At 45.1% G+C, this 144,179-nt stretch overlaps 4 protein-coding genes across 7 annotated transcripts; 2 read left to right on the top strand and 2 right to left on the bottom strand.

The window, feature by feature from the left end:
• Positions 1-29,209: 29,209 nt before the first annotated feature.
• Positions 29,210-51,236, bottom strand: LOC142582630 (aldo-keto reductase family 1 member B1-like). 2 transcript variants are annotated; one of them, XM_075692539.1, is made up of 10 exons: positions 50,925-51,235; positions 48,766-48,933; positions 39,467-39,583; positions 39,284-39,361; positions 35,674-35,790; positions 34,349-34,455; positions 30,833-30,914; positions 30,619-30,702; positions 29,390-29,472; positions 29,210-29,296 (listed from the first exon to the last, which is right to left on the bottom strand). In XM_075692539.1, the coding sequence occupies exons 1-10, from the start codon at positions 50,994-50,996 to the stop codon at positions 29,254-29,256; spliced, it is 951 nt and encodes a 316-aa protein (XP_075548654.1). In that variant the 5' UTR covers positions 50,997-51,235; the 3' UTR covers positions 29,210-29,253. The 2 variants fall into 2 exon arrangements, with proteins under 2 accessions (XP_075548654.1, XP_075548655.1); XM_075692540.1 differs by lacking the exon at positions 35,674-35,790 and having other exon boundaries at positions 50,925-51,236.
• A 12,400-nt stretch (positions 51,237-63,636) lies between these two features.
• LOC142582629 (1,5-anhydro-D-fructose reductase-like) lies at positions 63,637-101,110 on the bottom strand. 3 transcript variants are annotated; one of them, XM_075692536.1, is made up of 11 exons: positions 100,997-101,110; positions 99,967-100,082; positions 97,951-98,118; positions 86,850-86,966; positions 86,667-86,744; positions 82,332-82,448; positions 80,974-81,080; positions 65,992-66,073; positions 65,772-65,855; positions 63,816-63,898; positions 63,637-63,726 (listed from the first exon to the last, which is right to left on the bottom strand). In XM_075692536.1, the coding sequence occupies exons 2-11, from the start codon at positions 100,036-100,038 to the stop codon at positions 63,684-63,686; spliced, it is 951 nt and encodes a 316-aa protein (XP_075548651.1). In that variant the 5' UTR covers positions 100,039-100,082; positions 100,997-101,110; the 3' UTR covers positions 63,637-63,683. The 3 variants fall into 3 exon arrangements, with proteins under 3 accessions (XP_075548651.1, XP_075548652.1, XP_075548653.1); XM_075692537.1 differs by having other exon boundaries at positions 101,011-101,110; XM_075692538.1 differs by lacking the exon at positions 82,332-82,448.
• Positions 72,276-75,667, top strand: LOC142582628 (uncharacterized). Its single transcript, XM_075692535.1, has one exon. It carries the CDS (start codon positions 72,359-72,361, stop codon positions 73,532-73,534), a length of 1,176 nt encoding a protein of 391 aa, XP_075548650.1. The 5' UTR covers positions 72,276-72,358; the 3' UTR covers positions 73,535-75,667.
• Positions 75,667-77,274, top strand: LOC142582627 (uncharacterized). The gene has a single exon (XM_075692534.1). It carries the CDS (start codon positions 75,932-75,934, stop codon positions 77,156-77,158), a length of 1,227 nt encoding a protein of 408 aa, XP_075548649.1. The 5' UTR covers positions 75,667-75,931; the 3' UTR covers positions 77,159-77,274.
• Positions 101,111-144,179: the final 43,069 nt, after the last annotated feature.

The following is a 144,179-nucleotide window of genomic DNA, read 5'->3' as shown; positions in this document are numbered from 1 at the left end:
TGTGTGTGTGTGTGTGTGTGTGTGTGTGTGTGTGTGTGTGTGCGTGCGTGCGTGCGTGCGTGCGTGTGTGTGTGTGTGTGTGTGTGTGTGTGTGCGCGCGTGTGTGTGTGCGTGCGTGCGTGCGTGCGTGCGTGTGTGCGTGTGCGTGTGTGTGTGTGTGTGTTTGTGTGTGTGTGTGTGTGACGAAAACCGTGGAAAGTGTCTGAATCGGTGGTGAACACCTCAACCCAAGAGAGAGAGAGAGAGAGGGTGTTACCCAGTGTGTTAGCCAACCGGCTGCTCTGTAATTGCCTAAAGATGCGAATAAAATAACAAAAAAAATTTGCCTGCTTGTGTTCAAGAAGCAGAGCGACGCGTTTAGAGCATTCTATTGTGCCGGATCATCAGGGCCAGGTGCGAGAAATTTCCCGTTGGAGAAGAGGTGACTGTCGAGTCTATCTAGCGTGGGTGACAGTTTTTTTCTAGACACAGTGATACGGCAGCTATCAAAGACAATATGTTTGATCGTTTCCTCACGGCCTCATTTGGCCCACGCATTGCGCGTGAAAGCCACACAGAGCAGAGTTGTAGAAAGTAAGGAGGAGAGATAAGAAGAAAAGGATGAGAGCCTTTGCACTCTAGAGGCCAACTACAAACCGGAGACTCATATCTGGTTAACCTCCCTGCCTTTCCTCTTCATTCTCTCTCTCTCTCTTTGACTGCGTAAAAGACATATTGGTTTTGGAAAATGTTTATATAAAGCAGCCTGCGTGCGAAATTTCATTTTTTATATGCGAGTGATTGCGTCACAAAATTTTCGCGAAACTAGACATTTTGATACCAACACTTTACCAAAAGAAATTAAAGAAGGAAACGCTGTTGTTACCATTTGCCGGAAGTGATGCATGAGTCGGAACGTTGACAACCGGTGCGGCTGCTCGGCATGAACTCCAAGGTTAGACAAGGACTGCGAGTGCCCACGGCACGCTAAAAAATCTCGGAGGGGACCTGTTGAAATTTACGTCATATCCGCTAACCACCACGTGCACGCGTCGCCTGCTTCACTGCAATTGAAAGGGTACTAATCAGAAAACTAGACAAGCACCAGCCCTGCAGCTCTACCAAGATATATTAATATTACATGCTACTCACGCACGAGATAATCAAGTTTACCAAAGTGAATTTTTGTCGCATTTGAGCCTTAACACTGTGCCAACTAAAGCACTTTAAGAACTTTTTTCCTCCTAAAGTACATTTTATGCACCAACGCATCTTTTTTCTACAATAAACTCACTCAGTGAATTAACTAATACAGCCGTAATCGTAATTGTGATCTCTTCGTGTACTTAAAGTACCATTTTGAAATAAAATGTCAAACAACGTCTTGGCAAACCTTCACTAGAAATTTACATGCAAATCTAAATGTGTAGACAGTGCAAGTACACATTTTCCACATCTATAAGCGTACATTGTGGCAACCAGCCAAATTTCATGATGTAGTCACATTTTTTTATATAGTTAAAACAAAAAATGTTGCTGAAATATTTTTTTATTGAAGAAGACAGTGGTTTTAATTAAGGTAATATTACGACAATGACACAGATTTTCTTTTTTAATTTCCCTAAGGGAACTACAATAAAGAAGAATGGCTGGCAGATATTCATTTAAGAAATGAGCTCCTTTGGTGCGATACATTCGCCTTCTTGCTTTTGGTGCAGCTATTTCTGTCCCACAGGGCCCAAATGACTGTGACAAGGACTTAAGATTTTTGGCACGTAAAACCCCATAATTTAAGGACTTAAGATTAGATGAAGACGCTTTGATGAGTCTCGTACTCCCGAATCAACTGCAGCGTTTGACCTAAAAACGGCTTTTCTTTTCTACGATTATCTCCCAACGTTTCTGATTAGAAGCCACAGATGAGTTGTCCGGGCAATGTTTATCGGACCACGGAAAGAAAACGAACCGGTCAGCCGGATATGGAACGCAAGAAAAGGCTCTCCTTCACAAACATTATCCACCCCATCTGACCCTCAAGATGAGCTGTTTTCATCTTTTGGCTTTAATTTTGGCTTTGGCATTGCTTGTCGTCGATTCTGTCATCTTGCCTGCTGGGGAAAATGGTGCCTTCGCTGATAGGTCTGGTTAAAGGTCGCATTGATATATAGATAGGATCGTCCTGTAGCCGCATTTTATCTGGAGAGGGAGCAGGAAATCAAGAGAGAACGCAGGGATGTTAACCAGAAATGCGTCTGGTTGGCTGTCCTACTTTGGGGGACGGGAAATAGGGAATATAAAATGAGATAGAGAGAGGTAGGTGAAGGAGCGGAAAGGCCGCGGTGAGCTCGCACATTTTCCCTAACTCATTCGGGCATTACATTGTCTAAACATGCTTTGAGGTTTTGCGTAAACGTATAGTCGGTGGAGACCTTAGATGCAGTGGCATGTGTAGGTATCACTGTATAACTCAAAGAGAAATTGTGTAGCTGCACCAGCCAATTACGATCACTAATTTCCGGCATGTCAAGCACTTTCTAGCTGTTCTTCTGGGTGTTTAGGACGGCTGATTTTACCGTACAGATATATCTTTAGGTCACTGCTTTCAGGATGAAACCTGAACGTGTTGCAAAATTTACTAAAAGATCATTAAATCAGTACTCAGCCAAAGCTAAGATTAAAGCAAATGCTTTTGTTATCTTTTTCATTCTTTTTATTTATTAGTCTCGTCCCGACATATTCAGGGTGCTGGCTGCTGGCTGTTGTCTTGCCACATTGCCGTGCCGGTCATAGTTCAGACCAGTACCGGATATAGTACAATATGAGAAGGCCCTGTGTACCAAATGACCTGATCTACGCAAGCATAGACTTGAACTCCAACAGAAACACTTTCGATAACACGTCGTCGCCGTCTTTCATTTGTCGTCATTTTGTCGCCTTCATTTCCACCGTCGTCACTACGTAGTCGGCTACATTTCTTCGTTCCAATGTCGCCGCATTGTTCCGTCGTCGTCACTCTGCCATCGTCATTCCATCGTCGTCATTCGTTCGTCACTTGGCCGTCGTTATGCTGTCATGGTCGTTCTTTCGTCTTCGCGCCATCAGGAATCATCATACTGTCCCTAATCGACTCGCTGTCGTCATTTCGTCATCGTCATGCCATGGTCCTCAGGCCGTCATGGTTCCGCAACCATCATTCTGCCGTGGTTACTCTGCCCTCGTCACCCAGGCGACCTTAAACAATCGTCGGCATCCCATCGTCAGCGATTACGAACAGTCACCTATCTGACGATGTGTAATGTAAAAAAATATTTGCATTTATAGTGCATTTCTGTCGCCCTTAAAACAGAGGTCGTGCCTGTGCCGAAACATTTGCGTCACTATGGGACGGCTGATAAACAGTGGTAGAACAAAGAATGTTCAGCTGCTGCTCATCGGTGGTTTAAAATTAAACGCAACTCAAACGCATGCTGCAGCTCCCTGCGGACTGAGGTGCTCGGAGCTCACCACCATTTACAGCTTGCCTCGTCAATGAAGTAAGTCGTTACATGTAATTCGTTACTAAAGAAGAAATTTAATTACAGACGCCGTAACCAAGTAAAAAATGTAATGGATCGATTGTAAGGCTACCGAAAAAACTTTCACTCACTATAAGTAATTAGGTACTTGTAATTCATCACGCACAACTCTGAATCTAAGCTTTATGTATTGAGAACAAATGTTTGACTGTAGAGTATAAGGTTTAATTTCATCAAAATCACGACCTGACAGGTTTAGGTGTACTACTACTGCTTTGTGATGTCGCTTGATCGTGTCCGCGTGACGACAGTTTATTCTAACTTTCAATGGCTGTCCTAGTTCGCTATGTATTTTTTTCTAGCACAGTGAACATTCCATCATGTATATAACATTTTAACTAGGAATCACGCAGACACGGCCAAGAAACTTCCTCCAAAGCAGTGGAACAACACACAAACCTCTCAGGCCACGATTTCGAGAAAATGAAAGTGTATATTCTACAGTGAAACTATCGTTCTCCTGGAGACAGAAAATAGCGATAGTCCTATATTATCCACAAGTTTAGCGCACTGCAGCAAGTAGTCATTAATGTCTGAAAGGGAACTTTTGAATCCAATCGCGATTCTAATGACACTAACATAACCGGTAGCCCTTACGTTTGTATTTATTCATTTTTCAGCCACGATTGCATTTTCCTGTTTTAGACTGTTGTTAAATGAATAAAAGGCTTATGGTCCGAATTATTATTCCGGAATTCTTATATCTACAGGCTCTTCAAGGAGCATCTTTCAAATGAAATGACAAATGGCGTCTTAAGACACGCGAAGCAGAAAGACAGTACAAGTACAAATTTTTGACATGAGAGCTTTAATTTTGCATTCAGATAAGAGGCCAAACTTTACATCATAATTGCTTTATTTATATAACTTACTGTAAGAGCAAATGTTGTGAAAGTAGTGCTTTAATAAAGAACCGATTTTGATTAACGGAATATAAAAATAACGCAGTTTTCTTTTTTCTGTTTTTCCTAAAGAAACTACAGTAAAAGAAAACGTCTGTTAGATATACAGTAAAGAAATAAGTTCCTTTCGTGCGATGCATCCGAATTTCTGCTCATGGGTATGGCTGTTTTTGTCACGTATGGCCCAAGTGACTGTGTCAAGGACTCACAATTAGACGGGGAAGCTTTGACTAATGTCTTTCTTCTCTAGGCATTTAAGATTTTGACCTGAAAATATATTTTACTCTCCACGATTATATCCCAATGTTTGCGATTACAAATCACCGATGGCTTGTCCAAACGATCTTTATCGGTTCATGGAGAGAAAACGAATGAGGAGGCTGGAAAACTTAGTAGGATATGAGTGCGAGCAAGTTGGTACGGATCGTTCATTTTAAACAGCGCCAAAAAACCCGCGGACAAGGAATTGTGCGGGATCAGCGCTGGTCCTGCGATCTTCCTTGTCCGTGCGTTCTTTAGGCGCTCTTTAATTTGACTAGGCTGGAAAAGGAACATAACAAGAGCCCCTGCGTCACAAACATACACGATTCAATTCGTCTGGATAAGAAAATAAACTCGTTAATGACCATTAGCTCTCGTGTTATTTTCCCTTAGGTTATGTCAATCCGCCCTTTCGCAACGTGATGCTTCCGCTGATAGGGTTGGTTAAAGAAGACACTGAGATATCTATAGGACAAGCCTATAGCCGCATTTAATGCGGAATTTTATTTTTCCTACGCCGCCTGGAAATGAAATCGTCTCAACAATCTTCCAGATTTCATCTGTAGGCATAATTATTGAAGTATATCTCCAAAAAAGAAGGTGTTCAAAACAACTTTTAATACGGTGCATAGTGTGACACGTGCTGCGCGGCGTAGACAACCGTTCAAGAACAACCGAGACTGCGAGAGCGGCTGAAGTAATCATCGTCAAAAGCAAATGAGAAGCAACTACCTCTGGCAACAACAATAAATGAACAGCGATTTCAAATACGCGTGGTCGTTTGTGCTTGGTAGCATTAAGTAAGCAATCGGATAATCATTCAAAAGGCCGCGCTTTTCTGTACTGCAAGCCTACATACAAGTCTTTTTCAATCTGGTGCTCTATCCACAGAAGAAACATATCAGGGCGGCCAGGATGTGCTATAGCGTTCCGGACATGTGCCATCATCCATTAGAGATAGCGATATCCATCCGTTAACAACAAGAGATAACATTAAAAAAGCTGTATTCTTCTGCTACTTCTCTCTCAATGACTAAACATGATTAAAAACGAGGAAAGGAGGAGTAGTTGCGGAGTGTGTAGATAAATAAAGCGGGCGCAGTCTAGACCTCCCAATATTCAGCGACGAGGCAAGCAAGCGACGACAGAAAAATGGCTAGCCACAGAACCTGCGTGTTGCTCCCTGCGCTGTTCCTCGTTTGCTGGATGGAGAGTGCATTAGGAAGTGAGTATATTTTGCGCGACATCTAGTATACTCATCGCATGAATGCGGCGGCTTTTTACGAAATTTCACGTCTACTGTGGCAGTTTTCGGGTAGTGGCGATGCCGTATGATCCTTCCGAGACGTATGACCATCTTCAGTGCCTATCTCTTTTCTCGGTTTTACTACGCGCTCGTCTATTCTCTGCGCTTGTGTGCCATTTGCTCTTTTAAAGCCTACATTGCTGGTGATGGCCAATGCTGTGCACTTACTGCGGGAGTTGCGGTGCACCTAACTCTAGATACAAACTACACTTGTAACGTTCGAACCATGGCCTTGCCGGGCGCGAAGAACATTACGTAATATACTGAAAAGAAAAAAAGATCGTCGTGTGGCCCGCATGTAGGCGTACGTCGGCACCGCACACTTCACGTGTTAAAGTAGCATTAGACACGTTGTGGTAAATAATATGGCGCCAACATTCAGATCAAGCAGCTATACAAAGTCAAGGAGGCAGCCGTCTTTTATACCTGTGTATTTATGTATACCGCCGATGCGTACCGCTTGCACTGACTTCGCGAATGTTGAGGCTCAGTGAAAGGATACGAATGACAGAAACGCTTGAAAAGGCAAGAACCGATATTGCAGGGTCCGCTTACTTGACCTGTTCAACGCGTGCATGTGTTCTTCGTGATCACGAGAACCTTTCACGCTAAAGGTCACGCTGCACGTGTTAGCAGTCAGTTCTAAGGAGTAGCGTGTCGTCAACACTGCAACCTATACTACAAATATTATGAAAGACGAGTTCTGTAGAAAATGAACCTCGGGTCAATCATCACCGTACAACCATCACGTTCGCGTTCGAATTGTTCTATATATATATATATATATATATATATATATATATATATATATATATGTGTGTGTGTGTGTGTGTGTGTGTGTGTGTGTGTGTGTGTGTGTGTGTGTGTGTGTGTGTGTGTGTGTGTGCAGGCTTTGTTAATACACTATGTTACGCGTCCGTCGGACACTGCAAAACAACAGAGACCACTTACCGCCAAATTAGTGACTGAAAAAGAGTAAACAGACAAAGAATCGAGGGCCAACATCAATGCGCTTGCAAGAAAAACAGCCTTACGAAACTGATCCTGCTGTGTGTTGCATATGCAGAGCTCGCTTCCGAATTTTAACCGGCAAATGTGCTTTCTGGCAGACATATCACGTGACTCACAGAATTATTCATGTTATTTCACATGCGCGACTTAAACCTACTCTGTGGCATTAAGGTGCAGCCCGGATTTCTTTAAGAGTTTGTGTCAATGTTGATCTCAATAGATTCACTGTGCGACGTCAAAATTCAACACATATGCATATAGTGTGTTGTTTATGGAACGAGAAACAGATTTTTGAAAGGTAGAAGTCCGCATATAAATAGTCATCATACATACGAACTTGAAACTTTTGTTCTTTACGCATGCTTGTCATTGGCTGGTGGTTTTTGTTTTACGTTTGCTGTCATCACTGGCAGGAGCTTGTCCTTACGAAGCGTTCCAGAGTAAGAGCTGCTTTGTGAATAAGGGCATGTCATAGCCAGCATGTTATTGGCAAATGTAGCCAGCCAATAATAAGCAGTTCTTACAGATAAAGATATTGGTGAGTTAGGCCTACATTCACAGTTCCCATTGAGCACATGATGGCGGTACCAAGCACAGCAAGTTATCGCTCACGTGGTTATGCTTGATGTTACGCTTGTAAAACCTCAGTCACACTGAGTATTTTCTAATCGTTCCATGTTTACTACTTTTGCAGGTAATCTCAACAGCAGCCTTTGCAACGGGCTCTGTCTCAAGACTATCCACGCAACATTGTTCTGTGAAGTCACTTTCGAAGCCCCACCATGCAATGCAGGAACCGAGTTGTGCTGTGGTGAAGTCAGACACCCTGAACCACTGCGGACAACGGACGACGAGTCAGCTTCATTGGGAAAACCAGTCTGGTCGGCTAGGGTCAACAATTATCAAGGGAGCGCGCGCGAGACCAACAATGCGTACTTGGACATTCTAAAGCTGATCTTGACTGCATATCTCAGAGCGGCCGTGGCTTCGGAGTACAAAGCTATCGCGGACAAGCCAACGCCTGCCAACTCAACAGAACGATACGATCCTACTTGGCCGGAAGAAAACGACATCTTCAAAACAGGGTCACCTATATACGCTTCCAATAAAGCTTCCACTACGCCTTCCACCACAAGCTCCAGCGGGGTTCAACTGGCACCCTCACATTCATTCGACGGGAATGTCTACTCTCAAGGACATGCGGCTTCTCAAGGCACTCTGCCTTCACACAATGGCTCTTTCTCTAGAAACTCTACACTGGCTCCTTTGGCTCAGAGTGCACCCCCGACATCATCGATACCAAATACAGAAGACGTCGAAACATCATCGGAGAAGCTGACATACCCATGTCCAGGAAGCTGCATGTCGACCTACTTCACGTGGTTTTGCGAGAGAACGAGCACGGAATACGGGTGCTCGGATGGAAGGGTTTGCTGCCTGCCCACCACGACAACGGTCCCGCCCGAGATTGTCGTGCCTGCGTGTACTGGCACCTGCATCATCCCGCAGCTCACTGGCCTCTGCAAGAAGCCTGCTCGTCTGCTGCTCAAGACCACCACGTGCAGCGGAAGCTACATCTGCTGCAGTGAGACGCCGAGACTTTGGTAGGGCGTTAGTAGCGTTAAAGAAACAGGAACAAGAAAAAAGAACATCGGAAATTGCAACTTCAGTTGCTCATTTTGAGAACTCTTTGTCACCGAGAATTTCGGAAAAGCCTGCACTCCTGTGGCGTGTTCGGTATCAACATCCATTTGCACAGTAGCGCAGTGTCACCATCACAATTTAATTTGCATTTTTTTAAATTCCGGAGCTTCGATTTGCAAAATTGAAAGAAGTTAACCAGTGCTGATCTGCTTCCAATAAAAGAATCGTGATATACGCAGGATCCTGCTGACCTTGTGGTTCATCAGACAATATGTTATCGAAGTTTATTTGTTCACTGCGACGAAAAAGCAACGGTGATAAATTGTCTTTACTTACCGCCTGCCATTTATAGGGTGAGTGAGATACGCTCTATTAAATGAGTATTCCTTCTTGTGGCCGTACATAAGCAATTTTGTATTGGCGAAAATTGTAATAAGTGCTCTAAGAAATAAATTGAATTAATTTGAGCATGCATATGTTCTCTTGGTTCGCCCAGCGCGAAAAGCAATTACGTAATAGCAAGGCACCCGATCGCGCTGAAAGGACGTCGAGATAACGTCAGACAAGATGCTCAACACGAACGAGTAACTACCCTTTGCTGTAATTGTAAATCACTTCTTTTATTTTATTTATACAAGTACCTGCAGCACCACAAGGGCATTATTGCAGGGGGAGACAAATTGAAGTAAAATGAACATGTGACAAAAACTTGACACAGCTAAGCACAGGTGGTACAAGTAAAAAAAAAATACGTAACATCAATGAGTCATTTCGACGGCAAAACGCTCTTCAGTGAACTGCGGTGCAAAATTGCAACACAGAAATGGAAAGGGTACACTATCGCATGAAGTGCAATGCCAGCCAAAGGATATAAAGAAAACGGGATGATATTATACTACGACAATTATACTACTAATATTATACTACTTCTCGTGCGCAATAATTAATTCATTTACAGAAAGTAATTTACCACACACCAGCGAAAAGCGAAGCCATAATTTGACTTGAGAGGAAGCTTTAGCTCGGGTGCTCCTATCTAAATACATGCAAAATGAGCATTCGTTTTTCTAGGCAACCACTGCACCAAATTTCACGAGGTTTGTTGCATTTAAAATAAGACTTAAAGTCTAGTGACTGATCGTTTCAAATTTTCGTTTTAGATTGTCAATTTTTATTAAACATTGGCAAAAATAGAATTGTGTCTAACGATACATCTAAATCGGAGAAAATTGATATGTTAAACATGAATCTGGAAAAAAAATTGTAACCTAGAAATACAACTTTAGCAGAACCCTTGTACACAACGTAACAAATTCAACTAAGATATAAATTGACATATTGTACTTGTCCGCTTTGAATGACCTAATGGATGCCATTTACAGAACTGCGGTACCTGTTCTTGATGCAGAGCCATTGATTTGTAAACTACGTGCTTCTTTTTTTTTTTCTAACTTCCAAATTTTTGAATATTCTTTTTACAAAATTCAGGCCCTAAATCGAAATTCCGCTTCCAACAGTCACTAGAATTGAACTTTTTCTCTCGAATGAAACAAATTTCATTAATCGGTTCAGTGGTTATCTCAGAAAATTGTTTCTGCATTTGACATGTATTTGAATAGGCTGCGTCGGAGTTGGGCCAGAGCTAAAGCTTCCTCTTAATAGTACGCAGTACACCACGGTTACATACAAGAAAAAAACGAAGCCTGACATTGTGATGAGCAAGCAAACATGCTCATTACAATATCCTTAACGGTCATTCCACTATCGATCATTCCACTATCGATCATTCTACGATCGATCATTGCGACAAGGCTTCCTATTCACCTGTCATTTAGAATTCATAAGCTGTGGCTTAGGTTTAGGGGCCACTGTCTTTAGAGTTTCAGAGCAAGATGGAGGCTGCTGGCTTATTACGAAAGGTTGTCTTTCCCAAAGCAATTCGGAAATTTCGAATGCAGGGTCTTGAAATAGGAAGAATGACGTGGTAAGCGTGGTTAGCGGCAGCATATTTCGAATACCAAAAGTTCTTTGCGTGAACTCCTACCTCAGCGTCTAGGAATTCATTTAAGTTCCTGCCAACGCCTACAGAAGAACGTAATGCACTTCAGTGTGTAGCAGAAGCACAAGTTTATTCCCGCTCTCTATTCCAAACACTCCTCTCATCACATTCTTCGTAAAATTGTCAAGGTATCGCCGTCTTTAAATTCATATGATAGCTCATTCAACATGAAAAGCAGAAACTTCTAAGTAATGGCGCTTTATTAAAGCTCTAGCGCCTTAATGTTTTATTGACGTGATTGAAGGAGATGAAGGTGACCAAATATGGTGCCGGCTACATCTTCAACAGATGGTGCACTGACACATATAGTTTTCTAATCATGTCTTTCTATATATATTTAATGATGTGGCCGTTATAATGAAGCGCAGTTTACTTCCTGCTAGTTGCAGGGAAATCATATATTGTCTGCAATCTGCTTGGCATACGGCCGCATACCATGTCTGGCAGTTAAAGAAAACCAAATAAAGGAAATAAAGGTAAGCAGAGTGAAAGACGGAGACAGTAACAGTATCTCTTATTTTGTCTGCACGTTGTGTGCCTTTTATTTTAAAGATAGCTCCGTGCACAAATAAAAAGCGAGAAGTGGTAGACTCAAAAGGTCTGCGACTAGAGAATGTAGCACTGTTTAAAGAGCAAAAAAGAAGAAAACGAGGGACAATTATTGATCTATTCTGCGAGAGGAGATGCGTGTGGGTTGATATGCGGCCGCGAAGCAACAATTCCTTTCTGGGCCCGCGGGCCTCCTGAATGTTGCTCCTTTTTTGTTTATGTCGCTTTCCTCGGAGTTTTGACACCGAAGTCGTCAGTACAGTGACAAACAAAAGAGTAAAAGAAATGGCTGGACAAACAGAGCAAGGGTGGAGGTAGGTGAACGAGCCTGTGGACAGCTGGCCGAGTTCCCCAGTATCTGGTTGGACCCTTGCTTTCGGCACATTATGTGCAAGAATGCTCGCAAGGTCTGACGCGAGTGACAATGAGGTGTCGCTGTCACCAGCTGTAGAGACAGTCACATAATTTATCTGCCAGCAGACAAGTATAAGTGCGTGCACATTTGTTGCTGTGCGTGCGTGCGTGTGTGTGTGTGTGTGTGTGTGTGTGTGTGTGTGTGTGTGTGTGTGTGTGTGTGTGTGTGTGTGTGTGTGTGTGTGTGTGTGTGTGTGTGTGTGTGTGTGTGTGTGTGTGTGTGTGTGTGCATGCGTGCGCGCGAACACTTTTCCTTTGGCTCTAGCGTATAGACGCCGACCTGCAAATGCATTTTCCTTCTAGCCTTCCATAATCACTTTTGCAAGCATGGGCATGCATGCTGTGCGTTATGTAGATGCGCTTGCTCGCGTGAACGTTAGAAGAAACCGAATTAAGTCGAAAATCCCGTGAGAAATTTTTACAGTTCAATCGCTTCTCTATCATAAAGGGCAAGTTTAGCTGCGGAGTATTAACAAAACACATAAATGTGAGAACTCTGGGTGTTATGCCAGATGTTATCTGCAAGATACCCGATGTGTCAACGAGTGCATACTCGAACACCAGCGATATATGAAAAGAGTAATATGCCAATATATATATATATATATATATATATATATATATATATATATATATATATATATATATATATATATATATATATATATATATATATGACAGCGGCAAAGCGACTTCGTACGAGCCATGCAATGACGAACAACAAAGGCAGAAAAAAGAAAGACCTTTTCTCAAACTACCACGCCAAGTTTATTTCATGGCACGCGGAGTAAAGACATATGTGCGGGACTTTAATTGCGACCTTTATCATGTTGTAGAGCGTACACGGCAGGTTGGTTAACACAACGATAATATTGCAGAGCCACCATCAAATAATGCCTCGTATGTCTAGGCCAAACACGGATACATGACGGGGCTGGGATATCGTAACAATCCTATTCCCATGACATTCATTTCAGTAATCGGTAATGGCCCGTCCATCAGTAAGATCGGCATGCCGTGAACGACGGATGATAACAAGCGAATGCAATTAAGAGGAAGCTTTAGCTAGGGTGCTTCTATCTAAATACACGTAAAAGGATAACTTGTTTTGCTCGGCAACCACTACAGCAAATTTGACGAGGTTGGTTGTATTTAAAAAGAAAAGCTTAAAATATAGTGACTCTTGGTTTCGCATTTTTAATTTAGGTTGTCAACTTTTTATTAAAAATTGGCTAAAATTGAAAATTTTCAGAAAACAATACTATCAAGTTTACAACTCTATAACTCAGCAAAGAGAAATGATATCACAATTCCCTGAACTGCACCTCATAGCACATCTAAAGCGGACAAAATTTATATGTTACACATGAACCTAAAAAAAAATCAGTAATACGGTAATACAGCTTTTGCAGAACCCTTGTACACAATGTAACAAATTCACATAAGATATAAATTGACATATCGAATTTGTTCGCTTTGAGTGATCTAATTTACAGAACCAAGGTATCTATTCTTGATGCAGAGCTAATTATTTATAAACTTCGTGCGTCTACTTTCTGCAAGCTTGCGAAATATTTAAATTTCTTTTAACAAAATTCAAGCCCTACATCGTAACTCCGCTTCCATCAGTCACTAGAATTTAACTTTATCTCTGAAATGCAACAAATTTCATTAAAATCGGTCCAGGGGTTATCTCAGAAGAGCGTTTTTTTTTTTGCGTTTTACATGTATTTGAATAGGCCGCATCGGAGTTCGGCCCGAGCTAAAGCTTCCTCTTAAGAAGCAAAGAGAATCCGTACATTATACTGGTTCTGATTTTATTGGAGCATATGTCTGCCTCTGTATATCTTTTCTTATTTTTGCAACATTTCTCCGTTTTTGTGATCCTGTTTTCTCTATTCGTCCCTTCTACACCGAGAGCGCGCAAATGCCTCGACAGAATAGAAATAAAGTCCCTTCACACAGTTACGTTCTTACACAAATGCATGATAGTCTCCAAGTAGAAAGGGGGGCAGGGGAGGGACAGCAGTGCACCACATTGTTCATCGTAATGTAGAGACGACAGTTGTTCTTATCTATAGCAGAATCTCTATTACAGATTTGTTATCTTGCTGCGTAGCTACATTACTGAAAGCGCGCGACGCGGTCATTTCAGGTCTATGCCGTAAGACATGCTATCAGCCATTTGGTTGTTTTCCGGCAAAAGATAACTTCGAAGGCAAGAAGTCACCATCTCACTTGATCGCTCCTTACGTGAAAGCTTACTGCTTCCCGCGTCGATGCGCTCCATGAATTTTTCTCGTTCAGTCTGAGGTAGCCGAACTTCAATTACTTCCCGAAATTTTCCCATCTTTGAACGGGCGCTTCATCCGGATCCCAGCGCAGCAAACGTAAATGTTTAAAAAATATAACAATAATAAATGGCAATGGTCTCGCCACTTTAATCTGTACGCCGCCACCACCGATCACGGTTACAAGCGACCCAGCCTTCCCTTAAACATCATGAACACAAAGCTCCAGCAATGAGTGTTCCCATGGGTCAGCTACGGCAGGACGCTGTGACTTTTTGTGTGCACAAGCGAAATTGCTCGTATAGAGACACTGGTCGATATATATATATATCACGAACTATTGCAGCGGCGGAATCACCCTTATTGCACGCGCTGTTAAATCTGAACCGCTACTTCTGGGCTTCGCTCCTTCTTTCAAGCTCTAAGGTTTGATTCAGTGTTATGGTCACTTGCAACGTTGGTTCACTGCGCAAACACTGAAACAAAAGGCGGGAGCCCTAAGCCCTGTTGGTCCTTCTCGCACGAATACCAATTCCAGGGAGAACGTTTCAAAGAGGTCGCATATATTGTCGGAGCTAGAGAGCGGCCACTGTTTGTCTTGTGCAGCAATTTGCTAAGTGGCTTCGCGAGTAAAGCGCTCATTTGTATTCATGAAATCGTTGAACCAACAGGCTCGCAATATTTCATCTTTCCTGCGGACAAGTTGGAAGGATCTCTTTCCTCAAACGTCAACAATGTATATGGACGCGGACGCAGTAGCGCGCTTCAAATAAAATTCGGGTACTCGAGCGTATAGTATATCACATCCGCTATAGTTGTCATCCGAGAAATAACATCACCTAACTGAGAAGAAAGCATAAGCAATATATCAAAACGTCGAGTTTCCGTTAGTCCTGCGGGGCGTTTACAGTGAATCACTGCAAACGCTCCTTGAATAATTGGAGGGCCACAGATAACGAACTGAAACTTATTACGACGAAGGCGGACAATTTAGGGAGGTTTCGAATTAGAACTAGCCACTGCAACAACCACCACGGATTATGTAATGCCGCTCGAGCATGCAAATTATTCTCTGCATTGTATATTATACATGACAGTGTACGCTCATTATTTCTTTAGGAGGGAACTATCACGCTGCTTATTTCAGTGCTTCTGAATGAGTGTGCTAGTTTTTGCTATTGCGCGGAAAAGAGGCAAGGTTCTCCCGAAATCAAAGAAGCTCAATCGTTGTTTTTTTTTTTATGCAAACTTTTGTGCAGCAGCAACCTCCACTGAAACCATTGTTAACAATGTCCTTATTTGAGCACTGGTTCTTTTGTGCGAGGAAGTGTGCTGCTTTCAGTGTATACTGCGGCCTCTTCCAGCGATTACTCCGAGCCCGTAAACGGAAAGCCTTCCGTTGAAGGGTTCACTTCACGCGTACGTAAAAAACGCGCACGACACATCGTGCACGATTGCAGCCATACAGCTGTCACGTCGCAAACATAAACTTTCGCAACTTTTTATGCGATCCCAGAGCCCTTTCATTAAGCAGTCTGCTATAAACGAGGAAAAACTGCCCCACGAGAGAAACGAAGAAAAAAATAATAATAAAAAGGAAAGTACGCGATGGTCGAAGCATGGTTTTGGTAGTCACATATTTTGTTCCGTTGCCTAAGAGAAAATAGTAAAGGAGATCGACTGACATACACAGCCGCATACTGCTGGGTGCTGGGTGCTGATGAGTGCTGGGTGCGCTGCCTCGTGGTGTGATCGCAGAATTGACTTCTCGGAAGGATTAGCTTCGGTCGCTCCCTGCTTGTTCGTCACCTTCTTTCTATACGAGTCTTTGGCTGTACACGTGGCTTAGACCGTCCTGCACTTTGGCCGAGGGCTCGTGCGGAAATAGCGCTGCGCAGTCTTTAGGGAAGCAGGAGAAACCCGCAGATAGGTCGCAGGCGACTGGTATGTAGCTGGTTTTACGGCGTCTCAGTTTATGTGATGGCCTCGATGCGGACAGTCTACTGCGACTTTTACGCGGCGCCGCGTTCCCATAGCAACTACGTCGTTGTGCCCCGACAGAATTCTTTTATTACTTCTTCTTGATTGTTTTTCTACGTATCCCAGTGGGCATGCGTCAGTGTTCTGTGCTAGGTGATGATGACTCGAATGCCGAAGTCTGTACCATCCGTCGGAAAGTTTAGCGGCTTTCTTTATTTCGACTGCGCATACGGCAACCGTCAATCTGATCATCACAATAACATGGATGAAAGACACAAGACACCTCTGTAAGGGCACCTATGACTTGGATCTGGAAAGTAGGCTCCATTTCATTGTTTTCTTTTAATTTTATTTTTCTACAGTGCCCTTTATTTTATTTCTCTTATGTTCTTTTCTTTTGTCACTCTTAGCGCTTCGCTAACTCTAGCTAGTGCAAAGCTAGATAGGTTGCGCCAGCATTCTCAGGAGCACCTGAGTTCCCGTATTTTTACCTTCCCCGCTTACATATATATAGGAGTTAGGTGTATCATAACGTCTTTGGGAAAAGTCTTGGTTGCAGGATGCGCCCTAATGAGAGTAAGTCTGAGAAATTACAGTGAGATAAAATTTCAGTGAGCTTCAGTGAATTGCCAAATGTTATTGCTGAAGTGATAGTGTACAAGAACATAAGGTACAGCTGATATGTGCCATGAAGACATCACAAGGCAGAACCTCGTGCATTACCTTATTAGGGATACATATTATGAAACGTGTATACACGAAACAAGTATAGCAGTCAGCCTAGGGAAACAAGTATAACTTACGTGAGTACCCTCTCGTGAAGCGAGAACAGCTATTCAGATGAGCGCAATTTGTGTCGTTTGGGCACTTCTCCGGTGTCACAAGTGTTAGCGTAGATGCCAACAAATATATGTACGTACATATAGAACCGGGTGATTAATGATTCTGTATATGTAACGATTGCACGTGTTAAGGTCATGCGACTATGAAATAACACCATCTGAACATGTGCGGTCGGTGATATTCTGTCACACTACACTTGGAGAATGAAGAAGTGGGAAGATAGAGGAGAAAAAGAGAATATCCGAGAAATAATAGAGGCACGAAGTCAGTGTTACATACTCAACTGGTAACTTTCGCTAAAAGTCGCACCCATTATAAATACACATATGTACTCATCAGTCTCTATCCCTCATTCTGAAGGGAAAAAAATGAACAATGTGCGCGCACGAAGACAGAGAAGTTCGTAGGCTTGTCACGACCAAACGATGTGCCGTACGGAGGTCTCTAATTACACCAAAATTGCGTTCACGCGGTGTATCCCAGCGACAAAATCCATGCTTGTGCTGTCACGCAGCTGTTGCTGCTTTCACTACGTCGTCTCTCGTCTCGGACTCTGTGATCCATCCAAGGGCTTCCAGAGGGGAACAGAAAGGGTCGAACTGGTGAAAGTAGAGGCATGGCACCAGCTGCAGCGTCGTCACGTGGACGCCTCCTGGCTTCACTCCTTCACTGACCCCGTTAATACTTTCTTTCATTCACGCTGGTGGTAGCCAGTCATCTCTGCCTTACTTTTTATTTCTCTCTGTCTCTTTCACGCTTATGGCTGCTGTGACGGGGCGACAACACTCACGATGAAAGTTGCCGAAGTGCACATTAACAGAAAAGAACAGAAAAAAAAGATGACATGGAGGTGCAAGATCAGGCAAAAATTGTGTTTTTCTAACCGCGTATTGATCCCCGCGCACTCCCTTGTCGGTAGTGATCGATGGTTGTCGGCGTTCGTTAATCCGTCTCATGATATTTCGTGCGCGGCAAGTATTGGAAAACTCAGAAAGAAATGTCTGCAAGAACAGGGCGCTGTATAGGAGCCGACACTACAATAAGCGTAGTTTTATTGGCGAGTGTTAGGCCTCGCAGCATGAAAAAAGGGTAACGGTGTTCGCAGTCACTATTAAGAAAGCTAAGCAGGAAAACGAGAGAGAAATGTAGTGTCTGCTGTCGCCTGAAGTGAATTGAATCGAATAGAAAGGTAGTCAAAGGAAATGCGATTTTCACTCATACTTTGCACCCCCAGCTCTCGAAGATACTCTTTAGGAACTCACCCAGAGAAAACCAGGTGTGCCAATGCAAAATGTCAGCGTTGCGGCAGACAAAGCCATGTGGAGCACTCATTCACAGACATACTACAGGATAAGCTGGCGCATGGATTCAGCGTCATGCTAGGCAAATAAACGTAGAGAGCGCTGGGCTATAAGCTAAAAATGCAACTTCGAAGCACTGCGATATTGAAGAGACAATTGTCTTTGCCTGTGAAGCGATGGAGGCAAAATAGGAACACCTGCATAGCTTGAGATAGCTATGCAGGTGTTTGTATTGAGATAGCTACAGTCCTTTGTTTAACACATTTTCTGTACATTACTACTAGGGTCAGCGACTAATGCGTATATCAGTGCGAATAACTATTCGTTAACTAGTGTATTTAACGCACTGTTTCATAATGCGCACTCTCATATAGCGAGGTTTCTTGTTTGATTTCCGGCGGATTGAATACCTTACTAGAAAGACATTGTTGAGGATTTAGAAATAAATATTTATTTAGAGCGTTCACCAGATCAACAATAATAAGGATTGTACTGGTATGCGATTGTGTTTTTGAGGTAGCATTTCTGGACATGAAAGGACAAAAAAATGTGTTCTATCCCCCATTACTTATTTATTCTTGCCTACACGTACTCATTAAGTTCATTACCGTTGATTCACCTTTGACAGCTAGGTCATACCAGGGCACATTTGTCACCGCATCAATATGCGTACTTCGGTTTGGATTTGCATGTCACAGGAGACAATGTTGAATGTATGTGATTGAGTTTCACTCTGGTTTTTCAGGCCGCAATCGTGATACCAGCTTCGAGATGCGTCACTAAAACATATAATGTCGCGATCGTCAGTGCAACTCATAAGATCCAGAGCTACGCTTTGCTTCAGAGGTCCATTATCTGTGGGCAGAGAATGCCATCACGGCACTTCGGCACAGTAAACTAGAGTTGTCGTCTTGCACACAGCAAGTCATGCGTCCTAAACACGCTTTACAGGAAGCAACAAGCCATAGATGTTACATTAGCAACGAGAAGTGGGAGCTTAATGCATATCGTCGCATGAAACAAATTCAAAACATGTCCCGCCGTAGGTAATGTGCTGCGTATAGTGAATGGCTCATATTGCAAGAAATAACGAAATAGACAGACACATGTGAGCGGGCCAGAACGTTACTACAACACGTCTGTCAGAAAGAATTATTTGACACCACCCGGCCTATTCATAAGCGTGCCCGAAGAGGAAAAAGTTTCCGCGGAGTCCGTCGTACTTACGCGAAGCACATATAAGATGTCCGCAAAATGCATTCGCTGCCTGATACACTCTCTGTCTACGAAATAGATATCCGAGACAGAGACAACTTCGCCGGCGTGGAATATTCACGAGCTGTCCATTTCTCGCTTGATTCGCTCCTGAATGTTGATAAACTGGAAAGCCACTGCTGCTTACTTCCGAAGCTTTTTTTTTCTTGTAACCAACCAGGATAAGCGTGTCGTCCCCGCTTTTACCATTTCTTGGTCAATGGAAAGATATTGCTATCTCTAATGGAAAAAAGACTCATGTCCGAGAGAAAATGTGAGACCGCGTCCTGCATGTTTTGCTCCGGAGTGAGGGAACAGAGTCAGGAAATGGGCCGCATACACTACAGGGGAGCGGCCTCGCCGATAGCATATCCGATTGCTCGCCCTCTGCGGTCAGGCAGAAACGGAGATGTTGGCGTCCATTCTTCGCGCCTGCTCGCTTATTTTTCTTGGCAGGAAGTTGTTCCTCACGTCATCGATAATTTGGTCGACCACAGTGACCTCATTCCCGCGTGTTTCCTATGGTATACTGTTCTTTGACACCGTACGAAAGCCCCAGAACATACGTTCCTATATAACGGGCTAAGCGAAGATGACGTTGATTTTTTTTTCGCCTCCAATGATTACACTAACACCCTACCAATAATATTGTTCAAAGAGATTCGTCTTCTTGTGGTTCGGAAAAGAAACGCGATAAACGTAAACGATATTGTTCCAGCCTTTGCGTTGACGTGACTGCTGCTTACGTATGCATTGCAGGTAAATTCCAACGCCTTTTTAACGAAACGCTTGGGACCTCCAAAGTCCCTTCTTTACACAGGAGACCTTGCTGCTAAAATAGCGCACTGTACCTCTGACAATTATTCGCGCCATTGAAGCACGGCCAGAAGACGAAAATCCTTATTTGACATGAATTGGCGTTTATTTCCATGGGCAGCTCCTACAACTCGGCATACTTGGCGCCGCCATCCAGTGGGCGCACTAATATTTTAGTGACTACAGCGTTGCTTTCTTCTTTTGCCGGCTAACACAATTACTATTATACTATTATTGTCACACTATTACACACACTAGTAACCCTCAAAGGCGGACTGTAGTGGTGCCGCCAGTCCCTACGAGCATTCGTCCAAAAGCAGTGAATCAGCCGTGGGGGACGTCAAAAGTCCTTAGTTGTACATGGAAACTTGTTGTAGTTGTCTTCATTGTAAAGTCGTTAACAATACACATGAAAGGTAAGAATGCCGTCGGGACATGTGAAAGCCTTAATTATGCCGGTCATTTTGTTTTAGTGCCATTCGTTGCAGAGGCGTTCGACTGCGTATAAGAAAGAGATAGCGCATTGCAAAGACCAAGGAAAAAAAAAGGAATCAACGATAAAGGCAAAGATGACAAAGCTCGATAGCCCGCGGAAGTCTTGCCAATCGACAAAGCTCGCGAACACGAATATCTTAACGGGCATTTTGTATTCAGTGCGTCAGAAAGTTCTTGTTTTGTGTTCTTTGACCCAGCAGCTGTCACTTGGACACGATGCGGGCGGGTTCTAATCAAACGCGCAGTGCTACATCTTGCTGCTCGCAAGTTGGGATTTTTATTTGAAAGATATCAGATGGACACGGCTCTCATCAACTCTTTCAAAGCACCTAATCTTCGGCCGTTGTCACCCTCGTTCAATTTGGCTGAGACAAGTGGTCATCAACGGAACTTCACCGCAGCACCTTTGAAGAAAGAACTACTCACTCAACACAATCTCGGGTTATCATGCACAATAAAAGAAGACGTGCAGATTGCCTTGGTCAAGAGGAAGAACATCTTTCGACGCAGGTGAAGACAGAGAAAGGAATAAAACAGCGTTATCGTTGCTGCTAACTGTGTCCCACTTCATTTCCAACGAAACGGTTAGTCAGAGAGAAAGTACCCTTTTCATCCGAGTACCCGTTCATTCTCATCAGGCCAGAATACAGAAGACAGTTTTTGCATAATAAGACGATAAGAAACAAGCTTCTATAGAACCTGTCATATGTGGGCAATACGTGTACATAGAAAGCTTTGAACCGAAGTTACCGTTGTTATACCGCCATGACTGCCACTTTGCAAACAGTCCCTGTCGACGCAATCCAAGTGGAACGCGAGGACAAAGCAAGACGACATTACTTGCTTTCTGTGTCTTCAAATATCCAAATGCGTTTTCAAATTTGTATTTGAAGATTGCCTTGCTGAATGAAAGAAATGTGACGAAGGTAAATTGCGTGCAACTATGCTAAGTATATCACATTATTTCTACTTAAGTCCCTCCGTCGTAATATGCGGGATAAAATTGAGTGGAACATCCAGATCTATCGTAACAAATACGAAGGCCGTACACTGTAAATTGAAGTCCGCAGCGTGCTTAGAGGTGGCTTTTATACCCAGCAATGTTTCAATGCAAAAATGTTAGCGGGCGCGTACGAGTCTAGTTATGAAAATGTGCGCAAACTTTGGACACTTATGAACGAGCTCAGTATCGGTGCTGCGAGTGTCACATGGTGTAGAGCTCGTTCGTTGACATTGGAAACGTTCGCATGTCCTTTGACCTTTAACGGTCATGTTAACTAAACTTGATTTCTTGTGAATTACCAAGCGTTTTCATGGGCCGGTTTTAAAGATCCGCGCATACCCAACCACGCAGGCCCTCCATGTAGTGCAACGAAGTTAGTGAACAAATTAAATTTCTCAAGGTAAAATATGTCAGAAAGATCGTAAAGTACGACTTGCACACAACCTAAAGACATTATAGCGTCGGATTATACTTTGAATACACGCGAAAACATAATTCTATTACGCCGAAACTCAAAACACAAACCCCTTTTCCAGCGTTTCTAACACTCATAGAGTGGCAATGGCCTCCGAGATTTGCGCGCGGCGGCGCGGGCAAAGCTCAAAGGCCACAAAACGGTGCGCCCTGTACCTTGCAACACTTCCCGTTAGCGTTTTCGTCAGTCGCATCGCGGCCCACGCAAGAGACCGTGTTTCTGCCAGAGGGTTCGTTTTCGTGCATAGCGTTCGCCGCCAGCGTTTCCCGGTAAACATTACGGTTTCATAAGCTGCAGTTGCCGGCAAGCGTGAGAAGCAGTCTGGGATTTTTGAATGCTATTTTGAACCTAACCTTTAATATGTACTAATGTTATCAGTGCATCTTTGATAATGTGTGATGGTTGTGCCAAATGCACAACCAGCTTCTGATGGAGTTCTGTGTGGCGCGTAGACTGCCGCGGCTGCCGGTTGTCGCCGCACAAGCCCTCTTGTGGCTTCGGCGCTTCCGTTTTGTATACTGTTTTAACTATACGGAATAAAGATTATTATTATTATTATTATCACCTTCCACTCTTAAAGGCGAAGCTAAAGTGTCGTGTCGCTGTCGTTCAGACGCTACGCCTCTGGTCGAAGAGGCACCGGGTTACGAACTGGTCATGGAGGAAGCGGCGCTAGATGTACCGGTTGGCTCCTGCGTACAGGTAAGCCGCGGTTGTAAGGGTAGCGTCACCCATTACACGTTGTGCAACCTTAGTGTCCCAAATAAGCACCTCCCTAAACATGCTAAACACATCCTTCGAGATGCTGGTTCTTCATAATTCTTTTCGTCAGCTAGTTTCATTGCCGTCACGGCCCTTTTAGTGCGTGAAGATGGTCGAACAGCGAAGCTGTGTTAGTTACACCGAGTGTCACACCATGCAAAGTCAAACTTCGCAAGCAGTCAATATTGTAAATTTTTTGTTTCACCATTCTTTCACCTCATTTTCACTTCGGCGTGCTTCGCGTGGTGAGCACGCTTTGGGAGCGATTTTCTTTTGTGCGGTTCTCCCACTGTTTCTTTTTTACTTTCTTCTCTCTATTTTTGCGCGTGAGGTTTCTTTCTGGGCGGTGATTTACAAGGCGCAGCTCGGGGTCGGCACCCTACCGGCGCTGCCGATTAAATTCGGCATCTGTGGCGCGCAGCTCGGGTTCGGCCCTACGACGATGAGCCCGTTCAAAAGCCAACTCTCGCTGACGCTCGCGGTAGGCAGTTTCTTCCTCAGGAGTATGCACTACTCGTGGTCTTCCCCTAGTTGTAGCTGGGAGGGAACATGCGGAAACACAAATCGAAAGCTCCGCATATCGGGCGCAAGGCCCATCAGTGGAGACGTGGGCGCTTCAGTCGTTTTGAGGATTGATCGGATTGGTTTGACGATTGAAGTGGCTGCCGGCACTTCTTGCTGGAGCAATAAGTGCCGGGAGTCACGCGCTCCTAGACTCGTGTTTCAATTGCTGGGCAATGTTCGTTGGCCGCAAACTGCCAGCATAACAATGGTTTCTTACGTGGCAGGGTGGAATCAACCGTCGATAATTTCGACGCCGATATGGCTCAATCGCCGAGAATGAACAGTGTGACTACCGTATAAGATTCGCGTATAAGATAGCAACCTCACAGGGGAAAAGGGGTCACTCCAACCCCTTTTCCCCTGTTGGACTCTTTTATCCTCTCCCGCTAGGTCACCTGGCCCATTTTTAGCAAAGTCCGACAACGACGGCGCAGGGCTCGCATAAACAGCTTCTATGTAAAAGCATGGTAAAACGTCACTAATTAAATTTCTAACTTCGCTCGCGCTGTTGGTATAAGGGCGTACAACAACCATGCGCGTAGGCTTCTCGAATGCCGGTCCCAGGCACGGCAAATGCTCACAAAGCTTCGTTGCTCTGCGCTTAATTAATGGCCTGATATGCATCGCGGGCGGCGAGCATAGGCGCATGCCACCGTTACACTCCCGCGTCGCTCCTGTACCTCAGTTGCCGAGGTCAAGGCATGCTGCTTTGATTACACTCACACCCTGAATAGACGCAGTCTGTGCATGCTCGAGATAGCGTGGACTAATCACAGGGCACAATGCGGGAACTTTCATGTGCGATAGAAGTCGTGACTCACGGCAGCCGAGATTACTACAAGCTAAAGTAGCGCCTCATGATCGACAGTTTTAATGCGTAGCATTAGGTGTGTCAAATGGGGAAAAAGCGTGTGTCAAGTGTGTGAAGCCGGTCATGTGGTAGAGCTAGAGGGGGGATCTTAGAAGAGCGTGTATGTATGTAGGGGCAGTAAGCACACACACACACACACACACACACACACACACACACACACACACACACACACACACACACACACACACACACACACATATATATATATATATATATATGTGTGTATATATATATATATATATATATATATATATATATATATATATAAATATATCCGCAAAGTTCTACGGTTTTCAAGATACTTTCTCTACGCACAAAACCAGCACAGCTTTGGTTCCTCGGCAGTCGAGCTAATGATAAAAACTCAGGCGTCGCACTAAGCTGAACATAACTCCGCGTGCATCACGCACCGGAAGACACGTGTTGCGTACGGCTAGTGCAGGATCTCTTTCTTCTTCACTGCTTCCTCGATTCAACGAAGGGGCCGCCGCTGTAGCTTAGTGGCTGTTGAGGTCCGCTGCTAAGCTCAGAGTCTGTGTTCTACCATGGCCATCGCGACCGTATCTCGATGTGGCAAAATGCAAAAACGCACGTCTACTTATATTTAGGTACACGTAAAGAACTCCAATTGGTCAAGAGTAATCCGGCGACCCCCCGGTAATGCGACCCCCAGGCCTGGTTACGCACGGAAGTGCACGTGTCCAGCTGAATGTGGCGCTGAAGAGCCTTTAATGGCAATCTCCATCCGCTGTTGCTCGCAGCCCCGCCGCCTTCTTAGCGCCCCTTTTCGACTACTTCTGATACGAAAACTTGTTAAATTTCGGTGGCGCCCCGCTGCGCGAAATATTTACCGCTGGCTAGGAAATAAAGGTTCCGCTTTTACGAACACTCGGGCGCGATTCCTGTTTATATATTTTTTTTCGTGTGGTAACTGCACAATATTCATGGACGTACTTGCTTCCTCGTTGCCCTGTAGGAAGAGGTAAGGTCTGGTCATCGATTTATGTGTAATGCTGGTGGTCTGGAATATTACGTCGTAATCTTGCCTGTGTATCGTCTCTCCCCGTCGTAATTTTGGCCACCGGAACGCCGAAGTGCACCTTCTTCCACACTTCGGGCGTTGAACTTTTGAAAATGCTTTACGTCGCCTTTTCACGCTTCTTTGCACGCATTTTTCCGTCAGCTCTTCCCTAAAGCATATAACGGATGTTATACGCTTTATATATACATCCCGAATTGCAGCCATGTTCCGGACACGAGACGAAAAACACCAGAATTCAATTGGTTTAGAAACGCCATTCTTCTAATAACAAACTGCAGTCGGGACATCGTGGAAATTTGTGCTGGTTAATACTCTCAAAGGCAACGTCATAAATTTTGTGCTAATTATTGGCAAGCTCTCCGACTGAACTCTATACTCACGTGAGCGATGCATAGAGCTTTTTCTTGTCTCATGTATTATATTCTTTTATTTCAATACCCAGGAGCGTACGTTCCTAGTTTTATTATTTTGATCACCAGTCGAATCGAAGCTTGCGAGCACACCTTCTCACAAGTTGTGGTATTTGTCCTATTGCGGTATACTGCTTTTGTAAACGCTGCTCCATTTAAATGTTACCAGAGTGAGCTCACTTCATCGTGTCTTCTGATGTACTTAGCACGGAATCTGCTTGTTGATAACAGAGAGCTTAACAGAAATGCTGCTAAAACAACGCTGCGCAGAAGAGGACACGCTACCGCTGAATAGTACTGAATGCTTTCACGGAACTGTCAGCGTAACGACCAACTTCTATGGTCCAACTCCAATTCCTGTATGCAGTACTAAATGGTTCGAATGCTAAACTCGTGAGCATTCTGTTGGCTTTTAACTATTCAATCGAATCTTTGTTAGCTACCTTCCGCGAATCTGGAGGTATCTCTTCCGTCTAACCATTAATGACTGCGCAGGCCCACACTGACATCAATACGCCGTGTGTCCACAACTAATGGAAACACAGAAAAAAATAACTTCTGGAGTTTTTGCGCGCCAAAGACACGACATGGTTATGAGACACGCCATAGTTGGGGTCTCCGGATTAATTCTGACCACCAGGTGTTCTTTAACGTGCACCCAATGCACGGTAAACGAGAGTTTGTGCATTTGCCCAAACATTTGCCCACAAAGGCATTTGCCCACATATTGCCCAAACGCGGCCGTCACGGCCGGGATTAAACAAATCCGTGGGCACTTTACTGAGAAAAACTGCGATAGTCGAAAGCCTATCTATGACTACCTCTGTTGCTGTTTTCTGAGCTGCTCTGCGAACGGACACCGCCGTGGCCGCGAGCATGGGATGCAAGCGCAGTGACACCCGCTGTGATTGACCACCGCTTTCCTGCGTCCACCACGGACTGTGCACGGACACTAATGAGCCACTAAAGGCTTACACCTTAAAACCCACAACGTCGTGCTTAGCAGCACATGCCATAGCCGCGAAGACAGCGCGGCAGGTGCAACTCAGGGAAAGCACGCCCCATGATATAGCATATATAGTCTTGTATCGAAGTATAAAGCGCTTAATTCGAACCAGCATCCGGGCATCCTTTTCGCACCGTTAACTTTCATGAAGAGCCAATCAGCCGTAGTCGACTGTCGCTGGACGGTTGCGAGCTACATGCTTTCTTAGATCACTCTTTATATTCATGACGCTTGAGGAAAGTAGCAAGCGATTTAACAATTTTACCGCGCAGATATCGCCAGCACGGTGTCTTTTGGCAGCATACCAAAAGAAGTTGCCTTTCGCAAGGAAATGGAAAAAGGTACTCTGAACTACTAGAGATTCAGAAAGAGGCCACTGACGTCATGAGACCTATGTAAAGAAGACTACAGAAGGCTATTTATCTCAGTTGTGAACGGCGCTCCCTCAAAAGATCCACAGAGCTGCGTAACATTAAAAAAAGAAACAACCCGAAACCACGCACAGGTCATAATCTGTAAATAAAGAGACCTGCATATTGTACTTAGCATGTGTTGTGTTTGAGTGCCCCATTGTTCGCCCAAATTGAGAAGGTTTCGATTACATAGACATCAGGGATGAGTTCTCCTTAATATTTTAGAACTAATATCGCAGTTAGCTGTGCAAGAGTGAATTGTCGGCAGGAGCGAAATTAAAATCCTAATCACGCGAATAATACAGCAATTCGCCGAGCATTCAAGATGTATAGACTTTTCAGGCGAGGAGACATGGTTCTAGAGAGACCTTTAAAATATGATAGGCAATTCATGCTCTTACGTAAATGTTCACTAGGCCTAGGAATAAAAGATCATAATTATCTATTCAGTTCATCCCATTTAGAGGAACGGCTCTGTTGGGCAAAATGCGCCCGTGTTGCGCAATATAAGATCGCGAGCAGCGCATTAAGGGAGCGATATCGCGACGAACAAAAGCCACGTTGAAGCGCGGGCTGCCGGTCTCGTAACGCAGGACGGCCTCGTGATGAACGTAACGCCACCTTTATGGATTCATTTTTAGCTCAGTCGCTGTTGCCGCATGGAACGCAACCCCCTTTAGTGAGGTCAACGTGCGCGATTCGCGATAAATGAATAACGCGGAGCTTTCCTGAGCGAATGGCATTTAGAACGCCCAGCCACGTTCGTATATAAACCATTTACGGCCTAAAAGAATGTCGTGGCCGTAGAATGGATGAAGCCAGGAAGTGCGCTACTGTGGAATGGGGTGTATAAAGCGCATTTCACCCGTAGACTGCAAAAAGCCGCGCGCGAGAAAGTGTGCATATGCTCGGGTGAAACATGCAGTTAACTTGCCATCGCTATATTGCAGTCGACTGCAGGCTTGTTTCGTAATGAACGCCCGCTTAAAACGCTGCGCGTCATCGCATCCTCTTACAGCGAAGCAATAAGCAACTAAATAAAGAAGCTTATGCATCAGTACATATCCAGATCACTCGATATTGCCGAGTTACGAAAGAGTACGACGTCAACACAGCCTTATATTATACGCATAAAATCCTGATTTCCGTGCTTTGTGCCAGCTGGCTCGACTGTACCATAGCGCCTTGCTACGTTGAGTGTCTCGGAAAATTATCTGTATACGCGGCGTTAAAGCTTCCATAGATGCCTGCATTTGAAGGATGGAAGTTCACTGGAGCTGGTGTTATCTAAGTGACGGGAGTCGGTGAAAAAAAATGCTAGCGTGACGACACATGAACTAAATAAAGTGCTATGCTTGGCGTGCTCCTTGTTGCTAGTGACATCATTATATATATATATATATATATATATATATATATATATATATATATATATATATATATATATATATATATATATATATATATAGTTTATGTGCATTCCCTTGTATGAATATTAATATTCATACATGGAGACTCTAACATTTGGAAGTATTTCTTGTGGCATAACGATTTTTCGAAGCCTCCGATTTGGTATTGTCCTGCGGTAGGTAACTACAGTCAGGTCACGTGCCTTGGATGAGCTGGCTAACGTTTCAACACGTGGACCTCTAGTAGCGTGGCACTTATTCGTATTTCGCGAGACAGTTCCACCAGTCGAATCATTAGCGAGCCGATCTGGTACACTTAACCTGATTGTATTATTTTCAACTTCCACTGCGCGTCTCAATCGTAGGTCACTTTCTGCCGTTTCGTAGTAATGAACGGCGCTGAACGCCAATTCATAACAAAACCAATAATCGTACAACAAGCATATGACCTTGCCTATAACAGCTAGACTTCAAAACGTCTCAAGCGTTGCACCCGAGACTCTAGACCCGACATCAACACAAATGAAAGTGGCACGAGTGCCAACAGAACAGACTCCCGAAATGCTGAAAGTGAAAATGTAATGTAACTTTAATGTAGCCCGGCGCTGCCTCACTCTAGTAGGGGATGTTGAAGGGGTAGTACTTGCTGCGTACATCCCTGTAATATATAATAAAGAAATACAGTTCGAGAACAACAGGTAAAAATAAAGCAAAAATTGACGGGCAATGGCAACCTTGCCTCAACACTTACGCGTCCAGTACGCACACCCTCAAGTTCCTATCAAGACCGTTCAAAGCTTCTACGTCAGCAGGGTCAAGCGAAAAGTTTAAAACCTGAAAAAGAGGAACCAGTAAGATGAATGTAGAGATGCTCGCTCCTTCGACAATACTGAAAAGAAATGCTCCACTGATGTGATACCATACCATACCTACACAATAAAGAGACGCTAGAGCCAGGGCTGATTATATAAGACAGCATTCCTTGATACTTATGCTATAGTGACCGATTTTTTCTAGCCTCAACGACCGCATTACAACACATCTGGGGGGAAATCAGCCATCTATTTTTCAGTGAAAAAAAAATTACTCCTGAGCCATTCACTCTGGCATCATTTACATCCTCTGTGTAGCGTTGGTATGTTTAAAAGTGCATAACTTAACACTTAATGAAATTTGTCGTACCAAACTCTGATCGTTTGAGTGCGAGAAATTGGGACGCACGTAAAAAACAGATTTAGTAGAGCACCAGAAGTTCACATTACTAATTCGTTAACAATCTGAAACTACGGCTTGTATGAATGCCTCCACATGAACTCCTGGGGTCTATCGTGCCTGTACAGCTCTGAGTTCCGTTAATGACAGTCCCGTATATATGATATGGGCCACCGAATGTAATAACGTCACTAATGCTGTTATCATGCACGCAAAGAAATGTGAATAAACTCAAATAAATGTCTCAGTATGACCGTGAATTACCTTATATTCCATAATCAAAAATGTCATTCTATCGACCAGTAATTACTACGTTGTGTGACGTTACGGCGAGCTGCTCAGCTAGTGGCCTCACAGACTTGTCTTTTGTTCGAACGTAGTTTTCTAGAATACAAAACCTTTAGCCCTGGTAAACATGTTAGTTAATCTATTTCAAAATTTGCCAATTCGATGCGTTCTAAAGTACTCATTAAGCCCATTATAGAGATCATATACCTTTATCACATAGGAGAAACGTACCTCCCATCTCACGTACATCGGGTACCATATATATAAAGAAAAGTGTTTTTTTTTTTGGACTCTTTGGGAAGAGTCTTTGATCCGCAGCTACTGATTAAATATCTTTCCTCTCGCACAGACAAAGTGACTGTGTTCCTGCTATTTAAACTAGTGTCAGTATTAATCTAATATACGCTAACCAGTGAAATATCTAATATCGGAGAGTTTCAAAGCCAGGCTGCAATGTATGCGACATATTAACATACTAACCTTGAAGTTCTCCGCGATCCTTCCCTTGTTTGTACTCTTCGGAATGCTGATGAGACCGCGTTCGATGGGATAGCGGATAAGCACCTACAAAAGCATGAAGAGTTCTTGCACGTAGTTGCGCAATTAAGTGGCACAGCGGCATCAAAAGCCAAGGGAAAGGGTGCGGTTTATGATTTCTGAGAGACCCAATCAATGTCATGCTGTCTCCACAAACCTGAGCCGCCGTAACACCATGCTTTTTGGCGATCGCCATCACCGTCTCGTCTTCCATCAAAGTCTTCTCATCCTTGGGTGCCCTGTAAGAACGCATCTTGTTAATTCATCGCCAATGAAAGAAGAAAACGTAAATCAATAAGCCGGGAACTAAAGTGAAGGTCAATAGGGTAGCGAATGAGCAAGGAGTCGTACTATGCAATAAATGGGGTAATGAAAAACAAGCAAACACATGGGTTATGCTATTCCTTAAACTGCACTGAAAGCTATAGTGCAGAGCATGTTCTGCTCAATGATTCAGTGGGCTTTAATGAATAAAAGTTCACGGTTGGCGACTACGCTACAGAGAAGCGCTGAAGTATGTGTCTGAAAGTAAAATATGAAAATACAATTGTAAGTTCTCAGACGCATGAGCGCTGCAACGTAAAGATATTCCTGACTTTTCTATTTCTGCAGTCAGCTCTCCATCATAACTTATTCAAACTTTTTCAGGCCACGCCCACTGTGCTTGTCCGTCACGCGACGTCAGAAAAACCGCGAAAACTTTTCATCTAATATGACGTGCACACACTGATTATTCGTGATTAGACAAAAAAAAAAAACATGTTTCCGATTCTACGCCTTTCTTCCGCCGTCAGCCCACCGCTATTGGTCAGAAGTTCGCGGGTTGCGCCCATTTCGCCTTTCTGTAAGGCGACGTTACAAAGCTGCGAAAACGCACACGTCAAAGTGACGTCTACACATTAAAGATGCATTAATATGCCGAACAAAACTGAAGAAAAAAAAACTGGACAAGGTGCCTGCCCGCCGATCGCTATGACACTGGCTACTCGGAGCTGCCTGGAAGAGTGGGCTTATTTGCGCATAATAAAAAATTGCGTGTCAGAATGACGTCATCGTTCTGCCAATTTTTATTTGCTGAGAATCCGTTTTAAAGTCATTCTTTTCCTTCCGTTAGTACGCCGCCATGACTTTCTACCAGCCAGTGAAAGCTAAACAATGACAAACGGGCGCATTTCCGACGCCGGCACTAGCCTCCTCATCCAGTTATCTACTTTCACTGCGCTATAGTCCGGTCCCCTCAACATCTTCTCCACTTCTGTATACTCCTCGCCTCTTGTCAATCAGTTCAGTCAGGACATCTGAACACTTATGAGTTGTAAATGCAAAAGTATTAATGCCCAATTAAATGCCACTGAGCGGTCCTTCGAGTTATAAACTCGTCGCGGGCGAGCGAGAGCGTTTCAATTTGACCTTACCGAAGGCGCAGTTAGAACACACAGCGAGAGCTTGCGCGGTAAAGGAAAGCGCGGATAACACAGGCTTCTGAGAGCGAGAGCGAGGATGACACGCGTGGGTCGAGGTGATACCCTCTCCCCTCACGTAACCCCTGGCCTAGAGGGTGTTGCCCTGGCGCACCAGCGCGGCAGCAGCTGTTCTTTTTCGCCGCTCTGCTCCGTCGAGGCGCGCTTGCGACGTGGCGTCCCAGCCAACGGGAAATTAGGTGCTGTTTCGCTCCGACAGATGACACACGCCAGCTTTTTGGTCCACTTGACGCTTTCGCATCATAACTGTGAATGAAGGCAATGCTACTCGCTTTGAAAGGTGACCTATAATGGAGGAGAACGTTTCATTGGCCTGTGCAAACAACACTACGGGTCACCGCCCTAAGCTTGCGTAGGTGGTTACGCAAATTTGACGGTAGGAGGTTGGAATAAAAACAAATTTGAATAGCTTTAACTTTATCGTGCCCTGTGAAACGTAATGATTACATTAAACGCGTCGGCCCCTCTTTGCAAAGACATGATCAACTGCAATTCCCCATCGAGACGGCGGTAAATTTCCTTTAGTGGTACACTGACCTATGCCCGCACGATTCATTACACATAAATCAGCGGAACTGTGCAAGTGCTTCCACTAGAAACAGCTCTAAGCTAATGTGACAGCTGCTCTTCGTGACTTTTCTCTCCACACCTCAGCTATGTGAGAGACCCCACGCTACACCCACGCGGCGGGATACGGACACAATACACTGATAATGACGCGAGGAAACTAGGCCCCCAGTGGCTGTAAGCAGTAGCAATATGAGGAACGGCCCACCCATGTCTAGCTTTGATTGCACTGCCTTCAGGATTGCGAAGGCATATATCGTGTGCTGAGGATCGGCTTCCCAAGTGATCACATTTGATTACAGTCTCCTAGATCAGCTCATTTTAATATTATCCTTCCAGATCCCACCAACTCTATTCTGCGAGACAGCACCCAGCCATGTCAAACCACAGGAAAGGAGGCAAGGACAGTTTAAAAGTCAGAGTGAACACATGTGGATGATATTCTAATTAATATTAACAGAAGGAAGGAGGGTCGTATAAATCGTACATTGCATGCAACGGATAACCTGTAGCCCAATAAGGCAACAGAATGTGTACCAATGCATGGAAGACGCAGCTGCACCTGATAATGTATTAGGTGTGCGACCATATTGGCAAATTTTCGGATGTGGGGCTGAGCTTGGCCAGCACCAGACGGCAGAAGGCACCATCTGGCAGTAAGACGACAAGCACAATAACGATGATGATGTATGAACAAATTCTATTATGTAAAAAAGTGAACTCCAAATAAATAGGCGGTGCTGAACATGATCATAAATAATAGTGCCGGATGCGTTATTGCAAAATGTAGTCACAACATTTTATAAAAATATTTTTGAAAAGATCTGATTCCCAAATTTTACGTGCAAAACCACAGCCCGACTACGAGGCACACCATAGTGAACATAGTGACTTCCAATTTTTTCACGTGCACTTAAGACTAAGCAGACAAGCGTTTTGGCATTCCAGTCCCATCTGAATGCCACCGTCACCATTGGCATTGAACCAGCTCAGGAGCATCATGCCGTAGCCACTGGGCTACCCAGGCGGATTAAAAAAATTCTTTGTGAAGTTCTGCACTGCCTGGTATGTGCAGCCATTTCAAATAATGGACGATATAAAGAGAAATGTTCTTGACTGCGCGAAGCATTTTGGCAAAGGGCGTCGTTGGTAAAGTGGAAAACAGAAATAAATGGTAAACACTACGCCGCATTATTGCAGGACTAGTTTGAATCACGAAACGTCGCTCACGCTTCCGTTGTCTACGTGCAACCCAATCCAATACGAACTAGAGTCCATGACCAGAACGCACGTAAAGTTCGCTCATTTGCCGATTTTCTGTTAGGCGACAAAACGGGAAGCTTTTGGAACTCTGTATACTGTAGAATCAAATAAGCACAGTAGACTATGTCCAAGAGTGGAACTGATGCTGTATATGAAAAAGAGTACCCACCAGATGAATCTATGCGACTATAAATACGCGGCGCTATTTCGGTGACACTGGAAAACCCTGTGACGTTTCATAACGGATGCACACTTCATTGGTGGTCAAAAGACGGTCACGGATACAACTGTGGTGCCCACAGCTGAGGAAATATGAATAACACAATCAAATAAAGAGAAAGAAGCATTACAATAACACATACCAAGGGCGGTCAGGTGAACCCAGTGGGCTGTACGCAGTAGTTTTGATTTGAAAGTCTGCACACAGGGCAATGAGCTTCTTCTGCGGCAGATAAGGATGACACTCGACCTGCGCCGTGAGAAAACACGTGAAAGCTGATCAGTAGCATTGCGATGACGGCCACTTAGCTGGCGTTTGTTCTATGGCGCATTAAGCTCAATGTGACAGTAACAGCGTCTCCGATTCGCCACACATTTGTGTTCTTGTACCCTGCACCCGTCGAGATGCGGGTGCCGCGGCCAGAAATCGAACCCCCGACCTCATGCCCAGCGCCAGAACGTTATAGCCATTGAGACATCACGGCGCGGTTCCCCTCGCCTTTTATACAGCTGTACCGATCAATGCACAGTTACGTTAAGCCAGAACGTCATATGCCCGTCACGTCATGCACTACTGCAGCGGCACTTACGAAATGGCGGACAAGTAACTTGAAGTAATTTCAATTCATTGACCCTAAGATCTTGAACACCGGACTGTCACGGAATGCAGCAATCTCACCGAACGGATTTTGGACGTGTCGCTACCGGCAACGCTTTACATGATGAAGAAAATTCGCAGAAAATATGCTGCTGAAGGTGGCTGGATTTGACCTGACAGACTAGCTAACGCAATAACATAACGTGAAACATAGAGGGACGGCTACTACTTTGTTCGTGAACTAGCCCTGGACAATGCACGGTATTAGTATGGCCCCACTAAGCTATGCCTGTACATTAGCACACAAACATGGCGGCCTGGCTGCTTTTTTAAAGCTAAGCTGCTAAGGGGATTTGCGCAGCCGTTTTCATGCGCCAATGCAGGCCGATATCAGTCAGCAACGTAACGTGCGTCGAAGTCCTTAGTTTGTTTTTTGTAAGCGTAATTATAATTTCTTATAAAATAGGTGCAACCTTCCGTACATATTATACGAATTGATACCTTTGGGTGTGTTTTATTTTTATATTTTGGTCAGTACTCCAAAATTTCTGTCTCTAACGTCGTGTTTTAATGACTCCACTTATAGAGGTCAGCCTGGACTTGTGTACATCTGCGCTGGTAAGAGAGCAGTCACCCCCGCAGTCTGCCTGGCAGGTGCGACCGTGTGACAGGGCCATCGGTGAGATCGTGATGGTGATGAATCATCACAAAAAGCATTAAAACGAAACCTATATTGTTTCTGAAGGGTGTGAAATCTTCAGTATACAGTTTCGACGTATTTTCTGTATCAGTGCCTCAGACTGGCATACGCCAACAAAAGTATTTTTCTTTCTTCGCTCTTGTGCTATCACATTTTAACCATAAACTTGCCTGGTTAATCACTGGCTTTATCTTGCACGACTTGACAAGGCGAGTTATTTGTTCCGAGTTGAAGTTGGACACGCCGATGGAGCGCACCAAGCCGTTCTTCTTGCATTCTTCCATGCCCTGGAGACAAAACGACGGGTTTTGGTTTATGTATGATCTGACTCTGCAAGCTTAAGACTTTTTTAAACATTCACAGACAAAACGTGCTCTGTTCGCAGCCTATTATGAAAAAATATCGAAGCCGTCTATGTGTGTGCCTACATGCACACACATACACTGCTTCGATTTCGCTATTAGCGGCCTCATACAGGGCTGGCAATATGCCGCAGTTTATTGGTGCAGCAAATTGAAGGCTCTTATTGCAGTGCGGGAAACCATATGAAAGAGGCTAATAGATTGATCAATTTCATTCTGTGCTTTAGCAAACCGGCGCCGCACAGGGAATGTTGTTGAAAAATGGCCTTCAGCGCCGTAAGTGAGAAAGCGCCGCGACCTTAAGTCGCCCATGCGAACGCGGAGCCGCAGGGAGTACGTTGTTTCTACGTTTTACGAAGCTGTAACCTAAGCGAGGTTGGCCTAGTTTTTTTTTTATTTTTTCGTTTGTCTCAGTGTGAATATTGTAAACAGGGAAGCGGCTACGATCATTCACGAGGAACTTGTGAAAAACTCCCTAGCAATTTTTTTTTTCGCAGTAAACTGCATGAGAGCTATGCACGAGCAGCTGCAAGCGTATACAACGGTTATCGCATTCTGGTACAGTGTCAAAACAATCGACTCACTGCAATAGCTGCTTGATACAAGGTAACTCGAAAGGGGCGTGGATTAATTACAGTAAATATTTTCTAGGTTGAGGAAACAACACCTGACAACGGCGGTTCAGGGTTTCAGAGCAACATAATTTACGAGTGAAAATAAGCAAAAACGTCCTCGCAATTCAAATAAGCGATAACCTGTTCCATTCCTACATATTCCAGACGTAAATAGTAAGGCAGGGAGGTTAACCAGACTGAGTCCAGTTTGCTACCCTACACGTGGGGAGGGGAATGAGTGAAAGAGAGAGAGAGAGAGAAAACAGAGGTGTGGATTTATATAGTTGGGAACTGAATTCTGTTGCCTTCAGGTAGTGAAAAAGCGCTCGAACTGCTGTCTAGGCTAATGAACTGTGAGGCCAGGCTCCCAAGATCTTCGCTTCCGTAAATGGCCTGTCATCCAGTCTATTTAAGGCACACTGGAGAGTCTGATATTGATTATCGAAGCGAGAACAGTGGCACAGAAGATGACAGATCGTCTCTTTACACTTACACTTAGCGCACATTGGTGAGTCCGCCATTCCAATACGGTAGCTGTAGGAGATGGTGAATGCTACTCCTACCTATAGCCGACAGAGCAGTGTTGCGTCACGTCGTGAAAGGTTCGCTGGTAATTTAAGTTTCAGCAAAAATAATGGAGTGATATGGCTACGTTGTGGTTTTCTCGTGGCAAATAACCACGCAGGAATAACGACGGCCTCCAAGTTTGTTTGTTTTTTCACTGTTTTTGCACGTCCTCCGCGGTGCCATTGCTGCAATTTTTCTTCTGTTTGTATGACTAAGCAATGCGCGCGATGTCCGCAAGGGGACGCTGTGCGTCCGCCTGAAACTTCAGGCTGGTTCTTCATTACACCTTATTTGTTCTCACACTAAAATGTGCAAATAATGATTCGATATCGACGACAACAAAAATGGTTCAAAGTGGTGGTGGTGATGATGATTATGCTGCTGCTGCTGCTGCTGCTGCTGATGATGATGATGATGATGACGACGACGACGACTACGACGACATTTGTTGGCGTCCTATTAGCTACAGCGCGAAGACAAATAGTCCCATAGCCTGCTTGATTTAATCAGGTTTTACTGCATCTATCGCTATCTAGTGTTTTGTCTATCTCATTCCAATTTTAACTTTAGTATTTAAAACCTCTATCACTATACCGTCCCATTACCTACATTTGCAATGACACCAGTACTATCAATAATTTTCCTGCTTTTGTTCCACCAATAATATCACAGTCTCTTATCTCAAATTCTGACCAGTTCATCCTTCCATGTTCTTCGAATGACAACGCTTCTTGGCATTCCGTTACGATGTGCGGAGTCCTTCCAGGGCTTTCTTTGCAGCACCTACATTCCTCATCCTGCGGTACATATTTGCTGCCATATGTGTTTGTCCTCAGGAAGCAAACTCTGGCCTCACATAGCACGGCACTAACTTTTCGGTTATCGTACATATTTTCCCTGCTGATTTCTTTCTTGCCGTTTTTCTAAACAGCAAGGGCATTTCGTGTTTCCATCCTTTTCCTCCAATTTACCGCCTCTGTTTCTCTCACTTTATTCATGACTCCTGGCTGCATTAAATATACAACCAGGAGTCATAATTACCAGGACTCATAATTATCCATAATTACTTTCAATTACCCTGTACGCTTTTGAGGTGCAGATATTTGCGTACTTTAGACAGCCATTTCATTTCCTCCATTTTCTATAGCCTTTCTTTAAATCTAATCTTGCTCAGCGCTTCTCTGGATTCAAAAGAAGCCCAGCCCATGTCATATTGGACTGCCACATATGTGGTTTTACCGTGGGCCCCCCGAAAGCATTCGGCCTACCACCCTCTGGTTAATCTCCAACTCTGGCAACATTTCTGATTTACAGCACAGAATCGCATTTGCGAACATCAGCGCTGGCACTTTTACAGTTTTTCAATTTCCTCTCGCCACCTCGTGTTTTTTGTAGTCCCAAACTAGTACTCTACGTTTCGCTATTGCTATATTCCGCCCTCCCTTTCATTTTTAGGTTATCTTGGTGTGGACGCTTGAGAAGTATTTGCTTCATTTATGCATACGCCCGGGTTAAGTAGACTTGGTCAACCAAACAGGCTCTGGGCTCTTATTTCTGGCTCGTGCACCTAGAGGCGCAGTCGGGAACCCTCTCATCCTATACTTATATCTTTCTGCAGCACAATGGTGTGCCCTTCCGGTGTTTATAGCGCCCGCGGCATAGATGCTTTATTGTGTGTCCAAATAAATTACTTAAATTTTTTTCGATGCTAGTAATTTTGAGGATTTCATTAAACCTTCTAACTGTACCATCTCCGGAAAATGAGCGATAAGTGTTGCTGCATGCATTTGGCTTCCACAAAAGTACTGCTAGCATTACGGTTTCCCCAATGCGAGCACACTGATGGAGAGCAAACAGCGGATAAGTACACAAAAGTGATTTGTCTCCGAGTTCAGCGTAAGAATGAACAACAAATGTCGGTTCTACCATCCAAGGGGACATAGTGATATTTCTTCTAAAGCTCATTTGACTGGTTTAGGTATGCTAGCGCCAAGGTTCGTATGGCATGGCTAAGCACGCTTCACTGCCCACTGACTTCCCATCATTTCTAACTGCATAGTATCTTCAGAATCAGATGCACATTGTATTATATTAGTTCGGAAACCAGTTATTTTTCTGGTTAACCAGTTTCAGAACCTCTTTTCGTAAGGCGGAAGAGGAAGTTTGTGATTGAAACCGGTAGGTCGAACCACTGCATGTATTATGTCAAAGCTCAGGTCAAAAGAAAACAAGCGTACCTCCCAGGTCTCCAGGTAATCAATGTCGGCCAGTTGGATGTCGCCGTTTTGGTCTTTTGGGAACAGGTCGCCACCCTCCTGAACATTGCGAGGCGATAACCACAGAACGTGACAGGAGCAAAATTAACATACGGCAAAACTTCCCTGTGAAACGATTATTGCCGTGTATTTCCCCTCGCTTACCTTGTACGCTTGAGGCCAGTGAATCAAGTAGAGGTCGATATAATCAACTCCAAGCGCCCGCAGACTCCTGTTGCAGCACTCCACAACTTTTTGTTTGCTATGAAACGAGTTCCAGCACTGAAAAATAAAAATAATAATATAAACGCTTCACATTACACCTTGTCGATGTTATAATGACTGACAAGAAGTAAGGCCTAATTAAAAGAGGTGTTGGCTGTTGTACTGCTGAAAGAAACACCTGATGACTAACGCCAGGCGTGACCCGTTGCCTACAGCATTCTACGTCTGGGCACGAGATCTTGGGTTCGACTTCCGGCCGCGGTGGCCGCATTTCGACGACGGTAAAAATGAAAAAAAAAAGAAGAAGAAACGCTTGTGTGCCGTGCTTTGGACGAAGGTTAAAGAAGCCAGGTGGTCGCCGCACTTCACAACCCAGTGTGCAGTTTAGCGACGTTACACCATACAATTTCATTTAATACCAGACACAGCCAAAGCGATTCGCATCCCACGACCGCATGGCCAAACGCACGTTGACGTATAGACGCTCCTTCTCGACTCCCCCATGTGAACATCCTTCCGTGTTATGTAGTCATTGCGTTACATTAACGCCCGTTAGAGATTCAATAGCTGTATCAGCACAAATGACGCCGTCTGCTATCCATTGCGCCGACGATGACAAACTAGGCGACCCGCTAGAGGACGACCAGGAATGTGGCCATGGCATACGGCCATCAGACGAACGTCTGGTCATATTGTACGTTGCCATATCATGCTGTCTTTGGAACACATGCAGCCAATGTACCCACATTTCGTCAAGCATCCCTTGATAACCTCATATAAGGCGCACCATACTTAAAACACATCAATTATTTATCTGGTAGTGCGGCATCATAATACAAAATAAGATTATAGTGAACCTTTAATACCACGCAGACACCTACAACCTCACAGCAGGGTGAAACTTTCATGTACATCACTTTGCAATTGTTGCTGCTATGGTGTTGGCGATTAGGTCGTAAAGGCTGGGAGGTAGGGCAAGTCTTCAGAGGCATTATTGTGACCACTATATCAGTTGTTCAGATCACTATCGAGATCAACATTTGAGCAACATCAATTTCGAAACAAAAACTGAAGATGACTTTAAGAGCGGTCAGAGGAGCTCACTGTTCGGAGAAGAGTTGCGTTTTTCTGCTACGGTTAGTTAACCCTTCTGTTCATTTATGGATCACCGTTTCGATTTCAATATCTTCCTCATTGCGAAATGCTGCACCACGGACGCACTTCCATCAATCACTAAAGTTGACCGGTTGTGGAGCGTAATTGTATCATTGGTCTGTTTGCGAGAAGCACACGTCGTCATAGTGTGGACTTCGAGGGGCAACTAATGCAATGCGTTTTCTTTTCTTTGAAAGCGCGCATCAACGCCATGGAAGCAGATGTGGCAGCTGTTGGAGCACTGATGAGCACCCTGATCTGCGTGGGTTGCACCGGCGCAGACTGGCTGCACTCAGCACACTGTTAAGAACGGCCCAGCTGAAGTGCAAGTGTTGCCAGCCAGTTGCGACAGCGGGCGTCAACGTTTCCTAGAGTGCCGCCGCAAACCTCTAGCCGCGGCGTCACTAAATCGCCTTGTGACTGAATGAGTTCGGCGGGCCAACTATTGTTACCGAACCCCCCAACGCGGACGTGATCTGCTATGAGTGGCAGGACGACGGCATGGGCCAGCTACCTTCGAATTCATACTGGACTGCAATCTTGACAACGGGTTGCGAACGATGGGATTGAGCTCCCAATCCTGACAACACCCATAATGAGCGTTGACGGGAGTGAATCGCGCATTTAGCTTATGCCCGACGTCTCTCAACGCGAAACATGCCAAACCCAACGATATACGTCCGACGTACTTCCATATAAAAAGAACTGCCAGATCTGTCTAACGTACTTGCAAAATTAAAAGAAAAGAAAAACAAGCTAGAGGGACACGTCGGACGTATCTTTAGTCAGCCTTTCGCATATGTTGTCTTTTTTCCCCTGGCGCTGTTATGTACAGTCTTGGTCAAAAAACTTGAACCCGCTGTGAACGGCAGGAGAGCGGCTGCGCTCCACCATCTGCCGCCGCCGGCGCGCGCCGAGGAAAAAGAGGGCGAGGGAAGCAACCTTCTTACTCTCAAGTATCCTTTGATAACAGCGCTCGTGAAGAACTAGTGCAACGTTGGTTCTGCTAGCTGCGAGGTCGTCTTGCGGCCGCCGTGGTACGGCGCTTCGTGGGAGTAAATGCGCTCGCCTGGGCAAAACTTCCCGGCTTCCGTGCAGCGCCTTATACTATAAAAATTGTCCTAATCATCGAAATTACTTATTACAATTTTATTCTACCCATTCAAAGGCGAGGGCCTTCGCATTATGCTTTTAGATAAACGTTTTGAATGCGTTCCTGAGTGCGATGAAAACAAAAGATAAAATATAAACTGACATCTCTCAGTGCTGTCTAGCGTTGTTTCAGGTTTTATTGTAATATGCGAGCAAGTCACTCATCGTTCGTTTAGAAAAGACCAGAAGCAGTAATATTTCAAATACGTTGACCGCACTTCTCCACTAAGGAACGACCACACGATTGCGTTTGGCGTTGAAGTTCCTTAACTAAACCCGCCGTGAGATTGTGAAAACTCTTCGGGGCTAGGAGACGTTTGCCCTGCCTGAGTAGCAGATTGAGTTAGACCAATTCTCTCGGCATTTTGGAAAGTGTCTACTACCTCGCCTTTTTTATATCTTCGTGCATACTGCCTCATTTTCGTTAGGGCCCACTTTCAAGCACATATGAGGCCAGTGTAAGTTCATCCCGTTTACTTTGGGCATCATACGTTTGAATCGCGTAAAGTAGACCACGGCCACGAGACGATAGGAATCTCGCACAGTGAAGGCGTCACGCCGGCGGTGCTGTCGCTGTCACGGGTTCACTGGAAGAAGCATTTTGGATATAGATTTCTGAGGTATCGTTCGTATCTACGAGAAAGGGCTTCAGATGTAGTTTTATAAAATTTGGTTATATGTAGCGTCCTTTCAACCAGAGATCTTGGCTAGTTTACAGTCAAACACATGAGCAAACTGCAATTGTTCGGGGCAACCACAGTCCAAACTACAATCATTGCCTTGAAGGCGTGCTCCCCCCTCCCCCTCCTCTGATTTCGTTGAGAGGGGCAGGTGCAACCCTGACGCTTATGCTTTCTTAATTAACTTGCTTTTTGTGACATTCATGGTGACAAATACGAGATGGCATTGTGGCACATTACTGAACAATAAAATTCATCCGCTAAGTCAAATCCTAGCTACGATCCTCGCAAAGTGCCCGTGTTCGAACATGCGCAGGACTATTCATAGCGTTGTTCCTTTAATTTGCTCCCGAAAAACATTAACTGATGATTGCGATACCCGGAATTGCGAAATTTGAGCGTATCGCGTTTGACAGCGGTCGCCAGAGATCCCCGCCTGCTCATCGAGCATACGCTGCAAACGGCATGCTATCCGGTCGGGTGGCTTCCGCTTCGCCACCGTCGCACTAGTTTTTCACGAGCGCTCTGTTGTCAAACGACGCTTGAGAGTTGAGAGACACGCTTCCCTCGCCCTCTTCATCCTCGGCGCAAGCGATCAGCGGCGAGCGCCGACGGTGGCAGCGCCGCGATAGCGGAGCGCAGCGTCTCCCCGGCCGTTCACGGCGGGTTCAAGTTTTTTGACCAAGACTGTACCTTAGTCTCTAATAATTTTAATATATGCTTTATGTACATGTCCACCAGCTCATCTAAATGTCATGGCTCATAGCGTTACCAGTACGTCAGTAAGGAATCCAGAATCTCTAATTTCGATCGCACTTTATCGGGCCAGGACGAATTGTAAATTGTAGAATAAAGCTTATTTCAGTGGTCAGGTCAATTCACTTGCCAAAACCAGCACTCAGCGAATCAAACATCTGAAATACGTCTAAAATATAATGTATCAGTGTACGACCTGAACCAATTCTTTATGAGAATGTTAACCTCGCCATTAGACGAAAAAAGAATTTTACGGACAAGCTAAAGTGATAAAGATAATCGAATTCTATGTTTGTTTGTTTTTTCAATCAACTCCATGATGGTTGAAAAACGTTGATTGTTTCGACATGAAATTACGTTTTAGCCAGTGCCGTATTATTCTGCTACGCACGAAGTCGGCGGTCTTAATCCAGATCGTAGCGGCAGCAATTTTTCGGTAACAACGCGTAAAAATGCCCTCAGAACGAAAACCGCTTCAGTACTTTTAAAGGACGATCACGACGCTAGATTTCCCAAGCTCGATTCCTCATGTAGCCTGTGCGTTTCAGGTGCAGCTGACTAGCCGCGATTCTATCGCAGTCAAAGCGGTTGTAGAGACTCCACTCACTCCGTGTGCAAGACCAGTACATGTAACATTTTTAAGGCGTCACACATATCGATTCCGAATGAACAGCTGCTACCGTCATCAAGATCGAGCGATCGCGGGCGCAAGTCTGCTCGTTGCAGCTGGGAAAAAGAATGAAAGAACCTATAAAACTTACGGAGAGAAAGATCGGAAAAATGAATGACAACCACCTGTGCGCGACATGGAGCAGCTTTTGTGACTCATATAGAGTGGCGTTCGCAAGGGAGAAAGCCCGGAGCTAACAGCCATTAGCTCGGTGCTGATTGCTCATGTACGCTGAAGCATGTGACGATTTTACTGGGGCCCACTAAGCGCTGTCTAGAACGCTTGCAACAAACTGTACCTCTTATTGCAATGAAATTTTACAAAGAGGGCTTCGCTAATATATAAGTTAAACTTGCGATTTCGAAGCGGTACAACATTTAAATCTAGAGTATTAGCGGGAAGAAATTGGATTGGCGCCCTCTCGTGAGTGACGTCACGGCCAGGACGCTGCTTTCTCAGACTCGCTGTCTTCGTGCATGCTCGGGGTATTGGGCGCGGTAGCCGTACTTTCTCAAAGATAGTTTGGCTGCTTTCTGCTGTCACGCTTAAACTGCAGTTTATTTTCCGAAACTGCGCAAATCGAGAAAATTTGCCGCTAGGATACTGTAAGCTATGTGGAGTTGTACAGGCTTACTGCTTTTGCAATGCAGAGGTGCGCCCTGTCTGTCAATAAAAATTTTGCGTAAGAAAATCCGCAGAAACAACCTCCCGATGACTGTCGGTGGTAAGACGTTTCAATGCAGAGGTGCGCCTTATCTGTCCAGTAACTTTGCGTAAGAAGAACGTCTTCAAATTCTGGATGGAAAGTTTTGAATGGTGCTTTACTCCAAACATAACATTAATATCCACTTCAGTACTTTCACTTCAGTAAAGTAGTTATGGCAGACATTTCGTTTTAAACAAAACAGCTATCTTGGTTTTGGTGTTAACGTTATAATACATCAGTATGCTAGAATAGGATACTTCCTGTGAAGCTTTCCTATAACTTCTTATTGATCTGGTGACTTGTTCTACTCAAATATATGCACTGTAATAACGCGTAAAAGAATGAGCTAGGCGCGCATTTCGTACGAAAAAAAAAAAATTGGAACTACTTTCAGCGTTCTCTCATACAGCCACCCAGAAAAAGCATCGATCATGGCAGTTAACACGACTGCGCAACATGTAGGGTATAGCAATTACCTGAAAGAAAAGAGCAAAACTATTACAAGCGATGGAACGCTAAATGCAAGCCTGCAGCGGCCTTTATCGACAATATGGCAGACACCTCACGCAATGGAAGCAACCAACTGGCGCTTTGGCGAGGAAGGCATTGTTGTCGAAACTCATTAGTTCACTACAACTTCAGAATTGAAAGATCAGCAGTTCCTTACAGCGCCAATTGGAATGCATATGGTACACTCGAGGCACGACAGTACCGCTTATGCTGTGTGGAAGAGGAAAACTTCATCACTGTCTGCATTACGATGTATCTAACTACACTGGGGTTTAATTGTACGAACAGAGAACTACTCGCTTCGCCAATCCACAAAAGACCGGCTCATATACCTGCCTCATAAAGAAGGCACTATACGCACGCCTCATTTAAATTCTTTATTTTTTGAGCTCCTCCGGTGAATACGGGTGAAAGCAAAGGGCACCGGCAGAATCTAGACTGTGGTATTGTTTAGTCCTCGTGCTAATGCCGAACGTTTCTATGAATGAATGCGAAAATTCGATATTGTACCATGTTCTACCGGACGTGAAAAAAACAAGTTTTAGCGGCTTACAATCAAGGCAAATTTAGAAGTCATATACTGGGTGTTTCAGGTAACTTGTTCCAAGGATTTGATAAAAACGGTTAGCCACTGCTGAATAATACCAATGGCATATGGTTCGCAGTCATTTGGCGCTCCTTACAGTATTTTTTACATTACGCTAAATTAGTTAATTAATTAAGATGAATTCTGCTAACTTTTTAATATTCACTATAGGGCTAAGTGCGTTTCGTTGTGTTGTAGAGGAGATTCAGAAACGACCGTTCCAATTTCTTGCGGCAACGTACATGCAGTGTGACGATTTCTTTTTCGGCGTTTAAAGACCGCCGTGGTTGTTTAGTGGCTATGATGTTGGGCTGCGAAGCACCAGGTCGCGGGATCGAATCCCAGCCACGGCGGCCGCACTTCGATGGGGACAAAATGCGAAAACACCCGTGCACTTAGATTTACGAGCACGTTAAAGAATCCCAGGTGGTCCAAATTTCCGGAGTACTCCACTACGGCGTGCCTCATAATCAGAAAGGGGTTCTGGCACGTAAAACTCCATAATTTTCTTTTAAAAAAAGTCCAAAAAATATGAAACAAAACCACGTGACTGCGCTTGCGCGCTGTCGTACTGCAGCTCTCTCAACCGTGCGTCGAGCCTATCGCTTTATCAGGGACGACGGCGCTTCCTTTCCGCGTGCCACCGCCAAGGATGCTGACGCACTGCGAAGCCGATGCCTAGAGACGCGGCCGCTCCCTGCGCCACGGTCCGCGCGCACGGGCATTTCGCACGAACCGCGATTGAGAGCGCTGGAATACAATTAATAGCGCACGAGCGCAGTTACGTGGTTTTCTTTAAGCGGGCTTTCTTTATCGCGCGCTTTTAAACGCCGGAAAAAATCCCCACGCAGCATGTACGACGCCACCACAAAAAAAAAAAAAAGAAAATGGATCAGTCGTTTCGGAATCAATTCTTCAACACAACGAAACGCACTTAATTGGCCCTAAAGTTAATACTAAACATTTTGCATAATTCATCTGAGTTAACTAATTAGGCGGAATATAAAAAATATGCTCTAAGGAGCGCCACATGACGGCAAACCATATGCTGTTAGTTTCATTCAGCTGCGGCTAAACGCTTCTTTAAAATCCTTGGCACAAGTTACGTGAACCACCATGTATAGCCAGCGTTTGTCACAAGTTTGTTGTACGACGCAAGTAGGATTGCTTAAATGGATTGTTCTTTCCTATGTTTTCGCGGTTATGTGTTTTTCTTATCTACGTGAGCTGCGGCTGCAGACCGTAGAACTGCCCACGAAAAAACCACACCGCCCTCAACTCAGCTCCGTCTGCCGGCACTGCAACGTTGCCTTTGAGAAATATATTATTTTCTAGGAAATAAGATCTTTCAACACATTTTGACTAAGAACGACATAGTGAAATAAATTTTCCACGACCTTCATAAGCTTACCAGGAGAAGTAATGAAGGCAAACAAACGGAAACACTCCAGAAGGCGCCCAGACGCCGCCCGAATTGTAGCAGACGAGAGCCGCGAGTCCTTGCCCTGACGTCATGCAAGCGGCACTAGCAGCGCCCCTGTAGGTCGTACTCGAAGCTAATTCCCTCCTTAGTTCAGCGCTTTCAGTACTGATATTTATGCTTTTATATAAATCAATCGTCTTCGATTTGCATTTGACGATTGCTTAGAAGCCCGTGCATTCCAGTGCATATACGCCTTTCGTAGCTTTCGTAGCTGGTTTTGTATTGAGCGTTGACGTCATTTGTCTAAGATGGAGCTGGCTCTATTATACAGTAGGGCAGCGGATTGGGCGAGTTGGTTTTGCATGGTAACAATAAAATTCAAACAGCGCTAAACGAACGGGACCAGAATGAGGAGGAGACAAACACGGCGCTGATTTGTCTCCTCCTGATTCTGGTCCCGTTCGTTTAGCGCTGTTTGAATTTTACTATTATACAGTGTTGGTTATATGACATGTTTGAACTTTTGTTACTATAGCGAGGACTATGCTCAGCAATGATATAAGTTGGCGTGACTTCGTCCTGCATGAAGCTAGCCGCCGATTGATCTGACCCATGCCACCCTGCACACCATTGATAATAAATTATAGACGTTACCATCTTAAACTACTGAGTGGCTTTCGAGGGACACCATAGTGGATGGCTCCAGATTTTATTTGACCACCCGGGCTTCGGCGCCTATAGGAATGTGCCCGCCACAGCCTAGAAACGAACCAAAATACGACAAGTGAACCTAATTTGATACAATACATGAAAATGCTTTCATATACTACGAAGGATAATCCACTGATGGACTGTGCATAACGCTATTGACGTTCCTTATGAGACGCCACTCTCAGAATCGGAATAGAACTGTATGTAGGAGCAGCAGGGTCAAGCATACGAGTTTCCTAGAATCGGAACCGTTTACAAGTAGCCCTGAAGAAAAGTCCGGGAATATTTTTATGAAGTGCACAGATGATTAAAGGGTCAGTAATGAGACAAATAATTGAACTGTTTCAGAAAATTACGAAAGAGGCCACTGTTTCTTAGACAGGAGCCTTGGTCAGCCAGTAAAACGCAGTAACTAAGGCGGCAGCCAATGACAAGCTGAACCTCCTGCACCAACTCATCTTGACGTCATGGATTTCCACGGCATCTCCTCGGGCCCATTTATTTATTTTTGTTATCGTTAAAGTTGGACTGTACTGTATTCCGAAAGAGCTTAGTACTGAAGTTAGCAGGATATAAAGATTTCCACTGAAGTATAACGGCCCAAATACGGGGTATCGGCCATGGGGGGGGGGGGGGGTAGGGGGGTGTATATTACTTTGAAATCCGAGACGTCCCAATTCCCAAGACGTTTTAGTTTCAACGAAAAATTCTATAAGTGGATTTTGACGTTCACTTTCTCGAACCAGCTGGAGCCACCTAATTACCACGAACTTATAGGCAAATGAAAGGATTTGTGGAAGAATACTTGATCAGAAAAAACTCATTTTAGTGTTTCTCTATGGTGCCCCTTCAGCAAATTATGGGGCAAAAAATGTGCCAAATGCAGCCACCTTGCTTGTGATGAAGAGCTCTTCCCTGGTGATAAGGCCTTCCTTGATGGCGTGCGCAATGGCCCGTCCCACTTCTGGCTCATTGAGGTAGATGAGCGCGCAGTCAATGTGGCGGTAGCCGATGCGGATAGCCTCCTTCACGGCCTCATAGACTTGGGAGGGAGTCGACTGCAAAAGGCGAGAGAGTCCCGACAGAGTAAATAGCTGAGCTTGGTGATGCAATAATAACTTGCACGTTAACGCTGAAGTAAAATTAAAGCACTAACTGGAAGGTACAGAACTAAACATGCAGATACTACGAGCCCACTTTAATAGCAATAAAAAAAAAAAGACACACTAAGCGGTTTTGTCCCGTGCTATTTATGGTTTGTTCAAAACTGATGCACTAAACTGGAGCCAGGTCAATTTCCCCTCACTTATTCTATTGGTTTGGTTGGATTTAATAAACAACCGCACTGAACTTATTGGAGAAAGCGGTCACCATGCCGATGGCGGCGACACAAGACGTTTTCTGCAGTCGTTACATTACTCGTTAATTTCTGTACGCTTAAATTCGTTCAGCACCGATAGCGCAACAATTATTTTGGATCGGTTATTCAGTTATTTTGTCAGATGGGAGTATTACGGGGACTCTGCGTGAAAGGTTTTCTTCCATCTCTTTATTCTTTCCGACAATTTTGCAGAGAGCTTTCCTTCGTGGAAACCTTTATTTTTGTAGCGAGTGCCTGGCTCATAATGAAGGCTGCAATTTTGTACACATCACGTATGCCATAGAATGTGTATGGGAAAACACCCTTTGCCATAGCATAATAGGCATACAGCATAGCAAGCATAACGTGAAAAATTTTGCTTCATATCTTATTGGTGGCATGCTCTCTTTTCATCCACTTTGATTTCTTCTGGACTACATCTCAACATTTCCATTAAAAATGCAGGTAATTATCAAAGGGGACCGAAGAGAGAATAGAGTGCTCTGTTTTCTCCTCTGTCCCCTCTGGGGTCGTTGTGCTGTTAACGAAAACATTAAAGCATATTTTACCAACAAGCCCTATCTTACATCCTTCTTCAGGTTTTTACCCGTATGCTTTCCTTGGCATCATTGTCTGTTATATAGTTGTAGTTGTGTCGAAAGAAAAGTCAAGCGCCTAAGTTTCTTTTATTCGTCTTGCTTTATTTGATTTGTGGCTGTGTGAAATTATTGCGAATGTTGCCATCCGAGCTTACAGACTGTAGTAGCCGATATCTTGAAGTTCAGACGAACTGCATCAAATTACGTAAGCGCTGATTAGATATGTTCGCGGTAAGGCTTCCTTAGAGCAGGTAAGCATTTTAATTTGACAGTGCCCCATTCCACATCTAACTTTACAGTGTCATATAAATAATGATTTGTTTTGATGAATAGTAATATTGGACAAGTCCCCCTTTAGGTAGTAGTATGCGGAGTTTATGCACATTAGAACTATGTAGCGAGCCAAGACAAGGTCTTGGATTTGTGACTTCCCGTATTATTATAGCAATACAAATGCAACGCCACACACGTTACTTTTATATAGAAGCGGGCATAGTGTGACATGAACTTGTACAGAAGCAACAGACGTAACACCACGCAATCTCGCTCGACAGCCAGCTGCAACAATGTCAACTGTGGTGCCACGCGAGCGCAAAACACACCTGAATATTTCGCACTGTAACGAACTCATTATTAACGTCAGTCACGCCGACGTCGACTCCGTGCTTCTGCCATTTGGATGACGTTTGTGGGAATACGTTTGGTTACTACGTTGCGCAATGTGGCCCCACTAGCGTACAAAGGCAGTACGATGCTCTGCTGCCAAGCGTGACCTCTGTTATAAGTGTTTAACCGCCGCTTTTGTTTTTCGGTTGCGTGTTCTTTAAGGATCAACTGTCATAAAATTAAGTAAATAACGAACGAGAGCTCTCCACCAACATAAAGTACTGGCATATTCTGGTCGCAATTACTACAGCGAACGCGTTGAGGCACACCGCGCAAATTGAGAAAAAAGAATATCACGGAATGGCAGCGCTGCAGGTTTCCAAAGAGAATTGTCCAGCGCTCGCAGACGCGGTCTGGCACTCTTTCCTCCACGCTTTCAAGACTTCCGGGAAAGAGAAGAGTGCAGAAATGAGGGAGCGCTTACCTTCCAGGTTCCAAGGCCGAGCGCCGGAATCTTATTGCCGTCAGCCAGCGTTACAATGGGGCAATTCGCCATGGTCGGGCTTCTTTCACCTCTGCTTCTATACCTTCTATCAAACGAAAGGCACGTCCGAAAAACGACGGAGTGGCAACACTGCTCTACGTCTGGTCGAAGCACGTTTCGAGTCCGAAAAGGAACACGTTATAAAAAGACGCCGACACAATGGCGCGTTTTATATTTCTCGCTCGCACAGACGCTGGGTAGGGTGATCCCCGGCTCCGAGGGAGGGAGAAACGGCGCCAGACGCGTGGCTCCAGCTCGCGCATGCGCGCCGGCCTTCACCGACTGCGGCGCTTCAGATGACGATGCTTAGCATGACGTCATCATCGAAAAAAAAAAAAAGGCAGAGCGCCGAGCGGCCAGGCTCCTGGTTTCGTCTGCAGCTCTCGTCTTTTAGGGGGCGGCATGTTTGAAGTCAGTTGCAGCTACAAAAGTTGCCGGTCGGCATCTCTGGGGTGTACGCTGTGGATAACTGCGGAGACTGATGCATTGTATGAGCTGTTTGGCGTGGGGTCATTTAGAAGAAACTGCAAAATCTTGTTTCATGGTTACGCCCAGCGCTTGCTGAAACCCTGCTCACACGTAAAGTTTGATGGAACCCATGTTTTTGGATGTCTAAATACATTTGATGTTTTGTAAATGGTAAATACCTATGCACACTGCACCTATTTTTGTATGCAAATTATTGTAAAAGATGTATTAGTTCTGGAGACAAAATGTATAAATGACTGAGACGTCCATTTTGACTACGTTGGAGAGCCAGGAACTGCACGAAGTTCACGAAGCTATCATTCTGTAAGTATGTACTGTGTGACAAGCATCCAAATGAGCACGGGCCCGAGTGAAAAAGAAATCTACAAAGTTGTTGCCCTCTATGGGGCCATATATTGAGAGCATAACTGAAAAAAAAATTATTACTGGCTCATTGTGCTTACTAAACCAGCTGCAAACCATTGTACATGAAGGAATTCGTTTATTTCAGAAATAAATGAGAAATTGGTATGTTTCCCTTTGGTAACATCGCACCATAATATAGTGCAAATACATATATGCTCGTCATTGTCACTAGAAATGCGCTGGACACGTACCGATGGCCATTTGTATCGAACTTTTTATCCTCACGCAAACTGACGGCGGTCTGTTCTGGACCACCGTCAGTTGCACTTCGGTCCTCGGAGCGGCAGGGCATGTGTCGAGTGAACTCCTGTTCAACAATTCGCAATGCGGTCAACCCGTCATAAATCATGGATCTGGGCCCTCAAAACGTGCGACGCAATTCTAACACATTGCTCTTGCATTCACTGCCTAATCGCCGCCATTTTTTTCGGTATATATATTTGCGACAAGCTGTTCAGTTTCAACCCCTGTTCACCTAACTTAGCAGTACCATCCGCAAAGTTCTACAGTTTTCAAGATACTTTCTCTACGCACAGGACCCGCACAGCTTTGGTTCCTCGGCATTCGAGCTTAGGATAACGCCTCAGGCGTCGCACTAAGCTGAAATAACTCCGTGTGCAGGACGCACCGGGAGAGACGTGTTGCGTACGGCTGGTGCAGGATCTCTTACTTCTTCACTGTTACGTCGATTCACCGAAGCGTCCGCCGCTGTAGCTTAGTGCCTGTTGAGGTGCGCTGCTAAGCTCGAAGTCGTGTGTTCTACCACGGACACGGCGATCGTATCTCGATGTGGCAAAATGCAAAAACGCACGTCTACTTATATTTAGGTGCACGTAAAGAACTCCAATTGGTCAAAAGTAATCCGGCGACCCCCCAGTGATGCGAGCCCCCAGCCCGGTGGCGCAGGGAAGTGCACGTGCAGGCGTTCAGATGAAGGTGGTGCTGAAGTGCCTTTAATGGCTACCTCCAACTGCTGTTGCTTGCACTCCCGCCGCCTCCTTGGTGCCCATTTGCGGCTACTTTTAATACGAAAACATGTTAAATTTTGGTGGTTCGCCCTGTGCAAAATATTTACAGCCGGCGAGGCAATAAAGGCTCCGCTTTTGTGAACGCTCGGGCGCGATTACTCTTTCTTTTATTTGTTCGGGTGGTAACGGCACAGTATTCATAAACGCACTTGCTTCCTCGTTGCCCTGTAGGAAGAGGAACGGTCTGGTCTTCGATTTATGTGTAATGCTGGTGGTCTGGAACTATACGTCGTAATCTTGCTTGCCTGCATATCGTCTCTCCCCGTCGTAATTTCGGCCACCGGAACGCCGAAGTGCACCTTCTTGCGCACTTCGGGAGTTGAACTTTTGAAAATGCTTTACGCCGCCTTTTCACGCCTCTTTTCACGCCTTTTTCCGTCAGCTCTTCCCTAAAGCATATAACGGATGTTATACGCGTTATATATACATTCCGAATTGCAGCCATGTTCCGGGCATGAGACCAAAAACATCAGAATTCAATTGGTTAAGAAATTCCATTCTTCCAATAACAAACTGCATTCGGGACATCGTGGAAACTTCTGCTGGTTAAAACTCACAAAAAAGGCAATGTCGGAAATCTTGTGGTAATTATTGGCAACCTCTCCGACATCTGAACTCTATATTCTCGTGAGCGATGCATAGAGCTTTTTCTTGTCCGTATTTATTATATTCTTTTATTTCAATACGCAGCAGTGTACGTTCCTAGTTTTATTGTTTTGACCACCAGTCTCATTCAAGCTCACGAACACACCTTCTCACAACTTGTGGTATTCCTCCTATTGCGGGATACTGCTTTGTTAACGCCGCTGCAGTTAAAACTTACCAAAGTGAACCCACCTTATCGCATCTTCTGATGTACTTAGCACGGAATCTGCTTGCTGATAACAGGTTAACAGAAATGCTGCTAAAACAACGCTGAGCAGAAGAGGACACGATATACCGCTGAACAGTACTGAAGGCTTTCACGGAACTGTCAGCGTCAGGAACAATTATACGATATGCACAACTCATATTCCTGTATGCAATCCTAAATGGTTCGAATGCTAAACTCGTGTGTGTTCTGTTGGCTTTTAACTATTCAATCGAATCCTTGTTAGCTACTTTCGGCGAATTTGGAGGCATCTCTTTCATTTAACCATTATTTACTGCGCAGGTCCACAGACTCCACACCGCCATCAATACGCCGTGCGTCCACAACTAATGTAAATACAGAAAAAAAATATTTTGTTTGTTTTTTTATGCGCCGAAAGCACGACATGATTATGAGACAAGCCGTAGTTGGGTACTCCAGATTAATTTCTTTGGGTGTTCTTTGACGTGTACCCAATGCACGGTAACCGATTGTTTGTGAATTTCGCCCTCCTGGAAATGCGGCCGCCGCGGCCGGGATTAAAACCCGTAACGTCGTCCTTAGCCGCACATGCCATAGCCGCCAAGCCAGCGCGGCGGGTGCAACTCAGGGAAAGCACGCCACATGAGATATCATAGTCTTGTATCGACTGTTGCGTTTCGCCTGCGACACGTGGTTTTGCCGGCGCGACTGCGGCGGGGCGGCGGACATTTTGGCCCGATCGTCGTCGCCGCAACACTCATCGCCAGGTGTTTCCAGGCGCGACTGCGGCGATGCGACCGCCTAGGGATCATCCTCGCATTCCAGTCATTGTGCCCGAAACAGGCGATGCCAAAGCAGGGATCTCATTCCAGTTATTGGGCCCGAAACAGGCGATGCCAAAGCAGGGATCTCGTTCCAGTCATTGTGCCCGAAACAGGCGATGCCAAAGCAGGGATCTCATTCCAGTTATTGGGCCCGAAACAGGCGATGCCAAAGCAGGGATCTCGTTCCAGTCATTATGCCCGAAACAGGCGATGCCAAAGCAGGGACCATCTTCTCATTACAGTCATTGTGTCCGACCGGCAGCGCCACGACAGGGTGCTACGAGATCGTGCTCGACATGGTGCTACGGCATCGCTACGACAGTGTGCGTCACCATTAGCCCATTGTACATTCACGTGCTCGTCTTTTGAGGGGTTCCTTCTTGCCCTCAACTGCGAGAGTATAAAAACAGCTGCCCCCGGACGCCAAAAGGGAGGGCTCCGATTTCTTCTGTTGAGTGAAGTGCTCTCCCGTCTCTCTACTTCGGTCAAACCTGACCGCCAACTCTTTGCGATGTTAAAATAAACAAGTTGTTTCGTTGTTACCAGTCGACTCATGCTTTGCCGGGACCTTCGGATGCTTCCTGTTGTACCCCAGGCCGCCAGGCCAACGCTACCCTTGGGGCTTGCGACCCAGGTACAACCACGGGCGTCAGCGCCGAGTTCCCAACAGATCGTACCAGCGGTCGGATCCAAACATCTGGTTGCCAGCGGTGAGATCGCCTCCGACTTCAAACAACTGTCTGCCTGCGGTGAGATCGCGACAACGGAGGCCAGCAGCGAAGAGATGCAGTTGACTGTATGCTGAGCAGCTCAACGACGATCCGGGAGCAGTGCAACGAGCCCTGTGTGACGACTGGTTGCCTGCAGCGGAACGACTGCGCGGAATTCCTGCCTGCGAGGTTTGGTGAGTGCGGGACTTTCTTCTTCTGAGCTTTGCCAGGCTTTTGTTAGTGTTAGAAACAGAGCTGGTAATTGTGGTTGTCGTTGCTGCCGGGTTAGTTTGCGGCAAGACAATAGTAAGCAGTAGAGAAAGCAGCATTCAGAGCAGCCATGGATTTGAAGTCGTTGCGCAAACCGAAATTGTTGGAGCTTGCAAGAGAGTTGGGTCTGGATGTCTCAGACAAACTAAGAAAACCGGAACTGATAAAGGCTATTCTTGAGTTAGAGGCTGAGGATGACGAGCTGTCGGAATGCCTTGAGACTATTGAAGAGAGGGAGACTGCAAAAAGACAGGAGCGCGAACTTAAAGAACAAAAAGAGAAAGAAAAAGAAGAGCGTGACCATCAACACGCTTTGGAAATGAAGCGTCTCGAGATAGAGATGGAACGCGCTCGTAATGGAAGTCAGGCACACGGTGCAGGAGAACGCGTATTGTTCAAAATGACTGACCTAATGCGGCCGTTTAAGCTTGGAGAGGACATTGGTTTGTTCCTGGTTAACTTTGAGCGAACGTGCGAGAAGCAGGGGTTCTCTCGGGAAACGTGGCCACAGCGCTTGCTCACTTTGTTACCCGGCGAGGCGGCCGACGTAGTCGCTCGCTTGGATAGAGAGGAAGCAGAGGATTTCGACAAAGTAAAATCGAGTCTGCTAAAAAAGTACCGGCTGTCTGCGGAGGCGTTCCGTCGGAAGTTTCGGGAAAATGAGAAAGGCAGAAGTGAGTCATATACAGAGTTTGCGTATAGGCTTATGTCGAACATGCAGGAGTGGCTCAAAGAAGAGAAAGCGTTTGGTGACCACGATAAAGTTCTGCAGTGTTTCGGGCTAGAACAGTTTTATAGTCGGTTACCGGAGAATGTGCGATACTGGGTCTTGGATAGGCCAGACGTTTGTACGGTGGCTAAAGCCGCTGAGCTAGCCGAGGAGTTTGTGACGCGTCGAGCTCGCGGAGCTAAGGACGGTCAAAAGGGTGAATTTGGCTCGAAGTTTGAGAGGCCGAAGTTCACGCCCATGAGATTAAAGGGGGACACGCGTAGTGCGGATGCGAGTGAAAGCAGTCCGACCAGACGTAAAGAGACGGCGGCAGCCAAACGCAGAAAGCGGTTCGAGATGAGGCGAGCGCGCTTGTGTTATACGTGCCAGAAGCCGGGTCACTTTTCGGCGCAGTGTCCGGAAACAACACCAAAAGTTGTGTTTTTTTCAATAGGCAGCACTGACGAGAACATGAAGCTTCTCGAGCCTTACATGCGAGACCTCCTCGTGAACGGGAAAGAGTGCCGAGTGCTTCGCGATTCCGCAGCTACGATGGATGTAGTTCACCCATCTTACGTAGAACCCCATATGTTCACGGGCGAGTGCGCGTGGATCAAGCAAGCCGTGGAAGCTCATAGCGTGTGTCTGCCAGTAGCAAAGGTGCTTATTGAAGGACCTTTCGGAGCGCTTGAGACAGAGGCGGCAGTGTCATCTATGCTGCCACCCCAGTACCCGTACCTATTTTCAAACAGGTCCGATCACCTCCTGCGCGAGAAGGGGCTTTTGTTTGGTGAAGCTAGTGTTCAGGCCTTAACCAGATCGAAGGTTCGGGAGCTCGCTGCAAAGGCGATAGTTGCGGGGCCGACGTTATCAAACAACGGAAAAGGGTCAGAGGCGCAGCAAGCTGATATTCAGAGCACGCCCGAACTGAATAAAATTGAGTCTGTAGCGTTGAAGGCGCCAGATACTGGAGAGGAAACGCCCGACGCGGGAAAGTTAGAAGAGCTATCTACTGATTTGCTCATCGCGCCTACGTCAGACGGACTTGATAGGTTGCTAAAAGTCAGCCGGTCGGCTTTGATAGCCGAGCAAAAAAAGGATGGCAGCCTGGAAAACATACGCTGCAATGTCAAAGAAGGTATCGCCAGGAAAACTGCGCGTTTTGTGGAAAGAGGTGGAGTCCTGTACCGGAAGTATCTAGACCGAAGAGGAGTGGAGTTCGATCAGCTGGTCGTGCCTCAATGCTATCGTCAGGATCTGTTGCGCTTGTCACACGGGGGTTCGTGGTCCGGACACCTAGGAGTTAAGAAAACTAAGGACCGTCTCTTGCAAGAGTACTATTGGCCAGGGTGTTTTCGGGACGCAGACCATTTCGTGAGGACATGTGACACTTGTCAGCGGGTGGGCAAACCAGGGGACAAATCGAGGGCGCCGTTGAAATTGGTACCTATCATTACGGAGCCTTTTAGACGGCTCGTTATTGATACAGTGGGACCTCTGCCGGTAACAGCCACGGGGTACAGACACATTTTGACTGTGATCTGCCCAGCGACAAAGTTCCCTGAAGCAGTGCCGCTTAAAGAACTCAGCTCAGTTGAGATAGTTAATGCACTACTGTCCATATTTGCGCGAGTTGGTTTTCCTGCGGAAATTCAATCAGATCAGGGCACAGTGTTTACTAGCGCTTTGACGACAACTTTTCTCGAAAGGTGTGGGGTAAAGCTGCTACACAGCTCAGTGTACCACCCACAGTCGAATTCCGTTGAGAAGCTCCACTCCGTCATGAAGCGCGTGTTGAGAGCGTTGTGTTTTGAACATCGAACTGACTGGGAGCTGTGTCTGCCTGGGGTGATGTTTGCTTTAAGGACCGCGCCGCATGCGGCTACGGGGTTTTCGCCAGCTGAACTGGTGTACGGTCGCTCGCTTCGATCTCCGCTTCGCATGCTTCGAGAATCATGGGAAGGTAGGGGCGACGACCCAGTCGTGGTGGAGTACGTACTTAAGCTCCTCGAACGCTTAAGAAGGGCACAGGAGTTGTCAGGTGAAGCAATGGCAAAGGCCCAGCAGAGGGCCAAGGTTTATTATGATCGGACAGCCAGGGCCCGTCGTTTTGAGGTTGGCGATGAGGTCATGATATTGCGCACATCGCTAAACAACAAACTAGACGTGCAGTGGGAGGGCCCAGCACGAATTGTTCAGAAACTGTCGGACGTTAACTACGTGGTAAGTCTGCCAGGAAAGCGGAAAGCACAGCAAGTTTACCACTGTAATCTGCTCAAACCTTATAGACAAAGGGAAGCAGTGGTGTGCATGATGGTAAACGTTCCTGAAGAGCTTCCGGTCGAGCTTCCGGGACTAGGCTCAGTGACGAACAGGGAAGACACCGGTCAAGTCATTAGTGACCTTATCAGTAAAGCACCGCTGTCGCCTGAGCAGAAAACCGAACTACACCAGCTATTACGAGAGTTTCAAGGTCTGTTCTCTGAGAGGCCTGGTAGGACTTCTGTACTTACTCATGATATAGAACTTACCTCCACAGAGCCAGTACGATCCAAGGCGTATCGGGTGTCACCCCGCCAGAGCGATATTATGGAGGCTGAGGTAAAGAAAATGCTACAGCTCGGTGTTATTGAGGCAGGTGAGAGTGATTATACCTCCCCTTTGATTTTAGTTGAGGTACCGGGCAAGGAACCTCGTCCTTGCGTCGACTACCGCAGGCTTAATTCCATCACTAAGGATCAAATTTATCCGATCCCTAACATCGAGGAGCGCCTTGAGAAAGTTAGTAGCGCTCAGTTTATTTCCACCCTAGATCTTGTCAGGGGTTATTGGCAGGTTCCACTTACAGAAGAGGCTAGTAGGTATGCGGCGTTCATTTCACCAATGGGAACATTCCGTCCTAAAGTGTTGAGTTTTGGTTTGAAGAACGCGCCATACTGTTTTTCAAGTCTCATGGATAAAGTGTTGCGGGGACAGCAAGAATTCGCTTTACCGTATCTAGACGACGTAGCGATATTCTCCGCATCCTGGTCTGAGCATATGACACACTTGCGGGCAGTGCTAACCCGCCTGCGCGAAGCAGGCTTGACAGTCAAGGCTCCTAAGTGCCAGTTAGCACAGGCCGAGGTTGTCTACCTCGGTCACGTGATTGGTCAGGGTCGTCGCCGCCCCTCTGAAATAAAAGTGGCCGCTGTGCGAGACTTTCCGCAACCGCGCACAAAGACCGATATTCGGTCGTTCTTAGGTGTCGCCGGCTACTATCAGAGGTACATCCCTAGGTACTCTGATATCGCGGCTCCCCTGACGGATGCTCTAAGAAAAACAGAGCCTCAAACAGTCGTCTGGGACGAGACCAAGGAAAGAGCTTTTAGCGCCCTAAAGAGTGCCCTAACAAGCCAGCCTGTGCTACGATCGCCAGACTATACAAAAGAGTTCATTGTTCAGTGCGATGCTAGTGAGCGAGGCATGGGCGTTGTACTGTGCCAACGGGAAAATGGAGAAGTAGAACACCCCGTCCTGTATGCTAGTCGTAAGCTGACCAGTCGTGAGCAGGCGTATAGCGCCACCGAGAAAGAGTGTGCATGTCTCGTGTGGGCCGTTCAGAAATTGTCATGCTATCTAGCCGGCTCGAGGTTTATCATTGAGACGGATCACTGCCCTCTCCAATGGCTGCAGACCATCTCTCCCAAAAATGGCCGCCTCCTGCGCTGGAGCCTCGCTTTACAACAATATTCCTTTGAGGTGCGTTACAAAAAGGGGAGTCTCAACGGTAACGCCGATGGCTTAAGTCGAAGCCCCTAACGTAGGAATCAGCCTCAAAATTGTTTGTTACTGATGTTTTTCTTCCTGAGGCAGGATTTTTTTTTAACATATTGCTTTTGTTTAGTGTTTCAAAGTGATGATATGCTTTCTAGTGCAATTTTTCAATTTGTGGACGCGTTCTGAGTGATGCTAGACTACTGTAAGGAACTAGGCAGTGGTATAAAAAGGGGAAAGAGCCTGGCAGGGCTTAGTGAGGGTTGTGCCGTGCTTGCTGACTGAGCGGTTGAGTTTCAGCGTAGTTCTAACGCTTGCCGGGAACGAGAACAAAAATGTGAACTCTCCCGAAGTCACTTTGCAGTGTCCCGTGCGAACCTGAACAAGAGAACGAGGCCTTCTCTGTGCGCTGCGCTCAAGAAACGTCGAGGGACGCCCGACTTCGATTATGAGCATCATCGAGCGACATCCCTCCGGACAGCGGATGCAGTCCCCTGTCCATCGGGATCTCCTTCCCCCGGCGGGGCGGTCTGTTGCGTTTCGCCTGCGACACGTGGTTTTGCCGGCGAAACTGCGGCGGGGCGGCGGACATTTTGGCCCGATCGTCGTCGCCGCAACACTCATCGCCAGGTGTTTCCAGGCGCGACTGCGGCGATGCGACCGCCTAGGGATCATCCTCGCATTCCAGTCATTGTGCCCGAAACAGGCGATGCCAAAGCAGGGATCTCATTCCAGTTATTGGGCCCGAAACAGGCGATGCCAAAGCAGGGATCTCGTTCCAGTCATTGTGCCCGAAACAGGCGATGCCAAAGCAGGGATCTCATTCCAGTTATTGGGCCCGAAACAGGCGATGCCAAAGCAGGGATCTCGTTCCAGTCATTATGCCCGAAACAGGCGATGCCAAAGCAGGGACCATCTTCTCATTACAGTCATTGTGTCCGACCGGCAGCGCCACGACAGGGTGCTACGAGATCGTGCTCGACATGGTGCTACGGCATCGCTACGACAGTGTGCGTCACCATTAGCCCATTGTACATTCACGTGCTCGTCTTTTGAGGGGTTCCTTCTTGCCCTCAACTGCGAGAGTATAAAAACAGCTGCCCCCGGACGCCAAAAGGGAGGGCTCCGATTTCTTCTGTTGAGTGAAGTGCTCTCCCGTCTCTCTACTTCGGTCAAACCTGACCGCCAACTCTTTGCGATGTTAAAATAAACAAGTTGTTTCGTTGTTACCAGTCGACTCATGCTTTGCCGGGACCTTCGGATGCTTCCTGTTGTACCCCAGGCCGCCAGGCCAACGCTACCCTTGGGGCTTGCGACCCAGGTACAACCACGGGCGTCAGCGCCGAGTTCCCAACAGATCGTACCAGCGGTCGGATCCAAACACGACGTATAAAGTGCCTAATATGAACTACGCATCCGGGCATCCTTTTCGCACCCTTAACTCTCATGTATAGCTAATCAGCCTTAGTCGACTGTCACTTGACGGTTGCGTGCTACATGCTTTCTTAGATCACTCATGATATTTATGACGCTTGAGGAAAGTAGCAAGCGATTTAATCATTCTACCGCTCAGAGATCACCAGCACGGTGTCTTTTGGCAGCATACCAAGAGCAGTTGCCTTTCGCAAGAAAATGGAAAAAAGGTACTTTGAAACATTAGAGATTCAGAAAGAGGCCACTGACGTCATGAGACCTATGTAAAGAAGACTACAGAAGGCTATTTATCTCAGTTGTGAACGGCGCTCCCTCAAAAGGTCCACACAGCTGCGTAATATGAAAAAAAGAAACGACCCGAAACCACGGGCAGGTCGTAATCTGTAAATAAAGAGTACTTAGCATGTGTTGTGTTTGAGTGCCCTATTGTTCGCTAAGATTACAAACGTTTCGATTATATAGACATCAGTGATGAGTTCTCCTTAATATTTTAGAACTAATATCGCAGTTAGCTGTGCAAGAGTGAATTGTCGGCAGGAGCTAAATTAAAATCCTAATCACGCGAATAATACAGCAATTCGCCGAGCATTCAATATGAATAGACTTTTCAGGCGAGTTGACATGACTCTAGAGAACCCTTCAAAAATATGATAGGCAATTCATGCTCTTACGTGAATGTTCACTAGGCCTATAGGAATAAAAAATCATATTTATCTATTCAGTTCATCCCATTTAGAAGAACGGCTCTGTCGGGCAAAATGCGCGCGTGTATAGTGCAAGCAAAGTTGTTACGCAATATAATATCGTGAGCAGCGCATTAAGGGAGCGATATCGCGAACAATAAAAGCCACGTTGAAGCGTGGACTGCCGGTCTCGTAACGCAGGACGGCCTCGTGATGAACGTAACGCCACCTTTATTCATTCCTTTTTAGCTCAGTCGCTGTTGCCGCATGGAACGCAACCCCCTTTAGTGAGGGCAACGTGCGCGATTCGCGATAAATGAATAACGCGGAGCTTTCCTGAGCGAATGGCAATTAGAACGCCCAGCCGCGTTCGTATATAAACCATTTACGGCCTAAAAGAATGTAGTGGCCGTAGAATGGATGAAGCCAGAAAGTGCACTACTGTGGAATGGGATGTATAAAGCGCATTTCACCCGTAGACTGCAAGAAGCCGCGCGCGAGAAAGTGTGCATGTGCTCGGGTGAAACATGCAGGTAGCTTGTCATCGCTATATTGCAGTCGACTGCAGGCTTGTTTCGTAATGAACGCCCGCTAAAAGCGCTGCACGTCATCGCATCCTCTTACAGCGAAGCAATAAGCAACTAAATAAAGAAGCTTATGCATCAGTACATATCCAGAACACTCGATATTGCCGAGTTACGAAAGAGTACGACGTCAACACAGCCTTATATTATACGCATAAAATCCTGATTTCCGTGCTTTGTGCCAGCTGGCTCGACTGTACCATAGCGCCATGCGACGTTGAGTGTCTCGGAAAATTATCAATGTACGCGGCGTTGAAGCTTCCATAGATGCCTGCATTTGAAGGATGGAAGTTCACTGGAGCTGGTGTTATCTAAGTGACAGGAGCATGCAGTCGGTGAAAGAAATCCTAGCGCGACGACACATGAAGGAAATTAAGTCCTACGCTTGGCGTATATATATATATATATATATATATATAGTTTATGTGCATTCCCTTGTATGGATATTAATATTCATACATGGAGACTCTAACATTTGGAAGTATTTCCTGTGGCATAGGGATTTTTCGAAGCCTCCGATTTGGTATTGTCCTGCGGTAGGTAACTACAGTCAGGTCACGTGCCTTGGATGAGCTGGCTAACGTTTCAACACGTGGACCTGTAGTCGCGTGGCACTTATTCGTATTTCGCGAGACAGTTCCACCAGTCGAAACATTAGCGAGCCGATCTGATACACTTAACCTGATTGTATTATTTTCAACTTCCACTGCGCGTCTCAATCGTAGGTCACTTTCTGCCTTTTCGTAGTAATGAACGGCGCTGAACGCCAATTAATAACAAAACCAATAATCGTACATGAAGCTTATGACGTTGTCTATAACAGCACGACTTCAAAACGTGTCACGCGTTGCGCCTGAGACTCTAGACCCGACATCAACACAAATGAAAGTGACACGAGTGCCAACAGAACAGACTCCCGAAATGCTGAACGTGTAAATTTAATGTAACTTTAATGAATCCCGGCGCTGTCTGGCTCTAGTAGGGGATGTTGAAGGGGTAGTACTTGCTGCGTACATCCCTGTAAAATGTAATAAAGAAATACAGTTTGAGAACAAAGTACATGAGGCAAAAATTGATGGGCAATGGCAACCGTGCGTCAACACTTACGCGATCATTACGCCCCCCCTCAAGTTCTTGTCAAGACCATTCAAAGCTTCCACGTCAGCAGGGTCAAGCGAAAAGTTTAAAGCCTGAAAAAGAGGCACCAGTAACATAATTGTAGAGAAGCTCGCTCCTTCGACTATACTGAAAAGAAATGCTCCACTGATGTTTTTTCGCTGATTCTAGCCCATACCATAACGAGACGCTAGAGCCAGGGCTAATTATATGAGACAGCATTCGTTGCTAATTATGCTATAGTGACCAATTTCTCGGCTCAGCGACCGCATTACGACAAATCTCGGCGAAAAAAATCAGCCGTTTATTTTTTTTATCTACTGCTTCAGTTAAAAATAATTTCTCCAGAGCCGTCCACTCTGGCATCATTTACATCCTCTGTGTAGCGTTGGTATGTGCAAGAGTCCATCACTTAACATTCAATGGAATTTGTCGTACCAAACACTGATCGCTTGACAAAAATTGTTAAAGCGCAAACACATGCAACCACAAAGTATCAAGGACGAGACAAAATCGTTTGGGTGCTAGAAATTGGGAAGGACGTAAAAAACAGATTTCGAAGAAAACCAGAAGTCTACAATACTAATTTATTAACAATTTGAAACTACGGCTTGTATCAATGGCTCCGGATGAAATTCTGGGGTGTATTGTACATATACCGCTCTTAGTTCCGTTAATGACACTTCCGTATATGTGACCTGGTGCCTCTGGTGGTCCCCCTGGCAGTATCATAAATATGGGGCCACCGAATGTAATAACGTCGCTAATGCTGTTATCATGCACGCAAAGAAATGTGAATAAACTTCACCTTTACCTCCACCTACGACAATACTGAAAAGAAATGCTCCACTGATGTGATACCTTACCATACCTACACAATAATGAGACGCTAAAGCCAGGGCTGATTATATAAGACAGCATTCGTTACTACTTATGCCATAGTGACCGATTTCTAGCCTCAACGACCGCATTACGACAAATCTGGGCGGAAATCAGCCATCTATTTCTTTATCTACTGCTTCAGTGAAAAAGAATTACTCCAGAGCCGTTCACTCTGGCATCATTTACATCCTCTGTGTAGCGTTGGTATGTTTAGAAGTCCATAACTTAACACTTAATGAAATTTGTCGTACCAAACTCTGATCGTTCGAGTGCGAGAAATTGGGACGGACATAAAAAAACAGATTTAGTAGAGCACCAGAAGTTCACATTACTAATTCGTTAACAATCTGAAACTACGGCTTGTATGAATGCCTCCACATGAACTCCTGGGGTGTATCGTACCTGTACAGCTCTGAGTTCCGTTTATGACAGTGCCGTGTATATGATATGCGCCACCGAATGTAATAACGTCACTAATGCTGTTATCATGCACGCAAAAAAATGTGAATAAACTCAAATAAATGTCTCAGTATGAGGTTGAATTACCTGATATTCCGTGATCGAAAATGTCATTCTATCGACCAGTAATTACTACGTTGTGTGACGTTACGGCGATTTGCTCAGCTGGTGGCGTCGCAGACTTCTTTTTTTTTCGAAGGTAATTTTCTAGAACACAAAATCTTTAGCCCTGGTAAACATGTTAGTTAATCTATTTCAAAATTTGCCAATTCGGTGCGTTCTAAATTATTCATTAAGCCCATTATAGAGATCATATACCTTTATCACGTAAGAGAAACGTACCTCCCATCTCAGGTACATCGGGTACCATATATATATATATATAAAGAAAAACGATTTTTTTTTGGGGGGGAGGGAATCTTTGGAGAAAGTTTTTGATCGGGAGCTTCTGATTAAATGTTTTCCTCTCGCACAGACAAAGTGACTGTGATCCCTTTATTTAAACTAGTGTCAGCATTCCTCTAATACACGCTAATCAGCGAAATACGAAATATCGGAACGTTTCAATGGCAGGCTGCAATGTGTGCGACATGATGGCATACTAACCTTGAAGTTCTCCGCGATTCTTCCCTTGTTTGAACTTTTTGGGATGGTGATGAGACCGCGTTCGATTGGATAGCGGATAAGCACCTGGGAAAGCATGAAGAGAGCCCGTTCTTGCACGTAGTTGCACATTTAAGCGTCACAGCGGCGTCAAAATCCAAGGGAAAGGGTGCGGTTTATGATTTTTGAGAGGCCCAATCAATGCCATGCTGTCTCCACAAACCTGAGCCGCCGTGACGCCATGCTTTTTAGCGATCGCCTTCACCGTCTCGTCTTCCATCAAAGTCTTCTCCCCCTTGGGTGCCCTGTAAGAACGCATCTTGTTAATTCATCGCCAATGAATGCAGAAAACGTAAATGAATAATCCCGGAACTAAAGTGAAGGTCAATAGCGTAGCGAATGAGCAAGGACTCATACTATGGAATAATTATGGGAATGAAAAAAAAAAAGACACATGGGTTATGCTGCTTCTTAATCTGCTTTGAATCCTAGAGCAGAGCATGTTCTACTCAATGGTTCAGCGCGCTTTAAAGAATAAGAAGAGTTCACGGCAGGCAACTGCGTTATTGAGCAGCGCTGAAGTATGTTTATGCCAGACAGTTACCGATGACCCGGTTTCTGGAAGTAATAATATGGAACCAGGATTGTAAGTTCTAAGAAGCATGATCACTATAACGTAAAGATATTTCAAACTTTTCTATTTCATTTCTGCAATCAGGCCTCCATAATTGGTTCCAAATTTTTCGGGCCACACCCAATGCGTTTGTGCGTCACGCGAATTCGGGAAAACCGCGAAAACGTTTCATCTAATGTGGCGTGCACACACTTATTATGCGTTATTTGAGAAAAAAAAAAAAACATGTTTCCGATTCTACGCCTTTTCTCCGCCGTCAGCCCACCGCTATTGGTCAGAAGTTCACGGGTTGCGCCCATTTCGCCTTTCTGTAAGGCGACGGTACAAAACTGCTAAAAGGCACACGTCAAATTGACGTCTACGCTTTAAAGAAGCATTAATATGCCGAACAAAACTGAAAAAAGAAAAAGCTGGACAAGGTGCCTGCCCGCCGATCGCTATGACACTGGCTACTCGGAGATGCCGGGAATAGAGGGTTTACTTGCGTATAATAAAAAAAAAATTGCGTGTCAGAATGACGTCATCGTTCTGCCAATTTTTATTTGCTGAGAATCCGTTTTAAAGCCATTCTTATCCTTCCGTTGCACGCCGCCACGACTTTCTACCAGCCAGCGAAAGCTAAGCAATGAGAAACGGGCGAATTGCCGACGCCGGCACTAGCCTCCTCATACAGCTATCTACTTCAAATCAGGACGCGTCCAAAGCATCGAGGAGTGTGGACGCACTCGCATCACGCTCCGCAATTTCCATGTTTTTCGTGTGGTCCAGTTCTTCGAACCTACGAAAAGTGCACCTCATTGTTTCCGGGAAGTCAAGCGGCAGCCAGGGAGGCCAGAATTTTGGCCCTTGGACCATTTTTCACGGAAATACGACCAAGGGATTGCTACCTCCACAAGTGAGCCAGTGTAGGCCTACCGACGAGTAGCGAGCGGCGGCAGCCGCGACGCCGGCTGCGACTCCGCCACCGCCGCGACGCCGACGCAGATGGCGTCTCAAACTCCTGCGCGTGGTGCGAAAAGAGGTTCAGCGGGAAGAGCCTCGACCAGCCATGATTCCAACACCGAAGAGCACATGGATTGCACGGACATCCGACCGCACCAGGCGATGACCACCGACGCAGGGATAAGCCCATCACCGTCCACCATCAACAGCGGTGAGAATACAACCGACAAACGCATTCAAGACGCCCAAGAAGGATGGACCACAGTTGTGTCCGCCAGGGAAAGAAAAATGCAACGGAGAGAACGTGCGCAGGAGCACCGGAAGAACGAATCTCCAAAGAACGCAAACAAGCCAAGATTTCGCCCGAGACGCAACGGGAAGAAACTACCACCCTTACCAAAGGACGATTTCAAGGTCATTGTGAGACCGCATCAAGGACTCCCGCTTCGAGCAATTACAACTCCCGTGATGGCCCGTGCTATTATAGAGGCTTGCAATGAAAAGATTCAAGGTGAGCAGTTTCTGCTACGTATTAAGCCTGGATCGAACATTGTAATTGTTTCAACCCCAGAAAAGGAAGTCGCGAACACATTGCGCTAGATTACATCACTCAAGATAAATGGAAAACCCCATGCGGTGAAAGCGTATGTAGCTCTGGGGGACGGAGCAGTTCGGCGGGTAATCCACGGACTCACCCCACATACGCCCTCAGACGTCCTTAAATCGAAAATCAGAGTGCGCACGCTAAATGTGTTTGTCGCTGACGCACGAGTGCTGGGGGACACTAAGAGTGCCGTCATTGTATTCTTCGGAAACCTAGTATCAAGATATGTGTACTACGAGGGAGGCGAAATGGCCTGCTATCCGTATCGAAATACCGTGCAAGTCTGCAAAACATGTCAAAGGGTGGGTCACAGAACTGATGTGTGCCTACAACCGGAACTGTGTGTGTGTATAGGATTTGCGGAACAGAAGATCCTGCAGACGGACACGAATGTAACCCGGAGTGCCCCTCGTGCGGTGAAGCCCACCTAACGGGGGACCGAAGCTGCAGAAAGCGTCTAAAACAGGTTCGCCGACCAGAACCGTCGTCAGGACGCCAAGAACGGAAGCCATCAAAGGAACGCAGCCTCGAGCGTAAAAAAAGTTGGTTCGAGTCGGAGGAAGAACAGCACGGATACACCACGGAAGGATTTATTCCCTTCGACCAGGAAAATTTCCCGGATGTACACAGTCAAGCAACCGGGCGGGGACCAGAGAAGTCCAAGATGAAGAACGCAACACCTCAACACCCTCAGTCCAGGGAAACCATTGGCCAACCACAAATGGCGGCACCAAAGGTAAGCTGGGCGCAAGTTGCAGCTCCCACTGCACAACATCATACGAATCACAAATCGGTAGCGGATCAGAAACTTATAGAAGAAAATAGATCACTAAAAGCCAGTCTGGCAGAATTGAAGAAAGCGGTGACTGCCTTTAAGCAAATAATACACGACCTCGCAAACAAAACAAAAGAAGCGTCTACAACACATGTTAGTAAACCCACACCAACACCAGAAGAGCCTATAGGCAAGCAGCTGGAAACAATCACACATCAAGTACAGATAATGTTCGCAGAATTGCGTGCTCTTAGACGACGGATAGCGATAGTACCATTCATGGCTGACATGACACACAGAAACACTGAAAACCTTGAGGTATGGCAGTGGAATTGCCGTACGTTACGTAACAAACATGCGGCCCTTGCACAATATATACAGTCAGCGCCAGACCTACCCGACATTATATGCCTACAAGAAATTGGGCAAATTACACAAAAACTAAAAGGATACGAGACGTATTCCAATCCTGATTATCCTAGGGTCGCCAGCTTTGCGAGAAAAGACCTGGCCCTCAGCGTCACGTATATGCCACAGCACGACACACAGCATCAAATACTAACGGTGTGCCCACGCAAAAGAAATAAAGCCAAGACTGTAATCGTAAGTATATACAGTCCTCCTCGAGAGCGAGCACCATGCTTCGATACCCTACTAATTTATGCAATATCAGACATGGAGCGAAAAGACAAGCTGCTAGTGGTTGGTGACTTCAATGCACGACACTCCGCCTGGGGTTACAACAAAGACTCAGTGAAGGGAAAATCACTAGTTGAGACGACAGATCGATACGGGTTAGAACTCATTACAATACCTGGGTGTTACACACGTTTAGGCAATAGTGTAGCGGCGGATACAACCCCAGATCTAGCTTTCTCGAGCCATCCAAGGGAGACGCGGTGGACAAATTTGGAGGAAAATTTGGGCAGTGACCATAACATTGTCTCGATAGGTATCAATTCCCCCAAAATCCGTCGCTCCATAGGGAGGGCTTGCATTACAGACTGGACTGTATATCGAGATAAACAAGAGCAGCTCATTTTCACAGAAGATATTGAAACCTGGGTGGAGCAAATACGCGAAACACACGAAAGAGCAACGAGGGAGATTGCTACAACATCGGATATAACAGCGGTAGACAGCCGCCTCATACATTTATGGGAAGCACGCAGAAGCCTGACGAGACGATGGAAAAGACAAAGATTAAATAGAAAGCTCAAAATACGTATAGCTGAACTAACACAGGAGGCTAATGCTCATGCACGAACACTAGAAAACAATAATTGGCACCAATTCTGTGAATCTCTACAAGGAACCTTACACACAAAAAATACATGGGCCATTTTGAGAAGCATGATAGATCCTGCAAGTACAAAAACAGCGACGAACCGAGATCTGCGATTACTTGAATGCGAATTTCGAGACGCTGACACCCATCTCCTAGACACACTAGAAGACATGTATATAGGAGCAAATTCCACGCAAAACCATGCTACTCCCACATATTTAAGAGGGAACAATGAAGAGCTAGATGCCTATATATCGGTGGCAGAGGTTTTCGCGGCAGCGCAAACTTTCAAGAAAAATACGGCGCCTGGACCGGGCAAAATAACAAACGCCATGATTCGCAATCTTAGCCTCAATGCTTTAACAGGGCTAACAGATCTTTTTAACAAACATGTATGGACTGAAGGAGGTCAAATCCCACAGGCATGGAAGCATGCAGAGATAATTCTAATACCGAAGCCAGGGAAACCGAGGGACATAAGAAACCTCCGACCCAAATCCCTTACCTCATGTCTGGGTAAGCTTTTTGAAAAGGTTATACAGATGAGACTCACTAGGTACATAGAAAACAGCAACCTTTTCCCGGAAACTATGTTCGGCTTTAGACAGCATAAGTAGGTACAGGACGTGTTTCTACTACTGAAAGAACTATTAAACACAGAGAGAGGAAATGCAGACAGATTCCCCCCCCCCCCCCCCCATAGTGGCATTAGATATCAAAAAAGCTTTCGATACCATCTCGCACGAAAGCATTTTAACGGAACTATCGAACATGCACTGCGGACAGCGCACTTATGAATACATAAAATCCTTTCTAGACAACCGCACAGCCACGATAGGGCTAGGATCCACGCGCTCAGATGTTCTACAGACCCCCAAAAGAGGAACGCCGCAAGGTTCAATTCTTTCACCGCTACTCTTCAATATAGGGATGAAAGGACTAGCGGTGAAACTACAACGGATCCCAAACTTAGGACATGCGATTTACGCGGACGACGTAACTCTCTGGACCGCAAAGGGATCTCTAGGGGAACTTCAGGAAACCCTCCAGTAGGCAATCAGCATTGAGGATCATGTAACAAAAGCTGGCATGAATTGCGCCCCGGAGAAGTCCGAACTAATCCGAGTAAGAGCGCCTTATACACGAAAGGACGATAGACTTCCGATAAAGCTTGCTCTGGGAGGTCAAACAATACAGGAGGTATCTAAAGCTCGGATACTCGGACTACGGATACAGAAAATGGAGCAGTAGGGCACACGATCGCAAATCTCCGGAAAACGGTTAGCAGCGTGTCTAGGATGATAAACAGAGTAGCAAGAAACAGAAAAGGCTTCAAGGAGGAAGAGACGATAAGGCTCGTACAGGCATTTATCATAAGCCGTGTAACCTTGGGCCTTCCTTTCCAAAAAGTATCAAACTCAGAGGAAACTAAAATAAACGCCCTTATACGCATAGCTTATAAGGCGGCGCTTGGTCTACCGATTTGCACTAGCACGACCCTTTTTAATGCAATGAGTATTAGCAACACATTTGAAGAACTCGTGGCTGAAACACTGATTGCACAACGAGAAAGGCTCAATTCCACGGAGCAAGGTCGAACACTTCTCCGTCGATTAGGGTATCCACTCAGAGCGGCACATTGTAACGACCAAACAGAACTCCTCCCACCGAACATACGAGCTCAGATCTCTGTCCCCAATCCCTAAAAACATGAGCGAGAAATACCACAGACAACGGCGTCTTGCACGGGCCAGGACACTCGAACGCAGGTTCGGTAGAAATCCGGAGGTTTATTACACGGACGCGTGCAAACAGGATAGTAAAACTTTCACTGTGGTGTCCACAAACGCACAAACTACTATTTCCGCAACAGTCACAACAGGGTCGGTGGCCACAGCAGAGGCTCTGCGGTGGCTCTAGCTATGCGTGACGCTGAAAATAGAGCACGTTCTGCGTTAATACTAACCGACTCGCAGTCGGCATGTCGCCTTTTAATGGCAGGCACCCTGCCCATACTCACCATCAAAAATTGGAGGACGCTTAAGCTTCGCCTTCAAGAGTGGAACGCGACAGCGTTCCCGTCGACCCGCCAAGGGGTGTAAGACAATGGGCTACGGCGCAGCCACTACGCGCCCCGCATCGGACGCGGTGAGCGTCGAGCAATGCAGCGTTCGGCGCGACACCGAAATGTGCGCCTGAGCAAGCGACGCACGCCTGAGCCTTAGAAACAGCTAGTTTCTAAGACAACACCGCGTTCACTAGAGGCGCTTTTGTACCGCTTTGAAGCATCGAACTCGTGGCTCAGAGAGACGCGTCTTGGCTACCGAAGTGGAAGGACGTGCGTTTCATGGGCTCCCAAGGAGCGGTGGTTGCGGCTAACAGCGGCCGCGGTGACAGGATCGACGGAATGGATACCGAGGGATACGAAGTGGTTTTGCCTACTCTGCCATCAGGTCGTAGTGTTTTGAATACTTTATTTTTGCACGCGGATGTCCGGTCGAGGCCTTACCGAGTCGAACATTTCCGGGACACGTTGGCGCGTCTTGGTTTGCTCCCTGAAGTGGTAGCGTTGGGGGCATACCAGATGAGCCACGTATGGGCTGTGACTTTCAAGAGCATGGAAGGGATGAAGAAAGCTTTGGAATGCGGCGAAATGAAGGTGAAGGGCCAACGTTGTTTGGTTATTGATCCGGCAAACCAGGACGTGCGTTTGAAGCTTCACTGGCTTCTTTTCAATGTGGCCGACGAAGATGTGCGTGTAGCGCTTGCTCCGTTCGGAAAGGTGACCGAGGTCTCGAAGGAAAAGTGGAGAGTGCAAGGGATCCAAGACAAGGGGTCGACGACACGCCTGGTGCGCCTCAAGCTCCATAACGGCATTAAGGTTGATGACCTTCCACACCAGCTTCGCGTAGCCGGTGACATGGCCCTCCTAGTCGCGCCTGGAAGAGCGCCATTGTGCCTGCGGTGTCACAGTAAGGGCCATATCAGACGAGAATGCCGAGTTCCTCGCTGCACGCACTGCCGTCGTTTTGGACACGAAGAATCTCAGTGCGTGAAGACGTACGCAAGTGTTGCGGGGCCGGTTGGAGGAGAAGACACTGCGGAACTCTTCATGGACGAGGCTGACGCTGAAGAAGCCGCAAGCGAAGCAACGCCGAAGCTCGAGGAACTTGATGCGGCAACGTTAATCCCGCCCGACATGCCCCACGACGCAAGTGTTAACAAGGAAAGCCGAAAGCTGAGCGACGCAGCTTGCGACGCCACCGGCGTCGTGAAAGTGCAGGATGCCTCAAAGCCGTCGAAGTCACCTGAGGAGCCAGCAGTCATGGAAGTAAGCGAGGGAACAAGCGGAGCCTCAGTCTCCAAGCGCGGCCACGACGCTACGCTGGACGAGCATGAGGCCCTGGCTGCAAGGATCTCGGAAGGACCGCCGCCAAAGGCTGCGATCATTCGGCGGTCAACGCTGAGGCCGCGTCCGAACATGCCTCCGGACCGGAGGGCGGCGGAGACGCCGCCGACGTAGCCGCGAGAGCGTATGCTTCGCGGCGTCTCATCTAGGCCACCTAGTGATCAAGCCAAACTCAAGGGACGATGGAACGCTATGACAGGGACATCAACTGTGCCTTCCTAAGGCTGCCATGGCAGCTGCGGAAGGCTTGTGCAAAAGGCGAAGGCAGCTTTGGCCCAAGACGCATGAGGTGGGTACCATGCGGTTCGTTTGTTCTTCAAAAAACATAACAATGGCTCAAAACACTGCACTTCGTTTTGCTACTCCAAATGTCCGCGGTCTTTGCGCCAAAAAGCGGCAATACCAGCTTAGCCGGCTTTTCTTAGAAACAGATGTTGATATAGCAGCGGTGCAGGAGACAAAGATAGAAAGTGGGGAACAAACGGATCGCATGGTGCTGCAGTTTCGCAATAGATACAATGTTTGTGTATCACATGCTGTTGGGACTTCCGCGGGGTGCGCTATCTTCATTAGAAACAACCTGGGAATTAGAGAAGAAGGGGTCTTTTCTTGTGAAAGTGGAAGACTGGTTTTTGTGGATTTTTCCTTTTTGGGTGTAGGTTGGCGCGTGATATGTGTCTACGCCCCAAACACTGAAAGTGAGCGTGTGCCTTTCTTTGAGACAGTAAATCAGCATTTACAGTGTGACAGGAAAGTCGTATTGCTAGGAGATTTTAATTGTGTATGTTACGCGGCCGATCGAGTGAAAAACCTTCCAGTGCATGACAAAAGTGCTTTACTTTTAAACACACTAGTGCAAGAATCTAATCTTGATGACGTCGGTAATTTCCTGTGTTCTACCGGCACGCCTGCATTCACACATTTTCAAGGGCAAAGTCACGCAAGGCTAGATAGAGGGTATGTCGCACTGGAGCTTGTTCCGATGTGTGGCAGCTATAGTGTGAAACACGTCTCATTCAGCGATCACAGCCTTGTAACTTTTAGTGTAGGTACCAAAGAAAGAAAATCGAAGTTTAACTGGAAGTTGTGGAAGTTCAACGATGGGCTGTTAATGAACGAATCCTTTTGTGAAAGCGTGAAGCAAAAGTTAGATAATTTGATCGAAGCCGAAGATGGCAACGTGCTAGAATTATGGGAGAACTTTAAACAAGGAGTCAAGATGAGTGCTATAGAAGAAGCCACTAAAGAGAAATTTATTAAAAGGAAAAAAGAAAATGAAATGCAACGTGAGCTTGATTTTTTGTACACCGTGGAAAGCGAGAGACCTGGGAGCCGAACAAAAGAAATAAGACAACTGAAAAGCCAGCTTGAGCTTATCGAAGAAGAGAAGTTCAAAGGAGCAGTTATAAGGGCACGAGCTGAAAGGGTTTGGCTAGGTGGTGGTGGTAGACACCTTCTAAACGAGCCTTATCTGACGAAAAGGCATACGCGAGGCGAAATGAAATCAGAATGATTCAATACGAGAACGAGATCACGAGCCAACCTCAAAAAATTGAAGAGGCATTTCTTGATCATTATAGCAAATTATTCGGGACTGTTAAAGACGTCACAGAAGAATTCAAGACGGACTTTTTGTCAAACATGCCGCAATTAGAGGAAGACATTCAAAAGCGTCTGGAGTGGCCTCTGAGCATCACCGAAGTGGAAGGAGCCATAGATGATTTAGTTGTAGGCAAGTCTCCGGGACCCGATGGACTCGGAGCGGCCTTTTATAAAGCCTTCAAAAGAGATGTCAGTGAGATCCTGTTACGGTTGTTTAAGGAGGCCTATGAGCAAAAACAGGTTCCTCCTTCTTTTCGGACATCGCACGTAGTTCTGATACCGAAATCCGAGGACCCAGAAAAATTGTTAGCTGTCGATGCTTACCGGCCGATATCACTAATGAATGTAGACTATAAGATATTTACAAGAGTGCTCGGAAAGCGATTACAGGGAGTGGTGACCAGAATAGTAGGGTCGCATCAAACATGCGGCATTAAAGGAAGGTCTATCAACACAAACATTCATATTGCCAGAAGTATTTTAGAATACTGTAACGACCTAGGTGAACACTGTGCCATGTTACAGTTAGATATGCAAAAGGCTTTCGACCGTGTGGCCCATAAAATTCTTTTCAGTATTCTAGAACACATAAAGGTAGGGGATTTGATCTTAGATGGGGTAAAGATGTGCTATCAAGACTGTACCGCCAGCATCATTATAAACAAGGAGGTTACCAAAACCTTTAGCGTCCGGTCATCTGTGCGCCAGGGGTGTGGTTTGTCGCCTCTTTTATTCGCGATTTACCTAGAGCCGCTTTGTAGGAAAATCAAGAATGACAATAGAATATCGGGTTTCAGAGTGCAGTCCGCGGAAGTGAAAGTGCTGGCATACGCGGATGACATCGCGTTGTTTTGTCGGGATAAAGAAAGCATCGAAATCGCGGTCGCAGAGGCTTTATCATACTGCAGAATGACAGGCAGCGCTATAAACTTTGATAAATCCCTAGGGGTATGGATCGGCAACTGGGAAGACCATCCGAGTACGTTTGCAAATATCCGCTGGTCAGTCACGCCGGCAAAGTACCTAGGGGTGCCGCTTGAGCACTACCGTGACGCCGTTGATTACTGGAATGCCGAAACTGAAAGGGTTCGTGAAGGTACACTTAAATGGGGAGGCCGCAATTTCTCTATGTTTGCTCGTGCGACAGTGTGCAACCTGTTTGCCGTCGCTAAAATTTCTTACGTGCTCCAAGTGTTGTGCATGTCAAGGGCTAACATACAACGTTTACACAGAGTACTCGCAGTGTTTGTATGGGGTTCAAGCTGGGAGCGCACGAGTCGCACTAATCTCTTTCGTTCGGTTAAAAATGGAGGATTAGGTCTGGCACATTTGTTCATTAAGCAGATTGTGTCGAGGTTTGTTTTCTTACGGGACCAAAATGACCCATTTTTATTAACTATGTTTCAAACAAGGCTGAGCGAAGCTATACCTGAGTTTATTGTATCGTCACATCGGTGCAGTCAAGGCAGAGCGCGTGGTTTCTTAAAAGAGGTAGTCTTGGCTTTTCAGCTGTTAAAGGTTCGGTTTTCCATGGAATACTTAAGTAGGGTACCACGAAAGCGCTTATATAAGGACCTGGTAGACACAATGTTGCCGGTGCCATTGTATCGCTCGATGTTCTGCGTTGGACCTGAAAAGGACGTACTAAAAAGAGTAAAACGAATGCCAGTACGCCCGTCGGTAAAGTCCTTCTTTTTCCAGCTTCACACCAATACTTTACCTGTGAAACCATGGCTAGATGAAAAAGGCCTTTCCGTGCCTTGGAGCGTCAACTGTTTACTATGCCAAAAACCCGAAACAGTAGAACACATTTTTCTTGACTGCTGGGATGCTGTGTTCCATTGGGACATCTTACAGAGAACACTAAAGAAGGACTTGCCGATTACTCCATATGGGATTCGTTTCTTGCCTACTCTAAATGAAGACAATGTACCCTATGACATGTTCATGCTGGTGTCCTTACATAGTTTATGGAAAACTAGAATGGCTGTGAGACATGCTGAAGTAAATGCCCGGCCTGTTAGAGAATACTTCATTGAAAGCATTTGTCATATTAAGGAAATGTATAATTTGCAAAAAGAAAAACCAACATGGCTCAGTGTGATGACTGAGCTAGCGAATTTCAAGCGTTTTTAGCCCTGTGACTGCCAACCAGTGGCAGAGTTTTTGTCGTGACCGTTGTGTATTGATAAAATGTCTTGTTTTGTAGCCTTGTTGCCACGTCAGTAAAAAAGAAAAAAAAAGAACTCGTGGCTCAGTGGTAACGTCTCCGTCTCACACTCCGGAGACCCTGGTTCGATTCCCACCCAGCCCATCTTGGAAGTTGCTTTTTATTTATGAAGTGCCTGCCGTGATTTATCGCTCACGGCCAACGCCGCGGACGCCGACGCCGACGACACCGGCTTTTCTGCGACACGAGCTCCTTAACGCTATCGCGTTAAAATCCTAGGAAGAAATCTCACGGAACACCACGCTATTACGTGGTGTCCGGCGCACGCCGCAGTGAGGGGTAACGAGAGGGCGGACCGCCTCGCTCGAGAATATAGCATCCGAGCGACGGAACGCACTCTCGTCTTGGAGGCACAGAGACGAGGAAGGCAACGGTATAGCTTTCCAGACACATCCTTGGACTCAGCGCAAATACGGGACTGGCGCCGACTACAAACCCGTACATACCCACACCTACTCCTACTACACCACATACACCCCACCCGGTATCCCAACACTTGCCCTTGGTGCGAAGGGCGACCATCTCTTGACCATATCACATGGTCGTGCCAGAGTCGGCCACAAGAAATCCAATCACCCCATATGGGGCAAAACTCCAACAGTATAGGCAGTGGGAGGTGTGGCTAGCCAGCACGGTGCGGGAGGATCAATTGGCCCTTCTCGACGAAGCCCGGCGTGCCGCGATCGCCAGTGGGGCCCTGGACTGAGGGACCCACCCACTGGACCTGAATGTGATTTTTTTATTATTTTATTATTTTTTAAAATAAAAGTTTTATACTACTACTACTACTACTTCCACTCAGCTATAGCCCGGTCCCATCAAAATCTTCTGCACTTCTGTATACTCCTCGCTTCTTGTCAATCAGTTAGACAAAAAATTCCTAGGACAACTGCACACTTATGAGTTGTGAATGCAAAAGAAAAAATTGGAGGACGCTTAAGCTTCGCCTTCAAGAGTGGAACGCGACAGCGTTCCCGTCGACGCGCCAAGGGGTGTAAGACAATGGGCTACGGCGCAGCGACTACGCGCCCCGCATCGGACGCGGTGAGCGTCGAGCAACGTAGCGTTCGGCGCGACAACGAAATGTGCGCCTGAGCAAGCGGCGCACGCCTGAGCCTTAGAAACAGCTCGTTTCTAAGGCAACACCGCGTTCACTAGAGGCGCTTTTGTACCGCTTTGAAGCATCGAGCTCGTGGCTCAGTGGTAACGTCTCCGTCTCACACTCCGGAGACCCTGGTTTGATTCCCAGCCAATCCATCTTGCAAGTTGTTTTTTATTCATGAAGTGCCTGCTGGGATTTATCGCTCACGGCCAACGCCGACGACGCCGACACCGACGACACCGGCTTTTCTGCGACACGAACTCCTTAACGCTGTCGCGTTAATAATGTCCAATGAAATGGCGCTGAGCGGTCCATCGAGTTATAAACTCGTCGCGTTCAAGCGAGCGCGTTGAAACGCTCGGCGCGTTTCGGTTTGACCTTACAGAGGCGTAGCTGAAACACAAACGAGAGCTTGCGTGGTCAAGGAAGCCTGTGCTATCACAGGCTTCCGAGAGCAAGAGTGAGGGTGACAAGGCGTCGCGACAATACCCTCTCCCTTCACGTAACCCCTGGCGTGCAAGCGCGGCAGCAGGTGTACCCTTTCGGCCGCTCTGCTCTATCAAGACGCGCTTGCGACATGGCGTCCCAGCCAATAGGAAATTAAGTGCCATTTCCCTCCGACAGATGACAGACACCAGCTTTTTCGCTCAATGGGCCATTTGACGCTTTCGCATCATAACTGTGAATGAAGTCAATGCTATTCGCTTTGAAAGCTGGCCTATAAACGAGGAAAACGCTTCATTGGCCTGTGAAAACAACGGTATACACGTCACCGCCCGAGGCATGCGTAGGTGGTTACGTAAATGTGACGGCAGGAGTTTGGAATAAAAACATATTTGAATAGCTGTAACGTTATCGGGCCCCGGGTGAAAAGTAATTCTTACATTAAACGCGTCAGCACCTCTTGCGAAGACATGATTAACTGCAATTCCCCATCGAGACGTTGGTAAATTTCCTTTAGTGATACACTGACCTATGCCCGCACCATTCATTACGCATAAATCAGCGGAACTGTTTAAGTGCGTGCCACTATAGAAACAACTCTAAGCTAATGTGATAGCTGCTTTTCGTGACTTTCCTCTTCACACCTCAGCTGAGTGGGATATACCGCGCTACTCCCACTCCGCGGGATACCGACACAAAACAGTGATAATGAAACAAAGAAGCTAGGCTCCCCCTGCCCTTAAGCAATAACATTATCAGGAACGGCTCACCCGCGTCTAGCTGTCATTGCACTGCCTCCAGGATGTGTTGGGATGAGGATCGGCTTGCCAAGTGACCACATTTGATTACAGTCCCCGAGATCAGCTCGCGTTAATATTATCCTTCCAGATCCGGCCAAGTTTACTCGGCGAGACAGCACCCAGCATTATTAAAAACAACGGAAAAATAGGCAAGGACAGCTTCCCTTTAAATGTCAGAGTGAACACATGTGGATAATATTATAATTATTATTACCAGAAGGAAGGCGGGTTGTTTAAATTGTGCAATGGATGCAACAGATAACCTGCAGCCCACTAAGGCAACTGAATGTGTGACAAGGCAAGGGAGACGCAGCTGCGGCTGATGAAATATTAGCGGTGCGACGTTATTGGAACATTTTCGGACATGGGGCTGGGCTTGGCCAGCACCAGACGGGAGCATCCTGCAGTAAGACGACAAGGACATTAATGATGATAATGTATAAACGAATTATATTAAAAAGTAACGTCCAAATAGGCAGTGCTGAACGTGATGATTAATAATTGTGCTGGATGCGTTATTGCAAAATGTAATCACGACATGTTATAAAAATATTTTCGAAAATATTTGATTCTCAAGTTTTAAGTGCCAAAAGCACATCCCGACTATGAGGCACGCCGTAGTGAACACCGCGGATTATTTCTGACCTGTCATTCTTTAACTTGCGCTTAAGTCTAAGCACACGAGAGTTTTGGCATTCCGGCACCATCCGAATGCCGCCGACACGATAGGTACTGAACCCTCTCAGGAGCACCATGCCATAGCCGCTGGGCTATCCAGGCAGATCAAAATACATTACCTTTTTGTAGTTCTGCCGTTTGAACTAATGGAGGATAGAGAGAGAGAGAGAGATCTTCTTGACTTCGCGAGAGATTGTTGGCAAAAGGCGTCCTTGGTAAAGCGGCAAATAGAAATAAATCGTAAATCTCACGCGATAATATTCCAGGACTCATTTGAATCTGGAAACGTCGCTCACGCTTCCGTTTTTCCAAGTGAAACCCAATTTCATACGAACTAGAATGCACGACGGGAACGCGCGTAAAGTTCGCTTATTTGCAGATTTTCTGTTAAGCGAAAAAAATGGGGCACTTTTCAAACTCTGTATACTCTAGAATCAAATAAGCACTGTAGACTATGTCCAAGAGTGGAACTGATGCTGCATATGAAAAAAGAGGACCTATAAATTGAATATATGCGACTATGAATAGGCGGCGCGATTTCAGTGACGCTGGAAAACCCCGTGACGTTTCATGATGGTTGTACACGTCATGGATGCTCAAAAGGCAGTCACGGATACGACAACTGTGGTGCCTACAACTGGAGAAAGATGAACAACACACTCAAACAAAGAGAAAGAAACATTACATAAGCACATACCAAGGCCGGCCAGGTGAACCCAGCGGGCTGTACGCAGTAGTTTTCATTTGAAAGTCTGCACACAGGGCAATGAGCTTCTTCTGCGGCAGGTAAGGATGACACTCGACCTGCGCCGTGAGAAAACACGTGAAAGCTGGTCAGTAGCATTGCGATGACGGCGACTTAGCTGGTGTTTGTTCTATGGCGCATTAAGCTCGATGTGACAGTGACAGCGTCTCCAATTCGCCAAACATTTGTGTTCCTGCACTCTGCCCCAATCGAGATGCGGGTGCCGCGGCCAGAAATCGAACCCCCGACCTCATGCCCAGCGCCAGAACGTTATAGCCATTGAGACATCACGGTGCGGTTTCCCTCGCCTTTTATACAGCTGTACCGATCAATGCACAGTTACGTTAAGCCAGAACGTCATATGCCCGTCACGTCATGCACTACTGCAGCGGGGCTTACGAAATGGCGGACAGGTCACTTGAAGTAATTTCAATTCACTGACCCTAAGATCTTGAACACCGGACTGTCACGGAAGGCAGCAACCTCACCGAACGGATTTTGGACGTGTCGCTACCGGCAACGCTTTACATGATGACAAAAATTCGCAGAAAATATGCTACTGAAGGTGGCCGGATTTGACCTGACAGACTAGCTAACGCAATAACATAACGTGAAACATAGAGGGACGGCCACTATTTTGTTCGTGAACAAGCCCTGGACAATGCACGTTATTAGTACGGCTCCACTAAATTATGCCTGTAGATTAGCACACAAACGTGGTGGCCTGGCTGCTTTTTTACAACGAAGCTGCTAAGGGGATTTGCGCAGCCATTTTCATGTTTTCATGCGGCGACGAAGGCCGGCGTGCGACGGCCTGGTCGATATCAATCAGCAACGTAACGTCCGTCAAAGTCCCAATTTTTTTTATAAGCGTTATTATAATTTCTTATGAAAGAGATGCAACCTTCCGTAGGTCTTACGCAAATGAATACCTTTGTATGCGTTTTCTTCTTTTCTCTTTTTTTCTTTTTTCGTCAGTACTCAAATTTTGGTCTCTAACGGCGTGTCTTACCGACTCCAGTTATAGAGGTCTTCCTGGAATTATGTACATCTGCGCTGGTATGAGAGCAGTCGTTATCGCAGTCTGTCTGGCAAGAGCGACCGTATGACAGGGCCGTCGGTGAGATCGTGCCCGCGGCGGCGGTGATGAAAAAGCACTAGCCCAAAACCTATAGAGTGTTTCTGAAGGGCGTGAAATCTTCAGTATACAGTTTCGACGTCTTTGCCGTATCAGTACCTCAGATTGGCATACGCCAATGAATTCTTTTTTTGTTCGCTCTTGTGCTATCACATTTTAACCATAAACTTGCCTGGCTAATCACTGGCTTTATCTTGCACGACTTGACGAGCCGAGTTATTTGTTCCGAGTTGAAGTTGGACACGCCGATGGAGCGCACCAAGCCGTTCTTCTTGCATTCTTCCATGCCCTGGAGACAAAACGACGGGTTTTGGTTTATGTATGATCTGACTCTGCAAGCTTAAGACTTTTTTTAAACATTCACAAACAAAACGTGCTCTGTTCGCAGCCTATTATGCAAAATATCGAAGCCGTCTATGTGTGTACCTACATGCACACACATACACTGCTTCGATTTCGGTATTGGCGGCCTTATACAGGGCTGTCAATATGCCGCAGTTTATTGGTGCAGCAAATTGAAGGCTTTTATTGCAGTGGGAGAAACCATATGAAAGAGGCTAATAGATTGATCAATTTCATACTGTGCTTTAGCAAACCAGCGATGCCCAGGGAACTTTGGTGAAAAACGGCCTTCAGCGCCGTAAGTGACAAAGCGCCGCAACCTTTAGTCGCCCATGCGAACGCGGAGCCGCAGGGAGCACGTTGTTTCTACGTTTTACGAAACTGTAACCTAGGGGAGGTTGGCCTATCTTTTTCTTTTTTCGTTTGTCTGAGTGCGAATATTGTAAACAGGGAAGAGGCTACGATCATTCAGGACGAACTTGTGAAAAACGCCTTAGCAGGTTGGTTTTTTTTTTTTCATTTTTTTTCCAGAGAACTGCATAAGTGCCATGCACCAGCAGCTGCAAGCGTATATAGCGGTTATCTTCTTCTGGTACAGTGCCAGAAAAATCGACTCACTGTAAAAGCTCCTTGATGCAAAATAACTCGAAAGGGGCGTGGATTGAATACAGTAAATATTTTTCTAGGTTTAGGAAACGACAGCTGACAAGGGCGGTTCAGGGTTTCAGTGTCACACATTTAACGAGTGAAACTAAGCTATAAACGCCCTCTGACTTCGAATAAGCGATCACTTGTTCCATTCCTACATATTGCAGAGGCAAATAGTGACAGTTGCTTCGTAAGCAGAGTGACGTTGATTTCATTGCAGCCACTCATGGTGTCCAGGGCGAAGGAATTGAAAGCTCGTTCCCGTTCGCGACACGGAGACTTGCCGCACGCTATTGGCAATTCGCGGACCGCCGGCAGACGGCGATCTTGCTGGCGAACGGCGAGATCTGCCTACCACACAGAGGATGTTCCCTCTATGATCTCCCTGCGATATCTCCCTGTGGCAAAGCGACATGGCCATTCAGCGATAGAGGAGTGGTCGCGCGTATACGCTCTGACGTCACTGGCAGCCTCACGGCCTCACCCGCACCGCCACTGATTGCTCGCCACCGATATCGCCGCTACATATGCCTTTTTTTCCGGTTGACTTCAAATCTGTAGCTGTCGGCCGCTTCGGAATGAACCGCCGATGCTCCCAAGCAGCAATGTTATGTTACCCTTGTTGGCGCTTCATCCTCTGCTCGCTATAATTTCGCACGAAGAAGAAAACATCCTGATATTTACGACGCCGGCAGCTGCGGTGCGAGCATGGCCGAGCCCATTCACAGTGCGCCGTAGGCAGCCATGCACTGCAGCTGACTATGACTTTTAGCGATGCTCTCGTTGGTGCTAAACGTTTCACTGTGGACGTCGCTTTTAACAACAAGAACATTACCCGTCACTTTACTCTAGCGCACATCATTTTGCCTGGAATAGAAGCTGCATAACCGACGTTGGTGTCGCCAGTCGTGGCGACGCATGGGTGCAGTGCAGATGCACCATTTCTGCAGTAAACGCAAAGTGTTCACCGTTTATGCTTGCTGTGAGATTGCATGATCAGCATTGTCATTTACTTCCTTTTCGTGTTGCCACCAGGCACCGTGAGAGACATCACGCACCGCTGAAAACCCAGTGGGCATTTATACGCCGCTGCTGGCACTAATATTACTCATCCCACGCTCCCACGAAAAAATGCCGGCTGTAAATATGCGTGTGCTAAGGAGACGAATAAACATTTGGATCTATAGAAACATTCGCATTCTCACTGTCAATAAAATAATATGCACACGGAGATTTTCCCAGAGAAGCTTTAGAAATAGTTGAAACAGCGAGCGATCGCGCCTGCCTGAGTCTAACGTTGCTGTCGTTCATGCTCGTAGTTATCAGGAAAAATAGTGAAGTGATAGGGCTATGTTATGGTTTTCAAGTGGCAATTAACCACGCAGGAATAACGACGACCTCCAAGTTTTTTTTTTCACTGCTCTTGCACGTCCCCCGCGGTGCCACCGCTGGACTTTTTCTTCTGTTTGTATGACTTAGCAATGCACGTGATGTCCGCAAGGGGACGTTGTGTGTCAGCTCGAAACTACAGCACTGGTTCTCCATTACACCTTATTTCTTCCTACACTAAAATGTGCAAATAATGATTGGATATCGGTGACAACAAAAATGGTTCAGAGTGATGATGATGATGACGACGACGACGACGACGACGACGATGATGATGAAGATGATGATGATGATGATGATGATGATGATGACGATGACGACTACGACGACGTTTGTTGGCGTCCTGTTTACTACGGGGCGGAGACAAATTGTCCCATAGCCTGCTTGATTTAATCAGGTTTTACTATCGCTATCTAGCCTTTTGTCTATCTGATAACAATTTTAGCTGTTGTATTTAAACCCTCTATCAATATACCGGCCCATTACCTACATTTGAATAACTCCAGTACTATTAATAATTTCCCTGCTTTTGTTCCACCAATAATATCATCGTCCCTTACTTATCTCAACTGCTGACCAGTTCATCCTTCCATGTTCTTTGAATGACAACGCTCACGCAAGGGGGACACTCTCTACAGGCCTCACTGTGTCGATATCTTGGCATTCCATTACGATGTGCGGAGTCCTTCCAGGGCTTTCTTTGCAGCCCATACGTTCCTCCTCCTGTGGTACATATTTGCTGCGACATGTGTTTCTCCTCAGGCAGCAAACTCGGGCCTCAAATAGCACGGCACTAACTTATCGGTTATCGTACAAATTTTCCCTGCTGATTTCTTTCTTGCCGTTTTTCTAAAGAGCCATGGTATTTAGTGTTTCCGTCCTTTTTTCCAACTTACCGTCCCTGCTTTTCTCAATTTCTTTCTCTTTTTTATGGCTCCTGCTTGTATATTTACACTTTCAATTACCTTGTACGCTTTTGAGGTGTAGATATTTGCGTACTTTAGCCAGCCATTTCTTTTCCTCCATGTTCTTTAGTCTTTCTTCAAATCTAATCTTGCTCAGCGCTTCTCTTGATTCAAAAGAAGCCCAGCCCATGTCACCTTGGACTGCCACATTTGTGGTTTTACCGTGGGCCCCCCAAAAGCATTCGGCCTACCACCCTCTGGTTAATTTCCAACTCTGGCAAAATTTCTGATTTACAGCACAGAATTGCATTTGCGAACATCAGCGCTGGCACCTTTACAGTTTTTCAATTTCCTCGCGCCACCTCGTATTTTTTGTAGTCCCAAACTAGTACTCTACGTTTCGCTATTGCTATATTCCACCTCCCTTTCATATTTAGGTTATCTTGGTGTGGACGCTTGAGAAGTATTTGCTTCATTTATGCATACGCCCGGGTTAAGTAGACTTGGTCGACCAAACAGGCTCTGCGCTCTTATTCCTGGCTCGTGCGCCCAGGGGCGCAGTCGGGAACCCTCTCGTCCTATACTTATATCTTTCTGCAGCACTATGGTTACTCTTTCCGGGGTTCATAGCGCGTGCGGCATACATGCTTTATTGTGCGTTCAATTACATTACCTAATTTTTTTCCGATGCTAGTCATCTTGAGGATTTCAATAAACCTTCTAACTGTACCAGCTCCGGAAAATGTGCGATAAGTGTTGCTGCATGCATTTGGCTTCCACAAAATTACTGATAGGATTACGGTTTCCCCAATGCGAGCACACTGATGGAGAGCAAACAGCGGATGAGGACACAAAAGTGATTTGTCTCCCAGTTCAGCGTAAGATCAAATGAACAAGAAATGTCGGTTCTACGATACAAGGAGACATAGTTATATTTCTTTCAAAGCTGATTTGAGTGGTTTAGGTATGCTAGCGCCAAGGTTCGTATGGCATGGCTACGCACTCATCACTGCCCACTGACTTGCCATCACTTCTAACTGCATAGTAACTTCAGAATCAGATGCGCATTGTATTATATTAGTTAGGAAACCAGTTATTTTTCGGTTTAACCACTTTCAGAACCTCTTTTCGTAAGGCGGAAGAGGAAGTTTGTGATTGAAACCGGTTGGTCGAACCACTGCATGTATTATGTCAAAGCTCAGGTGAAAAGAAAACAAGCGTACCTCCCAGGTCTCCAGGTAATCAATGTCGGCCAGCTGGATGTCGCCGTTTTCGTCTTTTGGGAACAGGTCGCCACCCTCCTGAACATTGTGAGGCGATAACAACAGAACGTGACAGGTGCAAAATTAAAATACGGCAAAATATTTTTGTAAAACCTTTCTTGCCTTGTATTTGCCTTCGCTTACCTTGTACGCGTAAGGCCAGTGAATCAAGTAGAGGTCGATATAATCAACTCCTAGCGCCCGCAAACTCATGTTGCAGCACTCCAGAACTTTATGTTTACTATGAAACGAGTTCCAGCACTGAAAAAAAATTAATAATATAAACACTTCACATTACACCTTCTCGATGTTATCATGACTGACAAGTAAGGCCTAATTAATAGAGGTAACAATAAAATTCAAACAGCGCTAGACGACAGGACCAGAAAGAGGAGGAGACAAACACGGCGCTGAACTTACGACTGATTTATTTGAAGTAAAAAGTCAACTTATACGTACAAAACTGGGCACGCATGCGCCCCGCCATATATCGATGATCAGATACAAACTCCGGAAAGCCAACATATGCACGCGATGTATCTGCCTTGCAATCTACCCTTTATGCAGCTGTGCCATTTCTTTCGCTGACAAGATTAAAGATGTTTTGCTAACGCAACTACTGGATTTTCTGATGATATGGAATGGCTTCAGTGACTTCTCTGGTAGTCTTATCACTATGTTGGCTGTCGGTGTTGGCTGTCATGCTGCTGAAAGAAACACCTGATGACTAACGCCAGGCGTGACCCGTTGCCTACAGCATTCTACGTCTGAGCACGAGATCGCGGGTTTGACTTCCGGCCGCGGCGGCCGCATTTCGACGACGGCAAAAATGAAAAAACAAAAACAAAAAGAAAACAAGAAACGCTTGCGTGCCGTGCTTTGGACGAAGATTAAAGAAGCCAGGTGGTCGCCGCCCTTCACAACCCAGTGTGCAGTTCAGTGACGTTATACCATACAATATAATTTAATACCAGACACAGCCAAAGCGATCCGCAACCTACGACCGCATGGACAAACGCACGTTGATATATAGACGTTCCTTCTCGACTCCCCGATGTGAACATCCTTCCAGTTGTGTAGTGATTGCGTTACATTAAAACCCGTTAGAGATACCATTGCTGTATCAGCACAAATGAGGCAGTCTGCTATACATTGCGCCGACGATGACAAACTTGGCGACCCCCTAGAGGACGACAAAGAATGCGGTCAAGGCACACGGCCATCAGACGAACGTCAGGACATATTGTACGTTGTCATATCATGCTGTCTTCGGCACACCACCGCCAATGTATCCGCATTTCGTCAAGCATTCCTTGGTGACCTCATATAAGGGTACCATACTTAATACACATAAATTATTTATCCGGTAGTGCGGCACCGTAATACAAAATAAGATTGTAGTGAACCTTTAACACCACGCAGACACCTACAACCTCATAGCAGGGTGAAAATTTCCATGCGTCACTCGGCAATTGTTCCTGCTATTGTGTTGGCGATTACGTCGTAAAGGCTGGGAGGTAGGGCAAGTCTTCAGAGGCTTTATTATGACCACTATATCAGTTGTTCAGGTCACTAGCGAGATCAACATTTGAGTAAAATCAATTTCGAAACAAAAACTGAAGATGACATTAAGAGTGGTCAGAGGAGCTCACGGTTCGGAGAAGAGTTGCGTTTTTCTGCTACGGTTAGCTAACGCTTTTGCTCATTTATGGATCACCGTTTCGATTTCAACATCTTCCTCATCGGGAAATGCTACACCACGTACGCACTTCCATCAATCACTACTGTTGACCGGTTGCGGAGCGTAATCGTATCATTGGTCTATTTGCGAGAAGCAGCCGTCGTCATAGTGTGGCGTCGAGGGGCGACTAATGCAATGCGTTTTCTTTTCTCTGAAAGCATCCATCAACGCCATGGAAGCAGATGCGGCAGCTGTTGGAGCACTGATGAGCACCCCGATCTGCGTGGGTTGCGCCGACACAGACTGGCTGCACTCAGCATACACATAATGAGCGTTGAAGGGAGGGAATCCCGTATTTAGTTGTGCAGTTTGCTTATGCCCGACGTCTCTCAACACGAAACATGCCAAACCCAACGTATACGTCCGACGTACTTCCATATGAACTTTTTTTTATTTTATTTGTATCTATACAACGTACAGATGACAGGGGCACAGACAAAAAGCCATAAAATCGGCTTGACTAGGTCTGTGTCCCGTATTGGTTTCTTTGGCACCACGTAGCAATGCGTGCTTAAATACAATATGAACAGATGTATTGGACAAACAATATAAATATAAACAATATGTGGATAAATGGGACTATTTATGCAAAGTAATTTCGCACTGTGGCGCAAAATTGACATGAATGCAGAAATTGCAATTTTCATACAAGTCATATAGTCTTACAGAAATGTGTCATAATTTGTCATAATTGTCATACAGGAACAGAAAAACAACAAAATGCAGACAAAATGAATCACTTTTCATTTACGGGTAACAATCACAGAAATACAAAACTAAGTAAGTCACTGTGCAATTACAGCTTAGAATGCGCATACATCAGAACGAAACACAAATAAAAGCACTAAGCATTCACGTGAATGGCAATATAAGTCGAAAGTTCGGGTACCTAATTGAAATGATAATAAGTATGGTGATTAATGAAGAGAGTTAAGTAGAGATGGTAGTTCATGGCGCAGTATCTCATTCCCGTAGTTAGTTCTTGAGTGCGGAATATGCCAAGTTTCTCTGTGACGTGTACTGAAACTGCTTGTATTTAACGTTAGCCTTGACAAGTGCTCGAGAAAATTATAGCTACCTTTTCTTTCTATTAAAAAGCGTTTTAGCAAAATTGTTTTGTAGACTGATTTTATCGGCGCTACATCTAATTGACAAAAAAGAGGATCCGTACGTGCATCGAATGAAGAGTTTGAAATTGCACGGATGGCTTTCTTTTGCAATGAATATAGAATGTTGATGTTATTGCTAGTCATGTTGCCCCATACGAGGTGACAATAGTTAACATGAGATAAAAAGATAATTATAAAGTAGGAGCTTCACGCTTAATGGTAAAAGAAAGCGTAATCTTATTAGTATTCCAACAACTCGTGCAAGTTTGTTAGCAATAACGTTAACATGGTCCTTCCACAGCATATTCTCTTGGAATATGACACCTAAGCTTTTAACCGATGGTACTATGTCTATAAAAGAAGTACCTATTCTTAGAGGTCCGTCAATACTATGCCTTTTGTTTTTTGGTTGAAAAAGCATGCCTTTTGTTTTGGTAGTATTAATAGTTCATGAGTTGAATAAGCTCCTCTTGTTTATTTGGGCTAGTGTGCCATTAGCAACACACAGCAATTCTTTCACGTCCTTAGAATTTATGAATAAACTAGTGTCGTCGGCATAGATAACAAATTGTGCGCCGGTATTGATATTAGTTACGTCATTTATGTACAGGTTAAACAACAGTGGTCCTAGTATGCTTCCTTGGGGAACTCCAGCGAATATAGGCAAATTTTTTGAACAGTTGTTAACTACGACAACGGTCTGATACCTGTACTGCAAATAACTTCTAATTAAGTTCAGGAAAGTTTTCCTAAAGCCATAAATGTCAAGCCTTGTTAGTAGAGTATTGTGATTAAGGGTGCCAATAGCCTTTGAAAAATCGATAAAGACACCGAGAGTAAATAAATTGTCTTCAAAGCCTCGCAAAATCCTCTTTTTGCATCAGTAAAGCTATTTCTGTTGAACGACCCTTTCTAAACCATACTGGTAATCTGTAATTACATTGCGCTTCTTACAAAAAGTGGTTACTCTTGTATTAATCAATTTCTCGAAACATTTAGAAAAGATAGGCAGGATCGATACTGGCCTATAATTTGAGAGCGCGTTTCTGTTGCCAGATTTGAAAAGTGCTGTTACCTTCGCTATTTGCATGCGCCGAGGAAATATGCCATTGTACACGTGCTATGCCATTGCCATTGCCATTGCCATGAAATATGCCATTGTACACGTAAACATAGAAGATTGTACACGTGCTCTAAGACAGGACAGATTAGATCTAGAACATGCTTAGCTGGGCGAATGTGCAAATCATCGATATCGCAGCTTTTGCTATTTCGAAGGCTGAGAAACGTGCTGTAGATTTCATGTGTTAGTAGGGCTTAGGAATGCACTTTTGAGGACTTTTGATTTGATGTATTCTGTGCAACGAGGATCGTAGAAACTATTCACCAGCGATACAAAGTGATTGTTAAAAGCGTCAGCCAATGCCGTGCCTGATGTCGGCTGATTATTTATTTCTAACTCTGCTGCATTCTCTGGCTGATTGTTTACACGAAGTAAACTGTTTAGTTTTTGCCAGGTTATATTGGTTCGCATTATCGTTTCTTCATTACATTTCTCGAAATATTGCGCTTTTGCTGCCTTTAGAGTACCATTAACTTTATTCCGGAATTTTTTTAACTCTGCTAAATCTGTTGCATCCCTTGCGCCTAGGAATTGCTTGAAAAGAGCATCTTTTTGTTTGATCAATTTCAACGTACTGTCAGTAATCCAAGGTTTCCTTGGTTTTTTTTTGTTTTGCGTTTAAATGACTTTCTGTAAGTGCTCTGAAAAAAATGATAAAAACAACTGGTACGCTTTGTCACAATCTTTCTCGTTATACACGTATTGCCAGTTTATGCGCAATATCTCGTTGCGAAATTTCTCAAAAGTGAATGGGTTAATATCCTGAAATGTCAAGTGTTGATCTTAAGAAAGGCGCGAGGACAACACAGGTGAATTCACAAGTAGAAAGATAGGCAAGTGGTCACTGACGTGAGCAGTGATGACGCCTGATTCAATGTATTGTGTGTCAAAATTCGTAATGAAAACATCAAGTAAACTTTGGCAGTCACCTTGAATACGAGTAGGAGCAGTAATTGTATTAATGCAAGCATTTGATTCAAGTACCCGCAATGTGTCTCTGCGAAATGGGCTATCTATAAGATGTTAATATTAATATCGCCACCCAAAACTAAACTGTAATCGTTATCGTTAACCCAGGACAACAGGTTGTCGATGCATTTAAGAAAATTAACCACATTCCCTCCCGGTGGGCGATATACCACAGAAAAAATGCTGCGACCATGAAGAAAAGTCAAGATTTCAAAGTCAGCAGTAATTTGAGTAAAGTCTTTCAACAATTCGCAATGCAAGTTAGTCCTGGTAAGCAACAGAACACCACCACCTTCTTCATTGCACCGATTCAGATAATGAGAGACATAGTCTGATATTTGCAGTACTTCGTTGCGATATCATGTTTCGCACAGCATGACAATGTCAAATAAAAAACCAAAAGAAGACAGCAATGCGTTGAGATCATCGTCCTTATTACGTGCAGATTGCGTGTTTAAATGTAAAAAGGACGTGTACTTATTTCTCTTAGAAAATATTTTACCAACGTCGGTTAGTGTGAACAGTCTTTCAGCCATGTTTAACTGCTGCAGCAAGGACGACGTCCGATGCACACTTGCAAGCGCCTACTCCATTTTATCAAGGTCTTGAACTGCAGATATGTGTAGTGCCAGTGACGTGTCAGTTTTCCGCGCGAAAATTTTGCCATCATGAGTCCACGCGTACTTGCACTGTTTGTCTTTCTTTCGCGCAACAACTTGCCCAAGAAGCTTCTTTAGTGTTGGGCACAGGTGCTCATTCACGAAAATAGAAGCATGACCAGATTGACCGAGATCAGTGGCAGATATACGCCTTTTCAATGAACCCATCACGCTTTGAACGCGAACGAAACTGAACGACAATATTCGGACAGCCACCGTCTTTCCGCGGCACACGGTGACAAACATCGACGTCTGCGTCACAGACAGGCTCATTGACCAGGCTGCCGAGCTTCACTACTAGTGCAAAAAGATTTTCATTTTCAGTGAATGGCACACCTTTAATTTCAACGTTTTTCTTCCTTGAGTGCTGTTCCTGGGTTGTCACCCTCTCCTCAAGGCCAGACACTTGCCCTCAAACTTCCTTACATTTGGCTGTCAAAGCAGTGTTTTCCTTTTTTAAGGAAGCGTTCTCTTTTTCAATTGCAGCACACCGTGTCGTCATTGCATCAAACTGGTTGCTGAAGAAATTAATGGAGTGCTTCATATCTTTGAATTCCTTTCGGAGTTCTTTTTCAATAGCGCTTCGCATGTCACGCATTTCTTGTCGAATGTCTTTTAGTAACTTGGTTAGTTCAGGCATCACTTTAGTACCGGACATTTACACTTCACGTTTGGCAGCAGCGACGGAGTAATTAAGAAATGGAAACATACAAGATTCCGCACAAACCTGTGCGTAGGACGATCAAAGTAAGTAAATATGTCGGCTGCGCCGCCACTGCTGCCAAAGTGCCGGTCAGGTAGAAGATGTAGGTCCTTTATAGCCAGGGGCAGTGCCAGTCGAAGGTCAGGGGGCGCTGATTTCACTCGGAAAGTTACGTCAGCCGTAAGTGCGTATGCCACCCAACCTAAGACTGTATGATCTGGCAAAACGGGAACAATCCCGCGCAGACGCAGCCGTGAAGTCCGCAAGTGGCAGTCGACGTCGTTGCACCTCTAGGCAGGCAAAACCTGTGTGTAGGACGATCAAAGTAAGTAAATATGTCGGCTTCGCCGCCGCTGCTGCCAAAGTGCCGGTCAGGTAGAAGATGCAGGTCCTTTATAGCCAGGGGCAGTGTCAGTAGAAGGTCAGGGGGCGCTGATTTCACTCGGAAAGCTACGTCAGCCGTAAGTGCGTATGCCACCCAACCTAAGACTGTATGATCTGGCAAAACGGGAAAAATCCCGCGCAGACGCAGCCGTGAAGTCCGCAAGTGGCAGTCGACGTCGTTGCACTTCTAGGCAGGCAAAACCTGTGTGTAGGACGTAGGACGATCAAAGTAAGTAAATATGTCGGCTTCGCCGCCGCTGCTGCCAAAGTGCCGGTCAGGTAGAAGATGCAGGTCCTTTATAGCCAGGGGCAGTGCCAATCGAAGGTCAGGGGGCACCGATTTCACTCGGAAAGCTACGTCAGCCGTAAGTGCGTATGCCACCCAACCGAAGACTGTATGATGTGGCAAAACGGGAACAATCCCGTGCAGACGCAGCCGTGAAGTCCGAAAGTGGCAGCGACGTCGTTGCACCTCTAGGCAGGCAATACTTGTGTGTAGGACGATGTAGGATGTCGGCTCCGCCGCCACTGCTGCCAAAGTCTGCCAAAAAAAAAGAACTGCCGGATCTGTCTAACGTACCTGCAAAATTAAAAGAAAAAAAAAACAAGCTAGAGGGACACGTCGGACGTATTTTTAGCCCCAGCCTTTCGCATAAGTTGTCTTTCTTTCCCTAGCGCTGTTATGTACCCTAGTATAATAATCTTAATATATGCTTTATGTACATGTCCACCAGCTCATCTAAATGTCATGGCTCATAGCCTTACCAGTACGTCACTAAAGAATCCAGAATCGCTAATTTCTATCGCACTTTATTGGGCCAGGACGAACTGTGAATTGTGGAATAAAGCTTATTTCAGCGGTCAGGTCAACTCACTTACTTGCCAAAACCAGCACTGAGCGAATCAGACATCTGAAATACTTCTAAAATAGAGTGTATCAGTGTACGACCTGAACCAATTCTTTATGAGAATGTTAACCTCGCCATTAGACGAAAAAAGAATTTTACGGATTAGATAAAGTGATAAATATAGTCGAATTCTATTGTTTTTTTTTTCAATCAACTCCATGATAGTTGAAAAAAAAACGTTGGTTGTTTCGACATGAAATTACGGTTTAGCCAGCGCCGTATTATTCTGCTACGCACGATGTCGGCGGTCTTAATCCAGACCGTAGTGGCAGCAACTTTTCGGCAACAGCGCGTAAAAATGCCCTAAGAACGAAAACCACATCAGTGCTTTTAAAGGACAATCACGACGCTAGATTTCCCAAGCTCGATTCCTCATGCAGCCTGTGCGTTTCAGGTGCGGCTTACTACCGGCGATTCTTTAGCAGTCAAACCGGTTGTAGAGACTCCACTCACTGCGTGCGCAAGGCCAGTACATGCAACATTCTTAAGGCGTCACACATCATAAAGAAGACACTATACGCACGCCTCATATTAATTCACTTTATTTTTTGAGCTCCGTCTGTGAATACGGGTGAAAGCAAAGGGCACCGGCAGAATCTAGACTGTAGTATCATTTAGACCTCGTGCTACTGCCGAACGTTTCTCTGAATGAATGGGAAAATTCGATATTGTACCATGGATTAATCGCCGTGAGAAAACAAGCTTTAGCGGGATACGATCGAGGTAAGTGTAGAAGTCATATACTGGGTGTTTCACGTAACTTGTGCCAAGGATTTGAAAAAGGTAGTTAGCCGCTGCTAAATGCCACCAATGGCATATGGTTCGCCATCATTTGGCGTTCCTTACAGCATTTTTATATTGCACTCAATTGGTTAATTAACTAAGATGAATTATGCTAGGCTCCTAATATTCACTTTAGGGCCAAGTGCGTTTCGTTGTGTTCTAGAGGGGACACAGAAACGACCAATCCAATTTCTTGCGGGAACGTACATGCAGCGGGGCGATTTTTTTTTCGGCGTTTAAAGAAAGCCCGCAAAATATGAAACAAAACCACGTGACTGCGCTCCTGCGCTGTCGGATTGCAGCGCTCGCAACCGTGCGTCGAGCCTATCGCTTTATCAGGGACGACGGTGCTTCCTTTCCGTGTGCCGCCGTCAAAGATGCTGACACATTGCGAAGCCGATGCACAGAGCCGCGGCCGCCACAGTCCGCGCACACGATTCTTTCGCACGAACCGCGATTGAAGAGCGCTGCAATACGATAAATAGCGCATGAGCGCCGTCACGTGGTTTCATTTCATATTTCGCGGGCTTTCTTTAAACGCCGAAAAGATCACCACGCAGCAGGCACGCTGGCGCAAGAAATTGGAGCGGCCATTCCTGAACCCACTCTTCAACACAAGGAAACGCACTTCCCCCTAAAGCTAATTAACAATTTTTCGTAATGCATCTCAGTCAATTAACTCATTAGGCAGAATATAAGGAATATATAATATAATATAATATAATATAATATAATATATAATATAAGGAATATAAGGTTTGCCGCCACAGGACGGCAAACCATATGACGTTCGTTTCATTCAGCTGCCACTAAACACTTTCTTTAGATCCTTGGGACAAGTTACGTGAAACACTCTGTATAGCCAGCGTTTGTTGCGTGCTTGTTCTACAACGTTGGTAGGGTTGCTTAACTGGATAGTTCTATCCTATGTTTTCGCGATTATGCGTTTTTATTATCTATGTGAGCTACCGCTACAGACTGTAGCACTGCCCACGAAAAAATTCACACCTCTCTGAACTCAGCTCCGTCTGTCGGCACTTCAACGTTACGTTTGAGAGATATATTGTTCTCTAGGAAATAAGATCTTGCAATAAAGTTTCACTAACAACGACATAGTAAAATAAGTTGGACACAAGTGACATAAGCGTACCAGCATATGTTATGAGAGCAAACAAACGGAAACACAGCAGAAGGCGCCCGGACACCGCCCTAATTGTAGCAGACGAGAGGCGCGAGTCCTTGCCCTGACGTCATGCGAGCGGTGCTGGCAGCGCCCCCGTAGGTCGTACTCGAAGCTAATTCTCACTTTAGTTTAGCGCTTACAGTATTGAGATTTATTCACTTGGATAAATTATGTTACTAATCCTTATATCAATCGTCTTCGATTTGCATTTCACGATTGCTTAGAAGCCCGTGCATTCCAGTGCATGTACGCCTTTCGTAGCTGGTTTTGTATTGAGCGTTGACGTCATTTGGTCTAAGATGGAGCTAGGTCTATCATAAAGTGTTGGTTATATGATATGTTTGAACTTTTGTTAGTATAGCGAGGACTATGCTCAGCAATGATATAAGTACGTGTGACTTCGTCCTGCATGAAGCTAGCCGCCGATTGATCTGACCCATGTCACCCTGCACACCATTGATAATAAATTACAGACTTCACCATGCTAAACTACTGAGTGGCTTTTCAGGGGCACCATAGTGATTGGCTCCGGATTTTATTTGACCACCCGGGCTTCCGCGCCTATAGGAATGTGCCCGCCACAGCCTAGAAACGAACCAAGAACCGACGAGTGAATTTAATTTGATACAATATATGAAAATGCTTTCATATACTACGAAGGATGACCCGCCGTGGTTGCTCAGTGGCTATGGTGTTGGGCTGCTGAGCACGAGGTCGCGGGATCGAATCCCGGCCACGGCGGCCGCATTTCGATGGGGGCGAAGTGCGAAAACACCCGTGTGCTTAGATTTAGGTGCACGTTAAAGAACCCCAGGCGGTCAAAATTTCCGGAGTCCTCCACTACGGCGTGCCTCATAATCAGAAAGTGGTTTTGGCACGTAAAACCCCAAATATTATATTATTATTACGAAGGATAATCCACTGACGGACTGTGCATAACGCTACTTGACGTTCCTTATGAGACGCCAATCTCAGAATCGGAATAGAACCGTATGTAGGAGCAGCAGGATCAAGCCTACGAGTTTCCAGGAATCGGAACCGTTTACAAGTACCCCTGAAGAAAAGTCCGGGAATATTTTTATGAAGTGCACAGTTGATTAAAGGGTCAGTAATGAGACAAATATTTTGAACTGTTTCAGAAAATTGCGAAAGGGGCCGATGTTTCTTAGACAGGAGGCTTGGTCAGCCAGTAAAAACGCAGTAACTATAGACGGCAGCCAGTGCCAAGCTGAACCTCCTGCACCAACTCATCTTCACGTGATGGATTTCTACGGTATCTCCTCGGGCCCAGTTATCTATTTTTATGATTAAAGTGGACTGTACTGTATTCCGAAAGAGCTTAATGCTGAAGTTAGCAGGATACAAAAATTTTCACTGAAGCATAACGGCCCAAATACGGGGTAGGGGGCATGGGGGAGGGGGGAAAGGGGGAGGGTGGCATTTTACTTTGAAATGCGAGACGTCACAATGACGTACCGACGTTTTAGTTTCAGCGAAAAATTCTATAAGCGGATTTTGACGTTCGCTTTTTCGAACCAGTTGGTGCCACCCAATTACCACGAAATTATAGGCAAATGAAAAGAGTTCTGGAGGAATAATTGATCAAAACAAACTCATTTTAGTGTTTCTCTATGGTGCCCCTTTAGGAAATCATGGGGCAAAAAATGCGCCAAATGCAACCACCTTGCTTGTGATGAAGAGATCTTCCCTGGTGATGAGGCCTTCCTTGATGGCGTGCGCAATGGCCCGTCCCACTTCCTGCTCATTGCGGTAGGCGAGCGCGCAGTCAATGTGCCGGTAGCCGATGCGGATAGCCTCCTTCACGGCCTCATAGGCTTGGGAGGGAGCCAACTGCAAAAGGCGAGGGAGTCCCAACAGGGTAAATAGCTGAGCTTTGTGATGCAATAATAACTTGCACGTTAACGCTAAAGTAAAATTGAAGCTCTAACTGGAAGGTACAGAACTAAAACTGCAGATACTACGAGCCCACTTTAATAGCAATAAAAAAGAAAGACACACCAAGCGATTTTCTCCCGTGCTATTTTTGGTTTGATTTGTTCAAAATTGATGCACTAAACTGGAGCCAGGTCATTTTCCCCTCACTTATTCTATAGGTTTGGTTGGATTTAATAAATAACGGGACTCAACTTATTGGAGAAAGCGGTCACCATGCCGATGGCGGCGACACAAGACGTTTTCTGCAGTCGTTACATTACTCATTAATTTCTGTCCGCTTAAATGCGTTCAGCACCGATAGCGCAGCAGTTACTTTGGATCAGTTATTCAGTTGTTTTGTCAGAGGGGAGTATTACGGGGACTCTGCGTGAAAGGTTTTCGTCCATATCTTTATTCTTTCCGCCAATTTTGCTGAGAGTTTGCCTTCGTGGAAACCTTTATTTTCGTAGCGAGTGCCTCGAATCTGGCCGCATTGGTGGCTCATAATGAAGGCTGCAATTTTCTACACATAACATTTGCCATAGTATGCGTATGGGAGAACACCCTTTGCCATAGCATGATAGGCATGCAGCATATCACGCATAACGTGAAAGATGGTTAAAAGGTAAACAAAAGCCCGGGGCACTTCGCCGACCGAATAAAGATTTAAAAGGAAAGAAGACGTTTCGGCTCCCACACGGGAGCCTTGTTCACAGGTAAAATAAACAAAGGTGCTCGAGCAGCTCGCTTAAATAGTCTTGAACACGTGACGCAGGCAGCGTGCATACACTGACGGCAGATTGCCATCGGTCCTGTTCAGAGTGTGTGGCGTAGTCTGAATCATGAGCGACTCGAGATGAAGGCGTTGAGATAGCCCTTTTTCCCTGGCAAGGACACGTGCCTTCCCCCAGTCGATTGCGTGGCCGCTTGAAGTGGCATGCTCAGCCAAAGCACTGGATTTCACATTTTCTTTTTTGACGTCATAATTGTGCTGTTTAAGACGCCTTTCAAAGTCACCTGTTTCGCCAATGTACAAATAGTCGCAATCCGTGCATGGGACAACGTACACAACACCTGGGAATTTCTCTTTTGGTAATTTGTCCTTAACATTGACGAGTGACTGCCGTAGTTTCTGGTGAAAGATGGTGAAATGTGAAAGATGTTGCTTCATATCTTATTGGTGGCAGGCTCTCTTTTCGTCCACTTTGATTTCTTCTTGACCACATCTCAACATTTCCATTAAAATTACAGGTAATTATCAAAGGGGATCGAAGAGAGAATATTTCGCACTGTAACCAACTTATTATTAACGTCAGTCACGCCGACGTCAACTCCGTGCTTCTGCCATTTGGGTGACATTTGTGGAAATACGTTTGGTTACTACGTAGAGCAATCTGGCAGCACCAGCGTTCAAAGACAGTACGGTGCCTTGCTACCAAGCGTGACCTCTGTTATAATTGTTTATATCGCCGCTTTTCTTTTTCGGTTGCGTGTTCTTTAAGGATCAACTGTCATAAAATTAAGTAAATAACGAAGGAGAGCTCTCCAACACCAACATAATGTACTGGTATATTCTGGTCGTAATTACTACAGCCGATGCGTCGAGGCACTACGCGCATTTCGAGAAAGAAAAAATCACAATGGCAGTGCTGGAGGTTTCCAATGCGAACTTTCCAGCGCTCGCAGACGCGGTCTGGCACTCCTTCCTCCACGCTTTCGAGACTTCCGGGAGAGAGGAGAGTGCAGAAATGAGGGAGCGCTTACCTTCCAGGTTCCAAGGCCGAGCGCCGGAATCTTATTGCCGTCAGCCAGCGTCACGATGGGGCAATTCGCCATGGTATGGTATGGTATGTTATTCCTTATGCGATGGCGCACTCCCACTGTGGGGTTTGGCCAAGGTTTGGGTGAAATTAGGCAATCTTTATTAAATACTAAAATGGTTAAAGCTAACTGGAGGAAATGAACAAAAATAAAATGTCTGAGAATTCAAGACAATCTCTTTGTAGCAATTATAAGTCTCTCCACGGTTGAGCAAATATCGCTGTGGCACTTTCTAAGAGAGGAGGCTCCAAGGGAAAGGATATTGATAATTGAAAAGCTTAAACCAAGCTGTCTAAATCTTGATTCTAGAATATTTTTTGTAAAGAAGTAAAACGGCGGCAGAATATGAAAAAAATGATCTATTGTTTCATCTTCTCCACAGACTGAGCACAGATGGGAGGGCACCAGACCAGCCCTGTGACGACAGAAGTTTAATTTTGGTATTCGACAACGTAATCGGGTAAAGATGGCTTCATTTTTTCAGGTGTGAAAGGAATTTTTGGGCCAAGGGAATTGGAGGTGTCGATATTCTGAATAACTAGCTACAGCTGGGTTCAAAAAGTCTTGAACAATTGTATATCTCCTGAATCTAGTAGTGGTTAGGTTAGCTTTTGTAGGAAGTAATGGTAATACAGGGCGGCCACTGAGGGCCGCTCTCGCGAGACTGTCAGCCATTTAGTTCATGACTAATCCTTTATGTCAAGGCGCCCAAAGCGATGTAATTAAAAATTTATGTGGGCAGGCACTAGAAAATGAAATGTACGTAAAAGGTTAGTGACACCATTTGCTGTGAGCGAGGAACATAAGAATAAAGAATCTGTTATTATTACTACCGATGATATTGACGAATTTAGTTTGCGTAAGGCTAGAACTACAGCTAGAAATTCAGCCCAAAATACGGACAGGAAGTCCGGAATCCTGATTGCAATTGACCAGTCTAGAGCGGGAGAGATAATGGTCGGGCTTCTTTCACCTCTGCTTCTATACCTGCAGGCGTTGTCGCAGGCGATCAAAGGAAATGCACGTCCGAAAAACGACGGAGAGGCTACGCTGCTCTCTGTCTGGTCGAGGCACGTTTCGAGTCAGGGGAAAAGGAACAAGTTATAAAAGGACGCCGACACAATTGCGCGTTTTATATTTCTCGCTCGCAAGGACGCTGGGTAGCGTGATCCCGGGCTCCGGAGAGGGAGAAGCGGCGCCAGACGCGTGGCTTCAGCTTGCGCATGCGCGCCGGCCTTCACCGACTGCGGCGCTTCAGATGACGTTGCTTAGCATGACGTCATCATTGAAAAACAAGGCAGAGCGGCCGAGCGGCCGAGCTCCTGGTTTCGTCTGCAGCTTTCGTCTTTTAGGAGGTGGTATGTTTGAAGCCAGTTGCAGCAACTACAGTTACCGGTTGGCAACTCTGGGGTGTACACTGTGGATAACTGCGGAGACTGATGCATTGTATGAGCTGTTTCGCGTAGGGATATTTAGAAGAAACTGCAAAATCTTGTTTCATGGTTACGCCCAGCGCTTGCTGAAACCCTGCTCACACCTAAAGTTTGATGGAGCCCATGTTTTTGTATGTCTCAATACATTTGATGTTTTGTAAATGGTAAATACCTATGCACACTGCACCTATTTTTGTATGCAAATTATTGTAAAAAATGTATTAGTTCTGGAGACAAAATGTATAAATGACTGAGACGTGCATATTGACTACGTTGGAGAGCCAGGAACTGCACGAAGTTCACGAAGCTATCATTCTGTAAGTATGTACTGTGCGACAAGCATCCAAATGACCACGGGCCCGAGTGAAAAAGAAATCTACAAAGTTGTTAGCCCTCTATGGGGCCATATATTGAGAGAATAACTGAAAAAAATTATTCCTGGCTCATTGTGCTTACTAAACCAGCTGCAAACCATTGTACATGAAGAAATTCCTTTATTTCTGAAATAAACGAGGAATTGGTATGTTTCCCTTTGGTAACATCGCACCATAATATAGTACAAATACATGTATGCTCGTCACTGTCACTAGAAATACGCTGGACGCGTGTCGGTGGCCATTTGTATCGAACTTTATTGTATCCTCACCCAAGCAGTTTACTTGGGTTAATAACACCTTATCTGCGTTATCTGACGTTACATCTGGTGTTCCTCAAAGCAATGCCCTGGGTACTTTATTATTTCTTATCTACAATAATGGCCTTCCATCTCATATAACATCTAGCATCCCTTTGTTTGCCGAGAATTACATAATATACCGTAAAATTATGGCTCACGCTGATCATCCGGTAATACAACAGGATCTTGACAAGTGACTTTCTGGTGCTCGCAGTGGTAAATGACAGTTAACGCTTTCAAATGCAAACTAATGACGTTCAGCCGAAAGCAGTCAAACTCGACTTACACGTACTCGCTTAACAATAACTCTATATTGGTAACGACCAACTACAGGTAACTTGATTAACTTTACTCCTAATTTTTCTTGGTGAACACACATGGAAAAAATTACTGCCGCAGCATCCCGCACACTAGGATACTTGAAACGTAATCTTCATGCGGCACCTTCCATAACACGGAAACCAGCATACCAGACATTTCTTTGTCCACAACCGAATATGCATCATCTATCTGGTCACCTCACCAAGTCTATCTAATCAAGTAACTGAAATCTATGCAAAACCGCGCTGCACGTTTCATGGCTCGAGACTATAACCGACACTCCAGTGTGACTAACATGAAGACTTCATTCTCACTATAATCATTGGAATCACGTAGGAAGATAGGCACTCTCTGTTTATTGGTTAAAATAGTCCACAGTGCGCACGCAAATATCTTGTCACTATCAAAACCACATTGCCTATCTCGCCGGCTTCCTAATCAACATAGTTTTACTCGTCTTTTCAGCCGTGCCCAAGCCTTTAACGCATCTACGCTTCCAAGTGCGATTGGTCAATGGAAGAACCTTCCTGATGATGTCGTCTGTATTCATGACCGTGGGGCATTTAGAAATAAAACGCTAACCACCTATGACTGTTCTTGCTAACCATATGATCACTTGAAATCATGTTTATAGATTTTATAGGGATATCATGTAGGTCCATTCAGTTTTGTATAAAACCTACAAGGTATTTTATTATTACAATGTTACACCATACCCACTACATTTTCTATTGTATAATACCTGGTGCTTGAATTTCTTTTGCTTGTTTTCGTGTTCTTGTTAAAAATTATTGTCTTGTCCCCCTGGTCTCACAATAAAGTTTATTTCTCTCTGTCTCTCTTGTCCCCCTCACATAATACTCCTACATGGAGCCTGTGAGGTATTTGGAAATAAATAAATAAATAAATAAATAAATAAATAAATAAGTAAGTAAGTAAGTAAATAAAAACTCCAGCATTAAACTAAAAAAATTAAGAAGAACCTATCCCGGTTGCTATCGAAGAATGCGTTTAGCATGCTTTCAGAAGCGTTCATTTGTGCCACTTTGTTGCACTATGTGTTATGGTTAATGTTAGGGATTGTATAGATGAGGTATAATGAGTGGATTATTTATTCATTTAGTGTGCAGAAGCTACACGGGGTTCCGAACTGGTCTTTGAGGAAGTGCTGCTCGAAGTTGTACAGGTTGTTTCCAATGTATGTTAGACTCTGCGCCATCTTCGGGTTTGGCCCACGAAAACGGTTACAGTCATGTGAAATCGGGGTAAGCTCTCGGAAAATGCCGAACGCATGAAAAAAATAACTGAATTGCATTGATTCAAAGAAGGGTGAGCCAAATTGTAACATTTAAAGGGAAGCAGAAAGGTTTTCCAGAAAACATTAGTGAAGAGCTGTACGTAATTGTTCTCAACCCTCCAAATTCGAATGACGCATCGAAATTGAGCGAACGAAAGCGCAAACAGATCTTCTTTCGACAAGAAGTGCAGCCGCAGACTCGGGGCAGCTCGAGCGCCTCGTTTCCGCCTGTGATTATTGGTCGGGCACATCGTGACGTCAACAATGGTGTTCGTCCGGATCCGGACCGACCGCTGTAGCTACACATGAAGCACGGTGCAAGGTAGTTTGGTACTGTTGTCTTGCTGACATGGCATAAGAAAATTTCGAGAGCTTGCGTTTCTCTGAGGAGTTCGGCGCTACTTCCTGCATGCACCCCCGTGAGCAAAAGTGCACGAACCTGGGATTGCGCGATAAAACTAATTTCATCCTCTGTCTGCGAACACAACTAGAAATTAAAGACTGCAGTCCAAACTTGGCATTACAAATTTTCTAATGCGCTCGTTAGTTTCCGCTTACCCGCGTTAAATACGAAGAAATTCTGTTTTTTCGGCGACCCTGTGGTCCGTATACTTTTGCTCACAGGTGTGCGAGCCGATTGCGAAGAGCCGGCCTCACCAAGAAGCAAAGAAATTCTGGTGCAAGTAGTGCTTTCGACGCGAACGAAATCGAAGGGTTAGCGTCTCCTCGTGTTGGAAATGTTCTTTGGCGAGTATGTTTGTTGCAAAGCTGCATTCGCGACCCAGTGAGTTCGTGTCCAGGCAAACAACTGTACTTTTATGTTCCTGCATGCCTCCTCGTGAAACGTAAACGGGGATGCGGTCGACGGCATTTGTGCGCGGCCCCAAAGCTGTTGAAAATGTACACAGATGGTTTAAACGCGGGAAAAGTTTCGCGGCTCTTGTCGCGCGTGTAGTGACCTTCAACAGAGCGCCGTCCGCACGATACTCGTTACCGGAGCCGTAACGTTGGCGAATTCCGTCGGCTACGTGAGAGAGGAGAGAGCAGCGTCCTTGCGTGCACCGGCTTTCCAACACATGCGAACTTTACACTGGCACTGCGTTATGGCAGCTGCATGCAGGCTGTTTCACAACACACGCGCGAATAGAAAATTCGCGGCGCTTTTAGACGAAGCCTGCAAGAAGGGTGGGCGATAAACATGCCCCTTACGTTCAGCGTGCTAACGTGAAGGAGAACCCCAATGCACCCGTTACTGATAAACTCTGGTAGTTATCGTCGTCACAGAACTGGTTAGAGCGCACCACTGTTATTCTTGAGCGCTTGAAATCCTTTCGCTTCACAGCAGCCTCCCACTTAGTTGCAAGCTTCTTGTCTTGCGGAAAGCAGTGGAAGACAACACCGTCGCGCCCACTGGCGCTCGTGCAACGGTAACCTGCACAGAATTCCGGCGTGATCGGTCCACGATTTCAGTCGATGCTGCGCACGTTAACTACCACTCTACATACACACAAACACACAGACAAAAGGATGCAGGGTTGAGCGAAACAGATTATGACGGCACGCACGCAGAAGCAAGCACGGTCAGGCACTGTCGCGGAGACTACGAAGGAACGGAACACCAGTGTTGTCGTCACTACGCTCGCATCGTCAGCAGCAGCGCGCGGTGTTCGACGGGAGGCGGAGAGACAGCGCAATTTTAACCATAGATTACGTCCCTCCTGAGTGAAAATGCCCGCCCCCCCCCCCAATTTTACCTGCATGGTTTAAAAGGTTCTCGCATCTGTATATGAGCGTCTTACTGAATTCGACAGAGTCTTCAGCTTCCCTTTAAGAAGTCCAAACTTTAGAAACACTAACCCACCATGTTACCATGCAGTCACAAACCCAAAAGTGAATGCAGAGTCTTCGCGTGAGAAGCTACGCTTTTAAAGAAAGCTTGTGCCTGTATTTTTGATTGCTGCCATCGCGTACCATCTTACAGAATGCGTGCAGCTAAGAAACAGCCAGAAATTCAAGAAAGTCGCAAACTTACGACCTATAACCAAAGAAAACCGTATGCTACGCACTATCGCGCCATGCGTTACCATATATACGGTCACAAATACAAATTCGAATGATTCACGTGGTTAAGGAATGTCAAGGCATTCAAACGATGATCATGCTTCCATGTTGCATTGCTTTTGTACATAATTTTAGTGGTAATACCGCTATGACAGGCTTAAAAATAATTAGTAAAAGAAAACTTCAAAATAATAAGACCGACTTTATGGAAAATTCGAAGGCACTGCTCCCTGGAGAAGAAAGCGTGAACTAGCAACATTCAAAAATAAGTACGTTAACAAATGGCCGCTCGGCACGTTAGCAAAAAGATACCAGCCTGTGGATCTCTGAGGCTGCACAGAACATGGTATGTTACTGGACAGCAGCACCGCCCCGTAGAGTATTAAGAAAGATGTGTGACGCAAGGTTAAAAATCTGCAGAAGAAATGAGGAGAAAGAAACAGGCGTCTACTGTTTGGGCCAGACATCTTTCTTAAGCTACGCACCAACTAGCCCAACACAGTACTCTTTTAAGACTTTAAATTCAATATATATATTTTAAATGTCCATACTCCATCCACATGTAACGCATCTAAAAGTTCATTTTCAGTGCTTCCTTTAAATATCAGAACATACAGACAAGTTACTGGCAATGGACTAATGCTGGACACTATATCAAAACAAAAGAGCACGCAAAGATATTGCACATTTCAAAATTATCGAACTGCTATTTAAGATTTGAAGCCAGATTGAAAAGGACCGCCTGAAAATTCGCCGCCACCACGTACTGCCACTGCTCTCATCTGTTCGTTTGGTCTGACGGAGTCAGCCATGCACTAACACTCGCTGAATGTCACTGAAAGCACGTGTTCGCCGATACCTATGCCAGTCGGGTCCAAGGGATGATTGGCTACTCACAGTATCAAAAGACGATAGGGTTGCATTTGCGAGCGCTGTTCGCTTCGTGACAAGTACAAGTGCATTGTATACGTCGTCCGAGAATCTGGCAAGACAGATCCGCGTAGCGTCAACCTAGTGCGCTCTTACCTGTGTCACAAAATGTTAATCTATTCCAAGGTAAATTAGGCTGAATATAAAAAAGAATAATAAATTGATTGCACAGAATATCATGTATCACATCTGTGGGAAAGAATTGGCGATGCAAAGCAGTCGCGTATTTTTTTAATAAACAAGCGATTCGTTCAGCTGCTTTTTGACGATTTAAGCGAACAGCTCATCTTCGCTAGTTCTTGTCCCACTCATATTTGAAGGAGCTTACATAGTACGCATACAACATTTCTTAATTATCAGCCGCCATGTGATTAAGAAGAACGTGACAAATCTAGCAGCCACATGACCTCTGCGCATCGACGCTATCTGCACTGACCATGAAATACAATATTGGTCACAAGCTACGTTCCATGCACTAAGAATGGATAAACCATGCATCACGCTAGAATTAAACGCAATCGGGAAGAAACAGCAACTTAAGTACGCTGCGTTATCGCGGCGTAGCCTGGTGATAAGTGATTCCCATCCTTAACATTGATCAACAGTGAATAAACCACACGAGTGGCGCGCACGCTGGTGAATGTGGAAAGCGACATCCACCGTCGGAGCTTGATTTCTTGCGTTCGTGTTCTTTTTACGAGGTCATAGAGCCTCAAGAAATATCGAATCACTAGAACTAAGCGACTAGCTTCTGAACCTTTCATACGATCTGGTTATGAGGCAAGCCGTAGTGGAGGACTCTGGATTGATTTTGACCACCTCTGGTTCTTTAACGTGCACCTAAATCTAAGTACACGGGTGTTTTTGCATTTCACCCCCATCGAAATGCTGCTGCCATGGCCGGGCTTTGATACCGCCGACATCGTGCTTAGAAGATTATCTACAATAACACGCAAAATAAGACAGCCGACAAAATAAATCCACAGAAAGACAGGCGTTCTACTTTTTATTTCTGTAAACTTAACTTGCCGTGACGTGTCTCGGAAACTGATTGCTCCCAACTGCGCTAGATTGTTTCTCAAAAAAGCATATGCCTATGCTCCCCGTAATCGGTTTGTTCCCCCCCCCCCCCAGCATAGCAAAGTTAACAGCTGCATTCAGAAATTCCAATCCCAGAGAGTGCACTGTATAGCTCGTACTTGAAGTCTACACGTGTAGCGATATGAGCTTGCTGGTGAATCGTCACTAAAGGGAGTTTAGCATAAAGAATGACGTGGAAAAAGGAGGCACATTGAAAATGTGGGTGCTGTCCTCGATTTTCTTTGCGTTTAAATCCCTTTATTCCTCACTTGAAGCCCCCTGATAACTGCATGGAAAGAGACCGACATATGATTTAACTTCCAGGCAACAGTCTCAATTTCTGGAGTGCATATGAACAGATGTTCTTTCTATTCTTTTTAGGAACGCTGTGTACACAAAGCAACACAATGCACCGTTTGAATAATTACTTGAAGAAATACGGGTAGTCAGCCAAGCCGTACAGTTATCGCACCAGTTACCAAGAGGTGCAGCCGTCTCATCCCTGTATGTCACGCATTGCCTCGTTACCGTCTGCCTATTAAGCAGGCGAACTAAAGACGCAGCCCCAGTCATCAAGGTAGCGATAGGAACATATCGTAAGGTAAATAAAAAGGCAACACACATGTCGAAACCAGCTAACTTCACGTACAACTACGTATAACTACGCATTGGCTATGGTAAATTAATTCAAAAGCCACAACAAGCGCCACCTATATATTTTAGAAGAACATTTCTCCTCATACGAGACGGTAGCACCATTGTGTTAGCAGAGCAGGCTTTTTGCATTCTATTTCATTGTAACAAATAACAGATCGTTTTTTAGAAATTTAGGGAAACACACTGGCAGTGAAGGTGTACAGAACATTCTAAAAAGGCAATGTGTGGGCATAAGCGTGCACACTGCACTTTCCCTTCTCCCGATGAAAAAGCAGATCAACGCAGGAATCTATTTTAGCCCGAAATATTCAACTCTCCGCAAATAAGAAACCACTGGCGTAACGGAGTAATTCCCACTAATATAATGTAATATCTGAAGACAGCTAACGATAGCTCAGTTGAGGCAGACTGGAAGTTAAAGAAGAAAGAAGAAAGAAACAGAAAGCTGGCATATACCACGCCCTGTGGAAATTGATATTATGCGAATCAGTGTGCGGGGAGCCTACCAAGTTAAGGAAACAGCCATGACAGCACCAAGATGTAGGCGGCTGTTTCATGACCTACATCATACGCATGTCATGACATTCATATCATGACCTATCATTTATGGTTGCCATACACTGTCGTCATACTACGTCAATTTTGGTAGCTACCAAGTTAACGAAACGACCACGAGAGCACCAAGACGTAGGCGGCTAGACAGATAGATAGATAGATAGATAGATAGATAGATAGATAGATAGATAGATAGATAGATAGATAGATAGATAGATAGATAGATAGATAGATAGATAGATAGATAGATAGATAGATAGATAGATAGATAGATAGATAGATAGATAGATAGATAGATAGATAGATAGATAGATAGATAGATAGATAGATAGATAGATAGATAGATAGATAGATAGATAGATAGATAGATAGATAGATAGATAGATACTGTCAAAGTGGCAAATGTTCGCGAAGAAATGCTTTGCATTTAAAAAAAAAGAGTTAGCAAACCAGATGTTTAGTAGGAAAGGGCGTCACTGACAACTAAATTTATTCTCAGAAAAAGTGCATAACAAAAAGCTGCGCCGAGCATGCACGGACATGTTCTGCGTTTCGCGCCATTACAGATCGGAAGATTGTGAGACACGTGCTAATTATGAAAATAACGATATAAACAAGCTCCAATGGCAGCTAACACAACTGATAATAGGCTACCAGGAAATTTTAATGACGGAGCGCAATAATAAATAAGTTTAATGCTTAATTTTTCAATTCGGAGTCATCTAGCGTCGCGTTGCTACAAGAGACAAAACGGTGCAACTGACAAACACACGAAACGTCGTAATTCGGCATTTGCAGAAAAGTATTCTAATGACCTTATGTACACCAAACGTTGCAGCTTCATGTCTTTATCCCTCATTCGTCATCTGCTCTTCTGTTCGTTTCACTGACATTTATGTCCCCGTCTGTGCGGCAGGTTCTAAATTATAAATTATGCCCAGATCTAATATTCAGCCGAGGAAGCCTGTTGATACTGAGATCATTCAGCAGAGTTCTTCTTCGAGAAGATTATCTGCAGTAATTAATTATGGTGTCTTACGTGCCAAACCGAGGATCTGGTTATGAGGCACGCCGTAGTGGAGGACTCCGGATTAATTTTTACCACCTCTGGTTTTTTAACGTGCACCGAAATCTAAGTGCATGGGTGTTTTTGCATTTCACCCCCATCGAAATGCTGCTGCCGTGGCCGTGCTTTGATACCGGCGACCTTCTGCTTAGAAGATTATCTACAATAACACGCAGAATAAGACAGCCAACAAAATAAAAGCACAGAAAGAGAGGCGTTCTACTTTTTATTTCTGTAAACCTAACTTGCCGTGACGTGTCTCGGAAACTGTTTTCTCCCAACTGCGCTAGATTGTTTCTCAAAAAAGCATATGCCTATGCTCTACGCAATCGGTTTGTTCCCCCCCCCCCCCTAGCATAGCATAGTTAACAGCTGCATTCAGAAATTCCAATCCCAGAGTGTGCACTGTATAGCTCGTACTTGAAGTCTACACGTGTAGCGATATGAGCTTGCTGGTGAATCGTCACTAAAGGGAGTTTAGCGTAAAGAATGACGTGGAAAAAGGAGGCACATTGAAAATGTGGGCGCTGTCCTCGATTTTCTTTGCGTTTAAATCCCTTTAGTCCACACTGAAGCCCCCTGATAACTGGAAAGAGACCGACATATGATTTAACTTCCAGGCAACAGTCTCAATTTCTGGAATGCATATGAACAGATGTTCTTTCATTTCTTTTTAGGAACACCGAGTACACAAAGCAACACAATGCACCGTTTGAATAATTACTTGAAGAAATACGGTTACTCAGCCAAGCCGTACAGTTATCGCCCCAGTTGCCAATAGGTGCAGCCGTCTCATCCCTGTATGTAACGCATTGCCTCGTTTCCGTCTGCCTATTAAGCAGGCGAACTAAAGACGCAGCCCCAGTCATCAAGTTAACGACAGGAACATTTCATAACGTAACTGAAAAGGCACCACACATGTCGAAACCAGCTAACTTCACGTACAACTACGTATAACTACGCCGTCGTTATGGTAAATGAATTCTAAAGCCACAAAAAGCGCCACGTATATGTCAGAAGATCATTTCTCCTCATACGAGACGGTAGCACAATTCTGTTAGCAGAGCAGGCTTTTCGCATTATATTTCATTGTAACAAATAACAGATTGATTTTCTTTAGAAATTTAGGGAAACACTCTGGCAGTGAAAGTGTACAGAACATTCCAAAAAGGCAATAATGGGCATACGTGTACACACTGCACTTTATCTTCTCCAGATGAAAAAGCAGATAAACGCAGGAAACTATTTTAGCCAGAAATATTCAACACTCCGCAAATAAGAAACCACTGACGTACCGTAGTACTTCCTCCTAATATAACGTAATATCTGAAGACAGCTAACAATAGCTCAGTTGAGGCAGACTGGAAGTTCAAGAAAGAAAGAAAGAAAGAAAGAAAGAAAGAAAGAAAGAAAGGAAGGAAGAAAGAAAGAAAGAAAGAAAAAAGGAAAAAAGCTGGCATATCCCACGCCCTGTGTAAATTTTTATTATGCGAATCATTGTGCGGGGAGCCTAACAAGTTAAGGAAACGGCTATGGCAGCACCAAGATGCAGGTGGCTGTTTCATGACCTACATCATACGCATGTTATGATATTCATATCATGACCTATAATTTATGGTTGCCATACACTCTCGTAATACTACGTCCATTTTGGTAGCTACCAAGTTAACGAAACGAGCAGGAGAGCACCAAGAGGTAGGCGCCTGTTTCATGACTTACATGATACGCATAATATTCAAGTCATGACTGTCAATTTTGGTAGCTACCAAGTTAACGAAACGACCACGAGAGCACCAAGACGTAGGCGGCTAGATAGATAGATAGATAGATAGATAGATAGATAGATAGATAGATAGCTAGATAGATAGATAGATAGATAGATAGATAGATAGATAGATAGATAGATAGATAGATAGATAGATAGATAGATAGATAGATAGATAGATAGATAGATAGATAGATAGATAGATAGATAGATAGATAGATAGATACTGTCAAAGTGGCAAATGTTCGCCAAGAAATGCTTTGCATTAAAAAAAGTGAGTTAGCAAACCAGAAGCATTGTAGCAAAGGGCGTCACTGACAACTAAATTTATTCTCAGAAAAAGTGCATAACATAAAGCTGCGCCGAGCATGCACGGACATGTTCTGCGTTTCGCGCCATTACAGATCGGAGGATTGTGAGACACGTGCTAATTATGAAAATAACGATATAAACAAGCTCCAATGGCAGTTAACACAACTGATAAAAGGCTACCAGGAAATTTTATCACAGAGCTCAAATATACATAAGCGTAATGCTTAATTTTTCAATTCGGAGTCATCTAGCGTCGCGTTGCTACAAGAGACAAAACGGTGCAACTGACAACCACACGAAACGTCGTAATTCGGTATTTGCAGAAAAGTATTCTAATGACCTTATGTACACCCAACGTTGCAGCTCCATGTCTTTATCCCTCATTCGTCATGTGCTCTTCTGTTCGTTTCACTAACATTTATGTCCCCGTCTGTGCGGCAGGTTCTAAATTAAATATTATGCCCAGATCGGATATTCAGCCGAGGAAGTCTGCTGATACGCAGATCATTCAGCAGAGCTCTTCTTCGAGAAGATTATCTACAGTAATTAATTACGGCATCTTACGTGCCGTACCAACGATCTGGTTATGAGGCACTCTGTAGTGGAGGACTTCGGATTAATTTTGACCACCTCTGGTTATTTAAAGTGCACCTAAATCTAAGTACATGGGTGTTTTTGCATTTCACCCCCATCGAAATTCTGCTGCCGTGGCCGTGCTTTGATACCGGCGACCTCGTGCTTAGAAGATTATCTACAATAACACGCATATTAAGACAAGCAACAAAATGAAAGCACAGAAAGAGAGGCGTTCTACTTTTTATTTCTGTAAATCCAATTTTCCGTGATGTGTCTCGGGAACTGTTTACTGCCAACTGCCCTAGATTGTTTCTCAAAAAAGCATATGCCTATGCTCCCCGTAATCGGTTTGTTACTCCCCCCCCCCCCCCCTATCATAGCAAAGTTAACAGCTGCATTCAGAGATGCCCATTCCAGAGAGTGCACTATATAGCTCGTACTTGAAATCTACACGTGTAGCGATATGAGCTTGCTGGTGAATTGTCACTCAAGGGAGTTTAGCGTAAAGAATGGCGAGGACGAAAGGACGCACAATGAAAATGTGGGCGCTGTCCTCGATTTTCTTTGCGTTTAAATCCCTTTAGTCCGCGCTTGAACCCCCCTGATAACTGGAAAGGACCGACATATGATTTACCTTTTAGGCAACAGTCTCAATTTATGGAGTGCATATGAACAGATGTTCTTACATTTCTTTTTAGGAACACCGTGTACACAAAGCAACACATTGCACCGTTTGAAAAATTACTTGAAGAAATACGGGCACTCAGCCAAGCCGTACAGTAATAGCCCCAGTTGCCAATAGGTGACAGCCGTCTGATCGCTGTATGTAACGCATTGCCTCGTTTCCGTCTGCCTATTAAGCAGGTAACTAAAGACGCAGCCCCAGTCATCAAGTTAACAATAGGAACATTTCATAACGTGACTGAAAAGGTACCACACATATCGAAACCAGGTAACTTCACGTACAACTACGTATAACTACGCATTGGCTATGGTAAATTAATTCAAAAGCCACAACAAGCGCCACCTATATATTTTAGAAGAACATTTCTCCTCATACGAGACGGTAGCACCATTGTGTTAGCAGAGCAGGCTTTTTGCATTCTATTTCATTGTAACAAATAACAGATCGTTTTTTTTTTAGAAATTTAGGGGAACACACTGGCAGTGAAAGTGTACAGAACATTCCAAAAAGGCAATGTGTGGACATAAGCGCACACACTGCAATTTCTCTTCTCCCGATGAAAAAGCAGATAAACGCAGGAAGCTATTTTAGCCAGAAATATTCAACACTCCGCAAATAAGAAACCACTGACGTAACGTAATAAGTCCCACTAATATAACGTAATATCTGAAGACAGCTAACAATAGCTCAGTTGAGGCAGACAGGAAGTTCAAGAAGAAAGAAGAAATAAAACAGAAACCTGGCATATACCACGCCCTGTGGAAATCGATATTATGCGAATCAGTGTGCGGGGAGCCTACCAAGTTAAGGAAACGGCCATGACAGCACCAAGATGTAGGTGGCTATTTCATGACCTACATCATACGCATGTCATGACATTCATATCATGACCTGTCATTTATGGTTGCCATACACTGTCGTCATACTACGTCCATTTTGGTAGCTACCAAGTTAACGAAACGACCACGAGAATACCAAGACGTAGGCGGCTGTTTCATGACCTACATGACACGAATATCATAAGATTCATGTCATGACCGATCATTTCTGTTCGCCATACCCTCTCGGCATACTATGTCAATTTTGGTAGCTGCGAAGTTAACGAAACGACCATTAGAGCACCAAGACGTTGGCGGCTACATAGATAGATAGATAGATAGATAGATAGATAGATAGATAGATAGATAGATAGATAGATAGATAGATAGATAGATAGAGATAGATAGATAGATAGATAGATAGATAGATAGATAGATAGATAGATAGATAGATAGATAGATAGATAGATAGATAGATAGATAGATAGATAGATAGATACTGTCAAAGTGGCAAATGTTCGCGAAGAAATGCTTTGCATTTAAAAAAAAAAGAGTTAGCAAACCAGAAGTTTAGTAGGAAAGGGCGTCACTGACAACTAAATTTATTCTCAGAAAAAGTGCATAACATAAAGCTGCGCCGAGCATGTACGGACATGTTCTGCGTGTCGCGCCATTCCAGATCGGAAGATTGTGAGACACGTGCTAATTATGAAAATAACGATATAAACAAGCTCCAATGGCAGCTAGCACAACTGATAATAGACTACCGGGTAATTTTACTCACAGAGCGCAAATATACATAAGTTTAATGCTTAATTTTTCTATTCGGCGTCATATAGCGTCGCGTTGCTACAAGAGACAAAACGGTGCAACTGACAAACACACGAAACGTCGTAATTCGGTATTTGCAGAAAAGTATTCTAATGACCTTATGTACACCAAACGTTGCAGCTCCATGTCTTTATCCATCATTCGTCATCTGCTCTTCTGTTCGCTTCACTGACAGTTATTTCTCCGTCTGTGCGGCAGGTTCTAAATTAAGAATTATGCCCAGATCTGATATTCAATCGAGGAAGTATGCTGATACACAGATCATTCAGCAGAGTTCTTCTTCGAGAAGATTATCTGCAGTAATTAATTATGATGTCTTACGTGCCAAACCGACAATCTGGTTATGAGGCACGCCGTAGTGGAGGACTCCAGATTTATTTTGACCACCTCTGGTTCTTTAACGTGCACCTAACTCTAAGTACAAGGGTGTTTTTGCATTTCCCCTCCATCGAAATGCTGCTGCCGAGGCCGTGCTTTGATACGGCCGACCTCGTGCATAGAAGATTATCTACTATAACACGCAAAATAAGACAGCCGACAAAATAAATCCACAGAAAGACAGGCGTTCTACTTTTTATTTCTGTAAACTTAACTTGCCGTGACGTGTCTCGGAAACTGATTGCTCCCAACTGCGCTAGATTGTTTCTCAAAAAAGGATATGCCTATGCTCTACGCAATCGGTTTGTCCCCCCCCCCCCCCCTAGCATAGCATAGTTAACAGCTGCATTCAGAAATTCCAATCCCAGAGTGTGCACTGTATAGCTCGTACTTGAAGTCTACACGTGTAGCGATATGAGCTTGCTGGTGAATCGTCACTAAAGGGAGTTTAGCGTAAAGAATGACGAGGAAAAAGGAGGCACATTGAAAATGTGGGCGCTGTCCTCGATTTTCTTTGCGTTTAAATCCCTTTATTCCTTACTTGAAGCCCCCTGATAACTGGAAAGAGACCGACATATGATTTACCTTTTAGGCAACAGTCTCAAATTCTGGAGTGCATATGAACAGATGTTCTTTCATTTCTTTTTAGGAACACCGTGTACACAAAGCAACACATTGCACCGTTTGAAAAATTACTTGAAGAAATACGGGTTCTCAGCCAAGCCGTACAGTTGTCGCCTCAGTTGCCAATAGGTGCAGCCGCCTGATCCCTGTATGTAACGCATTGCCTCGTTTCCGTCTGCCTATTAAGCCAGCGAACTAAAGACGCAGCCCTAGTCGTCAAGTTAACGATAGGAACATTTCATAACGTAAATAAAAAGGCAACACACATGTCGAGACCAGCTAACTTCACGTACAACTGCGTATAACTACGCAGTCGTTATGGTAAATTAATTCAAGAGCCACAAAAAGCGCCACCCATATTTTAGAAGAACATTCCTCCTCACCACCACAAACATCACTGCAACAAAGTACCGCCTCCAGCACTCATTCGTTAACGCTGGAACAGTTAGCACAAAACATGCAACTAATGTTCGCAGAGCTACACAAACTCAAACGAATGGTAGAGGATGTGCAAACAAAAGCCGCAGCCGTCCCCCGAAAGAGGATCAGTCAAAGTCCGGGAGCTCCTACCAGGACACCGAAAGCTATAGAGCACACTGATAGCGACAGTAATATCCATGGATAATATGGCAAACAACACAAAGACCGGACACATTGAAATCTGGCAATGGAATTGCTGCACGCTACGCACTAAATTGGCTAATTTCACGCACTACATAGAATCGGCGCCAATCCCTCCCGACGTTATCTGTATTCAGGAAATAGGGAAACAAAATCAAAAACTCAAAGGGTACGAGCTTTATGCTCACCCTGACTACCCTCAAGTAGCCACCTTTGCCAAGAAGGATGTCGCGATTAGCGTAAATTATTTTTTCCGGGAACCTATTCAGCACCAGATAATCACAATTTGGCCGCAGAAAAGGGGCAAACCTAAAACAATTATTGTCAACGTTTATAGTTCTCCCAGAGAAAAACAGGCGGATTTTGAAAACGTGGTGGCCACCACGGTGCGACTTGCTCAAGGTAGGGACAAATTTATATTGTTAGGCGACTTTAACGCTCAACACTCAAACTGGGGCTACAGTAGAGTCAATCCCAAGGGCATATTGTTAGCAGACGTTGTAGAGCGCTACGGACTTTTCCAGCTAACTCAACCGGACCTCCCAACGCGAATCGGGAACAGCGTGTCCCAGGACACTTCCCCCGACCTCACGTTCACCAACAACGAAAGTGCGACGCGATGGACGAACCTCGGTGAAAACCTAGGAAGTGATCACTATATCTTAAGCATATCGGTTAATGCAGCCAGGATTCGAAGAGCTATTGGCAAGGCAAGGCTATCCGACTGGACCAAATTTCATGAAAAACAGAAAACAATCGGCAGCATAACAGACGTAGGAGAATGGGCCGAGCAGATCCGAGTTATTCACTCTAGGGTCACCAAAACAATTGAAACGACAACGGAAGCTCCAGCCGTGGATCGTCACCTGTTGCATCTCTGGGAAGCCCGGAGAGGCCTCACAAAAAGGTGGAAAAGGCAGAAGCTTAATCGTAAACTCAGGATACGGATAGCTCAGCTAGCGCAGGAAGCTAACGAATACGCACAAAAGTTAAGCGACAGCAATTGGCGTCAGTTCAGCGACTCGCTTCGGGGCACGTTGACTACAAAGAAAACATGGCGCATCCTTCGAAGTATGATTGACCCGGGAGGAACAAAAACAGTCGCGAATCGCACACTTAAGCTGCTTGAAAACGAGTTTGAAGGTCGGGAAACTGACATGATAGACAAAATTAAAGAGATATACGTAGGAACTGTACCGACCGGGCAATCCACCAAACCCGTTTACGAAGGTCAGGACCAACCGGAACTGGACGCCCCCATAACCTTTGAAGAGGTTTACGCAGCGGCACACTCCTTCAAGAAAAACACGACCCCAGGGGTAGATCAGGTCACGAACGCAATGATTCGCAATCTAAGTGACGACACGCTAAAGAGCTTGACCAAATTCTTTAACGAGACGGTCTGGACAGAGGACGGCGTCCTTCCAAAAGAATGGAAGGAAGCAAAAATTATTCTTATTCCAAAACCAGGTAAGCCTCGTAACATCAACAACCTTCGACCCATCTCCCTAACGTCGTGCGCGGGGAAACTCTTTGAAAAGGTTGTGCAGGTCCGGCTCTCGAACCACATAGAGCTAAACAACATGTTCCCCTCCAACATGTTCGGTTTCCGACCCCACGTGTCAGCGCAGGACGTTTTTCTACTACTAAAGCACGAGGTCCTGCACCCCAACAGAGGGTCGGAAGATAAATTTGTACTGGCATTGGACATCAAAAAGGCCTTCGACAGCATCTCCCACCACGCTATTCTGGAGGGACTGGAAGCGGTGAACTGCGGAACGCGAATTTATAACTACGTGCGCTCGTTCCTCAGCCACCGCACGGCCACAATCGGATTAGGCTCCACGAGGTCCGACACCTTCAACTGTCCCGACAGAGGTACCCCTCAGGGAGCTATACTCTCTCCACTGCTATTCAATGTAGGGATGAGAAAGCTAGCCCTGGAGCTAGATAAACACCCGAATCTCGGTTGTGCGATATATGCCGATGATATCACGTTCTGGGCTCACAAGGGGTCCTACGGGGACAAGCAAGAAACCCTTCAAAAGGCCATAGACGCAGTCCTGGAATACGCGAGGGCGGCGGACATGGCATGCGCACCTGAAAAATCGGAATTCATTCGGGTGCGTGCGAAGTACGCAAGAAAGAAGGACTGGGTGCCGCTCACTCTGACTCTCGACGGGGTGCAATTCGTGAAGTGGAGACACTCAGAATATTGGGGATGTGGATACAGCAGAATGCTGGAACATCTCACACCCTACAAAAACTAAAGGCGGTCACAGGAAACGTGGCCAGAATGATAAGGAGAGTGGCAAGAAGCAGAGACGGCCTAACTGAGGGAGAGACCATCAGCCTGGTTCACGCATTCGTAATTAGCCGACTCACATACGCCCTTCCGTATCAGGCCTTGACAAACCAAGAGATTAAACAGGCAAACGCAATAATAAGAAAAGCCTTCAAAGCCGCCCTTGGTCTTCCCGAATGCACTAGCACAGAGAGATTCGAGGGACTGGGCCTGCACAATACTTTTGACGAGTACGCAGTCGCGACGTTATATTCCCAGAAAGAACGACTTTGTTCTTCAACTCAGGGCAGGGAAGTATTGGCGAGGTTAGGCTTTCCCCTGAGACCCCAGTATTGCGGAGAGGAAACGGCACAGATAGACCGCAATGTTCGATCGCACATCGCGGTGGCCCCAATTCCCAAAAACATGCACCCCACCCGGACGACGCAGAGCAAGGGCAAAGACCCTTCACAAACGTTTCGGCATGGGACCGGGGGTGTATTATACGGATGCCAGTCGAGCCAGCTCAGACACTTTCACCATAGTCTCTACATGCAACAACAACGTAACAACGGCATCCTTCAAAACCGCCTCGGCATGCGTGGCAGAGGCTGCAGCCATTGCCTTGGCCATTCAGGACGCCGAGCGCCAAACCAATTCGGCTGTCATATTATCCGACTCACAAGCGGCTTGCCGCCTGTTTTTACAAGGAACGGCACCCAAATCAATAATCAAAATTTTAGGCACTCAACTAGAGGGGCACCACACTATCGTCTGGTGTCCGGCACACGAGCGACTGGCAGGAAACGCTAGGGCAGACCGTATTGCTCGAGGTTTGAACGTCCGAGCAACGGCATGGCCTAGCGACGTCCTTCCACCGAATTCTCGTGACATCCTCCTACAGCAAAGGCAGGAGCGGAGACGTTTTGGACATCCTCACTCCGATTTAAACAGCGAACAGGAGAGGGACTGGCGTCGTATTCAGACGAATACATACCCCAACCTGCACCACCTACACAGAATACACCCCACGAGGTTCTCTGACGAGTGCCTGTGGTGCACAGACACACCCACACTAAAACACATCACATGGGAGTGCCCCAGGAGGCCTCCGCACATAGACAGTCCCATATTACACCAACATCCACTAATGAAGAATAGGCAGTGGGAGGCATGGCTTGCGGACGAGGGTCGGGAGAGCCAGTTGGCTCTTCTGGACCAAGCCCAGCGAGCCGCTCGTGCCAGTGGGGCCCTGGAATAGGGGCTCCAACCATCGTGCCTTATTTTATTTCCATTGAATAAAGTTTTACTCTCTCTCTCTCTTCCTCCTCATACGAGACGGTAGCACAATTGTGTTAGCAGAGCAGGCTTTTCGCATTATATTTCATTGTAACAAATAACAGATCGTTTTTTTTAGAAATTTAGGGAAACACACTGGCAGTGAAAGTGTACAGAACATTCCAAAAAGGCAATGTGTGGACATAAGCGCACACACTGCAATTTCTCTTCTCCCGATGAAAAAGCAGATAAACGCAGGAAGCTATTTTAGCCAGAAATATTCAACACTCCGCAAATAAGAAACCACTGACGTAACGTAATAAGTCCCACTAATATAACGTAATATCTGAAGACAGCTAACAATAGCTCAGTTGAGGCAGACTGGAAGTTCAAGAAGAAAGAAGAAATAAAACAGAAACCTGGCATATACCACGCCCTGTGGAAATCGATATTATGCGAATCAGTGTGCGGGGAGCCTACCAAGTTAAGGAAACGGCCATGACAGCAGAAAGATGCAGGTTGCTGTTTCATGACCTAGATCATACGCATGTCATGACATTCATATCATGACCTATCATTTATGGTTGCCATACACTCTCGTCATGCTATACCAATTTTGGTCCCCATCAAGTTAAGGAAACGGCCATGACTGCACCAAGATGTAGGTGGCTGTTTCATGACCTACATGACACGCATATCATAAGATTCATGTCAAGACCGATCATTTATGTTCGTCATACACTCTCGTCATACTATGTCAATTTTGGTAGCTACGAAGTTAACGAAACGACCATGAGAGCACCAAGACGTTGGCGGCTACATAGATAGATAGATAGATAGATAGATAGATAGATAGATAGATAGATAGATAGATAGATAGATAGATAGATAGATAGATAGATAGATAGATAGATAGATAGATAGATAGATAGATAGATAGATAGATAGATAGATAGATAGATAGATAGATAGATAGATAGATAGATAGATAGATAGATAGATAGATAGATAGATAGATAGATAGATAGATAGATAGATACTGTGAAGGTGGCAAATGTTCGCCAAGAAATGCTTTGCATTAAAAAAAAAGAGTTAGCAAACGAGAAGCATAGTAGGAAAGGGCGTCACTCACAACTAAATTTATTCTCACAAAAAGTGCGTAATATAAAGCTGCGCCGAGCATGCACGGACATGTTCTACGTGTCGCGCCATTCGAGATCGGAAGACTGTGAGACACGTGCTAATTATGAAAGTAACGATATAAACAAGCTCCAATTGCAGCTAACACAACTGATTATAGGATACCGGGCAATTTTACTCACAGAGCGCAAATATACTTAAGTATAATGCTTAATTTTTCAATTCGGAGTCATCTAGCATCGCGTTGCTACAAGAGACAAAACGGTGCAACTGACATACACACGAAACGTCGTAATTGGGTATTTGCAGAAAAGTATTCTGATGATCTTATGTACACCCAACGTTGCAGCTAAATGACTTTATCCCTCATTCGTCATCTGCTCTTCTGTTCGTTTCTCCGATATTTATGTCCCCGCCTGTGCGGCAGCTTCTACATTAAAAATTTTGCGCAGATTGGCAATTCAACCGAGAAAGTCTGCTGATACACAGATCATTCAGCGAAGTTCTTCTTCGAGAAGATTATCTACAGTGATTAATTACGGCGTCTTACGTGCCAAACCGACGTTCTGGTTATGAGGCACCCCTTGTTGGGGGGGCCTCCGGATTAGTTTTGACCACCTCTGGTTCTTTAAAGGGCACCTAAATCTAAGTACCACGGGTGTTTTTGCATTTCACCCCCATCGAAATGCTGCTGCCGTGGCCGTGCTTTGATACCGTCGACCTCGTGTTTAGAAGATTATCTACAATAACACGCAAAATAAGACAGCCAACAAAATCAAAGCACAGAAAGAGAGGCGTTCTATTTTTTATTTCCGTTAACATAACTTGCCGTGACGTGTCTCGGAAACTGTTTACTCTCAACTGCGCCACATTGTTTCGCAAAAAAAGCATATGCGTATGCTCCCCGTAATCGAGTTGTTCAGCGCTGCCTGAGATGAAATATTCAACCTAGCTTCCAAGTCACGTAGATACACAGAGACCAGTTTATTTTTTACTCATGTTGGTTCTTATTTCCGGTTTCCAATAACACGCAGCACTGTCTGGCATTCCGCGCGGGCGCGTATCGTGCGATCCCTCCCCATAGAGCCCAGATTTACCTCTCTAAATTCAATAATGCCGATTCCTCTCGATTGTCTTATCCCAATTCGAGGAAGCGCTTGCTTCAGCAGCTTGGTGAAGAAACGTGAGATGGTTCTGACGCACGTAAACAGGTTGCGCATAGAAATTAAGCAGAATAGCGTTTCCAAAGAAAGTCTTTTCAAGCATTCTATGCAGTTTCTTCAACGATTTTCCTTTTTTTTTTTGCACTTCGCCGCTGAACGTGCACAGTATGTATGTTTATTCTTGTTTTCTGTTTAGTCATTCCACTGCAGGACTAGCAAAAGACGAGAACCCTGACAGGATCAACGAGTAGCGACGAAAGGCTTTGTCCGTTTACTGGCAGTCATTTGTATGTTTAGCATATTTATGTGCCAGCTATGAGCGTGAAAAATTTACAGACGGAATAATGTAGACGTTTGACAGTTTGTTAATCACCTGGGTTTAATTTGTTTGGTTCTTGCTTTTTTGCTTCTGTTTGTATTATTATATCGTCTATGTCAATTCAAACGCCTCATCTGAAGTAGCAAGTATTGCATGTGGCAGAGCTGACATCTTCAGCTTGCGCTAAGCTGTCTCTCTCTCTTTGTGTGATTCAAGAGAGACAATCGTTGTGCGAAGATTGAAGGTGGCATCGTTAACAAAGTTTGCACGCCGGAGAGCATTGTACCTAGAGTATTTAGTTTTCAGGCAAAACCCGATAAATCCCGATTTCCCACCAAAGTTTGCTCATCTCATAAACGATAATAGGAAACGCAGGTGTTCCAAAAGTAATGAGCGCTTCCCCTGTTTTCTGAGCAAGGAGTGAAAGATATGTACAAAACATATTATTATTATATGAATGAGGTAGGCGCCTCGCTCTTGCTTAACACTCCAGCGTCAGCAGGCATATATAGAAGTATAATATATCCAGCGCCTACGGACTTTAATGAACGAAAGCTTGTTGCTGTTTTAGCAGCCGCGTTTACATGAATACAAAAATGAAGCATCTCATCACGTTTTCCCTCACGTCGCATACACGTAGACGGTCGCAAGGAGCTAAGACTCGAAATAACGAAGCTCTTGCGTTGTTCTGCATTGCGAACATAAGCTGCGACGCTGAGAGTGTTTTTTTTTTCTCCTATTACGTTACGTTCGAAGTAGGGTGGCTGATTCGTCTAATTGGCATTTCAAGAATTTCGTTCCAAGAGCGTTTATTGCTAATCAATAAAGCAAGACGACAACGAACAAGGAGGAAAGCCCGACAGGCGAAGGATGGACACAGAAACGCTGTCAATGAACATGATAATGTACGCCGACAAGGACTTGTATGTTAAGGAAAGACATCCCACCTCCTGCGAAGCTTAACTGTTGGCACAAATCTTTGTATTTTTTATTCTTTAAAGAAGTACAGACAACGAAGTAAAGAAAAGAAAGGATCGCCAAACCCGTCTCTAGCAATCTGTTGCTTTTGTTAACGTTTTTTTAAATGTATTTATGTTTCCTGAAAACTAGGATTTGTAAAGATGAGTTGATCACATGATTTGCAAGCACCTGTTCATGTAATTAATTTGACTTGTTTAAAAAGAATCATCATCATGCGCCTATTTTTTGTCCACTGCAGGACGAAGGCGCCTCCCTGCGATCTCAAATTATCCCTTTCCTGCGCCAATTGATCCTAACTCGTGCCTGCAAATTTTCTAATTTCATCACCCCACCTAGAATAGAATGTTAAATAGAATGTTTGTGCCCTAATAGTGACAATTTCTTGTGTTGACCCTTTGTAAAGGTTCGCGCTGCCAGACACTTTGGACTGCTAGACAACAAAGCCCCCGAAGTGTCCCCGGTTTTTCACTTTAAGGATAAAAGAAGGTTCTTACCCTTCTCTTTTACAAAGAAATGTAACACCCGAAAGCAAAGGACTTATACCCCAAATAATAAAGGTGAAGAAAAACATGCCAGAAATCAGTGTTGCTCTTTTAAGAACTAATATTGTGCCCGTTAATAGGGATCTTGGTTGTGCCATCATATTATGCTGTCAGATATAGGAAATGCATTTAACTAAAGCCTTAATGTGTACACGTACTATTTCACTATCTCAAAAGAAATAAGGAGCCTTGATTGAATACTTGTTTTGCGATAAGGATAAGACACAAGTAAGGAGAAAGAATGACAGCCGGCAAGAATTGATTCTTTTCACCCGACAACTACCTCGACGAATTCGCCTTCTTCTCAGCAAGTAGCAATCTGTCGCTTTACGTGCACGCCAACACAAGTGCAACAACAAGAATGAAAGAACGTTGGCACCAAAATTAAAAACTGTCTGCTCTGACGAACCACGCGTGAACGAATGCGAGAAATAAAGAAAGGAAGACCGGGAACCTATTGCGGGAGGCGCTCAGTGATCCCTTATCCGGAGCATCGCCCAGATGGACGTGATCTGAACGCTGAAGTTCTTGGTCCCCGCAGATTTCTGCCTGTGTCTTGTTCGTCTATTTCTTTTTTTATTTTCTGGTTTCTGTCGTTTCACTTATAGATTTAAAAATGTAACGAACGCAACCCTATACGCGGACGATAAAGAACGACACAACGCCCAATAAGACTACGGCCCGTCTACCCCGGGCAGTCATCAGCGCTTTGGTCCTCCCCCTGTTTCACCGTGGAATCCCCAAAACCTTATTTTTTCCACGTCCTCCCCGTCGGCCCATTCCCTTCTGCTCTTTCTCCTCGCCCGTCGGGACTGCTCGCTCAGACCTTAACCCCCGCTGCGCGGAAACTGCTGGTCAGCAATTCTTTGACGAGACGTGAGTGCAATAAAATGCTCCCGGAGAAAAAGCTTGCTTCCTGTGTCTGGGAGGCAGTCGGCTGGTGATGCCGTCTTGCCCACTAGGCGGCACTTGTGAGCAACGTTGCGCTCTACAGCTTTCGCCTCCCCCTCCCCCTTGCCCCCCCCCCCTCCGCGACCGAGCCCCTATACTCCTCTTGTACGACTTCCCTGTCACCGCTGACTTGTGCTAGCAGAATGTGGATGCGGGCATTACGCTGCAGCGTCAAATTATTGTTCCTAGATTGTTGTTTGGGTTGAAAGCTTTGATACTTGCTCATGACCAGCATTCCTCGCCCTCGTCCACGCTCAACGTGGCCATTTTTCTGCGACCTTTCCAGTGCTTCCAGGCTCATAAAGAAACCGGGCACAAGGAAACTATTTTACGAAGGCTGGCCTCTAAGACACGTCAGTGTAGTGCGACGGTGAGAGACGGAGTCCGTAGCCATAAAGGTTGGGCCAGAAGTGGTGCTTTGCGCAGTGCAAGGTGCTGGCAACTACGCCATAAATCGAGAGAATGTCCGGAACAGAGATTCAGTTGATAAAGAGGAGACTGCACGACTGCACGTGACTCTTCACTTTTCGGATATCAGTAGAGCCGTGGTTGGGTATTCTCAGAAAAAATATATTTATAACAAAATCCCGCTGTGGTGAAGCGTAAAACAAAGCTACAAAAAGCGTCACCACTTGAAGTACTAACGCTGGTACAGAGGAAGCCGTGCTAGTAGCTGTGCCTTGGATATGGCCGTACTTACTAAATAGTCCATGATAAAATTCTGAAAGGATACAATCGATGCAGTGAACAGCAAGACTACTTTATTAGTCTCTAACAACTGCTGGCTTAGGCATGCACCTGCATAGGCCCATGGCTCCGCCTGGTGGTGCATTACTGAGGGTGTATTGTGGGTTCCTACTCATACAGCAGTTCATGCTTAAGGAGATTCGTAAAAGCAGGCACCGGCCAATCGAGACGGCGAACATATTAGCAGTGAAGGCGACCGCCTAACAGCGGAAAAAAAGCTTGTCTAAAGCAGGCGCAAGTTGCACCTGCGTGCCGTCTTTTGTTGTGAGAACCAGTTTGTTGTTAAATATATACTCGTTATCAGCGTAACATAATATTCGAGGCACCGGCTACATTGCTGGTGAGTTGCGGTAACCCACTGCGGATGTCTTTACTGTAGTTGCAGCACAACAGTAAGAGCTTGCCCAAAACAAGATAACCCATGCCCCTTACCACCCGGCCACACCACAGGTGCCCATGCCAAATTTACATTGTACCTGAGTTCTGCGTTGATAATTCGATAGTATCGTACGAAACCATGAGGCAGTATTAAGCGTGCTACCATGCGCTCTATTAAACATGTCGTTCTGTGCTCCAACTGAAAAGCACGCCTTTATTTACGGAAAGCATCAAGTCAGCTCACCCACCTACAAGAGCTTTAACAGAAGCTTCGTGATATATTCGTAACGGTTGACAATAGTCACCTTCAACGTAAAAAGTGACTTCGCATCTCTAAATAAACGTAGCTTGAATCACATGCGTCCTTAATTCAGAATACTCTAATGCTTTTTCATAGAATCTCTAACACTACGGTAGCCATCAGTGGTGGACATAATTGTATATACGCCGCAGATATATTTGCAAACATACTTTACGGATATATTACAGGTTCATTGAAAAAGCAACTCAAGCTATGGCTTTTCGGCTCGCAGGTTTTGCCTGATGCACGTTCTGAACTTCGAGACTAAAGCGTCAAAAATGAGAACACACTTGATAACATGAGCACACTATAGTTGAGATAACGATTAGCACGCTTGAAGAGCCTACCTCAGGTCACCCTCTCTACCGTTTCGTAAACAAATTTGCTGTTATTTGTGAAGTGACGTACATTTCAATAATTGTGAGAGTTTTACCTGGAATACTTGGGTTGGCCGAAATCTTGCCAAATATGCTGATCAAACACGCAGCTTCTAAGCGGACCTGCTTTACGGGACAATAGGCCCAGATACAGTTTTTGAAGCACCCAGCGACTTTGGAATGGTGCAACGTACTGCGCACTGTACATAAAGATATTAATTACAGGTCCCATAACATGAAATACATTCACCCCCTCTTTATCGCGTTTGTATACGGCAGCGTATGCACTTCAAAGGTTTCTAAACAAATTCTGCGGGTAGAGTTCACCAGCAGGGAGCAGAAACAGCCGCTTTGTAACGGTTTGGAGCATCAAAAGCAGGTCGCGCCTAGCCACGTTTGCAGAAATTTTTGGGATGCAGCGATCCGCGTCCCATCTGTAGAAAGAGGCTCATTCCTGGCACGCGCGCGTTGTTGGTGCATATACGCACGTATACGTGCGCACAGCATGTCGTCGACATAACAATGGCACGAAAGTGCGAAACAGCGGCGATGCCTTAATATGGCGGCGACATGCCGTGCCCGCAATTTTCCTCTTTCGCTATCCTCGTCTTCCGTTTACTGTCCTGCTTCTTTTGTTCAAAGGAGCATTGTCCTTCTTTATTGTTAATTTCTTTTTGCTTCTTACCCCTTCTGTAGCAACGGTCCTGCTAGAGTCAGAGCTCTAAAAAAGGGCGACAAATGCAGGAACGTTGCAAGAGTTTTGTTGCCTTTCGAAGAAACCCCCTTCCGCGAAGATTGCACCCAGGAGTTAACGCGTTGTTCAGAGTAAAGACGTCCACAGGTGCTTTGCCACGAGGCGCGCAGCAAAAGGAGGCGGCTGTGGGAGGTTGAGAACTGTCAGCACGCGTCGGTGAGCCATGAATGTGTAACTCGGTAAGGGCAAAGCGCATTACGTGAGGCATTTAAACGAAGACGTGAGGTGCGCCGCCAGAAGAGGGGGGAGGAATACGAAGAGCGGGCTCTTTTCTCTCCAGAGAAAACGCGGGAAATGGGATGTGCGGTAATGGGCGAAGTGCGTCGATTCTTTTTCTTACACACTTACTATGGCACGTTTTCTTATTTGTACTTTGTATTGTTGTATTATTTTTTATTTTCTTTTGTTACCTAGCAGAGTTGAGGTTATTGCGCCGCGCGGTTTGGTATACATTTGCTCGTTTGGCACGTTTTGCTTCGAATTTGCCACGTTGCGAAAGAGACGACGGACCATGCGTGAGTTACGACGAGCAGTTTTTTATCTTCTGTGTTTTCTAGAGCATGAAATCCGAACACGCACACACACACGCTCACGCACACGCATACATACATACATACATACATACATACATACATACATACATACATACATACATACATACATACATACATACATACATACATACATACATACATACATACATACATACATACATACATACATACATACATACATACATACATACATACATACATACATACATACATACATACATACATACATACATACATACATACATACATACATACATACATACATACATACATACATACATACATACATACATACATACATACATACATACATGCGCACACACACGTTTATGTAAGCTGGCACGACTGAACAGTGTATTTTGCAACCAGTGTCCCTCTGTCGCTATAAAATGGAGAGTAACGTGGGAGTACAGTTGTCGTTGGTTTAAACATGCAAACGATCAATTTGTCACAGCTCTTGGTTTCAAAAGGAAGTGAACCGGCGTTGAGTGTGTCGGCGTAGCTTTTCTTTAGTGTTTACCACCCTTGTTCGGAAAGCTACAAAACAGCACTCGCCATAAAAGAACACGATGCTGGACACTTAATGGAGTTGTGTGCGGATCCTTCGCGATTTCATGAAAGCAACGATTACGAGTATTTCGCTTGCCCTTAACAATCGTATCCTAGGCGTGTTGGTATTCCATACTTGAAGCTACAGCGGGAAATTACACAATGCAAAATGAAAAGACAGGATGAAACGAGTGCTGAATGTTTGCTGGATTTCAAAGCAAACATTGACCTGTGTTTAGTACGTTTCTATAGGGTCGAGGAAGAGGACGGGAGGGGCAGTATGAGGCTCCACTGATGATGTTGAACAAAGTAGCATGTACAGACTTTGTATTAGATTACATGATAGTAGCCATTTCATTAAAAGGAAATGACATATGAGCGTGTTGAACAAGCAATAGAGGTCGCACGGGCTGTGACATGTTGGGTAAGCCGACTCGGTCGGTAACGTCTACCTTGAGAGCTCTGCTACATTTGCGAGCTATGTTTGAGACTCAAATAGAGTCGATTTGAAGGATGGCGGGCTAAGGTTTAGCAGGAAGCAGTTTTGTACATTTACTGAACCAAAGTACTACTGTGTTACACGAAGGACTCTCTCTTCAAGTATCCTTTGCGTCTGAATAAGCCGGAGAGCTAGTTCCACTCCGGTGTGAGGCAACCAGCAATAGCTAGCACCGAACCTTTCGGCATCTGTTGCAGCAAGAGATTTTGCGTGCTTACCTTTAGGAACATGACAAAGGCATAATCAAAACAGCCAGGCATTAGAAGCACCTACTTCATTATTGGCATGGCTGTACGGCAGCAAAACAAGGCTTTCTTGATGCTAATTATGGTAATGGTTCCGCCTTCCTATCAATATTCTTGATCTATGCATAAAGTCTACAGACGTTCGTGTAACAGCCGACATAAGTAGCATTAGGAGCAAGAAGTCCTCCGGTTGTCATAGATAAATGGAAAGATCATGTATGATCTCAGAGTGCTTTTTATTCTCAGCCAGTTCTTACGGCAATAATACTGCTAGTAAGATAATTTAAAAAAATTAACGAAGAAGAAAAGGCTCAACTTCTCTCGTTTAACCCATTACATAGATCGCATTTTATCTCTTGCCACTTTTGCTGTACAATTCTCAAGTCCAAAACCCCTATCTGGGAATGGGAAAGGGCAGACCGGAGGACTCTGGATCATTTTTGATGAAGTTCTTGAATACATTCTGAAAGCACAGTACGCGAGTACGTTTGCATTTGGTCCCCATCAGAGTGCAGTCGAAGATGTCTTGCTCGGCAGAAAAGGCCTTAGCCACGACCGCCAGGGGAGATCCCCTTGTGATCGCTCAATCGCTATACGATCGCCATTTGACGTCGCAGCTTGCTGTTCTCTCATGCTAATGATTGAGACACGCGAATGACTAGGTAGCTTTGCGGCGTGAGGAGGAAACAAACTGGAAAAATATTGTTGTTTATTTCCTTAAGACAAAGGTATTGCTGGGCGAGTGCATGATAGCAACACGCTGCAGGCTACAGCAGTGGGTGACCCAATACTTTTGTATTTGCACCAAATGTTTTGCCGTTATTAGGCGGCAGTGAATAAACGTGCCGATCAATCTAATAAGGAGTGGTACTCAAGGAAAAGAAACCGAAGGAAAACAGATATAGATGAACATTTACCACCGTATTTTAAATTCACTATAAAGGATACACTCGGTACTGTTGCCGTAACTTGAACTGAGCTGTGTGTTCGGACCTACCATGAAATTAATACGTGGAAGACCTTTTGCATCTTTGAGTGAGGACTACAAAGTGTATACTTCATATTGGCAGGGGCATGTGCAGACGTCAAGTGGCGGCGTTATCTGTATTACCTTCATGTGCAGTTTTTTTTCATTTATTTGTTTTAATAGTCGATGTTCTTTTTTTCTGCTCTATGACACTGATAAAGGGGTAGCCGAAATACTTCTACGCCTCAACCTCTCCACAGCAACACATGCACAATGAAACCGAACAGAATAAAGCAAATATAAAAAAACAGGCAATAACAAAGTTTTATAGGAAAAAAACCCGACGCAGATGGCGTCTATAAAGGCGAGTGCTGTTCTAACTGCCATATCCGACGGGGCCAGCGCCCTAATAGCGCGACGTTTTAGGACAGGCACCGTCATTAATGTAGTCAATGTCAGCCTTGTTATGTTCCCTTCTTCGTTAAAGTTTGCGTCTCTCGATCTTTATTATACCACCGCCTTAGGCAGTCGGCACAGTATTGGCCTTGTGCGCTGCTTCCCTGGCTGTTCGGACCACTCAACCGCACGAGCTATTCCCATCACTCGATCGAAGACGCCACTCTAGCGCCTTCCAATAATTGCAGGAGATCCAAAACTTTGAATTCTGCGTAATTAATGTCTGCATGGCACCGCTGCCTGTGTTCTTGAGCTTTAAAGAGATACGGGAAGACCTTGTTAAGAATTCTTTACCTAGGCGCCAATATTTAATAATAAACAATAATATATAAATTAAAGGTATTACAAACGTGAGGCAAAAAAGCATAAAAATATATCAGCAAGTATTGCTATAGAAAATGTCAGAAGAAAACAAAAGTGAGAGTAGTAGCTAGAAATTATACTTGTAATTAGAAGTCTGTAGACAGTCCTTTCAATATGTAAACAAAAAATGTTTTTCCTTATTAGGCTATTGGGCTATTAGGCTGTATCAGATGAAAAATCGCTGGTCTGCAAACAATTTGAGCACTGAGACATTCCTCTTTGCCACATTAAATGAGGCCACACTGGGCGTTAATGAATGAAGAGTTGAATATTCCGTCTTTGAACCAAGATCGCTCCTCGGTATTCCTCGGCAGGATGGTATTTATCTCTAGAGGTCTGTGTGTAGGCTCACTGACGGAAACTCCTTATAAAGAGCACATTTTAACATTGTACGGTACACGGAAGGAAAGATTCAGCAAAATATATAAAAAGTTAAACGAAGGACATAATGCAACAAATACCAGCGCAACAAATAACAAATAGTATTGCGCGGTAATATTTATAAGCAGGAGTCACACACACACACACACACACACACACACACACACACACACACACACACACACACACACACACACACACACACACACACACACACACACACACACACACACACACACACACACACACACACACACACACACACACACACACACACACACACACAAACACACACACACACACACACACACACACACACACACACACACACACACACACACACACACACACACACACACACACACACACACACACACACACACACACACACACACACACACACACACACACACACGCAGATATATAGACGGCGTTTGCTAGTCCTGAAAACACGACATCAGGTAGACCGAAAAAATAATGTAGTAGTACTTCGTCTTTTATCCTTTCTTTCTGTGTTTGAATTGATGATAGCCTACCCTTTGGTGTGCGTATCATACCCGATGGCCCTGCCCAGCTCGTGGTTGCGAAAAACGTATATCTCACCGGCTTGTGCTGTACTTGCTGCAGTTCATCGGAGCTTCCTGCAGTGCGATACGCGTACTAGAAGAGCTTTGGTGTTGGAAGATTGGAAAGCATTATTTATCAAGAAAGTATTGATGATCCGCCCATGTGTTCAACATTTAGTGCACCTTACGTTGCACCATATTTCCATGGCTTCTTCACGTTGCATTATGGTATTCTGAATGCCATTGTTATAATCAAATTGGGCTTATAACATTCCGAAACTGCTCAGTAGCTTATGAGAGACGCCACAGTGGAGATCTTTCGATTGATTTTCTTCACATAGGTTGCTTTTTTTTTTTAACCTGCACCTCATGCACGGAGCGCAAGCCTCCTTGCATACTATCCCAGTCGTGATGCCGCCACTGGGATCGAGATTAAATCCGCGACATTGTGCCCAACAGAGCAACGCAAGAAACACCGAATCACCGCAGCTGGTCATTTCTATAAAGCTGAAGCAACGGCGGCGGTTATGTAAGATAAGTACTGCTACGAGAGTTCCACACATGTTGTGCAAAAATACAGGCTAGACTATAGCCATTTCAGTTTGGATGGCAGTGATATTGCACCACTTTTGTACTGAGCCATGCGCATAATTCCCCAAGATATTGGGGCACTGAAAAATGGCTCAGGCCGCGCGAATGGTTGCATCACAAAGGGGCACAGTGGTGAGCTTCGCGCCCAGACTCTCAGCTGACTATAATACGTAACAAACAAGCAAATTCCTGAAACAAGAGTTCTCAGCAGATTGATCACACACCAGACACACAGGAACGCTAAGAGATTGGGGATAAAGGGGTGGGTGGCCATTAGATAGCTTCCCTCTGGAGCAGTTTCAGCCACAGAGTCAGAACATCTAACATAATATATCTTAACTGATCGCAGCGTGAACCAGCATGGCCTTGTACGGCGTCATCGTGTTGTAAATGAACGAGGCGCAAAGTTTCATTATGGACGCTGCAGCAGAAACTGCAGTGCAAGATGGGCGAACTGGATGCTGTTCGGGGTGGCCACACAGAATAACAAACAATGGGAGCAAAAAGAAAGACCGGACAGGCTATGACTCTCAGCTTTCAAAACCGCCGAGAAAATAGAGATAGCAAGGTTCTGTTACGGTTGCTTTATCACGCGCCTTGCAAGGATGACGTCGTATTAATAAATTGTTATTTTATTTCTTCATTCTTGATTTCGCAGAAGCAACATGCTTTTCAAGAAATACGCAGCTCGAGCCGAACATAACGTGAAGGCTAGCAGTGGCTTGGGCTAAGTTTTTTGCACTTATGTTTATTTTGTCATGAGCCCGATTGTACTCCTCTACATGGACCCACCTTTTCTAAGCCAGTGTTCGTTATCCTTTCTTTTTTTTACGTTTTGTGTCTTGGAACTTATTATTTTGGTCTATGCGATTCTCGGTCAACACCACTTCATGGCTACAAGCCATCGCAACATAAGGCTCCCCACCTACATATATGAAAAATTCAGTATTGTGTGCTAGTCAACCCTTCTGTCTTCATAAACGCGATAGCATTAAGGGCCCCGTGCAGCAGAAAATACCGAGTGGGTGTCCCGCGTCCAGCGTCCACCATCGTTACGGCAAAAATAATTTCGAACTACGCATACCCATCCACGCAGGCCCGCGATGTAGCGCAAGTAAATTACTGAACTAATTGAATTTCTCAAGGTAAAATACGTCAGAAAAATTGTAAAGCATGACTTACACACAACCTAAACACATGATAGCGTCGGATGGTAATGTGAATATACGAGAAAGCACAATACTTTTACGCGCAAACTCAAAAGCCAAAGCCTTTTTCCAGCGTTTCAACCATTCATAGAGCGGCCATGACGTCCGAGATTTGAGCGCGCCGGCGCGCACAAATCTCAACGGCCATAAAGCGGCGCGCCCGGTTCCTTGCAACACCTCCAGATAGCACTGGCCTTCGTAGCATTTCTACACACACTTATAAGGCGAGATACAAGAAGGAAAAAAGAAGCATGTGCTTGCTGCAGCAAAGGTAGAGAAGCGATGGAGCATGCTTTGTTAGAATGTAAAGATATCTGCCTAGTATTCGATTTAGGAATTACTGGCCTCCTTGAAGCCGTTGCGTTCAGCGAGAGCAGGGAGAAAGTAGACATGTCCGCAGTAGAGATTAGTAAGAGGCGATTGGAAGATTGGTGGAAGAAAAGTAGGGAAACGACAAACAACGGAGGCGTACAAAAAAGTTCACAATAGGGGCTCAGAAACTTTGGTTATTGTAATTCATCGTGTTTTTTTACCTTTTCCTTTTTTTAACGTAGGTACGTCATTAGGCAATAAAATAACAAGAGCTTGGTGGCGCAGCTCACCGCCCTGTTCCAAAGGGGGCGCTCATAACATACATACATACATACATACATACATACATACATACATACATACATACATACATACATACATACATACATACATACATACATACATACATACATACATACATACATACATATCTACATACATACATACATACATACATACATACATACATACATACATACATACATACATACATACATACATACATACATACATACATACGTACGTACGTACGTACGTACGTCCGTCCGTCCGTCCGTCCATCCATCCATCCATCCATCCATCCATCCATCCATCACAGATTGCAGCCACACAGATCGCAATGGCATATGCCGCCCGTCGAGCTGTATGAAGCACGCACGACCCCGCAATCCCGCTGGGGCGCCACCGAAATGGCAGCAGCGGGAAGCCAACTAACCCCGCTGTGATTATCTTCCGCTGGAATATCGTGAGCTATTTCCAAACAAAAGCAACGAGGGGACGAGCTATCCGCAAAAGCGGAAAGCTGAAGCTATGCCGCCTAGCTGGCAACACGTCGTCATCGGGTCCCTGAAATGCCTATCGCTGCCGGGAAGGGAGGGGGGGGGGGAGTGAGGGAGAGACAATAGCGTTTGAGAGACATGGTGTATGTCGGTATATGGTGCAGGCAAGCGCGAGAAGCAGAAGATAAATTGCATTTGAGGTTTGAGCTTTTGCACAATACAAATGGTTTGCATGCATCGATATTATAGCTGTACTGCTGCAGGCCGAACGGAAGCTCGTCGGATAGTGCCTGCAGCGAGCTTGGCGGCTCCACGCAGACTGGCTGGCTCAAACTCACAGTATCTGTAGTTCTGCACTTTAGTTCGCAGCTCCAGTAGCAAGTAACTACATGCCGGTCATTGCCAATGCTGGCAGAACACATTGTGTGCGTCCTCCAAAAAAGAAAGAAAGGGCCCTATAACGTAAAACTATTCCAATACGTTTTTATTCCAATCCCCTGACGTCAAATTTGCGTAATCGCCGATGCAAGCATAAGGCGGTCATCCGCAGGGTGATCTCAACAGACCAATCAAACGCTTTCCTCGTTCATAGGAAGCCACTTTTGTTTGCTTGAAAAACGAATAACATTGCCTACACTGAGCGGCTTGTCTTATCTAATTGGCTCACAACAGGCGATGAGCATGCTCAAGTGGAGAAGGATTTGATGGGGCCGAGCCACTGCACTCAAAATAGATAAACGGATCAAGAGGGTCGTGCCAACGTCTGTGATTGGTCCGCTTTCCTTTACTTAGCTTGCGGTGGCTCGTCGACAATCACGCCGAATGCAATGGAAGCTTAAGAATCACGCTAAAACGGATCCTCAGCAAAGATGAGTCGGCAAAACGAGAGAGAGAGAGAGAGAGAGAGAGAGAGAGAGAAAGAGAGAGAAAGTGGTTTTTGTGGGGATGGAGGAAAGGCTAGGTCGTAAACATGCCGAAAGTGCTCGAAAACGTTACACGGCCACGCAAAAGTTTTATTACGCGCAAATAAACCCATGCTCTTCGGCAGGTGCGAGTAGCCAGTGCCTGAGCGATCGGCGGCAGCCATCTTTTATTCCTTTCGGAATGGGGCAGCCTGTGGCTATTCAGAAAAAAATTCAGTTTCGTTCGGCATATTAATGCATCTTTAACGCGCACACGTCACTTTGACGCGGTTCGTTTTTGCGGCTTTGTGACGTTGCGTGGCAAGCAGGTGAAGTGGCTGCAGCCCGAAAATCTTGACCAATAGCCGAGGGCTAAAGGCGAAAAGGCGTCGAATCAGAACTAACAATTTTTCTTTTGTTCGGACAATTCATGCATAATCAGTGTGTACACGTCATATCAGATGGGGAGCTATCGCAGTTTTCATGACGTCGCGTGACAGACAGGTGGAGTGGGGGTGGTCCAAAGAAGTTTTTGACCAATCGCGGAGGGCTGATTGCAGAATTGGAAAATAAAAGTTTGGAATAGTTTTACGTTATAGCACCCAAATACACGTAATGCAACGGATAAATTGCACGTGGTGATTATAGCAAAAAAAAAAAGAAATCGAAAGAAACATACCTGTTTCAAGTAGACTACGAAATTTACTTGGCCCTTGCGCCACAAAACACTATATTCATCATCATCATAGATTACGAAATTATCAAAGTCACTTATTATGAGACAATTTTTTCCGTTACACTATGTTTGCTCAAGTTTCTGTCCGGCACATTAAGAAGGCGTTAGTTTATTTTTCCACTTTCAGTTTAATATACTTCATTGAAATGCCTGGGACTCTTCCATGATTAAGTTGATTGTTCAAGCTGATGACACCATTTAGTAAAGCTGATAAAGCACGCTGTGCTTCGGGTGAGCGGGAAATATATCCCAGGTGAAAGTCTTGGGAAGGCGAAAATCCTGCTTCCTAGTATTGGAGCGGCAGAGCGATGGTAGAGACGTAGGCAGCTGGCAATTAGGGTGGTGCGACGCAGTAGCCAGACTGGCAAGTGAACAAGATGAACGAGATCAAGGAGCAGCAGGAAATCATCCGAGTGTTATTAAACAGCCATGAACAATCACAGAGAGCGTGCCATAGACGCTTGGTACAACGTCGCAAAAGAACTTATTAATTTCGCGCAATAGTAATGTTACATGACCATTTTGGAAACCTAGCCTTCCTATGCTTTGGTACGGTCACTGCCAATTGTAGCACTGCATATTTCTCTTTAAACCACGAAAGTTTTTATGAGGGGTCCAGCATCAATTTCCGGGAAAAGATGTGACGTCGGCGCGAACGCGTAAAATATGCTCTCTCTTGACAGGGATGGCGCCCCCATCAAGGAGTGGTGAAGCGAAGTACTGCACCATGACACTAACGAGCACCGACAGTGAGCACTGTAAGGATTGGAGTCGGGCATGGATTAGATGGTAACTGGCCCATGCCGTCGTCCAACTTATCCACGCTGAGGTTGTTGTTCAAGGGAAGGACTGCTTCTCATCGAGAACGAGGAATATGTGTTTATTTACAGTATCTACATAAGGACGTTGCAGTTCATCAGTCTAGCATGACTCGGAGAGAAAAGCATACTGAGCAGCCTCACAACAGCTGCTTATAAACACTCTGTCCTCCCTAGATCCCTAGGTGAGGGAAAACGTTCGACCTGCCCTCGTAGCCGAGCCGCCTTTTAGCGGGAGGGCTTACACACACACACTTCCGCACAGGTTTCACGGTCCCCACCGAGGCCAGACGTTCTTCTCAGAACTCGGGGCTTACGTCTGGAAAGGTGCGTGGGATGGTGCCGCCAAATACTTTCCCTCGGTAACTCCCCCATTCACGGCAGACCAGATCGGCGGTGGCGAGTTCGGTAACAAAGCCTGGTTCGTCGAACTCACCTCAGCAATTCCGCGACGGAGAGTCGCTGACACGGCGTATTGTCCTCCGCACACAGTAGACTTAGTGGCGCCGCTTGGTTAGAGGGTGACGATGGCTTTCCAAAAAATGTCGACGCCGCTGTCGCACCTGGCTGGCAAAACTTTGCCTATCAGCATCTCAGCAGGCCGTTCTTAACAGCGCTTCCGTAGTCTCAGTGCTCTCAGCGCAGCGGCCGGAGGCTCCGTCGCGGTGTAGCCGGGCGTAGGCGGTGTAGGACTTCTGCTGAGATGACGTCGTAGTTTCTGCGCATAGTTTGTCTTTCGCGTCAGAGTAGCCTGTGACGCCTCGTCACTTACGGAGTGCAGCTTCAACATGCCCCAGCACTGCTTACACGCCACCTACTGTTTCGCTTGCGATCGCACCAACTAAGAAAACTGTTACGCTAAGCGGCGCAGAAAGGGAACGACGTCGACGGGCGAATTTCGCTTGTCCGGCGAGAGACACGCCAGCGTGAAGCAGAACGCGTTCACGCGTTCGCGGCGCACGCTGCGAACTCTGCCAGCCGCATTCCTGAAGTTGAGCGCGTCGCAATTCAGCTAGATGCCCGAGACAGTACGGGACCAGACCAAAATGCTAGTACCTCCGCCGAAGCATCTCAGCAGCTGGATGCCGTTCGCCAACAGGACGCCGCGCGCTAAGCAAACCTACAACACGGTCGCCGTCCCGCAAATCGAGCGCCTTTCGCTGCAGCGGACCGTGAGTTCACCAAGCAAACATGCAACAGCTTCTATGAAGACACGTTTCGCGTTCGTGTTCTACCGATTCCTATGAATGAGGGATCAACCATACCTTTTCCTTGTGTCCGCTGCCCTATCGGCCAATCAGAGGACAAAGTGGCTTTGTGCATGTGACAGCACAGGAAGCCAACAAACAGGCACCAAGGACAACACAGGGGAGATTACTTGTATACTTACTAATTGAATCAAAGAAGCGATAAATTAATGGAAATTAAAGTGGATGAAAAAATAACAACTTGCCGCAGGTGGGGAACAATCCCACGTCTTCGCATTACGTGTGTGATGCTCTACCAATAGAGCTACCGTGGCGCCGTTCTCCCATCCACTTTCTGGGATATTTAGGTGTTACTGCTAGAAGTAACCCTGGGAGTGTGAGCCCACGCTACCACTGACAAACCTTGGCAGCGGATGTGGAACATCCTTTCTGCCGCAGGCGTCACGAGTACGTGATCTTTCTTGGTGAAGGCAACTGGTCAATAAACCCACACGTGCTACCTGAAGGCATCAGTGTTGCCGGATTCGAGACCTTCATTATGTAATGAACAAAAAGAAAGGAGATTAAGCGAGGGGCCCGAGCTTTGTTAATCATATCGTAAGAAGTCAACAAAGACACCAAGGAAAGACACAATCATTAACGCCACATATTAGGCCACATTACAAACGGTCTCATAACATTGCGGCAACACTATTCAATCGTCAAGAGGGGTGGCTGATAATCTTTCATTTTGCCGAATAAATTATTTTTGCAGGCATGTTCTCTGCAAGAAAGGTGGTGTTTCAGACTTACCTCCGTGAAGTGGGGATGGGCCAAAACATAAAACGTAATTTAAATTGCGTCATTTTTTATGTTGGTGCAGCGTATCTCCAGATGTGCTTTTCTTTATTATTTGTAAAACGCTTCGTATTCCCTGTTTGCAAGGATATGTTAGCAATGACATAGCTTTCGAAATTTGTTTTATGCGAACTGTTTGCACAGATAGCGTATGTTGGCAGTGATTTGTCTACAGAGACAATACTATCACTGACTTGTATCCTTCTAAGCAAGAGAAGTGTCAATTTTATAAATAAGTCAAACACAGTTAATCGTAATGGAAAAACACACAAATATGCAAAACACGCTCACTCTTAAAGTTTAGTCACATAATTAAAATAAAGTGAGGGCAGTGAAGGAAACAGGCAAATCCGCAGGAAGACACCTGAAATTCGGCACAGAATGAAAAATGTCAGATCAGATAAACACATACAGTGAGCGTCAAATAGATGATATGTACTCTACTCAACGTTTACCTAGAACATCGCCCACATTCAGAAATCGCTAAAACGCCATGCACTCAGTGAACACGTTCACCATGGACTTAGGATCTTCTTTGCTTGGAGAGCCTGTGGTCCAATGCCATTGCGTGATCGCGCATTAAACGTTTCTGTTGAGCAAAATGACGCAGACATTCGAGTAGAATATGTTGCATCTCCTCATTGACGTGACCACAAGTGTATTGCGGACCATCACCGCGCGCCAACCCTTTAAGAGACAATAATAATGAAAAAAAAAACGAAAACTCGTTGTCATCTTTCGCTTTTTGAAATGAAGTCGACCAGCGTAACTCAACTGCTCAGGCAGTGGTCGAACCCTCCTTGTTTTGACATGCTTCTCAAGGCTGCCAGTCACCAAGACATAAGGTAAATGCTAAAGGTTTGGAATGGACTTTCCACTTCAACATCAATCGACTAATAGCACTTGCATACAAACATCTCGAACTTTTCCGAAAAAGGCATTCGCTGAGATGTCCCAGTCATTCTGCCGAAAGTGGCACGATCCCTCGAAGCAGCATTTTTTAAACGGTTCCAAGTAATCATATTTGTCGTATCTGGAAAGCAACATAAAATATGGGCACATCAGCGCCTGAGCAAATGGCAAGTAGCCACTGTTGCCTACTAGGTGAAACAAAATGTATCACTGAAACAAAAGGGAAGAAAACGACACCACGAAGTCAAAAAGAAGGTTTTGGAGGATACCAACAAGTCTTAACCTCGACAAAAAAGTCGTGAGGATTAGGAAAGAAACAAGTTGCGGAAGTTCACCTATTCAGTGAAAAAGCAAAACACGATCACGCTGTTTGAATATACAAGCGACAAAATTTTTCTTTTCTTTAGCCTAGAAAGGAATCGCAGTTGTTCCCAGAAAGCTTGAAATGCTTGCAAATCCCAATGCCCGTAGCTAGAAGCGAAAACGCAGAGGTAGCTTCATGATCCTTACCGATATACTTCGTAAAGAAAGTGCACAAACAGTTTACATTTACCAGTGATAATCTATGCGGCTGAAACTTGAAAGACAGCAAACAAATTTTAGAAGCTAGGGGCCTCACAGCAAAAGATGGAACCAAGATACATCGCCACAATGTTAAACGACTAGAAATGGGCAGTATGTATCACAATGCAAATGTGGGCAGCTGATATTCTTGTGAATATAAGATGAATTATAGTCGGCCATGTAACGTGTAAAGGATAGAGGCACCCAGTTGAATATATAGTTAAGAGAATAAATGCCCAGAGAAGGAACACGTCGTTGCGAGCAGAACATAGATGGCGTGATGAGATTAAGAATTTTGCAGGTGCTAGGTGGAATCACTTAACGCAAGACAAAGGTAATGGCATATCACTGGGAGAGGTCTTAGTGCTGTAATGCATATATATAGGCTAATAAGTACTTGTTCAGGCACAGTGGTATGAAACAAATGCTCTTTGTACTCAGCGTTACTCTTCACGTTTCAGGAAGCACAGAGCCTGAAGTGGCTGAAAGTATTCTAATGAGGAGCGTCGCTGAATCTGCTTTTTAAGGGAGCAAAGGCAAGCACTCGTAATTTTTGTCATTATCTTCAAAATATTACAGCCAATCTGTTGCAGGCAGATATAAAGAAGCTCACTTGCAGGGCAAGATAATGCGGAGAGAGTTGAAGTTCGATGGAAAATGAATTGAAATAAACGCTAAATGTGTTCCAAGTAATAAACCACATGCATTTCTTTTCAGGGGAATAAGTCCTACGAGGAAAAATGTCAAACAGCCACTAGAAAGAAGAGTTTTCTTTATTTGACTGCGAAAATATTTATCCTATCTCTAAGGCTGTTTTCTTCTGCAGCTCAAGCGACCAATTCTATTAGAGTCGGAGTGGTTGTCAGTCGATATAAAGGAAGAAGGAATCGTTAAGAAAGACTAAAAGGAACCTCTTCTTGTCTCCCTGGCAGGATTGCGGCCACCTTCATTCCCAAATTTCTAACGGAAAATATTGCTGAAGGCCACGTACTAAAAGGATGAGACTCACTCGAGAGGGTACTGTTTTTATAAGGACCTCCAATGTGTTCTTTAAGGCAACAAAGGAGTGGCAGATGTTGTTCTCTTTTCTTTTTATGGCAGTGAGGCGAAGAGGATGCTAGGCTTGAATTAATGAACAAGAGAAATTTTCTCAGCATGAGCGATACTTTGCTACGACATATATACAGTAAAAATTTCGTCCTTTCTTGTTTATTCGTTGTACGTCCATGTTAAGCTTCGCTGCTTGACCACGGTAAATGTTCATCTGTGTTTCACTGATACGCGTACTTTTATTTTCGAAGCAGACTCTACGTATGGAGCAAAGTAAAGGGTCTGGTATTGCACTTCACACTGAGAAGCCGATTTCTTGCTGCGCTAACTTTTGAAGCTCGTGCATGAACCAACGTGATTAGGCAAATAAATAGTGGCATCTTACGGAAATTTTCACTTGGCAAGTTATCAACGTTGCCTGCAAATGAACAAGGCAAAAAATTACCTGCTACAAAACTGTGAGAACACTTTCTCTTAATTATTTAGCGGAATTTAGCGGAGCAAAAAGAAAATACTAGATTCAGAAATTATGTTCGCGGTTGGTATTCATGGCTGCAGTTGTAAAAGGAGCGAGCTTCAAGTAACCGGAATGATAAGCTACCCCTTACATTTGTAAGTACATTGCTCCATTCTTTTGTGATGTAACATGCGCATATTTGTTAGGGAAAGGTTTTGCAGGTTTAGTGGTCGGAAGAAGTAGACATGCGTATGAGCGAAGCAAGAAGCAGAACTGTTAAGGCTGTTGCGTTTTGTTTGTTAGTGGGGAAACTGACGTTTGTATCGCCTTCTTCGTGGTCGATTACTTTCATAAAGCTTTGTGTGAACCAAGCGACGTTCAGCAAACAGAACTCATTATAATATCATTCTATCTTGCCCGTAGATAATCCCGTAGGAATTAAACGCACTCAGGCGAGCACGCCTTCTACGATGGAATCACCACCATAGATTTTAACTATGAGAAACCTTCTCTCGTATCGGTTATTTATGTTGCCAGACTTGAGAGCTACTGTAATGGATCCCAAGTAAAAAAAATAGCTCGACGGCGGAAGCGTCACCATCTTCCACAACATACTGTATTTATCGCTTCAACGAAGATGTAATAGTGTAGAAACGCTCAGGCTACTACATTTTAATAAGTAAGTGTGGTACATCTTCATTCGCACATTCAGCCGAGCTTCAATGTCATTCTACTCTATTTGCGCACACGAATAGCCCGCATTTCACACCTACTAATAAATAAATTTTCGCTTATAGAACAATCAGGAAAGGAATACAAGAACGTGGTTCTATTCTTCAGTTGAACAATGAGACTTTACGTCCAAAAGCTACAAAGGACGCTGTCGCTCTTAGTCATTCTGACCTCCCGGCCTTCTATAGCGTTCAGCTAAATGCTTTGCGCCCCAACTGAAATGCGACCATGACCGGAAATGAATCTGCGACCTCCCGCTCAGCAGCAGCACTCTATAGCTATTGAGTGACTGCAGTGGTCATTAATATTATGGCTCACAATTTTGAAATCCTTCAGCGATCACTTATTGACGTACTTGGATTCTTTCTAAAAAGTGGATAGGCAAACTTGCCAAAAAGAATAAGGCGGGTCGTCTTTCGGTGTTGCACCTAATGTTTCAACATTAGTCGCAAAACGTGGGTCGTCAGAGACTCCAACCAGCGTCCAGAAAACGGCAAAACCACTGATGTGTTGCTACGCCAAATACTATATCAATGCGCTCTAGGCACAATTATTAATCTAGAAGGCAG

Source organism: Dermacentor variabilis, chromosome 5, assembly GCF_050947875.1.
Source record: "Dermacentor variabilis isolate Ectoservices chromosome 5, ASM5094787v1, whole genome shotgun sequence".
NCBI lineage: Eukaryota > Metazoa > Arthropoda > Arachnida > Ixodida > Ixodidae > Dermacentor > Dermacentor variabilis.
Note: the sequence above shows the minus strand (reverse complement) of the source record. Positions and strands in the feature narration are given on the sequence as shown.

Bases quoted from the DNA above. Each gene is read 5' to 3' on its own strand.
- LOC142582628 (XM_075692535.1), top strand. From the start codon at position 72,359: ATGGGCTCCCAAGGAGCGGTGGTTGCGGCTAACAGCGGCCGCGGTGAC.
- LOC142582627 (XM_075692534.1), top strand. From the start codon at position 75,932: ATGACAGGCAGCGCTATAAACTTTGATAAATCCCTAGGGGTATGGATC.
- LOC142582630 (XM_075692539.1), bottom strand. From the start codon at position 50,996: ATGGCGAATTGCCCCATTGTAACGCTGGCTGACGGCAATAAGATTCCG. The intron at 35,791-39,283 runs GTACGCTTGTTT...TTTTGTCTCCAG, and splicing joins ATTACCTGGAGACCTGGGAG to GGCATGGAAGAATGCAAGAA. The intron at 30,703-30,832 runs GTTTGTGGAGAC...ATGCTTTTGTAG, and splicing joins ATGGTGTTACGGCGGCTCAG to GTGCTTATCCGCTATCCCAT.
- LOC142582629 (XM_075692536.1), bottom strand. From the start codon at position 100,038: ATGGCGAATTGCCCCATCGTGACGCTGGCTGACGGCAATAAGATTCCG. The intron at 86,967-97,950 runs GTGGTTGCATTT...ATTTTTTTTCAG, and splicing joins ATCTCTTCATCACAAGCAAG to TGCTGGAACTCGTTTCATAG. The intron at 63,899-65,771 runs GTTAGTATGCCA...CCTCTTTTTCAG, and splicing joins GAATCGCGGAGAACTTCAAG to GCTTTAAACTTTTCGCTTGA.